At 49.4% G+C, this 107,109-nt stretch overlaps 3 protein-coding genes across 14 annotated transcripts; 1 reads left to right on the top strand and 2 right to left on the bottom strand.

Moving 5' to 3' along the window:
• Nucleotides 1–19,427: 19,427 nt before the first annotated feature.
• Nucleotides 19,428–27,559, bottom strand: ISLR2 (immunoglobulin superfamily containing leucine rich repeat 2). Of its 4 annotated transcripts, none has more exons than XM_036907743.2 (3): nucleotides 27,200–27,558; nucleotides 24,250–24,362; nucleotides 19,428–22,857 (listed from the first exon to the last, which is right to left on the bottom strand). In XM_036907743.2, exon 3 carries the CDS (start codon nucleotides 22,847–22,849, stop codon nucleotides 20,624–20,626), a length of 2,226 nt encoding a protein of 741 aa, XP_036763638.1. In that variant the 5' UTR covers nucleotides 22,850–22,857; nucleotides 24,250–24,362; nucleotides 27,200–27,558; the 3' UTR covers nucleotides 19,428–20,623. The 4 variants fall into 4 exon arrangements, with proteins under 4 accessions (XP_036763638.1, XP_036763637.1, XP_036763640.1 ...); XM_036907742.2 differs by lacking the exon at nucleotides 27,200–27,558 and adding an exon at nucleotides 24,951–25,337; XM_036907745.2 differs by lacking the exon at nucleotides 24,250–24,362 and having other exon boundaries at nucleotides 27,200–27,559.
• Nucleotides 27,560–37,720: 10,161 nt separating this feature from the next.
• On the bottom strand, nucleotides 37,721–78,107 carry PML (PML nuclear body scaffold). 7 transcript variants are annotated; one of them, XM_036907733.2, is made up of 9 exons: nucleotides 77,878–78,107; nucleotides 75,847–76,313; nucleotides 58,001–58,581; nucleotides 56,423–56,493; nucleotides 51,063–51,200; nucleotides 50,402–50,660; nucleotides 49,673–49,800; nucleotides 42,084–42,234; nucleotides 37,721–41,015 (listed from the first exon to the last, which is right to left on the bottom strand). In XM_036907733.2, exons 1-9 carry the CDS (start codon nucleotides 78,073–78,075, stop codon nucleotides 40,222–40,224), a joined length of 2,787 nt encoding a protein of 928 aa, XP_036763628.2. In that variant the 5' UTR covers nucleotides 78,076–78,107; the 3' UTR covers nucleotides 37,721–40,221. The 7 variants fall into 7 exon arrangements, with proteins under 7 accessions (XP_036763628.2, XP_036763629.2, XP_036763630.2 ...); XM_036907734.2 differs by having other exon boundaries at nucleotides 49,748–49,800; XM_036907735.2 differs by lacking the exon at nucleotides 51,063–51,200.
• A 1,706-nt stretch (nucleotides 78,108–79,813) lies between these two features.
• On the top strand, nucleotides 79,814–88,924 carry STOML1 (stomatin like 1). 3 transcript variants are annotated; one of them, XM_036907755.2, is made up of 7 exons: nucleotides 79,822–80,487; nucleotides 82,040–82,146; nucleotides 83,207–83,356; nucleotides 83,675–83,878; nucleotides 86,809–87,007; nucleotides 87,399–87,611; nucleotides 88,080–88,924. In XM_036907755.2, exons 1-7 carry the CDS (start codon nucleotides 80,355–80,357, stop codon nucleotides 88,271–88,273), a joined length of 1,200 nt encoding a protein of 399 aa, XP_036763650.2. In that variant the 5' UTR covers nucleotides 79,822–80,354; the 3' UTR covers nucleotides 88,274–88,924. The 3 variants fall into 3 exon arrangements, with proteins under 3 accessions (XP_036763652.1, XP_036763650.2, XP_036763651.2); XM_036907756.2 differs by having other exon boundaries at nucleotides 79,824–80,487; nucleotides 87,402–87,611; XM_036907757.2 differs by lacking the exon at nucleotides 88,080–88,924 and having other exon boundaries at nucleotides 79,814–80,487; nucleotides 87,104–87,575.
• The last annotated feature ends 18,185 nt before the right edge of the window (nucleotides 88,925–107,109 follow it).

Genomic DNA, 107,109 nt, shown 5'->3' with positions numbered 1-107,109 from the left:
AGGTGGGAAGATCCCCTTGGAAAGATGTGGCCAGGGTAGGATTAACAGATAAGATACAGGACATCCAGTTAAATTTTAATTTCAGATAAACAACAAAGTATTTTTTAGTGTAAGTATGTCCCAAATATTACATGGAACATATTTCTGCTAAAAAAAAAAAAAAAAGACCGATTCATTATTTATCTGAAATTCTACTAAATTTGGCAACTCTAGGCCAGAGAAGGGTCAGAGCAGAGCCCCCTAAAGCATGGGACTCAGGGCAGGGGCCCCTCACTGTGCTGGAGTGATCCTCACACATTTAAGTCTAAATTATAAGCACCGAACACCACGTCTTAATGTAGAAGCATCAGACAGTATCTAATGACTCTGTTATGGGTTGAATTGTATTCCTTCTAAAAAGGTAAGTTGGAGTCTTAATCCCCAGTATCTCAGAAAGTGACCTCATTTGGAAATAGGGCCTTAGAGGGGTAATCTAGTTAAAATGAAGTCTTAGGCACACAATGACTCTATAGCATCTTACTACTCTGACGGACAGTGACTGCAATGGGGTGTGGGGAGGGACTTGATAATATGGGTGAATGTTGTAACCACAATGTTGCTCATGTGAAACCTTCATAAGATTATATATCAATGATACCTTAATTTTAAAAAATGAAGTCTTAGGGTGTGCCCTAATCCAGTATCATTGGTGTCTTTACAGAAAAGGAACACAGAGGGAACAGAATGTAAAGACACAGGGGAGAACATTTTGTGAAGATGAAGACAGACACAGGAGTGATGAATCTACAAGCCCAGAAACACCAGAGATTGGCAGCAAACCACCAGGAAGTAGGAGAGAGATGAAACAGATTCTCCCACAGAAGGAGCTATCCCTGCTGACGCCTTGATTTCATACTTTAGCCTCCACAAATGTGAATAAATTTTTGTGCAAGCCTCCCAGTTTCTTGGCACTTGATTATGGCAGCCCTAGGAAATGAATATCCTCTTCTTTAAAGTAAGGTTTTAGCTCACTTATTTTCTCCTGTTCTTCCCTCCCCTACTCCTGGTTTTTGCTAGTTAAAAATATTCCAGGTTCTTCTACTGGTTTCTTTTGTGCTCTAAACAATGCACCTTCCCCTACCTCCCAGTGGAGACCCAGCGGAATGGCTTCCCACTGTGTAAACTGGGAAGCTTACCCTTCCTGTCTCTCCTCTTCCCCCCCTTCTTGCTCTCAACATGTCTGAAACAGCCTTACTTGTGCATTGTACAAGATGATATTTAAATACTGTTTTGAAGCCATAATTGCAACAGTTGCATTTTGTCCACAGATTGACTTTAAAGGTTAAAAAACACAACACTCACCCCCACCACCCCTCCCCCGCCAATATCACATTCTCATGCCTGTGTGAGTGTAGTTCACTACTGGGCCAAGGAATATGTACCCAAAGATGACATTTCCTCCCCTTCCTGAGGCCCAGGCCACTTGAAGGGTGACTAAGAATGCACCAAGGTCAAATGTATTCAATTTTCTTATGCTCCATCAGTCACTCAAAAGCATGCCCATTTTGTTTGCTTTATGTTTGGATGATGGCTTTTTTGTACAGCTGTTGATTTTCCGGCAGTTTCTAATTGCTTTCTTTATTCTTTTTGTCAAAAGAATAATGTGCCTTCACCAAATACTAAAAACGACCCAGCTTGGTATACATCTCCTGGTGGCTGACATTGCCTGCTATTAAAAGCCCTTGCTTTCCTTAATTACGTGCTTTATTGACATATGAGTATTTTCTATTTTTGCTTTTGAGGCAGCTTGAAGCCCTTTGAAACCCCGAAGGCTCCTCAGTTGTAGGGCCCAGAATGAGGCCAGGCTTGGGAGGGCACGTCGTCAAAGAGCCGGCTGGGAATGTCTTGCTCCTCCCCAGCCCGTGATCATAACGTTCCTTCTAGAATACCGGCAATGCCGGGGGGCTTTCTACTCCAAGGAGGCCCACTGCTTTGGAGAAGTTTTGAAGGCCCCTTTTTGGAAGAACTCCTTGGGCCCAGTCCTGGCCTAGTGACTGCCCTCAGGGTACTCCCCCGCTGGGCACCGTACCCTGCGGTTTGTCTTTCTCTGCCTCCTACGGAGATCCCAGTGCGGCGACCCTCCTGAGTCACCCTAGGGGATGGCAGTCCCCCTGTGGCCGCTCTCCCTACTGCTTCCCACTTGCACTTGGTCTTTCAGTCCATGCAGCCTTACTCTGAGGGGGACGGCTGGCTGGGGGTAGAGAAGGGGTAGAGGAGAGTTGGGGGAGCACCTTGACTGACTGGCTTCTCCAGGATGTGTGAGCCATTACGCTGGGGGACCCCAAACGCCAGGGGGAGGGCAGCCGCGGGGCCTGCACCTGAAACCCTTTCACTTCCAGGCAGTTCCTCTGATGTTTTAGGGCCATGTTTTGGCTAGGAGGAGGGGATTAGAAAAAGAAAATTAATTATATTCTTATTTTAACGTTTTTTTTCTTTTTACTCAAGGCAGGAATTACCAAAAATCACACCTACCATTCTTTCAATACCTACCATTGCCAGACCCTTTATACATATCATCTCCTTCAACCACGTGAAAGTGAAAGGTAGATCTTTTTATTGCCCATTCTAGAGAAGGGAACAGTAAAGCTCAGGATTAGGAACTTGTCAAACGCCCCCTTCATTAGGACATCAGGGGACCAGAGTTCAAACCCATGTCTGTCTGAGTCTCAAGCCCTAGTTCTTCCATTCGTCGAGGAGCCTTGCGGGCCGGATGGGATATGGCTCTGGCAGGAGAAGGCAGGGTAAAAAGACTGGAAGGGGGGATTTGACCAATAGCCGGAGGACACTGGGAGGGCCAGTGGGAACTGTGACCCAGAGACGGAGCCGGGGGCAGGCTGCCCATTGGCTTTTCTCTTGTGGGCACCTGGGCACCAGTGCAGGGGCCTGGACGTGAGTGCCATGGGATCAGAGCTAGGCTTCAGAGATCCAGCATCTGGGACAAGTAAGATAGACTAGAAAGCAGGGAGAGAAAGGGGCTGGGGGCACAGGGAGGGTTTTAGGAGGATGTGTCAGTCGCCCAGAGGAGAAGCAGTGGGGGGACAGTGGGATGGGCGTGAGGATCCGGACCGGGCCACAAACTGGGCGTGTGGGGATGAAAGGGGCTGGCCCAGGCTGTCGGAAGGAGTGCGGCCGCGGCTTCTGGGCGGTGCTCACCAAGGGCAGGAGAGAGGGCGCAGCCCTAGCAGCCAGGACGCTTGCTCATTCATTTTGCAGAATGTCTGGGGCTCCTTCAGGCGACAGGCAGTGAGCCAGGTTCTGGGGATGGAGCAGGGGACAAGATTGACAGCAGACTGACAGCTTCTGGACAGCACAGGGGTGTCAGCCTGAGAATGAACCTTTGAGCAAGAGTTCTCCCTTCCCCTCGCCCATCCTTCTTTCCTCTTGAGAACTTTCTGGGCTCTGAGTGGGCACTTTGGGGGAGGAGAGAGTGTGGCTGAGCCTCCTACTCCTACACTTCCTCAGCCAAAAGCTGATTCTTTACCAGGAATGTGCTCAGTGTCACACACATTCCCCAGGAGCCTTCCCACACCTGCCCCATTCTCCAGTTTCACAGGAGGAATTTTTTTTCTTTGTTTTCTTTTTTTCTCAGTTCCATTGGAGGCAGTTGCGGATGTCCATCAAAATAGCTGCTATGAAATTCTAAAATAAAGCAATAGTACTAAAGGTCTATTGGAATGGCTGAAAAAGAGAAAAAATTAAAACTCTGAAAATATCAAATGCTTGCTAGAATGCAGAGCAACTCATACATTGCTAAGGAAGGAGAGAGGATACAACATGGTCCAGCTGCCCTGGAAAATAATCTGGGAGTTTCTTACAAGTGAAACACACATTTACCATATACTCAATTTCCACTCTTAGGCAGTTACTCAAGAACAATTACAGCATATGTTCATACAAAAATCTATAGGCACGTGTTTTAATAGCATTGTTCAAAATCACCAAAAACTGGAAACAACACAAATATACATCAGTCAGTGAACAGATTAAAGTGACAACAGTGGTATATCTGTACTGTGGAATACTGCTCAGCAATTAAAGGATCGGTCTGATCTGCCGATACACACAACGTGGATGGATCTCAGAAGCATCGTACTGTGTCACAAATAGGATGACCAGCTTTTAAAAAGAGAACCCAAATTACAGCCCTGTCATGCTAGACCCAAAAAAAAAATCCATAAAAATGGGTGTTTATTTGAAATTATGTATTGTGCAGTATTATTTTCTTTCTGCTACATAAATTCTATTCTTTAAACAAAACAATAATTAATGGTGACAATTAGTACCAATTAAGAGCAGGACTAATTAAATATGTAATATGTGTGAGGAAAATATAACAATATTTTTATGCTCTTTCTGTCCTCCAGCACAGCAATTTCTTTTAATTATTTAAACTTTATTGGATATTTAAATTTTATAGACCAACATTGTATATTCTTAAGATACACGAATGTGAGACTTCTAAAAAGGAAAATGTAAATATAATAGAATAAATTAGACAGACAATACCTATATTTAATAAGAAATGACAATGACATCCTTCTGTCCCATGCCACAGTAGGGTATTTATATTCTTTGAGCTTCCTTTTCCAGTAAGGCCCCTCGGAGTTGCCTACAGTCTTCGGAACATCCTTCTTCTCTTTCATGTAGTGGTGAAACTGAATCGAGACAAACGTAAAATTCACTTTGACTTGCAGCTCTCTTCCACTCAAGCCCACATGCCACTGGTTCCTAGAGTCAGGACCCCGTGATGACACCGCCACACTAAATACCCTTGTGACACAAGTGTTTGGCATAGAATAGTTAGGATTTTACTCACCAGCAATAGTAGGTTTTTAAACTTTGTAGGAATTAATTTCCACCTCTCCAAAAACGTCCATCCTCTTTGTATCGACAGGCTTGTTTGCGTAGGTCAACTATTTACACACATCAGTCAGGTCCTTTACATCCGTAAGCTCCTCATAGAAGCTACCCGTGTCTAAAATGTCCATCATTTAAAAACATCCTGAAGCACACGGAATGTCATCAAAAGTTACATCTCTTTTCTGAGGAAAAAGCAGAGAGGTAATTCCAACTTGTGAAACTGAAGTTGGATTTCCAGTAAGTCACTGTTTTAAGTAGAGTAATTCAGAAGGTCCTGTGGAACTTGGCCGTCGCTTACTGCTGATAATGTTGAGCTTTGAAGCAGTCTTCTTTCAAAGAAGTGAGTCATTTTTTCACTGAGTGAGTCGTTGTCACAACCTAAACTGAAATGGAGTAATTCAGGAGCACCTGGCCCGTCCTCTCCTATGGCCTCCAAAGATCATGTGCGTTTGGAGAAGCAGCACACACACATCCATTTTATCATAGCCCTTTTCCCCATTCTCATCCTCAATGTATTTCCAAATTAGAGAAATGTCCACACTTTGAAATATTATTTTATAGTTTTCATGGCTCTCTGCAAGACATCATGCAGGCATTTACCTAAGGAGGCTATTTCTTTTTGCCTCTATAAATAAAAAAAATCTCATTGAGTGCTTCTGCCTGCTTTGAGGAAAAGTGACCCAAAATTTCATTATGAAAGTCTCACTATCACAGGGAAGCAAATCACCCCTCTTCCCAGCAGTGTATGTAGAAGGTGTGCAGGACATTCAGCAGGTAAGATTTAAAATTTTTTCTTTGTTAAGAAGTTCACAGACAGAATGTAATTTTCCCAAAACTTACATTTGTGCCGTTTGCCCAACGTGCAGATAGATGAGTGAAGTCTAGTTTGCATTTGGACGAGAGAGCAAGTCTTTTGTTTTTTACATTCTACAATTTCCTTAAGATCTTCATGGAAATCAGGAAGACAATCTGAAACTCCATTTATCAAATCAAAATCCCTGAGAGTTAGGGAGACCCTGTTTTTGTTGCCACATTCACCACACTGCTTGATAAGCTGTAGAGCATTTGCTTGTGGGAGTACCTCACACCATCAGCTCTGCACTGGACAGCACTCACTCATCTCAGCAAAATGTCCCCTTTTGTTCCCCTAGAGGCTGTGTTAGTTACAACCTCTGAATCAAGAAACATAACTTCACTTAGTTTCATGAAGATATCAAGGAAACAATACAATAATAAGAGTTTGTTTGTGGGATATGCCTAGGACAATTCCGTGGCTGCTATGTCCAACTGTGCCTGTGAGGGAGCATTAGTGCCTTCTGGGGAGAGGAAACATTTTGATTGACTTGGAAGTAACTATCTCATCCCAGACTCGTGAGATTCAGCCTCCATATGCGGTGAGCAGATTCCTCCCTCCCCAGCCAAGCTGCTGCACACAGCCCGGGGAGTACCCCCCTGACTGCAAAGAAGAGAGCCGAAGAAGAGTGTGTCAGCCCTCCAAGCTAGAGCTGGTTTTCAGGGCGACTTTTCTAGTCTGATGCACAGCTCTTCAACTGTGTAGACAGAAAGGCAGGAGGTGATGCTGATTATCATTTTAATTGTTTCTAGGCCTCATCTGTGACTGAGAGAAGTGGGGGGTGTTCAGCAGTGTGAACGGTGGGAGAATCTCACTGACATGATATCCCCAGTTCTCTGCGTTGGGGAAGGGCAGGGACAGAGAGCTATGGCCCCATGGGTGAGGAAGCTCAGTGGGTCCACAGATCAAATGGACCTTTGCCATCAGTTATCTGTGGCCAGGACTCTGCTCCATTCAGCCCCCCAGGAACGAGAAGGTGCTCTGGCAGGATGGGATGAACCAAGCAGGGGTCAGCTGGTGGAAAGATTCCTGGAAGACAGACTAGGCCACCAGTCTCCAAGTTGGCCACGGGAGAGGCCAGTGTGTACAGATAAGGTGGGCGGGGCCTGCAGCCTGAGCACGGAGTGTGCTCTCCACGTGGGTGGGCAGTGCCTATTACAATTGGGCAGTTGTTCTGTTTCTAGCTTGTGACTATTACAAACAGCTCGGAGGAGGAACGAACAGCTACAAATGGATTTACATTATTATTTTTTAAGTAAAGAAGAGAAAGAAGAATTGGCCACAGTTAAAATGAAGCCATAAAAATTCTTAAAATATTTGCAAAATCTCTCCATGGGGAAAACCAGTGATTAGGGATGCTGGGTGACAGAGGACATTCATGCGTGCCCAAATTGCTTTTGTCCAGTCTATTTTTCCGCAGTGGGATGCTGGTTCTGTTGGATAATATCATTTTCCCATGCCTCTCAGAGTCATAAGAAGCTGGCGATTTGTCCAAGGACAGATATGGGATCCCAAAAATAGTCCAGAGCCTGTCAAGAGTGAAAAGATAAACAAGGCCTGGCAAAGTCACCAGACGGTGGGGACAGAGCTTAGCAGCAGCTTCAGGGGAAGGCGACCAGATCTTAGTGGACCAGCTTTGGCAAGAGCACCCAGGACTAACAGATCGAATTCCTGCCTGTCACCGGGGAGGGCCTGGCTGCTGCTGAAACACATGTGTAACATCCAGTTGCAAGATGCTGGAGAAAGCAGATATGGAGAAAGCAAGGCAAGGGCTGGCAGGAAACTCCAGTAACTGGCAAAACCTTTTGTCTTTCCAACCAGCTTTATCTTCATGTGAGACTGTCATAGTAAACCACGTGAATTCTATTATTTATTGTCACCCAGTCACTGATTCCTGCAGGAGCAGGGCTTTTAGAGATCTGCTTCTAAATGATACAACTCTTTTAGAAAAGTAACTTTGAATTTCCCACTCTGTGACTGCACATATTTCCGAAGCAGAAAGACATGTTTCCAGAATCCCTGGAAGCTAAGGCTGTGAATGGGAGAACCTAGCTCCTGGGCAAAGAGGGGCCAGGCACCGCGTCTCCCAGCTTCTTTCTCTCTCTCTCCTGAGTTGAGTAACTGATCATTCATTCATTTATTCAGAAAACACATATTTAGCACCTGTTGTGCTTCAAGAACAGTCTAAATTCTAGGAAAGAGAGTCAGTATTCCTCTAGCCTATAAGGAGTCAGCTCTCTAGGTTTCTGATGTTATCCAAGTTTTCATTCCCAGCAAGTGATGACTACATCTTGTCAAATAAACACAAATCCAGACTTAGGGAGAGGCTTGAATTAGAAAGGAAAACAAAAAAAATGTTTTCTTTTAGGGAGTAAAGGAGAAATAAATAGACTCTTTGGCGGGAAAGTTGAACACACAAGGGGGGCACGTTCCACTTCTTTGTGTTACTTGGGCTTGGGGGCGAGCAGAGTTTAGGGGCCTGTAGGAAAGACAGAAACCTGCCTGAAGTGTTGTGGTCAAGGCAAAGCAGAGACTAAGCAATTGGCAAGTGTAGACACTTGGTCAACCTCCAGAAACTGATGCTTCTGGTTAAGTGTCAGATGGGTGGCCGGAAAGTACGAGACCACTGCTGATGAGTTGTATTCCTCAGCCATTTTCCCATAAACATTCACTCACATGCCTGCATATAGACAGACCTATAGGGTTCCTTTCCTGTGGTGATTTTGATTGCTTTATTATATATTTTATATGTTTCCAGGACACAAGCAGTAGCTTCCCTTCTGATGGGTAAAATTCAACCTAATTACACCCAAAGCACACCCTATAGCCAAAGAAAAATGAGGAAACAGGTTTAGCTATATCTCTTTATTTCCTGGATAGAAAAGCCAGAAGAATGTGTAACTTCCAGACTGTGAGAGGAAAAATACAATAAGTAAGATTTGACCTATATAACAAAAGGCAATCAATAGGAGGGGGGGGAAAAAAATGAAAAAAGCATGGTAGGTAGGAAACTCAAAATAAGGTGTTAGGAAGAGATCTGAACATATCCTCAAATGCAATAAATTCTAAATAAGTTATCAATGAAAAGAAAAGCATTCAGACTGGGTTTTTGAAAATCCAGTAATATGTAATGTACAAGTGTCCATTATCTATTGTTCCATGACAAACCACTCCAAAACTTAAAGACAAAAATGATTTATTGCTTCTCACAGCCTTGTGGGTTGATGAGCTGAGCAGCTCTGCTGGTCTCACCTTGGATCACGCATGTGGCTGCTGTCAGCTGACGGCTTGACTGGGGCTGGAGTGCTAGGATGTCCTCAATACTTGCATAGCGGTTGGTAATGGCTATTGGCTGGGGCTCCTCTGCTCCCTTCCGTGTGGCCTCTCATCCTGTAGGAGGCTAGATGGGGCTTTTTCAAAGTATGATGGTCAGGGGGCTTCTGAGAAGGTGGAAAAGGGAGCTGCAAGGCCTCTTAAGACTCAAATCAGAAGTCACATGCCATTTTTGCCACATTCTATTCATCAAAGCAGTTAGAGTCTAGCTCAGGTGGTAGTAGAGGAACTGCAGGCATATTTGGGGTCAGAATAAGAATATAGTAAGCTGGGGATACATTTAGTTTGGGTTCAATAACATGTTTGTGTGGCTTTCAGTCACCTCCTTACATAGCTGTCATTACTAGTCACCTGAGTATACAAATGACATTTGGGGACACCCCCATTGCCCCCTCGTTGACTTACCTGGCACTCTGATTCAAAGAGGCAAGGCCAAATGTTGTATCATAATATGAATTTGTTCTATGGTATCTGACAATTACATGTGAGGATAGTGGGGGAAAAAATCCGAGGTTTGAGATGTAAGGAGCCAACACATAGTCTGTGGAAAACTCTTCCTATTATTAGATGTACAAAATTACAAGAAGCTTGGTCAATGTCAATAGTCTCTTCCATCAGGAATATATTCAATGTTGCAAAATAGACCAGTGCTTTTAAATTCTAAGTGAAAATAGTCTCAAACCTAGAATTTTATACCCAGCCAAATTATTAGTTAAATGTGAAGGCATATTTCTTTTCTTGAGTGGGAAGCACATGAAATAGATTTATCAGAATCACTGTGTCTGTGGGACACAAAACTATAATAGCATCATAAGCATCAAGTCCACTTGTGTGAATTACATGACTCGACATAGTAAAAATGTTTATAAGTCCAATGCAATTCCTATAAAAATCCCAGCAAGGCTTTTGTAAACATAGACAAGCTTATTCTAAAATTTGTGGGAAGGAACAGCCCACAGAATAGCTAAAACAATCTTGAGAAGGAAGGTAAACTGGGAGAGGTCACTCTGCTTGACTTAAGTCCTGCTAGTGCTGCAATAATCCATAGAACGTGGTATTGGTGGAGGGATAGAGACATAGATCAATGGAAGAGAATGGAGAACCTGGAAACAGACCCATTTAAATGGGCCCAACTGATTTTTAACAAAGGTGCAAAGGCAATGCAATGGAGGGAGAACAGCCTTTTCAACAAAAGATGTTGGAGCAATCGCACATCCATAGGCAATGGGTTCTCCACCTAAATGTAACACCTTATACCAAAATTCACTCCAGATGGATCATAGATGTACAGATAAAACCTATAATTGTAAAACCTTAAAAATTTGTTATAAAGGAAAAAAATATAAGAGGAAACATTCAGGATTTAGGGCTCGGCAAAGAGTTCTTTGACTTGACACCAAAAGGTCTGTAAAGATAAGAACAGACAAGCTACAGAGTGGGAGAAGATATTTGCAAACCACATCTCCAACAAAGGACTAGTATTTAGAATATATAAGCAGCTTTCAAAACTCAAGAGTTAAAAAAAGCAAATAATCCAATTAGAAAATGGGCAAATGACATGAACATTTTGCTGAAAAGGACATACAGATGGCATATAAACACATGGGGAGATGTTCAACATTATTAGCCATTAGGGAAATGCAAATTAAAACCACAGTGAGCTATCACGATACACCTATCAGAATAACTAAAATAAATATCAGTGCCAACACCAAATGTTAGCAAGGATGTAGAAAATCTGGATCATTCATTGTGGTAGGAAGAATAATGACCATCCACAAATATATGCATACTAATCCCCAGAACCTATGAATAAGATAGGTTACGTGGCAAAGGGGAATAAAGATTGCTGACAGAATTAAATTGTAAATCAGTTGACTTTAAAATCAGCAGATTATCCTGGATTATCTGGATTATGGTAGACTCAGTGTGATCACAAGGATCCTTTAAAGTCAAAGAGGGACACAGAAAAGAGTCACAGACAGATATAAATGACAGAAGCAGGGTCAGAGAATCCAGAAAAAACCCTACACATACACGGTCACCTGACCAATGACAAATACGCCAAGGCTTCATAGCAGAGAAAAAAAATCACTTCTTCAATAAATGGTGTAGTGTCAACTGGATATCCACACGGAGAATCCACTTAAGTCCTGCTAGAGATGCAATAATCCATAGAGCGTGGTATTGGTGGAGGGATAGATACATAGATCAATGGAAGAGAATGGAGAACCTGGAAACAGACCCATTTAAATGTGCCCAACTGATTTTTAACAAAGGTGCAAAGGCAATGCAATGGAGGAAGAACAGCCTTTCAACAAAAGATGTTGGAGCAATTGCACATCCACAGGCAATGGGTTCTCGACCCCACCTTGAATCTTGACCCCACCTTACTTCATACAAAAAAATAACTTACAGGTGTCTTATAGATCTAAATGTAAAAGGTAAAATAATAATGCTTTTAGAAGAAAACATAAGACAATATTTTCATGATCTTGAGATAGGCAAAGATTTCTTAAACATTCTAAAGATGTTTTAACCACAGAGAACAAAATCAGTAAATTGGAATGCTTTAAAATTAAGAGCAGATTTTCATAAAAGAGAAGCCATAGAGAGGGAGAAGACATTTTAAATACAAAGAACCCATATCCACTATATATAAAGAACCCCTGCAAATTAAAAAGAAAAGGACAGACAACCCAATAGAAGAATGAATAAAAGACACATTAAAGAGGATATCCAAATATGCAATAAACCACAGTGCTCATATTATTAATTATCAGTGAAATGACAATTATAATCACAGTGCAATGCTGCTACATACCCAACAGAATGTCTAAAACCTAAAGCAGATAATTCTGAGTGTTGGTGAAGACTACTGAGGAGGTATTGATGAGGATGTGCAAGAGTCAACCGATATATATTGAAAAACTGTTGGTATTTACCATTGCTAAGTGCATGCATACTGTTTTGTTGCAATTCCATTCCAACAAAAATGTGTAAATTCCCTAAAAGACATATACAGGAATGTTTATAACAGCATTATTTCTAAAAGTCCCAAACTAGACACAGCATAAATGTCTGTCGATAGTAGTATGAGTAAATGAATTGTGGTATATTCACACAATGGAACATTATACAACAGTGGGAATTAACAAACTATATGCAATAACATGGATGAGTCTCACAAACATAATCTCAGTACAGGCAAAGCTGATCTTTGATGTTACAAGTCCGGAGAGTGAGGACAGGGGAGTGACTGGGCGAGAGCATGAGAAGGCGCTGGGGGCTCCACATATTCTTTTTGTTGGTCTGAGTACTGGTTACACAGGTTTTCTCTTAGTGAAAATGTTTTTCTGTATAGATGTTATGCTTCAATAAAAATGTAACTGAGAAAGAATATACCTTATGACATTGCCTCAAAAATATACGATGCAAAATGAGCAAAATTACAAGGAAAAATGAATAAATCTCCAATCATGGAAGGAGAGCTTAACACACCATTGTCAGAAATGAATACAGCGAGTAGACCAAAACTTGATGAGGAAATAGAAGATACAAACAATAAAACTAACAAGCTTCAGCTAATGAGCATATAATCACCAACCCAACACTTTAAGAATGCACATTCTTTTCAAACATATATAAGCATTCACAAAAATTAACTATATATGATTCCTCCAAACAAGTTTCAATAGTCAAATAGCCCTCATCACACAGTCCGTATTCTCTGCAACTGAATTAGTATCAAAACCAAAACCAAAGTTGCAGGAAAAAACACATTTAGAAATTTAAAAGCACGTGTCTAAATAATTCATGAGTTGAAGAACGAATCTCATGGAAATAAAATATTTAAAACAATGACAATGCAAACACTAGCTATCAAAACTTGGGACATGCTATTAAAGTGGTCCTTAGGGGGACATTAATAGCTAAAAAGGCATATATGAAAATGAAGAAAGTTGAAAAATTAATGAATTAGGAACTTAACTCAAAAAGTAAACACTGACAGTTGTATTGGTTTCAGTTAGAGGGAGCCTGTGCCATATGTCCCTGCAGGGCTACTCAGAGAGAAAATAATTACGTTATACCAACAGGATCCTGGACAGCCTCACGAAAGAATCCGTGCTCCGCTGTGACATGAAAGCAGACAGAGACCTTTGTGAGAGGCCCCAGTTAGTGCTGAGTCATGCCTGCAGACCTGCCACAGTTCACCCACCAAGTACCACCACTGGGGCTGGCTCTGGCCACAGACCAGCCCTTCACATAGTCAGTACAGAGCCATGAGTTCACTGACTGACAGTTAAAATCTTGCTCTGGCAACGCTGAGACTGTGCTTTGTCCTTCGTCTGACTGCCGCAGGTGACATTTATTCTTACATTATCCCAGGATCACAGTAGATTAAGATGAGGAGGGGTAGAGCCCTAGGTCCCTGGTGGGTGTGGATGGTGGAGATAACACCCTCGCCATGCACTTGGGGGAACCGAACTGAACAGATGGGAGTTCCCTGAGCTGGGGTGGTATTAATGACACTGCTTATATTTCCATACAGACACATGCATTTCTAGAAATGCATGCAAAAAATGGTCTGAAAAGATACATGTTGCTCTGGAAAGAGTGGTTTCCACTGGGGAGAGCTCTGGGTAGATGGTCAAGGGGAATTTCAGTTAATCAGTATTTAATTATTTTAGGACAAGAATGCATTTATATGTTACTCATGCAATTTAATCAAAATTCTTTTAGAAAGAGACTGGAAGAAATGTAACATGTTAAGTATGGCTTTCATTGGATGGAGGTATTATAAGTAAGAAGTTATTTTTTCTATACTTCCATATTTTTCAATTTCTTATAAGAGCACTACCAATAGAACTTTCCCTGATGCTGGAAATGTTCTTTGTCTCTGCTTCCCAATATACAGTAACCACTAGCCATGTGTGGCTATCGAGCACTTGAAATGTGGCTAGTGTGATTAAGGAAATAAATGTTTTATTTTATTTTATTTTAATTACTCTAAATGTAAATATAAATAACCATGTGTGGCTAGTGGCTACAGTATGAAAGAGTGCTGTTCTATAAAGAGTATGTACCATTTTGTTGCCCTATTTCCAAGGGTTATCTTTCCATTTTTAAAAATCAAGGTATAATAAATACAACAAACTGCACAAATCTCAAGTATATAGCTCGATGGCTTTTTACATATGTATACACCCATGCTGTGAAAACACTACCCAGATCAAGTTACAGAACATTTCCAGCATCTCAGGACACTCCATTGAGCTCCCTCCCAATCCTAGTCAGTATCTTCCAACATTATTCTGACTTGTATCACCAAAAAAAGTTAGTTGTGCCTATGTTTGAACTTCATATAATTGAAATCACGCGTTACATGTTCTTTAGTGTCTGGCTTCCTTCACTCAACATTGTGACATCCATGCTATGAATGTGTAGTTGCACTATGTTCTTTTCCATTGTCGTGTGGTATTCCATTGTATGAATATACCACGGTGCTTTCTCCCATTCTACTTTTGGTGAATATTTGGTTTATTTCCAGTTTGGGGTTATCACAAATAAAGTCACTATGAACATTCTGGTGCTTGTGTCCTCTGAAAGACATTTGCCTTTTGATGGACATAAGTGCTCATTTTCATTGGGTATATGCTCCAAAATGAAATTGCTGAATCATAAGCCATATGTATCTTTAACCTTAGTATACGGTTAAAGATTGTTCCAACATAGCTATACCCATTTACATTTAAGCATGCGTAACTTTTATAATCAGGGAAAACAGGCCACTTTGAGAAGCAAGAAAGACAGTGAGAGAAACCTTTTTTCTAGACAAACTCCACAATTAGCAGCAAAATGAACAATGTATAAAATATAGTATCCTTCACTTAAAAACTGATTTATAGAGATGTCAGGAGGAGGTTTGGCTTGGTGGCCAAGAACCCTGTGTCAGTCAGACAACAAAAATTCAAATCTCAATTCTGCAAATCACTGGCTGTGTGACCTTTGGCAAATTACTGATCTTCTCTGCTCTTTGGTTTCTCTGCCTATAAATTGAAATAACAATATTAACCCCTCACAGGATTATTATAAGGATTAATAAAATAATGCTTATAAATTCCACAAAATATGTGCCTGGAATATGGTAAGAGTTCAGTGAACATGAACTACTTTTTCGTTTAATTATTTTTAGTCTTTTGTTTAATTAGTTTTAATTAAATGTTTATTATTAATATTTATTAGGTGACCATTAGCATTTTTATCCAGCCTAATACATATAAGCCATTTTTATTAAAAAGCATTGATAATTAATTCTCCATTTCCATTCTTTTCCCATTTCAACATTGAGCGATTCTTGTGAAGTTCCTCTCTGATCTCTGTGATCCTGGCAGTTTTTCTCTCAAATGGCTCGATGCTTTGAATGGCTTTTAGACTCAATTTAAGGACCAGCTTGCTAGAGTGTTGCTAAGAGAAAATGCATCTAATTTGCCAAAACCAAATTAACTCCTAATACACAAGGGGACATGTTCAAACAGTTGATAAAAATATAAACACTTTTATTCTCCTTATTCCATGTGGGCTTAAATTTAATTATTAAACCTACATTCACATGTCCAGACAAAGCATATGCAATTAGCACAATTTAAAAAATCATGCCTTCTTCAAATTACCTAAATTACTTACTCAACTAAAGGATGATACAAAGGTTTTCCAACTAATTTAACTCAACAAGTTAGTTTTATTTTCTACCCATCATGGGGTCTTTGAATGGCTTTTTAAAAAAGTCCATATCAAGTTTCATTAGAAACACTGACCATATTTTGAATCAAACACTGATGTTGCAAGACATTTTATAATTCAATCTCTTTCATATGTCAGTCACAACAGATCTTTCATTTTCAATGTAACGTTATTCTCTTTTGAGTCCTAAGGCAAAATCTTGTCAACAAACACATATGTGTAGATTGGTAAATTGCAAATGCAATCAATTAATTGACATATTACAATCAAAATGGCTCTGCTTGCTCCATCCCCAATATTCCAGGAGAATTGCTCTTGTCAATACTTTATTATGGAGATTTACAAGGTAAAAGGTATTTGTTAGGCCAGATGTGGCATTTTATGGCTTCTAAAAGGGCCTTTCTTGTGTCTTAGTACCTGGGCTTGGCTTTGGGACAGAGAAAGCACCGTGTACCTGACAAGCTCCCCCAGTTTCTCGTGCTCAGATCTCGTGCAGCCATGGTTTTTTCTCTACAGCTGATGCTTCCTGTTGTGCAGACAGAAGGTCCCTCTTTTCCTCTGAAGTGTCTCATGACCCGGGACTTGATATTAACAAATCTGGGGCAAAGCAGTCATTATCAAGACTTCTTCCTCCCACTTTCCTTCACCTACCAAAATGGATTTATGGTAAACCAAGGTTAGTATCATCACCAGGGAGTAACAGTCCAAACATTTACTGACTCAAGTATTCTTTAGAGATGTGAACTTTAGCGTGGTTGTTATTCAGCGTAATGGGGGGAGAGCTACCGTCCAATACAAGATGAAGAAGCCGAGGACCCTACGCCAGTTGCTTCTTTCTCAAAGAAGCCCTGCCTCCCTTTGTCCTTTTATATTAATGGACTTTCTCTAATGACCTAAACATGGCTCTCATTCCAGCTCATCTTTAGGAGACACTGTGGGTTGGGGGGTATTCCTTTCAAATCACCTTTCTGCAGAAAGGTTTCCAATCTGATTCAAGGCCACATCCTGGGTATCTGGTTTCTGTAGCTCAAAGAATTACTGCTCCTGATAAATTGCTCTGAGTTCCAAGGCTACTGCTGTCATATTGCATTCTCCCACCATTCTCCAGGTCCTCCCAATACACACACATACACACATTCTCTCTCTCTCTCCCCTCAACCTATCAGACTCCATTCCCATGTAACATCCAAGTAAGTTTTATGACAAAATACACTGCTAAGCTAGTTCATTTCAGCACCTGAAGCACACAGTAGATGCTCAAACAGAGGCAGGGGGTTGGCATTGAATGAAAAGCTTTGGACCCCTGGAATGAGAGATAGAGGTGGGCATTACGCCTCCAAATCTCTACAGGGTCTCACAGAGCACATGCCAGTGGCAGAGTCAGGCCTGAGGGAGTCAAGTGAGGGAGAGAGACACTTGAAACTGCTCAATAATTGGTTTCTTGGGACAGGGAATGAGTAGTGAGCTCCCCATCTCTGGGTAAGTACAAGCTGAGGCTGTACAACCACCTGATGGAGACTTTAGAAAAGTATTAAACCTCAAATGGGTAGATGATTTAGCAAATCTTTACAGTCCATTCTAAGCCTGAGATTTCTTAAAGAATAAAAAAGGGAGAGGCAGAAAGAAAGAGAAAACAAAAAGTAAAGAGGGGTAGTTAATGACAGAATAAGATTTAGAAGGAGACTGGAAGGAAGGCCAGAGGCTGGGAACCATTCTGTGCATATGCCAAATATTTGGCCAGAAGCTGTAGAGTCCCTGAGGGGCCTGGTGTCTCGGGGCGCAGGCAGGGGAGCGTTGCAGCGCCCTTGTGTCCCTGTCCCGTGGGCGGAACCTTTGGGCCTGCCCTGCCCACGGCACATGAGGCCTGGCTGAGTGGTGTGCATACCTCTGGTGGGAAGCTTGGCTCGGAGACAGAACTCTTATTGACTCTGTACATTCCCCTGGGGGCACTCAGGACCTGAGGGGGCCCCCAATCCTTAGGACAGGGAGATCAGGAAGAATCTCTTCTTCTCCTCTCCCGCCATGTCTGTTACCAGAGGACTGGGTTAGACTGAAACCACTAAGCCCTCATGGGCCCAGCCAGGCCTGGGCCCAAATGCAATCAAGTGGGTGGATTCCTGAGCCAATTATAGGACCTGGGCCAGTCTCGGTCCCCTGTTCAAAGGCTATGTTTGCAGGTAGAACAAAGCTTTTATAATAAGAGATTACATTTCTGAGTTGTGTCTCTGACAGTGGAGTGGGCCGCAGGGGCTGGGCTCAGGCCGCAGCTCTCAGAGGGCTTTTTACCCTAAGACCGCTTTGCTGGTCTGGGCAGGGAAGCTGGGCTCTGGCCCTGGGCAGCGTCCCAGCCACGGCTTCTGCCAGTAGACAGGCTAGGATAGGATGCTGGGTGTCTGGTTCCCAGCCTGGCTGGCCCAATTGGGCAAACCTGATATCCACAGAGAAGGGGAGGGATGAGAAGAGATTAGAAGCAGGAAGAAGGGGGAGTAGGGATGGAATCTTAATCTGCTCCCCTGATTTCTATTCCCTTCCTCTGCCACCTCCCTTCCTGGTCACTCCCTATCCAGTGAGGAATTCAGCTGAGGCTTGACGCTGGTCAGGAGCACAGCATCCCCTCTCTTGTTCCCTCTGTCTTTCCTGCTCCCTACCCAAGACGCCCTATTTCTAAGACTATTAAATCAGTGTGCTTCGAACCCTGATCCCATGTGTGCACCGACCTCAGCCTACCCCAACAGCAGCGCACACCCTGTCAGTTGCCCACGTATCATTCAATGAGCACCCTTCTCCCCCTCCCCCACACACCTGGCTCCTGATCTAAGGCACCAGCTTGCTCTGTGGAATCATCCCAGCCAGGTGTCTTCTTCTCTGCTCTCCATCATTTGCTTTGTCTGGGGTTTGTGTTATTTGTGACTTTGTTGTGCAATCCACAGCAGACTTGCCCGTATGAACCCCCCCCACTGGCTTTTCAGGGAACTCAGAGGGCAGTCCCCCCCGCCGCACAATCATACCCCACATAGGGACAGTGTCCACCAAAGAGGATTGTGCACGCACAACACACTCCCACACCCAGCACCAGAGGTCCCATGTTCAGTCAGCAGCGTCCCACCTCTCCCTCCCTGCAAGCCCTCCTGACTTGCTCTGGCCTCCCCATCGCACATGGTTCCACCCCTCCATCTAGCAGCTGGAGGCACCAAGAGCAGGCATTGCTTGTAAACACCTGGCAAAATCACAGGCAAAAACAAAATCACACAAAGGATCCTAGTGGTAAGATCCTAGGGGCTCCTTTCTTCTGTGGTTTCCTCCTGCATCCCCAGGCTTCCCTCTTCTGTCCCCCTACAAAGAGTCACCAAGCCCAGTTCAAATCCATTGTTTTATTGACTGTTTACATACAGACGCCTTGAGAAAGGGGCGCGGGCTCCGAGGGCCTACTCTGCCCGGCCCGCCCGCATTTGTGCCGCGCGTCTCAGACAGGGCTGGTCCCGACGTCCGAAAGCGCCCACCCCAACCCCGGCCCTTTCCTTCAAGACGAAGAAAGGACCCCCGCCCGAGCAGCCGCGCCGCGCCCACCTCTCCCTGCCCGCCCGCCCCCCTACACTACACGGTCACACTTTACAGGACACAGACTTTTCTCCTACAGAGCACGCTAGTCTAGGACTTCGCGCCAGGCAAATATTATTCTGACGGAAGGAGGGGCGGGGCGGGGAGCCCCGAGGACTCGGGGGCGTCCGGATCCTGCCGCTGGGTCACACTCAGGCTTTGTGCGAACTAGGGCGCAAGCCCCCCCACGAGAGACTGGGCCTGGGAGGCCGCAGCTGGCTTCCTGCGCCCCGGGCGCTTTCCCAGCCGAGGTCTGGGTCATTTGCAGCAGCGGAAGCGGAGCTGCCAGGTGCACGGATCTCCGGAAACCCCAACTCATCCGCAGCGAAATTGGCCGGGGACCAAGTCCGCACCCTCGGTAGAAAAAGGGCGCGCGCTTCCGCGGCGCCTTAAGTTAGGAGAGAGGGAGAGAGAAAATGGATTCGCCCCATCTCTTCCCCGCCACACCCAGTTTTCCCAGAGGCTGGGAAGGGTGTGTTAGCACCAGACCCAGAGTGTCGCTGCCTTTGAAAACAACGAAAATATGAAAATCGGAGCGCGGGGCTGACCGGAGCCGCAGGCACCGGGCTCTGCTCCAGCGGGTCAGAGCGGAGCAGGGGCGTGGGGGTCGGGGGACAGAAGGGCTTTGGTTCCCAGTGGTAAGGAGGCTGTGAAACTAAAAACTAGGCAGTTGCTGCTGATTCCTGGCTTTGGGGACTTGCACCCAGGAAAGGGCGGAGTAGGGGTCGAAGCGAACCCCAGGGCTCTCCACGGTAGGGACACCTGCTGCAGGTCCCGGGCTGACCCCCGAGTCACAGCATTACCACCGTATGTTTACAAAGTCCCGCTTTTGCTTTGGCTCCAGAGCCTATGGCGGGCTGTGGGGCGGATTTTGCAAACAATAAAGATGGGATGCAGATGGGAAGAGAGCCGCAAGGATTCCGATTCACGGTCCGCGCGAGGTGTCTTATAGGGAAGGGAGAAGCGGTAACTGTGCTTTCCGTGGAGGGGGACTCAGGACAATAGCCGTCGTGGGTGGCAGGGGAACTGGTGAAATCGTCCCACTCGCACTAGAAACCCCCGGTAGTCAGATTGCGGTGTGATAGGAGGCGGAGTGAGCGGCAGTTGGGAGGGGCGTAAGTCCTGCCAGCCCTGGGCTTCTGGTCCCTGGCACCCAAGGTGGGGGATGGGAAGGGGCGGGCCGAGCCGGCCCCGGGCTCAGCCGGCCGTCTGCCTGTAGTTGCCGTTAATCTCCTGCGCGATGTTGACCGCCTCGGCGCCCAGGGGCAGCCGGTCACTGTACTCGGAGCCCGCCTCGAACTCCTCTTGGTTGGCCTTGGACTGGGACTCCACCAGCGAGCAGGCCGCCAGGCTCTCCTCCCTCTGCAGGCCCCCGCTTGGGTCACCCTGCTCTGCGTCCTCGTCAAGGTCCTCCCCGGGGGTCTCCTCTGGCCCCTCGCCGCCCGCCTCGCCGCCTGCGGGGTAGCTTTTCTCTGACTCTAGGTAGGAGGCACGCGGGTCGAAGTCGGCGGCGATGCGTTTCTCCATGGGGTCGGGAGCCTGCGGCCGCAGGATAAGACGATAGGGCTTGCCCGGGTGCTTGGCCAGCAGGTGGCAGCAGGCGGCGCCCAGCAGGGGCACGGTGGCGAGCAACAGGAGGAACACGCTGACAGCCACGATAACCAGCAGCGAGGGCAGCTCCTTCTTGGTGGCGAACACCACTTGCACGTGGCAGGCCTCGCCGGCCAGCGCCACGCACACGGAGTAGTTAGTGCCGGGCCGCAGGCCGCGAAACCAGTAGGCGTTAACGCCCTCCTCCACGCGGGACCACTGCACCGCTGCGCCGCCCCCCGCCGGGCAGAGATAGAGCAGGCGGAGCGGCCGCCGCCGCCGCCCCCCGGCCCCCCCAGCCCCGTCCGGCCCCGAGCCCCAGCGCGCCGCCAGCGGCGTCAGCTGCACCCGCGCCTCGCGCTCCGCGACATCCAGGGCGATGACCCCCAGCTCGAAGGCGTGCGGCTTAAGCTCCGCGCTCTGGTTGAACGCGTGGTTGGACACGTACCGCGAGGGGTCCCCGTGGCCACAGCGCTTCTCCGCCACGGGATCCTCTGAGACCCGGTCTTCCACCTCCTCTGCCTCACCTGCCTCCTCTTCCTCCGTCTCCCCGAGGATGCTAACCCGGGCCAGGCCTTGGCCTTTTATTTTGCCCTGGGGCTTGGAGGGTAGGACGCTGTTGCCGCGGCCTTTGGCAGTGGACTTGCGGTCGGAGGTTGGGGCCTGCGCATCGGGGTCTCCCCCTGCTCCTGGAGCATGCTTTGGAGGCCCGGCCGCCGCCACTGCCACCCGCATTGACGTGGAGTTGGCGCCCAGCTCGTTGTGGGCACGGCATGTGTAGACGCCCGCCTCTTTGGCACTCAGGAAGGGCACCAACAGGGAGCCGTTTGTGAGGGCCAGGAAACGCGGGGTGGCTGGGGGCGCGGGCCAAGCCGGTGCCGGAGTCGGGGTTGGGGCTTCCGTCGGCGTCGGCCCGTCCCCATCTCCTTCCGCCTCCCCTGTCGTAGCGTCCCTGTCGTCCTCCCCGCTCAGGACTGGCGGCTCTAAGACTATGGTACCACCCGGAATCTGAAGTTGCCATTGCAGGCGGGGGGTGGGGTGTCCTTCCGCGACGCAGTGGAGCATGAGCGCCAGGCCCGAGTGCAGGGGGCTGCCGGGCGCCTCAGGCGGCGGCTCCACACTCAGACGCACGCTGGGCGGTGCACAGGACAGGGCGGGCAGGCGGTGCACCGGTACCCCCTGCAGCGCGGGAGGCGAGGCGCACGCGATGGAGTCGGGCTCCGGTAAGGAGACCCGGGTGCTCGCTGCCCAGGCCTGCAGCCACAGAAGGCTGCAACCGCAGTGGAAGGGGTTGTGATACAGTTGCAGATGTGACAGTGCGCTGAGCGCGTCGAAGGTACCGGGAGCCAGTGTGCGCAGCCGATTGTTGTTGATACGCAGGGAGCGCAGGTCCGGCAGCGCACCGAGTGCGTCCCGGGGCAGGGAGCCCAAGCGGTTGTGGTTCATTTTGAGCAGCTGCAGAGCGCTCAGGTTTCGCAGGTCATTCCATGGGAAGTTGGATATGAGGTTGTGGCTCAGGTCGAGGTTCTTGAGCTGGCTCAGCACAGCTAGCGCGCCCGGCTCCACCGTGCGCACCTCGTTGTGAGCCAGCCACAGCGACGTGACCTGCGTGACATCGGTGAAGGCCCCGCGCCGTAGCACCGTGATCTTGTTGGCCGACAGACTAAGCGTCGTCACGTTGGCCGGCAGCCCTTCCGGCACCTCTCGCAGCTCCTTGTAGGCGCAGTCGGCAAACTGGTGCGCGTACTTATCCACGCAGGCACACGGCTCTGGGCACGCGCCGGCCACTCCTAGCAGTGCCCAGGCCAGCCACAGGGACCGCATGGGCATCATCGCGGATCCTGCAGATGAAAGCGGGGAGTGGGGGGGTGGGGGGAGAAGGTGACTCACTGAGCCTCAGCTTCCTCTCTTACCAAGCTCTGCCTCCTCAAACCCGTCTAAGCCAGGCCTCAACATTTCTCCCTGTGCCCTTGAACCTCTCTTGGGCACGAATGGATTTCAATAAAACTCTCGGGATTCAATGCACTACCCCTTTCAGGGTACTGGCTTCCTTTTCCAGCGGCCTTGTACCTCACTCTCTTTTCCATACCTACATCCTCACCAGGGTCTGGCCACTGCACAGGCTTGGCCTCTCGCCGGTGTGCCCTTGGCTCTCTTTACACCATCTCTGTGTTTCTAAGCCTTTGGTTAACTCCGTGAAAGGTATACACAGAAAGGATATTTTTGTTCCCGACCAGCTGTCCTCCCTCAAACTCTTTGTCCCACGCCCAGCATTCGCACACATGTCCATACAGACACATGCTCCGGCACCGCCATCAAACTGCCAACTTCTGCAGGGGATTAGAGGTTCACAACACATTTTGTAGACACGCAAGCACAAAGACACCCAGCAACGGATACAATATACCCTGGAGACCTCATTGTTCACACAGCTGAACCCAGTATTTGTTCTGCCTTTTCCACCATGTGCAAAGTGCTTTCCTGTTCATTGTGACAATTGACAGATACAAGGACACAAGTCTTCATAGGAACCGATCCACACAGAGGCACACAGGCGTGCTTTTGCGCGTGCACAAAGCCCTCCGCTGAGATTTAAATCCCAGCAGAGCAGCAATGCCGAAAACTTGGGGTGGAAAGCAAGAGGTTTGGGACCTGGTGAAACAGATTCGCAGGACCGCCTCCAGAGGCCCCGGAAGCCTCCTGGTCTGGGCTGCAAGTCCCGAGACTGAAGAGCCACTCAGTCAATCTTCCGTCTGAGGAGGGAGGTCCTCCCCATACATGGACCAGGAGCACTGGGGGGATATCACTAAAGATCCCCCCTCCGCTCCTGATGAGCCCAAGGGGACTCCTGGGGGCCAGAGTGGTCTCCAGCCGAGGGGTCATGGGGGCTGCCACTAGCTAAGGAATCAGGAGAAGGTTCAAGATTCCGCCCCTTTTCTGCCGCTCCATGATGCCTGAGGGCCCTCCCCCCAATAAAACCTTCTTTCCCTCGGCTGCACAAACGGACTTACACACAGACTGCCCGCTTTTACTAGGGATCCTGGCAGGTTGGCGAGAGCCCCTCCCACATCACAGTCCTCGGGGATGCGGTTCTGCAAGCCGCCTTTGCTCCAGGGAGAGGGCCCTCCCCTCCTCCCTGGTGTTGCCCAGACCATTCCTGCGAGCCCCGGCACCCTAGACGGGATCTACCTCAGACTGGGTCGAGGTCTGTGGGGTTGGTCCCAACGGCTTACCCGCTGCTCGCTGCTTCTCGGCGCGCTGCCCTCAGGCTACAACCCCTTCTCCACACTCGCTGTCGCGGGCCAGGACGACAGCCCAAGGGCGCCTCCCACATCTGTTGCTGCTTCTGTGGGGAAGACGGGGGAGGGGAGAGGGGCAGAGAAGGGGACAGGTAATTCTGGGGACTCCCCTGGCTCTGAGGTCCCACTTCAGGTTTTTCTTTTGCGCCTTTTCTCCTCACTTCTTGCTGGCTGCAGATTGAAGAGTCCCCGCGCGCTCCCGGGCTCGGCAGGGACGCGCACAGCCTCTCCCACCTCCCTCAACGCCGACATTTGTTAAAGCCATAGAGGCTCTCCCCTGTGGTCGAGACACATTGGTCTCACGGGGACCCCCATGCCCATTGTCCTCAGTTCAGCCCCTCCCAGGTCACGCACCCCCATAACCCACATCCCCCCATATTTACACATCTGCAGACATTGTCACTATCCCCTAATCACGCCGACCTACCACGTTCAAACACATTTGCACACTCACACACTCTCACACCCTCCACACAGTCGACCTTCACATGTTAGAATTACCCATCATCGTGTAATAGTCGCGCCAATGTGTTGAGCTATCGATACGTTCGCACATTGCCAAAAGCACACCTTCACCTGGGACACTCACCCTCTCCCTCTCCCTGCCGCACGCACACACATTCACGCGCACTCACCCTCACGCGTGGGTCCTGCCAGGGCCGGTGAGCTTCGCCGCTAATTGAATGCGAGCCGCTTTTACGTCCCGCAACACGTGAGACAAACCGTCTTTGAGGAATTTGGGGAAGGACAGGCGCACGACGGAAGGGGTGGGGGCGTGTCTTTGCCTTTACACTCTTTTTGCTTCCCCAGACTGTGGCACAGGCAGGCCTGGAGTGGGACCGGCTGAGCAGCGCGCCGCCCGGCTCCCGCGGACCCTTCCTTCCTGCACACCCTCTACCAGCCGCCTCCTCCCCGAAGCTACTTTCAACACGATGCATAATTGATAGTGTTAGCAGAGCGCCTCACCCTCCCTGCCATTTTTGCCTGGATCTGAGTAGACACAAGCCCTGGTCTCCCCGCCCCTCCCGCCTGTCCAACGCGAAGACAGAACGCTTGGCCCAGCAGGGCGCGCAGGGAAGCGCCTCCTCCCCAGCCCACTGCCGTCCCTGCCTGCCTCTTAAGGCGGATTCTTCATCTCGTCTTTTGTGGGTAAACCAGCGCTTGAAGCCCGTAGTCCGGCGCCAGGTGGGGCGGGGCGAACGGGTCTCAGCCTACTCTCCCAGGAATCCGGCCTGAGCGCACCCAGGCGTGCACCCTGAGTTCTTGCCAGCTAGAGCAGAATGGGGCAACTGGGCTGCAGCAGACCGCAGCATCGCAAGGGGTGGTTGCAAATCGGCTGCACCTCTTGCGCACTGTGCTGGGAATTTAAATGTAAGAGTCTCTCTCTCCCTCCCACAGCCCCGCCAATACGTTCACAGCCTCCCAAGCAAACACACCTGTCAACACCACGCACTGCCCCCCAAGCCTCCGCGGCCGCCACCGCCCTACTGTCTCACACCATCATCACACAACAGCCGTCCCCAGCTGACTCGAAACACCCGCTGTTCCCGGCTCTCCCCTTCCGGCTCTGCTGAAACCTCGATATTTCTTTTAAGGACAGGAAGGTGGAGGCGCAGGGATGTCAAGGCATTTGGGCTAAAACTCGATTTCTGTCTCCCTGCTCTGCCCACGGCGGTCCTGTGCGTAGGCACTGAGCTCTCCGGGCGCACGTGGCCCCGAGACCTCCCACCCGGCCGCAGGGTCCTCGGGCAGTGGGCTGCTGGCGCGGGTTTAGGGTCTCTGAGGAGACCAGTCTCCCGACTTGAGTGGGGTGCATCTTGATGAGCTGGGGAAGTGGGGGAGAGAGGTGGGCCAGGAGCGCTGCGTCTAAAGAGACCACCCGACTCGGATTCTGAGGATCCTTTGTAAACTAAATACGAACAGACTGGTGCGCGCACGCTCCGCGTTCCCCCCTCTTTCCTGCTCCAGCGGTCGCTGCAGGCACCCCAGCGGGCTGGGACCAGCGTATCTAGTCCAGACCAGAACTCAGAACCCAGAACTTCACTTCTTCTGCTTGGGCCTGGAGTCCCCACGGCCGGCTCCGGGGGACGGCTCGGGGGCGTCGGGAGGGAGAGGGTGTCTTCAAGCACGGTGGAGGGGCGGGAGCACCTTGACCCTGCGGTGGGATAGAGGGGAGCGGGTCCCTAGGCCAGCGAGCGAGTCCCTGCGGTTTGGGCCTGGCTGGGCAGGGGATGGCACGGCAGGCCGGCCTGACACAGGCTCTTTTAGGAGCAAAGGGTCGTTTTGGAAACGCGGAGGGGGCGGTTCCGAGAGCCTTGGTCCGGGAAGAGGGAAATGGAGGCGCAGGCCCAGCAGCTAGGATGGAGAGTCCAGGAAACTCCTGGGTGGGGGCGCCTGGCGTAGAGGCAGGGACCGAAGCTCCGGCGTGAAGGCGCACAGCCCGTGAACCCCCCACCCAGTATTTACCTCTTTTCTAGTTCCTTTTGCCCTTTGTCAAGGAGGCGGGTGAGTAGGCTGGCGGTCAGGGGACAATTTGGAAGGGCTGACGGACTGGAGGACAGAGGCTGGGGAGTGGAAGGGAGCACGGGCGCACTCATTTTCTGCGGAGAGCTTCCCTGACCGCGGGGTCTCGCCCCGCCAGCTTCTCTGGAACCTCCAGGGTCCACGCGCCAAGAAAGATCCCTTTTCCTTGCTCTCTTGCCAGGGGTGCAGCAGCTAGGGCATTCAGCAGTAAGACAGCGCCCCAGGCGCCAGGAGGGAGCCTATAGTTAAGGTGGCCACCCAGTCGGGGGGCGCAGACTCCCGCGGGCCCCTGCGGCTTCTGGCCACATTGTAACCTGCGCTTTTGTTCCCCGAACCTGCCCTGGGGGAAAGCGACCCTTACCCCCGCCTTCGACCCGGAGAGTCCAGTGCCCGCCTTGGCAGGGCGGAAGCAGGTGTTGCACCGGACAGAGTGCGCCCAGGCTTGGGGTGGGAGCCTCCGGCCTCAGCTAGCAGAAGACAGCGCATTCCGCCCGGCGCCGCCAAGTGCGCAGAGGCAGTTCTGATGCCTATAATGTTAATAACGGTACACTTACTGAAGAGCTGGGGAACCGGGAGCGAACACACCACCCCCGCCGCCGCCTACGTCTTTGATCGTTAAAGAAACAGGCACCTAATCAGGTGCGTGGAAGTGGAGTGGGGAAGAGGAGAGATGCACGGTTCCAAGCAGCCAGAGGGGAAGGCCCACAGTCAGAATCTGTAGAATCCGGGCTACGGCTTTTTGACCAGTCTGGGGTCTCCACCCTAGACAGACCCAGGGGACGAGACCTGGAGCTGGGGTAGTTTTTTGCGGGTTGACATCTAATTTAGACCTTGCGGACTGGACAGCCCGGAGGGTGGGGCGGGACGAAATTCAGTGGGTCCCGGCGCTGCCTCCTGCCGCTGGTGGGTTTAAGGTCTCGGGCGCAGACAGGTCTGGTCCGCGCGCGCCCCCTGCTGGACGCCGTCTGCAGGGCTCAGAGGCCGGGGCAATGGCTGCACTGGGCTGTGTCTAGAGCCCCCCACTAAGGCGTGCGCAGCCCTGGGCTCTATACTCCTCCGGCGCAATGCTCCGAGGTGCAGGACGTTTATCCAAGGCACTGAAGCTTTCTCTCCTTCCCACGTTCATCCAGCCTGCGTCCCAGGAATCTACAACGTCCTCTCATCCTGCACTGGCGCGGCCCCGGCTTCACATCCTCTTGTGTTGCCAGCTCCTGGGCTCCACAGGCACTCTCTGAATACTCGCTGGACGTATAGTCTTTGGCACCAACCATTGAACTTGGGGCAAAAGCTCCTGGGACAAGAGCTTTCTCCTCCTCCTTCTCCCCCGTGCAGCGTGAGCACTTTCTCCTGGAGTCCTGTAAGGACTGTCCTGTTCTTAAAAGGCAGTCCTTAAGCCTTAAGCCTTTGTCGGGAACATAAAATGTCCGAGATCTGAAAAAGAAAATCTGTGGTCTCTAAGAGGGGAAAAGAAAACTGCAAAACTGGGACTAACAGATGTTTGATCAAATGTTTAGGACCGTAACACTATGCAAGCTATTCCGTTGGAACTGCACCCAGAATTGTACATGCCCCTGTTGTTAATGCAGCAGGTGAGTGATTTGCTGGAAGTGGGAAAGGCCAGTAAGAAAGTAAGAAAGTAAGAAAGCCAAGGCCCAGAAAGGCATCAAGGATCTCCCGAAAGCAGCCTGCCCAGGAGAATCTCCCCACACTGCTTCCCACCTCTCAGCTTCTGCAGTCCTGTCTCCACCCCAGCTCCCCCCACCATGCAGTGTTCCCACCACTCCCCCCAAGAAGCTGCTTTCCTTTTTTAATTCCCAGCAGAAAGCCCTCCCTCAGTTAGCCAGTCCCCATTTACAGAGCCCTCTCCCACCTTCCAGCCCCCCTTCCCCTCATGCACACTCTACCTAGTGGTCAGGAGGAAAAGTCCCGGTAACAGACTCTATCATGTAACTTGGCCAAGTTACTTAACCTCTCTGTGCCTCAGAAAAAAGGGTATAAATAAGAATACCTGTTTTATTGGATTAAATGGGTCAATGCATGTAAACCACCTAATTTATTGCTCAGAAATGGGTTATTTTTTTCAACAATAGCTGGAATTAGCCATCCTTACTGCCTTACACAGCTGGGTACTCGAATAACATGTTCTGCTCACACCCTTACATGCTGGTGTCCTGCCTCCCTCACAAGCCCTGGCCCTGTCCCCAAATGTCTCTCCTCATCTCCCTCCCGCCCACCACACACACACACACACACCATCGCATAGGTAAAAGAATTACTATTACTGTATGTAAAGACTTCTAGTCTCAGATACTTGAACGAAGATCCTGAGGCTTGTGGCTGTCAGCAGTGCACCTGTTTGGGAAGACAGACCTGCAGCTACAGCCTTGGTGAAAGGTTTTTAATTAAAACCACAATCTGTTTAAGTATTTATTGGGTCTGTGACTTTAATTATTTCTAGGGAAAACAAAAACTTCACATTTGCATATGGGAAGATTGATGAGTTCAGAGGAAAGTAGCAACCTGTGGCAGTTTGCTGGAGGCAACTGGGAGGAATTTCCTGAATGGCTCAAAGGAAGCTCAACATTATTAATAATCTGGGATCCAGTCCACGACCTCCCTCCTAGTGCTTTCATAAAATTAGTTTAATGTGCTGGCAAGACTGTTTAGTGCCATCAAAATTAACGACAGCTCTTCCAGTGGCATCTCATATAATTATCTGGGTCTGTGCTCGTCTCGCTGAAGATGGGGAACTCCTGCCCAGAAGAGGCAACATTTCTGCCTACAAAGAGCAACACGTTTAGCTGTTCTACTCAGCCCAGCAAGCCTGGTTCTCCCTGGAGTGGGATTCTCCATAGCCCGCCCCTTTTCAGCAGGGGGAAGCAGGGCAAGAGAGGGCAAGGAATCATTTATGTTGTTTCCATCTGCAGTTTAAAAAATTCTCATGTAAAAGTGTTTTAAACTATTAAGTGTATCATCTCACAAGTGGGAAGCATGCCTGACTTCAGGGCTGGTGGATTCAGTGCCTCAGTGACATCACCAGGTTCTCTCTCTCCTCTGCCACCCTGAAGAGGGCTTCAGCCTGAGACCCCTGTTTCTTGGTGCCTGGAGGGCTTCAGCAGCAGCGGGGGTAATATGCTTTTTGCTAATAGATGAGTGAAACTGGATTCCCTTTCCAGAAGCCATAGCCTCTCCTTGGGTTTTAATTGACCATATTGGCTTAGGATCCCCTCTCTTTGAACCATCACTGGCAAAAGGGATGGAATCGATTGGCTTAGAGAATCATCTAGCCCTGAAATGGATGTTGAGGAGTCAATCCAAGATTCACTGCAAGCAAGAAATCTCCTTTAAATAGAAGTATTGGGGAATTGCATGATCAGAATAATCCAATATTGTGTCAGAATGAATTCAGATGAGCCTGATCACAATCATCATGAGCCACATTAGACACCCCCTTATCTGAAGATGACATCGGCCTATGTTCACAGTCTGTGACCAGGATCAGGGAGCACTCTTGGGTGGGAACACATACAAAGTGGAGGATTCTCGGCTTTCACAGAATTCTTGAAAGGAAAAGAATTTGTTCTTGGAAATGCCTGTGCTGGGATCCAAAGCTATTTTGGGAGCAGTGGAAGCTTCAGTCTTCAGTTGGATATTTATGAAATGAACAGGAGATGTTTATGAAGTTAAAGATGTTCCTGCAGGGCTTCACATCCTGAACACTTCACCCTGCCACATGGCAGACGAGAGAGACACTTTATCGTCGAGGTGAAACATAGGAGGGAGGATTCTACCCAGAACTTACGGAGAATGCAGAAGCAGCAGAAAGCTGCCTGCTTCACAAGCAGCTGTGTGATCTTAGGCAGCTCCTTGCTCTTTCTCTTTCTAGATCTCCACCCTTGTGACAGCAGGAGAAAGGACTAGGTGTGCTCTGAGACCCTTCCAGTGTTGCTGTTTTCTGACACCCTCGTTCTTGGGTGCTGTGGCTTCAGGAGAAGCCAGTTTGCAGGTTGAGTTGGGCCTCTGCCTGGGCTTCCTGCAGGAGGATGTCTTTGGAAAGTCTGAGGACCACTGCTTGCCCTTCTCTTCATGTCCCCAGGCAGTTTCTTTGTTTTCCCACCATCACCACCACACTGCGCCTGCCTCATCTCTGGAGGTCATGAGCACACACTGGCCAGGGAGTTAACTCCCTTCCCCAAACTGCTGCTCACTGCTCTGTGGGCAGGGGGAGGCCTCCCACTACAACACACTTCATGAAGGCCCTTCGCTTAGAAGGATTCAGCGGCATCTTCAGTTTCTCGCTGTCAACAGGCTCTCTATTTGTTTTTGGAAATGGTTTCCCAGAAGGAGAGATGAGACAAGGATTCATGAGGAAGTGGTTGACTGAGGAAATGTCTCAGCAGAAAGCAGCAAGGGAAAAAGTGAGCAGGAGAGGAAGGGGAAGAGGCCAAGCCAGGGTGTGATTTCAGGAAGTCTCAGTCAGCCTCAGTCTCAGGGGCTTTAGGTGTAAGTCACACCTCAGAGCCATCCCTTAGGCAGGGAAGCTCAGCATCCATAGATTCACAGCAGTCAGAACTTGGCTAGGGACCGCCCGTCAGGATGGAAACTTCCAGGCACTTACCTCTCACTGCCTGTGGGCAATCTGCTCCAGTAGCCCAAAGGCAGACCTCGGAAGAAAGGCAAAGGTGCGTGCTGTCAGAAGCAAAGCATGCAGAAGTTGAGGAATGAGCCAGCAGAAGCAGGTCTGCTGTGTCATTCATTCCCAAATAGTAACTGAGTCTCCTCCATGTTGCCACGTGCTGTGCTTGGCGTGGGTGCATCTGTGAACCAGGCAGACATCATCTCTGCCCTAAAAGATCTTACAAACTCCTGCACCCCCTAGGATGCTCAGGTCTCCTATGTATGAACCTTGGGGCTTCTAGAAGGCTAGCATCCAAGGATAGGCTCCAATTGCTCCATCAGGTCACCTGGGGCCCATGCTGGAAAGGTTTGCCTTGGAAGGACAGACCGGGAACTGACCAGAGTCATGGATCATTAGCTCTCAGGGCCTGGAGGTCCCTGATCCCCACTCTTTCACTTTATTGGCTGGAAGACAGGCCACAGAGCAGGAGGGATTAGAAATGTCCCCACAGTGTAGCTTCTCTGAGAAGTCCTCCCAGGACAGTCTGGTCAAGGACAGGTTATGCTTGGTGGCCATTGCTTACCTTGCTGGTTAAGGGACCCTTGGCATTCTTGGGGCAGATGTAGCCTCTCTGATTGCTGTTTCTGGGTGGGGCAGGTGCCCCCACTTCAAATCTCCTGTGTTAGCCCCCAGGCGCCCCCCTGCAGTGCTCCTGGATACACCAGAAGCAGAGTCTTCCCATGTTTGGGGGAGACTGAGGCTGTGCTCTTGACTGGAACAGCTCTAATAACAGTGTGCTGACCCCCATCCAGTCCCCACAGAGGCATCTGGTTGGGCAGAGATTTGGAAGAAGATGGGTCCTGGCATATTGCAGAGGTACCTCTAAGTCTGTGCCCAGGGAAGGCCAATTCCAATGGTCACATCTTGGGGACTATCAGGTGCAATTCAGTGTAAGCAGGTCCATAGCAGGAGATTGAGGGTTAGGGAGTGGTACCTCCTTTTCCACTGGCTTTCTGTGAACCTGGAAAAGTTTCTCTCCCTTCTTGGCCCCAGTTTCCCTTCCTATGCCACAGGGCTAAATGTCCCTCCCCACCCACCTACCTCAGCTGAGACAGTGGCTTGGATCTGTCACATCCTCACTCTTTAGGCCTGTCCCTACCAAATCCAAAATGGGAAAGTGTCCCTCTGCATGGCACCCTCCCAGGAGGGGCAGCCCCCAGGGGCAGTTCTCTGCAACACCCTCTTTGAAGTGCCTCAAATAGGCTTTCACAGAGAAGCCAGGGAATGCCCTCAGCTCCTCTCCCTGAGCCCTTATCTCCAGACCCAGCTGGGAACCTGATGTATTTATTTGCTTCTCCCAGGGCCTCCTCTATCCAACCCACGTCTCTGCCAGGGCAACGGGAAAGTGACCTCCCTGCAGATGGCTGTCTGGCAGCCAGGCAGGGGCTGAGGAAGGAGGGGTCTGCTGTAAATCCCTGCAGCCGGCAGGGTGGCCGTGTTGGGGTAAAGGAGACTGTCAAGGAGGCTTGGAGAAATGACGACAGAGATACTGGGAGAAACAGCTGGGGACACAGTCACCCAGATCCTAAAAGGAAGAGAAGGGAGGGAAGTGAGGGGGAATGGAGGAGAGGAGAGGGGAGGGGTAGGGAAGGAAAAAGGCCGCAGTGCTTTGCATGATGCAGCGCAATGCCTTCTCCTTCTAGGGTGCTGGATGTATAGTTACTCTTTATAGAGCGTTTCCAATTACCAAAGTGTAGTGCTTTATGTACAATTTTTGAAGTACACATTATCGCCCCCAATTTGTGTAGGAGACCACAGGGTCTAAGTAGTCTGTCCAGGGTCCCCAGCAGAGCTGGGATTATGAGTCAGATTCTTCCAAAGCCCGTGGTCTGACTACCGCACAGCAGCCTTTCCCACTTCCAGGTAAACGAGGCAAGGGCACCACTGCGGGGCCCGCCTTGTGCACCCTCTGCCTCCTAGGTTTGTCTGATCTACTGTACAGTTGGTCCTCCCTGCTGCCAGCCGGGGTTTTATGGTTGTAGAACTTCAGGAGAGAGTCAGCCTTTGGGCGCATTCTGTCCCCAAGCTCTCTGCATGCAGTCTGGTCAAACAACACAGTTTTAGACAATTAGACAAAAGACATTGGATTTCACATTATCTCCTACCACACTTGTTTGGCTGGCTAGCTTTGTGGAAAATTTCTGTGGTCAACTAGCTGACTGGATTTTGTAATCTGCTTGGTTATCAAGTTTGGGATTTTATACTTACAAACTGACTTTAGCATAGTCCAGGCAGTTGGTCTTTAAAGAATTCCTCTGGGCTAAGTTTAAGAAAGTTCTTTGAGCCAAGAATGAAGAATTTTCCCTTCACTTGTCATCAAATGCATTTTTTAAGGAAGGGTGGAGACTTCCAAACTTTTTGTTTTGTTTTCTGAAGAGGGGACCCAGTTGAAATTCTAGCCCCTTCTCTCAGTAATCACCCCGGGTATCAACTTTATTCCAATCCCGGATGGTCTGGATCTGACAACTGGATTTAAACCCAAAAATAAATGATAGTGCTGCCCTGGCACCAGGCTCAGCCACCAGGCTCAGTCCAGGAGCAAGGCCACTCCAGGAAAGCGTGTCCTTAGACGTCTCTGCCCATGTTCCCATCTATCTCCCTGCAGCCCATTCCCACCTCATCCCCACCCGTGAACTGAGCCACCTGACGCTTCTCACTTGCATTGTAACTGGGGATGGCACCTTACCCTAAATAATGTATTCTCAGTAGGGTCAATACTGCACAACAGGGGACGAAAATTGGTTTAGTGGGGGCCACTAACAATCTTAGATATTCCAGTGGTTTTTGACTCTCCAAAGGACCACAGTACATAAGCAGATACCCAATACGTCTGTGTAAGGAAGAAGTAAAATTATGTCTATTTGCAGATGACATGATCTTGTATGTAGAACATCCTAAGGAATCTACAGTGTGTCTATGGTATTAAAATTTTATTGGGAGGAAACATGACCAGGGAAAAAAGTCTAAGAAGCCTCCTTATGGGGGGCAACAGTGAAAAACAAAAAGGTTTGTGAAGTCTTGCTTTAAAAGAAAGAATTAGAATGAGAACAAATTCAAGAGCTGGGGCTAGAAGGTTGGGGTGCGAGCTTTCTGGAGCCTGAATTTCCCATCTTGTGAGACCAACAGACCAGGAGGGCATGTGAAGAAGAGAGCAGAAAACTAGCTCCCCCTGCAGCCCAGCAATGCGTACAGCAGGTGGGCCACAGGGGGCGCCAGTCTGCATGCAGGCTCCTCGCGGGGCAAATCCCATCTAGGTACTCAACCTTCCTGCCTTACCACCCCCAACCCCCCGTTCTTTTTTCAGAGTAAACATAATATATTCAACAAAGTAAATGTTTTCCAAACAGCCTTCCCCAGCCCCTCCCTGCAACCCCCATCCCTGGTCTCTCTCCTCAGTACCCTTTGTTAGCAGATGCCAGTGGATCCTTCCAGACATTTTCTGAAGATGTGCTTGTCCTTTCATCGCTTCTTATATTTATACAAATAGAAGTGTGCTGTTGGCTATACCCCAGCTTGTTTTTTCACTTGCTAACAGCACAGCGACCTGTTTGAGGCCATCTACCTCATTCTGCAGAGCACTGCATTTTAGAATACACCACAGTTTGACCAGTTTTCTGTTGGTGAAATTTTTGGTAGCTGTCTTTGCTCTGTAAACTATGCTGCATTAAATGTCTTTGTGGCCACATTAATTATCTTTTACGGAGCTGTGAGAATATATCTGTTACATAAATTCCCAGAAAAGGAATTTCTGGGCCAAAGGGCATGTTGTGTTGAAAGTGCTGATAGATATTGCAACATTGCCCTCCAAAAAGGATGCATCAATTTACATTCCTTCCGACGGACACACTGGTCCTCCCTCCTCTCCCTCCCTTCTGTTCTACTTCTTTCTTTCTTCCTTATACCTAACAGACAACAAAACCTTTACTTTTTCCATAGTAACATAACAGGAGTAAAATTAAAATGTATGTTACAGTTTCTCATAAATAATAAGCTGGTTCTCTGGCATCCAACTACTGGATATATTCATCATTTTACTTTGTAACATCACCTTGCTACACCAGCATTTTGTATGTTTATATGGCTTAAATAATGTTGGACTGTTTGGGTCTTATGCATGCTTCTTGTCTTGTCAATACTAAGTTAAAAATACATCTTTCATTCTAAGGGTGACTGTTGTGCCCAGAGTATAATTTTGTTTTTGGTTGTAATCACACTTTCTTCATATGATAATTTCCCTGACCGACCCCGTTCTTGTGTGGAATGAGGAGGATGCAATCCCACAGGGACGTCGGGAGAGGATATGAGGTCACTTGCACTAGGTGAGAAAACGGTGTCCAGCGTAGTCACCCTTCAGTGGTGTCAGCTGGGAGTGTGGTGTCACCTGGTTGTCCTGGAAGCTCTCACTCCTGGACTGGGTGTATCATTGTGCTCCCTGGGGTTCAGCCAGCTTAGGCGGAATCCCTGCAGGGTGCTTCTAGAAGAGGGTGCTCTGGAGGGAGGCCAACTGCCCTTGGGGTGCCATATGAGCGTTCCTCCTCAAAACCTCCTGCCCATCAATCTGGATTCATGGACTTTTCAGTTGCTAAAGTGACAAATACCTATAACCTAAAGAGTGTCTCTAACTCCATTTCTAATTAAATTCTTATCTCCATTCCTGACCTTAACCACCAAAGGTGACCCTAAATTTGACCTAACTTCAAATTGTAACCTTAGGCCTCACCCTAAATCCTGACCCCACCCCATCCTCACCTCAATTTAACCTGGGCCCTAAGCTTAGCTCTACCCCTCATCTGTAACTCTCACCCTGCTCCCAATGGTAATCCAGTTTTCCCCAAAAAGTCACTCACTTCCACAGTCACACATTTTGGATCCCTGTGTTTCTTCTGAGCCTGTAGTTTGTCCTTAAATTAGACCTTTAAGGAATCTCACTTTAGTGTCTCTAACTCTATTCCAGAACTCACTTTTTTGATATGCTGGCTGTAATTTTTTCTAATAGATGTTTAAATAAATACAAAAGTTAACATTTAAAAAGTGTTTCTCCATGCACCACCTATGTAAAGATACCTCGCATACCGCCGGGAGCATGCGTGGCGCTTTGGAAAAGCCTGGCCTACCTTAGCCTAAGCCCGTCAGGATCATCATTCCGCACCCAGTGGAGCCACAGCCTCTCCACCAGGCCCAGCGGGGCTGCAGCGCCCTCTGCTGGCCACGTCTGGGAGCGGCCTGGCTGAGCTGCACTTCCCTCTGGGCAGGTCTGTAACGTACCACCCTCTCTGGCTTGACATTTGGTGTCACCAGCTGTGGACTTCCCTCAATTGTGAGAAGTGAAGAAATGTGAGAAAGGTCTCTAGGCACAGAGTCTGGGGGCCCCTGGGGTGGTGGGGGTGGTGTTAAGCCCGAGGTCAGAGGAGGAGATAGGAGCAGAGCAAGGGCTGGGCCTGCTGTGGGGTGGAGGGTGGAGGGTAAATACTGAGATGTGGAGAATTGTCAGGGTTGGGACTCACGGTCAGAGTGAGCCGAGGTGTAGGAGTAAAGATGGATGTGGGGCTGGATGAGGGGAGGTGCCGTGGGGAAGCACAGCAGGGCAGGCACCAGGGGGCGGCTGGGTGCCGTGCAGGGAGAAGAGCAGGCTGGGGTTAAAGCCAATGTTTGAGTGACCTCCCTGGGGGTGTGAGGAGGAGGCACTGGCGCGGGGAGGCTGGCCAGAACTGAGCTGAGCTTTTGCAGGAAGGCTGTTCTCTGCTCCTGGTCTGCGTGGCCATCTCCCATCTGGGCGTGTGGGGGACACAGAGCCACTTGCTGCTCAGCCTCTCCCAGGTGGACTCCCCCGCTCGCCTTCCCGGCTCCCGTAGGCCCCAGAACGCCCACAGCAGCCTGCTTTGTCCCAGATCTTGATCTTGTTCTTTACTCCCCTGAAGACAAGCCCATGTGCTTTTTTGCTAAGGTCCAATATCTGTGTTTCTATAGAACTTATAAAACGAAAACGCTGTCATCTTGGTTGTCTATAAAATAAGATCTTACATTTGCGATTTTCTTTGTATATTGAAAGGCTTTTTTCACATTTTCTAATTGGTACACACAAGATACTGTGAGGGAAAATGACCCACATTTTCCCAGTTTAGAGAGTCGGCGCCTGGGCATCCACAAACGCGCCGCGCCGCGTCAGAGGCTGCTAAGTGAGGGCTGAAGCTCGGGGTCCTGACTTCTGACACCGCGAGCTCACTGAGCTTGCTAGGCCAGAGATAAAATTCAAGGATGAATAGAAGGTGACATATTTATGTACTTGCTCTTAGAGACTAAAATTCCAGGACTGGAATTTGGGCATCTGGGACAGGAGGTGGGGTTAAAGCAGTTACAGTGATCAAATGACACCAGCGGTCTGCGCACCCAGGCCAGAGGAGGGCTAATTCCTGCACTGCCTGTGCCATGGGAATATTTGCAGGTACCGACGAGAACTCCATCTGTGGCATCCAAGACAGCAGCACATGAATTACACGTTGCTAATGTCTTGGGCCTCCCCCACTTCCCTCGCTAGGGGCTTAACCCCCTGTGAGTGGGGGACAGACAGAGGTACAACATTGCCCGGCAGGGGGCAGAGGTAAAGTCCTACAGACCCTGGTCTATGGCTCCTGACTCCCTCTAGCAGGCGATTCTTGCAGCTGGTACCTTTGTGCTAGCGTGGCTCTCCGTTTGGGAGATGATCCCTGGCAGGCCCACTCTGGGTCTTGGATTAGGGTGTTCGCATCTGTGAAGCCCTCAGCATGGGGAAACAAGGGACTGTCAGATCTGCTAAGTCCTGAAAGGTCCCCACAGCAAACAGCTCTCCCAGGCCCAGTGCCCCCTCTTCACCAGGCAAGAAGCTGCTCAGTGGCTCCAGGGGTGGGCCAGGCGGAGTTGACTGGTACATCAGGCTTTGAAGATTCACATATTTATTAAGGCCATGAAAGTGCAGAGAGGGCAGAACAGCCCTTAATTATAAAACCCATGATCAGCTACTTCTGAAGACAGCAAGCACTGTGGGGCTGGACTCGGCGCTGGAGGTCAGCGGGTGCTGCTGGGTCCAGGGTGAGGCTGAGGGGAGATGATCTGAGGGGTGGGCCAATCACTGGCCTCCAGCTGCCAGATGGTCATCACAGCCCCGCCTTCCCTCCACCATCAGCCCGTTCACACAGGAGCTTCAGAGCCAATGCCTGCTTCAAATCAGAACCCTACTAGAAGCACACCGGGGTTCACTGTCAGAGCCAGCACTCGCACCATGGTGGCAAGTTCATGTAACTCCTTAGTGGATTTTCAGGGGACCCACTGGATGGCGCTGAGGTGTGGGCACATGGACTTCACCCCCGTGAGAGCTGAGGCCAGAGAGGCTGGAAACCTGGGCTGCACCCTACTGGTGAGGAGCCAAAGAGGGACGGTGGGGCAGAGGACAGTGCTTCGGCTAGTCAGGGGGATGGCCCTGACCTGCTTATGTTCTGGTGATCGCTGGTGTGACCTTAAGGCTGGTGGCCTTGGCTTAGGGCCGGGAGCTAGGGTTCAAGAATAAAAAGCATCTTGTCCACTATCCCAGCGGCCTGCTGTCCATTCTTAAAGCTCAGAATGGCTGAGCTGCATGGGAGCTCTGAGACCATCTGAGCCAACCAGCCTGTTTTATAGGCGGGGACACTCAGGAGAGAGCCCTTCCCCGCATCACACTTGATATGCACAGTCTGGTCAGGGCCAGAAATTTCTCTCCTGCTCCACACTGTCTTTCCTTTGAGGAGCAGTCTGTCAGAGCAACGGTTCTGAAACTAACAGACCTCTGTTGAATTATCTGGAGAATCTGCTAGAAAAGCTTGCTGGGTCCCACCCCAAAGATTTGGATTCTGAGGTCTGGAGTAGAGGCTCCCAGGGGCTGCCAATGCTGTGGGCTGCTGGAGTATGTGGTGAGCAGCTGCGTTGGGGGGCTTCCTCCATGGGGCTGAGGGGCAGCACAGACAGAGCGACGGGCCAAGCTGAGAGGGTTTGGTGGCCTGAGGACCGAAGATCCAAGCCCCACTAAGGGCAGGGGCTCGTGTGGCCAGAAGGAAGCAAGCAAGCAAGCTTAGAAGGGTCAGACTTTGGAAGCAGGGTTGGGCATGAAGCAGCAGCTTCTCTCTCTGCAGCGATGAGGCCCTTTGGGGATGAAAATGCCCTGAAGGGGAAGCGAGTAGGAAGCTGGCCGTCAGAGGTGTAGGCACTGGGAGAACCCAGACTCGTGTGGGCCAGTTTGGTTTGAAAGGCACTTTGGCTACTGGTGGGGCACGGCAGCACTGCAGGCAGTGTCCCTGGGAGCGTCAGCAGGTGCTGGGGTCAGGGAGGGGCAGCAAGGACACCCCTGGAAGTGGCCATCAGGTGGCAAGGGCAAGATGGGGGCTGCCGAGAGCCTAGAGGCCACGGCTTCTTCACCCCAAACCTCCCCAGCTGGGGCTCCTGGAAGGGAGGAGTCGGAGGTCTGGAGAACTAGCCCACTGGTGCCCCCGGGGTCTACATGCAGATCTGGTGGCCCTCCAGGGGTAGCTGCTTGGGCTCGGAAATTTCTCTGTGGGAATTTTAGAGAAGGGGAATTTGGTCCCAGAGGAGACCTGATCCTAGAGCAAATGACAACTGAGTCCTGGGACCAGGGTGGGGCCTGGCTCAGAGATCCCATCCCCTTCTGCCCCAGGAGATTACAAGCCAGCCATTGCCTCCTCTCAGCTCTGCTGAGAGGCCCTTTCTGACAGGCTGTGACCGGCGAGAGGGGTAGAGATGCCTTCTGCCTGTGCCAGGGCCGGCCCCTCCAACAGGCCTACGAAGTAGGTGCTCAGGGCCTGCAGGTTGGAAGCAGGCCGGGCAGGGGGCGAGGAGGTGGTCAGCAGGCTCAGGTAGCGGCTGTACTTCTTCAAGCCCCGCTGCGGGTCACGGCGGTGTGCGGTCAGCAGCTCCATGAAGCTCACGTTGTGGAGGGCCAGGAGGCGGGCCAAGGCCCGGGGCAGGATGGCGGCCTGCACCAGGGGCTGCAGGGATGCAAAGCAGTGCAGGCTGCTGAAGGAGTAGACGTGCTGCCCCAGCCGGGGGCCCGGGGAGACTTCCAGAAGGCGGCACAGGTCGCGCAGGGCCAGCACAGCAGCCAGGGCGCTGCGGTCACTCATGTTTCTCGCCAGGTAGGTCTTGGCCAGACTCTTGAGTTTGAAGCTGCCGGCCCTGGGCACGCGGTCCCGGATGAGAGGCAGAGCGGCCAGGAAGCCCGAGATGGCCTCCTGGAACTCCCAGAGCCTGTCCATGTCTGCCAGGGCCTGGAAGAAGCTGGGGAGACTGGGCCCCCAGAGCTGATGGCAGACCAAAACGGGGCGGCGCATGGAGCTCAGAAAGCCAAGGAAGTGCTGCAGCCCCGCCTCCAGTGAGACAGCCTCAGCCTGGGAGCAGGAGCCGAAGAGGGCCCGTGGCTGGGTGAGTGCGCCGACCTCGCTTTCCTGGTTCACAGCGGCCAGCTGGCTAATCTTCTGGGCTGGGCAGGAGAGAAGGGCAGGGTGAGGTCCCAGGGGCCCGGGAAGCCAGCGCAGGGGCAGGGGACCTCTAGAGCTGCCTACCCGCCACCCAGAGACCCCACCTTAGGACCTACAGGCAGGAACCAAACATCGGCCTCCAAACACAGCTCTGATCCTGGCGCTGATGGGGACGGGTCAGAAGGGGAGGTTGGGCTCCCCTCCAAACACCCCTTGCTCGTCTGCTGGGAGTCCAGCTTCCCCTGCCCCCGAGTTCACCAAAGCCTTTGGATCCAGGCCCTCCTGTCCTCTATCAGGCTCACCAGCCTATACTTGAGACCCCGCGCTGTTTCCACCCAGCCCTCCGCTCCCTGCCCCTAGCCTCCAGAGCCATCGGTCACCTGGCTAAGGCTCCCAGCCAGTCAGAACCCTGGACGGACAGCACACCTGCCTCTTCTACTCCGTGCAGGTGTGCCCCACGACCTCCTGCGAGGTCCGCAAGAGACTCCCCGTCCTACGGGAACACCTGCTGCTTCCGGCCGGCCGGGTGCGCTCCAAGCTGCTCCCAGGCCTTCTGGTTCAGAGAAGGGCATGGCAGGGCCAGGGCAAGCACCGTGGGGAGCTGAGGGGCCTCTGGGAGTAGAGGGTCCTCTCTCCGTGTGGCCTTGGTTCTGCCGGCCTCCCTGTACGGCCACCTGTGGAGCTGGCCGTGTACTCAGAACTAAGTGTAGTCACGGCCTAGGGCCTTACTTGGATTGCTGGTGTCATAGCAGTGACTTGCCGCATTGTGCCTTTCTGTTTACAAGTGTGTTCTCGGGCCTCTCTAAGGGCAGTTGCTGGTCAGAGAAGAACTCGAGGAGGTGCTTGCCTCGTGCTTTCAGGCACTGGTCAAGGCAGAAGTTCTTATTCAAACAAGCAAGTTGTACACCTGGGAGTCCCAGGGGGATGCAGGGCTCTGTCCACTCTCTGGCTACAGTCACTGGCCAGAGTTCAGGGCTCTCCCGGGCCTTGCAGATGGCTCTGCATGCACTTATTCTGGGGACTCAGAGACTAAGCTAGAAAGGGGTGGGGGTAGCTATTGAAGAACCCACTTTCACTGTCAATCTTGAGGTCAAAGAAAACCAGAGGCCTGTCTTCTGCTTGGGGGTCGGTGAGGCTGTTGTCCAGGACCCTGAGGGGTCTGGGGCCCTCCAGCTGGAGGTCACTGGACTCGCTGCTGCTGTCATCCAGCTCTTGGGAAGACTGCAACACAGAAAAACCGACAGTCAGGGGTCCAGAGGGCGAGAGGGAGTGTATTGGCAATGCGAGCACATGCCTGTGAGCAGGTGTGTGTGGTTGTGTGTGCATGAATGTGGTGTGTGCGGGGACGGAGCAAGCTGGAATGGCTGGGCATCTGCATGCTCATGAGGGAGGGCATGTCATTGAGAAAGGGAAGGTGTGTGTTCAAGTACACAGCGTTAGCGAGTAGGGGTGAGAGAAGGAAGGTCATGCAGGCAAGTGGGTGCGCATGAACACTCAAGTGCAGGACTGAATGCAAAGGTGTGTGTGTGTGTGTGTGTGTGTGTGTGTGTGTGTGTGTGCAGCTGGCTATGCAGGAGGTATGAATTTGTGAACCTGTGGTGACATAAGTGTATGTGAAAGTGTGAGAATATGTGAGTGAGTGTGTGGGTGAGCAGTGCTGGGTGAGGAGGCTCAGGGGAGGACGGATGCTATGGTGGGCTTTGCCTCTCTGAGCAGAGTCAGAAGAAACATTATCAACTTGGAAAAGGAGGAAGGAGCCGCATCTCAAACCCCAGATGTTTCTCTGGAAGGGGCCAGGAGTCTTCTTGTTCCCAAAGCCTGCCAAGGCCCCAGCGTCCTACACAGAGGGGAAGGGAGGATTGTCACCACACCTGGTGGATGTAGAGCCTGGCAGGGAGGGCAGTGGAGGAGGCGGGTTCAGAGCCTGGAGGCACTCTGTCACTCAGCAGCCAGGGGCTGGCTGCTGAGGGAAGCCGGCAGCCCACACCTCCACCAGGCTGGGCACCTGAGCCTCTCTCCTCTCTGGCACCAAGGCAAAATCACTTTGAAAGGCATCAGGGGTTAGGGAAGGGCTCTGGCTCTGACAGTCTTCCAAGGCACTGCGGCTACAGAGGGAATCGGAACCTCTTTTAATAAATATACAGTTAACTGCTCATCATGTGCACAGCTGCCAAACCCAGACATTCAGTCTTTGGGAGCCTGCTCAGAACCTCCTGTGTCTGCCACCTGCAGACATTGGCCAGAGACCAGGAAGAATGGACATGACTAATGTCACAGGGACAGCTGGGGACCTGCTGGGACAGAGCCCAGCGTGGGCCTCACCTGGGGTTATCAGAGGTCTCCGTGAACTCTGGCTTCTGGCTAATATCCCTGGCCTGGGAGATCATTAGCAAATTCTCTTAGGCCCTTTGACTCTCCAGGTGAAACATTTCTTCTAACAAAACTGTAGCCAAGAGTGGCGTCGTTACCAACCATGGTGAAATGTGGATTTTCCTAGGAGTGGCTATTTTTACCTTATGTGCATTTCATTACCCTACCCCAGGCCCACCAACTTCCTCCCAGTCACTGATAGAAACAGACATTCACTATGAATCCATCTAGAGCTAGTTTTCCTTAGAGAAGCCTGGGAGTCCTGGAACTTTACACATAAGGCCTAATAAAAGACTTTGTCAGATGCCTTGCATATTGTATCCTTGATTCACCCATGCAACCAAGGCTGCTTTGCATGTCTAGCTCTGAGTCTCTGTTCCAATGTCCCAGCCCCCTTTGCTCCCTGCAAGGAGCCTTCAACAGGTGTCTTGCTTAAAGTTGCTCTGTCTTCTTCCCTAGTTGGAAAAGCCAGTGGTTTTCATCTCCAGACTTGCGGTGCCTGCTCGCACACACGGGCTGGTGGAAAGAGCTGGACTCCCCCTGCTGTGCCCTTCCCCGGGCCTCGGCTCCCTCTTGCCAATGGCTGAAGAGCCATCCCTAGGCTGAGTCCTCTTTGCTACCCACCGACAAGGCAACACTGGATTTCTCTTCTTCCGCCTTCTTTTTGCTCCCAACATAACCACTAAAGCCCCGCAGTGGCTGAGTGCCTCCAACTCTCTCCTTCCTTCTAGGACTGTCTCTTCAGGCCTTAGAGCCATGGAATTCTCTTCGGAATTGCTTCCAGGACTTGAGCTCCCTGGGGAGCACACCTTTGGGCCAGCACCCATCTTTATACCTGGCTCATTTACATGGCCATCAGAATCTTATTTTTAGGGCCTTCCATTGTCTTGGGGTCATTTTCTCTTTTATAGTCACAGAAATGTCCTTTGTCCTGCTGACACCCTGAATAAAAGGGCACCCCTTCCTGCTGAGCTTGTCAATGGAAGGAAGCCTGGATCACCCAGCCCTGCCTCCTCTTCCTCACAGGTTCCTCTCACCTTAGGGGACTTCAAGGAAGTATGGCCACCGCGTGGGGCTGGTGTCTCTGGAATGCCTTCCACTGAACCCAGCCAGCGGTAGCCTGCATTCCCCCTCCCAGCCTTACATCCCAGCAGCACAGCTGGGAAGTACTAGCACACTGAAAAGACGGACTTTTCTAGAGACCCAGGTTTAACAGAAGGGCAGGCAGCGCACAGAGGCTCTGAGGCAGGGTGTCTTCCCACCCCCTGCCCCCACCCCCAGCTAGGGGAGATGTCTTGTGCCAACCCCTGTGCTCCCATAGTGAGTGGGTGGGTAGGGAGCATGGAGAGGGAGGGACAGAGGTAGAGACCAGAACCCAGGCCAAGACAGGGCCTTTCACTGGAAAGGGAAGGGCGGCACAAGGCAATGGAAGGCGGAAGAGGAGAGCCCCCCTGGGAGGAAGGGAAAGCGGAAGGTGGGGGTGGGGAGGGCAGGCACTAAAGGAGAAAGGGAGGGGCAACTTCGGAAGCGGTGCTGTGAGTTAACACCGGAACCGCTTTAACGGTCTTTCAAAGATGCAAGTAACTATGGGAATTCGTTTCTCTTTTATTCTTGGCTAACGTACAGCTGTTTGACTGCAAAACGAGGCTTGGACTGAGCCACGAGGGACCCAGGATTTTTTCACGGTACACATGCAGTCTGATTCATGAGCTTATCTTTCACTTATCTTCATCACAGGCTAACTTAGCAGGTCAGCCGCATCCCAACTCAACCCAGCAAGTCTAATGGCCGTAACAAGGGTGCTTCTAGGAAGCAGCTAGGTGGACATTGTAATCACCTTCCAAAAGTCTAGGTTCATCTGGAAAGAGCCAACATCTCTCTACCCTGCTGGGTCATATCCCAGCATGTACATGTCACCTCTGTTCAAGGATGATACATACACAGATGAGCAGCATTTCTCTGATGGGCATCTGAATCCTCCAATTCAGTGGCTCCCTGCTTTGGCTGTGCATTGAAGCTTGAAAAAAATGTCTTGATGCCTAGGCTGTCCCCTGACCCCTCCATGTGATTACAGTGTGCAGCCAGAGTTGAGACTGACCGTCCTCATGACCGAGTCCTCCCATGTTTGGTCACTGGCCAATCAGGAGGAGCCGAACTGTTTGATCTGCAGCATCCAGCCACCTGAACATATCTATCAAGTGTTTGAAACTGATTTTTATCAAGGGACTCTCAAGATCCTGAGGAATTTTCTCAGCATTCAAGCTTAAGCAACAGCTGGGATCAGTTTAACAAGACACAGACATAACTATTTTGTGCAGACACAGTGTGGAAGACCCCAAACATACCTCACATGGATCTATGAACTGGGCCATCCCATTAGCCAGCCTGTGGCCCTGACTGCCCTCTGCCCACTACCCTGGCCCCTCTGCAAGCTGCTGCTGCCCTCAAGGGACAAGGCTTCCATCTCCTCGGCCGACCGTCTGTTTTGTTTTTTTCTGATACACACACTCATCAGCATCCCGGACCCTCCCTGGACCAGCTGGACCTCGCGGGCCTCCCTGTCCCTGCCGCTCACCACTGCTGTTCTGGGAGGGGCTGCCCACTTGGCTAGGCCCCCTCCTGCTTCCACTTGGTCCTGTTGCTGCCAGGGACTGGGGCCAGTCATCTGTCAAAGACTAGGCGAGGACACCCATCTCTGCCTTGGATCCTATGTCCCAGGGACCCACTGCTGACCCACCCTTGTTTTTTAAGCACAGTCCCCTCTCCAGGTTCCCACCATCAGGCCCAGCCTTGCCCCTCCACTTGACTACAGCTCTATTGCCTCTTCCTGCAGGGGCCGAGGTCGCTTACAGATGGCCCTTCCTGCTCAAGCAGAGCCTCCCTGCCCCTGCCCACCATGCCAGGCCTGCCCCACAACCCCCAGACATGTCTAGCCAGACCCCAGCGACTCACCCAGCTGCGGCCTGAGGAGGGGCAGTGGCAGGTGGTGGGAGGGTCCACACGCCCTGGTATCCTGAAAATGTGCTGAGCAGTCCATGCTCCATAACTCTCACACATACACACACACACACAAGCCCGATAAAGGCCACGGAGAGGGGTCATGGGGACGTGGGAGCCTGGAGCGCCTGCCCCCTCCCTCTTAAGATGCTGCAGGAACACTAGGATCCCCAGGAGCCTGGAAGGGGCCATGCAAGATGGGCAAGAAATGTGTGAGGGGAACCTAATTTCTTTTTAAAAGTTTTCTTCAGTAAGTTTGCAACTCTTACAATGTTTAATTTACAAAACATGTCTGAAGAATCCCTGCATAAAAGCAGTGGGCCTTTGGCTCTCACCTCCAGACCTGGCGTCCAGAGGCAAGCAGCTGCTTCTGTTTAATTCTTCTTAACCTGAAATGTGCTTCTCCTTCCTTCCTTGATTCACTGCACAGACCGCCTAGCGACTCCTTGCTGACAGCTGACGATCAGACTGACCCCCGCTCCCCCCCACGACCAAATGTTGCTGGTTTTAGCTCCTCACTGACTCTCGCAACGTCTGGGGAGGCCACCGGCATCCCAGTCCTTTCCTCCTCTTGCCTTCCCAGGCTTCCACCTCCACCCAGCGTCAGTTTTGTTTTAATCTTACCAAGATTATGGGGTGGAACGAAGCGCCCAGATCTCAGAGGAATTTAGAACATGGAAAAATAAGCCTCAGAAATTGTTTGGCTGTGAGAATAATAAAAGCGGGGGAGTCCAGGGTGGCTCTGGGGTCTCAGCTTCTGTAAACTGGAAGATGGAATTGCTGAGAGGAAGAGAGATGAATGTGCAGAATGCACAGGGCATCTGGCGAGACGCTGGAAGGCACCGGTCCGGAGGGCGAGAGGGAGCACTGGGCATCAGCAGCCGGTGGGCAGTAACTGAAGTCACGGGTGTCGCTGAGGTCGCAGGATCGTACAGACCGAGAGAAGGGGGCCTAGAATGAGGGCCAGAGGAACAGCCCGGGAGAGAACAGGGGGCCCCAAAGGGGAGGGAGGAGCAGCCAGGGCTTTCGGAAGAGCCGGAGGACAGTGGTCCTGGAAGTGACCGACCGACTGAGCGCCCAAGGGGCAGGAGGCTGAGGCCAGTTCCTGGGGACGGTGAGGTCCAGGGGGTGGCCACGGGGATGGCAGCTGCAGTGGAACGGGGTGAAGACCCCTGAGAGGTGAAGGAGCAGAGAGGCCAGGCTGGTGGATTTTAAAGTCCCCCAGGAACAAGGTGGGGCCTGGGTGGGAAGAGAAAGCCGAGGAGGCAGGAGCTGCAGTCTTGCCTAGAGGGCAGAGGCAGGAGAATGTCTGAGATGAGCCAGGGGAAGTGGGGTTCACCTCGAGACCTGCAACTGCAAAGGCAAAGGGGGTCCAGGTGGTAGGACCAAAACCGTCCAGAAGGCACAGAGGGACTGACCACACCCTCCACTTCTGATGCTTATAGGATGTGGGAGAAAGAGAAGACACAGCGAGCCAACAGGAGAACCAAGTTCAGCGCAAGGAGGACTGAGCCCCTGCAGGCAGGAGCCAAGTTCAGCAGGGGACGTGGTGGTCGTGGAAGAAGGGTTTGCGAGGGTGATCTTTCAACAATTATTTATTGAGCAGCCACATCTGCCAGTCCTGGGATTGACACAGTCCCTGCCCTCACGGGCTTAGATCCTGGCAGAGGCCTGGTGGGAAGGCCTGGCATGGGGGATGGGGCAGTGGAAGGTGCAAAGGGCAAGAGAAGTTTCCTCTTCTCGGGCAAAGACACCCAGGGATGCGGGGACTGTGGCCTGAATCTTAGCCACGTCCTCTCAGCTGATGAGGACTTAAGTCACTCTGCCAGGGTCCATGTAGCCATTCATTCCTTGGTTCAGTCTTCGACCACAATGTATTGCATGCCCGCTGTGCGTGGGCTGGGCACACAGTGGGACAGAGGCAGCTCAGGGAGCAGGGCATGGTGTCTGGCTGCAAAGGTCGCAAGGACGGTGGCCAGTCACTACAGAGGAGGGAGGCACTAGGGACTCTCAGAGGCTTCTCTGAGGGGTGCTGGGCTGGTGGGGGGCCTCTGGAGACGGCGTGGTTGGAATGCAATTGGAGGGACTCCCAGTGGGACCTGGACTTGGGGATTCTCTGTGGGGGCTCTGTCAGAATCCTGGGGGGAAATCCCTGCCCTGAGAGCCAGGGGTGCTCCGCCTCCCCCCACTGCCTCCTGGAGAGAGGGATAAAGCTGGGGAGCCACAGAGGAGAGAGGAAGGGCAAAGAATCTGTTAAGCCACTGGACTACACGGTGGGAGCCCCGGAGGGAACGGCCACGGGATCGCACTGCCCCTCGTGCCTGGCAGGGTTGGCGGATGGCCCTTTGGAGGCGGGCGGGACACTCCTGGGGACTGGCAGGGGTGGTGGCTTGGACTGTGGAGGGAGGACAGTCCCACACAGGGGCGCCATACGGTTTGAAGGGCAGCTGGAAGATGTGACGGCAGGTGCGTCTTTGTGTTCTGTATGACAGGAAGCTGCGGCCACGGCGGACGGCAGTGTCCTCCCGGTGACTGGCAGGCTGGCTGGGAGACTTGGCATCAGTGACGGCAGTGTGCTCGGAGGGATGGTGGGGCGGCCAGGCCAGGGGGCGGCATGTGCCGCGGGGCAGACAGGAGGCCCGGCAAGGGTGGGGGGCTCCTCGGGCTCCCGGCAGGGGGTGGGCTGACGCGGACTGTGGCTCTTCCGTCTCCGTGGGCTCCGCAGGCTTTCCAACACAGAACCTCAGACTGAGGGCCGGAAGGGACCTCAGGGGCCACCCTGTCCCACCTTTCACTCTGTTCAGATCCCCTTTTCCCCTGAACAAAGAGGGCCCAGCCTCTATTAAACCTCTAGGGACAGAAGGGTCATGACCCACAAGGCCACTTGTTTCAGTGTGGGGTGGCTTTAAATAGGTTTTCTTCTCACATGGAGTGGAAATTTGCTCGTCTGGACCGTGTGTGGTGCTGCCCGTGCCCTCACAGCCCTGCACTGGCCCTGGCTGGCCCTCACTGAACCAGGGAAGGGGGTTTTGGATGTGGTCCTCATTGAGGACATAAGAGGCCAGAAAATGCATAAGGAAGCTCAGCAGAGGCGCTGGCTAGTCCAGGAGAGACAGGGCCCCGGCAGGCAGCACTGCCGGCATTTCAGAGGAGTACGTGCGGTTACGGTAAGGAAAGCTCCTGCCCTGGTGTGGAGGCCGGCAGCTGGCACTGGGAGACTGCCCTCAGGACAGCTCAGGACTCACTGCCTCGCTGGAAAATCCCCCAGGTGCAAAGCGAGTCTGAGAGTCACCTGCTGTGGCTGCGCCCCCTGGGACCTGGAACCGGGGGAGGCAGGAGTCCTGGGCCGAACTTCTGGGCCACTCACCGAGTCTTCGGCATCAGAGTCTTCTGAGCTGCTGATCACGACAATGCGTTCCTCTGAAACGGGGCAGGAGAGACGGCGTTAGGCCCCGCCGGGGATGCCTGCTGGGTGGGGCCTGGGGTGTTCCCCGTGCACCCCACAATGCGGGGTGGGAACACCCACCACTTGCCAGTGTGGATCTGTTCATTCAAAGCGGCCTTCCATCACGGCCTGCTGGGCCTTGTCTCTGAGTACTTAATTTAGCTGCTGGCCCCGAATTCAGAATTTGCTCCCCAGAGAGGAGGCTGGATAACCACCACCTGGATTAGCACCCACCGACAAACAGTTCTGGGAAACCCTCCCCGTGCAGAGACAGAGGGCTAGCTGGGCACTGGGCACGAGCCGGAGGCAGGAGCTAGGGAACACGGGTTCAGCCCCTTCCGTTCCCCGTACTGGAGTCCCAGCAAAGCACACGGGGAACCATATCCATTTTCATCTCCTGGGCCAACAGCAGGCTCTCCCTGCCCCATGCGGTGGCAGCTGACAGCAGGACACACGGTGAATGATGTTGGCTTTGGGGTCCTGAGTGGGGTCAGGATGAAGAAGAGGGTGGGGCCCCACCAGCACCTGGGGGACAGCATACAGGCCTCAGCCTCTGCTGCCCATCCGCCTCCCTACCTGCCTCCCCGGGGTCACTGGTCGCATGGTTGCTGTTTGGCAGGAAGTCCTCACTCCCTGTGGTGGGGCTCTCAGGGCTGGGACGCCCGTCCAGGTGGGGTGGCGAGACTGCCTTGGAGGTGCTAGGTCTGGGCTGCTCAGGGGACCTCTGGGCCAACCTCGCCTCCTTCTCGTCCTCAGACTCCATCTTGATGGCCTTCCTGGGACCCTCGGTCTGGCAGGACTTCCTCTTCTGTGGTATGACTGTGTCGGAGACCTCCTGCGTAGTGGGGAGTCACAGGGCCAGATCAAGAGCCTCCAGGGGCCCTGGGGTGGTGGGCAGAGGCCCAGACCTGGGTGGCAGGGGCCTGCGGTACCCCCACCTCCCACCTCTGCTCCTGCTGCCCCTCTGCTCTCTGCCATCAGATCATGCCTCTCTCCACATAGGAAGCTGCCCAGGCCACCACGCACACTATGGCCCTGCCTACAGATTGCCAACCTCTACTTGCCCGGGGAGCGGCTCCTGCTTAGAGGGGGACTTCCTGACAGGGCAGCCGGAAGCAAGGCAGAGAACAGAGAAGGTGCTGAGTAAGGACTGGTTGGTTTTTCACCCAGCCCTGCTCTTCCTACCCGGTGGGATCAGGCCCTTGAGGGAGGGAGGCCAGGGCTGAGAGAACCTTACCTCTCTAAAGGAGGAGTCTTTGATGGAGTAGGCGTATACTGGCACAGGGTGTGCCCCGGGCACCGACTGCACCATAGCCACAGGCTGGGTCTCAGCCAGCCCTGGGACCTGTGCCTGAGCCCTCTGCACCTTCTCTGTCTGCAAAGTCAGTAAACCAGAGAGTCAGAAATGACCAGGAAGTAGGCCCAGGGCTGGGCCCCCAGACCTGGGGTCAGCCCAGCTCTCAGGACCTCTCCCAGCCACAGGTGCAAGCCAGCTGTGGTCCACAGCCCAGAGCCCAGAGCCCACTGGGGGCCAGGAGTCCTGCCCGTACCCTCCATGACTTTACCTCCTTCTGACCCTGAGGTGCTGGCATCCAGGGACCCCTTCAGTTCCTGTCAGTGTGTTCCAACAGGGCCACAAGACGGCCTTGGGATCACACTGCCCAGCAACTCCTCAAGGCCCCCTAGACAGCTAGCCCCAGCCAACACGCCTCCAGGGACAAGTGCTCACTACTGACGGAGAGAGCGCCTCCACAGCGGTGGTCTTAGCAGTGAAGACACTGCCGCACTGAGCTGAAACTGGCCGCTCTGTAACCTTCACTCTGTCCCCTGGGCCTTAATTCCACCTGAGTCAGAACAGATTTACACACTTAGAACTCTCAGCGTCTCGGTCATCCTTTGTAAAATGGGAATAATAACACAGCTGACCCTGACCAACACAGGTTTGAACTGCACGGGTCCACTTAGGTGCAGATTTTTTCAATGAATAAATTGGAAAATTACGGAGATTTATGCTAATTTGAAAAAACATTTCTTTCCCTGTAGCTTACTTTATTGTAAGTATACAGTATATAACACATATAACACACAAAATATGTGTTCATTGACTATGTTATCCATAAGGCTTCTGGTCAACAGTAGGCTGGCTGTCAGTCATTACATTTTGGGGAGTTAGAAGTTATACACAGATTTTCAACTGCACAGCAAGGGTTGGTGCCCCTAATGCTTGCATTGCTCAAGGGTCAGCTCTACCATCTGCCTTAGAGAGTGAAGTGGATGAAATGTGTTACTACAGGTAAAATGCTTAGAAGAGTATCCGGCACTTTGTAAGCACCACTAATGATGACGATGATGATAAATACTATTTTTATTACCACTTCATGCCAGCCACAGTGCTGAGCACTTCACATACCTGTTCCTAAATGAGGCAGGGGCAATTCCTTAAAAAGTTAAATATAGGATTTCCAATACAACAATTCTACTCTTAGGCCAAAGAACTGAAAACAGATGTTTAAGTAGAACCTTGCACACAAATGTTCACGGCAGCATTATTCACAAAAGCCAAAGGGTGGAAACAACCCAGACGTCTAGCAACTGATGGATGAATAAACCACATGTGGGACAGCCATATAGTGGAACATTATTCAGCCATAAAAAAGAATGAAGTTCTGATACATGCAACACAGATAAACCTTGAACACATTAGGCTAAATGAAAAAAGCCAGCCACAAAAGAACAACTATTGCATGATTCCATTTATATAAAATATCCAGAAAAGCTAAATGCATGTAGACAGAAAGCCAACTGGTGGTTGGCAGGAGGAGAAAATGAAAAGTGAGTTCTTCAAGGGTACCAGACTTCCTTGTGGGGTCATGAAAATATTCTGGAACCAGATAGGTGGGATGGCTGAACAAGATTGTGAGTGTACTACATGTCACTCAATTGTACACTTGAAAATGGTGAATTTTCTTATGTGAATTTTACCACACAAGGAAAATATAGTTAGAAAAAAATGTAGGTGCCCTACTATGATTCTTGCCAATCTAGAGAGAGGGAAACCGAGGCACCAGAGACGTGAAATGATCTCCTAAGGTCACATACCTAATCAGCCATTGAGAAAAGCTGCACTGGAAGAGCCAGGTGCTGGACTGTGAGATCATGAGGCCAGGGATATGCTTCCTTCAGGGGGACAAGCTCTGTCCCACCTGCGTGACAGAGGGCATGGTCAGGTCCACCCTCACAGGGGAACACCAGGAACTACGTGGCCAAGTGTGGGGCACATGCTGGGCAACAGAACCCAAGGTAAGGCGCCCCCTGGTATCAGCGCTTTGATGGGGGATGTGGGCTCCGCATGCCTTGCTCTAACAGACTGACTTCCTTCTTTCTGAGCCCCCTTTCCAGGTTTTTTTCCTTCACATCTTTACAAAAAGGGGGGAGAGTTGTCTCTGTGGATCAGAGGGGAGCCTGTCTAGGGGAAGGGGAGAGGACAGATAACGTCCCAGGCCTCTAGGAAAGTACACAATCTCCACTGAGCACTCGACACCAATGGTTTTCAAACTATAGTCTGTGTCCCACTAGTGGACCATGAAAGCAATCAAGCGGGTATACCAGCGTTTCGTTTTTATATTACGTAGAACAGTGCAAAATAGAAAATACTAGAGTTCATTCCATGTAGTAAGTGTAATTTGTTTTGCAAAACTTGTTCTGGCTACAGATATGTGTGTGCATTTGTATATACGGAGACTAGTTGTGAGCTATATTTCTTACAATGGGTGCGGTCAAAAAAGTTTAAATCACTCTATATCCATTAGAACGGCTACTATTGAAAAAAGTGTGGGTGAAAATGTGAGGTAAATGGAATCTCTGTGCACTGTTGGTGGGAATGTAGAATGCTGTAACCGCTATGGAAAACTGCATGGCAGTTCCTCAAAAAATTAAAAATAGAAATTAAAAATTAAAAATGATCTAGCAATCCTACTTCTAGGGAAATCTTATGTTACACATATTTTATCGCCACTAAAATAAAAAAAACAAACTTAAAGTGCCGTGCTCTATTTGTGTCTGGATCTACAAACTGCTGGTATGTAACAGACCCTGTTAACTTTAGAAATAAAACTGTAAGTTATTTTACCAGCAAAAATGGGTTTATTAGGGAATAGCAGAGAATTACAATTAACAACAGGCAAGCTATGGTACAACTTGGATAACAAAGCTGAGGAAAGTTCTTTTATAGAGGAAAAGGTGGATGGGTTCGGAGAGCTGTTACAAAAAGGTCCAATGGAGTAAATTGAGTTGGAAGTATAGTGGATTTTCATTGGCCCAGTTGTGACAGTTCTCATTGGCTGAGCTGTTGCAGGGGAGGAGAAAAAACTTTCTCCTGCTGGGGTGGTGCAGTAGCAGCCGAAGCAGCAAGGACTTGTAAGGTCTCTCTCCTCCCCTTGGGTCTGCAACTGACTACGAGTGGTAGTAGTCACCCTACGAGGGTGACTCTTTTTCTTAATTTTCACAACCCTCTTTCCATGTGGGCAGTGAACTCCTGTAATGCAGGGCTGGGCTTCTGCCTCTGCCTCAGTCCTACCCACCCCAGACAACCCCTGGCCCTGGCCATGTTAACAAAGCAGGGGACACATCTGAGAGTAAAGACAAAAAATCATGATGCCTGCCTCACTCTAGCTGCCGCACCTACCTTCTGCACCCACATCCTTCCCCTAGCTCCACCAGCCAGACTGCCAGCCCCTCCTCCAGCCTGTTAACAAAGAGAAAGCAAGAGACTTTCGCAAAAAGAGCCTGTTTCTGATGCTTCAAGTTCAAACTGGTTAGCAGATAGTAAGAGGTCACATCGAGACAAAGACCCAGCAAAATACCTGGACCTTACACAAAACGGTACGGGCTCTCTTGCTGTCCATTATTCAGCAACTGGCACCTGGAAGACAGCCAAGATCTGTGGACCAGGGCACTTTCCACTATCATTCATATGATTTCTTTGGGGACATTATTCATTCTAGCATTGTTTGTAATACCAAAACAACCTAAATATGCATCGACAGGGAACTGGCTACATAAAGCATGCTACATCCATTCAACAGAACACTATGCAGATGCAAAACGGCACCAGGAAGCTCCCTACCTATTGGTAGGGTAAGAATTCTGGAATACACGATTGGGTGAAAAAGCCTGGGGCACACTACTATGAATATATGGTATTATGCTACCTTTGTGCAAAAATAGAATAGAAAAAGCAAATATCTATAATCATATTTGCTTATAATTACATAAAGAAATTCTGGAAGGATCTGTAAGAAATTGAAAAAGGTAGGTATATAGGGTGTGAGGAGTGGAAGCATGGAGGAGGTGTGAGATATTATCACTTTCATGTTTTTATTTCTGACTATGTGGCTGACTAAAAATAAAATAAAATGTCATTTTTTACTTTTGAAGCTGTGTATATGGGGATGCAGTACCCAAGGCAGTTAGGAATCGGCTTCTAGTCCTGCCCCTAACTTGTTGTGTGGCCTCTAGTTAAGTCATATCCTTTCTCTGGGCCTTAGCTTCAGCCGCTGTAAAAGAGTGGGGTTAGACTACGTATGTTCTCTTAGCTCTAAAACTCTCAGATCTTAAATCCTGCCTCCTCGAGGAAGCCTCTCCTGATTGCCTTGGCCTTCGGCAATCTCTCTCCTAGGAAAGGTTTACCACCTTGACTACCCCCACTAGAAGACCTGCTTTCCATGGAGTCTGATCAGTCCTGGGCCCAGATCCTTGACAGGCACATGCAAACCTGGATGACCAGGAAGGGAAAGACACCAGACGCCTGGTCCAGGAAGGAACTGAGGAAGCTTATCTTGGAGGACAGGAGTCATGCACGCAAGCACCCAAGAGGGCAAGTTAAAGGGACGCCATCACACTTCCACCCAGAGCAGCACTCTAAGAGCAGTCCAGAGACAGGAGTGGCTGCCTTCAGAATAAGCGAGGTTCCTGTCCCTGGAGGTATGTGTGTTAAAACTGGACAGCCACAGGTGAGGGGCGTTGCAGAGGGAATGCCAACATTAGAGGGGATCTGGGTGCCTTCCAACCCTGAGAAACTATGGTTCTTGGATATACACTGACCCTGAAATCCACTAGTGTAATCCAGGCTTCTGGGATCAGGTCTGACTCCTGGCCCCATTCTCCATTCCTCTCCAAGAACCATGAATGAGGGAAGAGGAGGGGAGGCCTTCGTGTCGAACTCAGGAAAAGGCTCACCCATCTGGGGTGGGGTGCAAGGAAGGTAAAGGTGATCTGCCACATCTCTCATGGTTCCCTTCCGGAGGACCACCTCCTTCCCCTCCTGTCACCTTCTGGGTCCAAACCCTCCTAAATCCGTCAAGAGCTACTTTTGGCATGTAGGAGCCCAGAGCCAGCCAGCCAGCCTTCCCTTTACTCCCTCCCACTGAAAGCTCCAGTCCAGTCCCTTGCTGTCCCTCTCAGGCACTCTCCTCCTCTACTGTCTGCACCACAGGGACAACAAGTCTCAGCTGTTTCCTTTCTGACACAAGGGAACCCCAAATCCACTTGACCTGCTAAACCATAGTGCCTCCCCTTCAGACCTCAAACCCATCTCACCAGGTCACTGTCAGTAGGATCGCTGGGCGAGCTGGCAGCCTCTGGGCTGGCTGTCCTGGGTAGAGCTGCATCTGAAGAACACAGAGAAGGTCACAGGCAGGTCAGGGACATTGCAGGTGAGAGGCATCCTGGCCTGGGACAGTGACAGACAGAATGTCCCTGTTATTTTTCCTGGAGACCCATTCTCCAGGGCCTCTCCCAGTGCTGGGGCAGCTCTATGGCGGGGCTGAAGGAAAACTCTCTGACTGCAATGGGCATGAACCCAGCCAGAAGGGAGAAAGGGGTGGCACTAGAAAGTGCTTGCCTTAGACTCCAAACCCCACGTGCACCTCTACCTCTGGGCCACCACCAAGGCAGAGTGTGAGCAATCCTGAAGTTGTGACTGCTCACTGACTTTTCTGAACACAGTGAGAACTCCATGACGCTCTTCTGACCTGAAGCCTGATTTTTATTCAATTTATTCTAAATTTTGCACACTTTAGAATAAAACTCCTTTCTCTGCCACTGCCTGGTTACAACACCCAAGGCAAGCTGTTTAGAATCTGTGGGGTCACTTCCTGTATATGGGGAACGTTCACTGCCTAGGGGAAGGCACAAGTCCATGCCCACTCTAGGTTTATACTTTGATGAGCCTATGTCCACCATCACCTCAAAGGTCAGGAGTGAGGGAGGGAGCCCTCTATCATTGGCACCTGCCCCGGTGTCTTCAGATTCTGTATCCTCTCTCCCCTCTCTCAGTAGGGCATCCTCACACCAGCTGTCCAGAGCTCAGGTCCCAGCCTAGAGATTCTGTCTAAAAGCCATTAAGGCCTCCTCCCCTTGGAGGCCCTGTTGTGTACCTCCCACCCCATGTCTCTTGAAAGCCCATCTGATGTCTCCAGCATAAACAAAGCTACTACAACTCCTGAATCTGGACTGCACAGCCAAATGCCGTCTCACTCTCCAGCTATGTGATGTGCTCCCAGCCCGTCGCCCAGATGGACTGGACAGCTTGAGGTCAGGAACTGGACTGCTGTGTCCCTACTTCTCAAGTGCATAGTACCAGGCGGGGCCCACAAAGGTTGGCAGCTGGTTCTGATGGCAGGCTATTATGATGGGGGCAAAGGAACTCCTCCACCGAGTCACAGTGTGGTTTTGGGTAAGCACCTAAAAACCCCAGGGAGTTTCCTCCGCCCCCTTCTGCCCGCACTTCATATTCTAGCTGACTTCTCTGTTGCTGGGCGTGGGGCTTTAGAGAACCTTCCGGAGTGGTTGGTCCCTCTGGGGCTAAAATGATCCTGGGGTCTGGTTCTCAGCTTTATACTCTCCTGACTTCCCCAAGAGTTTTCAAGATCACAGCTAATCTAAAGTACTGTAAATTAGTGACACATAACCCTTGAGGGTGGCTGCAGCCCCATGTCAGGGCCTCCTCTTCCCTTTCCCCTGCATCCTGGAACATACGATGCGCTCAAACCAAGACACTTGATAAAAACCCCAGTCTCCTTTTCTGTCACATGATGACGAAATGACCTTTTCTGCCTTGCCCTAACCAGGGAGCAGCGGCAAAGCACTGGCCATCAGAGTGGCTGGGGCGCTCACCTGTCCCCTGGGTGATGCAAGCGGTGATGTTCTGCAGACGCACCTTGAATTCGTCGAAGCTGTCGGAGCGCACAGACACCTGCTGGCTCTGCGGCTCCTCCTGGCGCAGGCGGCAGAGCGCCTCGCGCAGGAAACCGTGCATGTCCAGCACCTCCTGGTCCGAGGCGTAGAGCTTCATTCTCTGCACGAGCGCGCCGCCCATGCGGATGCGCTGCAGCACAGCGTCCAGGCGGCTAAGCTGGGCGGCCATCTCTCCGTACTCGCGCTGGTACCGCGCGTTCACCTCTTCTAGCAGCTGGCGCTCCTGCGCCATCAGGTGCGCCACCACCTGGCGCACGCGCGCCCGGATCAGCTCCTCGGTGTCTGCGCGCGCGCGGCCCAGCTGGCTGACAGCCGAGCGCATCTGCGCGTGCGCCGCACCGAAGGCGCGGTCCTGCTCCCGCAGATCCTGTATCATGGTGTCCAGCTCCTCCTGCCGCTGCTGGATCTCCGCGTTGATGTCGCACTTGAGCTCGCTGTGACCGCTATCCAGGAGTGCACACGAGCAGCACAGCGGCTTGGAGCAGCCTCGACAGTAGATGCTGCGGACACACAAGACTGGCCTGACTTAGGGGGTCTCCTGCTCCCACCGCCCTTTAAATTTTCGTTATTAAATTCCTATTCAAAACTACAGTACTTTGAATCACGGTATATTTCTAGGTTCATGCTTTTTCCAATTCAGTGTTTGTGGTTATGGTGATAGTAACCAAACTACCAATAAAACATCAGAACTTCAAAAAGTGACTAAAATAACGATAGCCTCCATCCTGAAACAATGCAAAGACATACACATGAATGTTAACCATCTCTTCCCACCACTGCTGAACTTCCTTTCCACACCTCCAAGGCAACCAGGTGAGCACTTGGATGCATTCTTGCACACCCGTCTCTACTCAAACCACTACATAAATATCCGTGCTAACCAGCTGCTTGCAGGATTCTAAGGATTTACACATTTGATCCCATTTATCCTCACTAGAGTTTCATAAGGTAGAACTGGTGTCAGCCTCATTTCATAAATGAAGAAACCAGTACATTCTGAGGTTAAATAATTGGCTAAAATATAAACAACAATTCTGGGGAGTTGATGTTTGTTCTTTAAAAAAAAAAAGAGATCATGCTACACCATTTATTTTGTAGCTTCCTCCCCTAATTTAACTTTTGTCAGGACATTCCTTTACATCTTCAAGTATAGCTCTAATGTATTCTCTTTAATACCTCCATTATATTCCAGATGCACCACAACTGATTCAGTTATTCTCTGTTAATGGACATGCCAGTGATTTCCTGTTTGTGCTTTTTTCCCCAATATAGACATTGCTTTATGTAGCCTAATATGTGGATGATTTTGTTTCTATAAAAACATTACAAATAATTACAAATAATAGGATTGCTAGATCAAAGAGCATGTATATTTTTATTGATTAATACATTTAGCAAGCAGCATTTACTACATGCTAGACATTATTATAAGCACTTGGTAAATATCAACCAAGAGTAGGAATTATTACTATCCCCATTTTAAAGATGGGAAAAACTGAAGAGGTACAATAACTTGTCCAAGGTCACACAGTAAGTGGAATAGTCCAGATGCAAACTGCGGGAGGCAGAATAATGGCTCTTGTCCATGTACTAATTCCTAAAACCTGAGAATGTCACCCTACATGGCAAAAAGGAATTTGTAATGTGATCAAATTAAGGGTCTTGAGATGGGGAGATTATCCAGGATTCACTGGGTGAATGCAATGTAATCACAAGAGTCCTTATAAAGGCAAGAGGGGCAGGTAGGAGGGGGGAGAAGGGAGAGGTGATGATGAAAGCAGAGGCTTTGAAGATAGAAGGGGGTCACAAACCAAGCAAAGCAGGCAGTCTCTAGACGCTGGAAAAGGCAAGAAAATGGAGTCTCTCCAGGAGGCTCCAGAAGGAACACAGCCCTACTGACATCTTGACTTTATCTCAGTGAGACCCCCTGCAGACTTCTGACCTCCAGAGGCACATAATAATAAACTATAACATTTTTAATCCCTAATTTTGTGGTACTTTGTTACAGCAGCAATAAAACGAATATAAACCTGGGCGGTCTGGCTCAGAGTTCATGCTCTGAAATAATGTAATGCTGTCTCTTCAATTATTATTATTACCAGAAGAAATATTGTTAGTTACTTCCCCAGAAATACTGTAATTTATTCTCACCAGCAATGGTAAATAAGTCAGCCCACCTGAGGCCAAGAGAAAGGATCTTAGCTGGGGCCATCTTGGCCTCAGTTACTCAGATCAGCTTGCCCTGAAACTGCCAAAAGGGTGTCTGTTGGCCAACTTGACTCCAAAATTGTGGTACTGGGCACTAGTCCTCAGCTTTGCCAGCTTTCAGCCTTTCCAAGTCACCCAGAAAGATAAGGTCTCAGGGCTTGATCCTCCTATTCCAGGCTAGCAGAGGTTTCCTGGAGAGCCCAGAGTGTGGGAAAGGAGAATAAGGGTTACCAGTGGGTCAGAAGGCTTCAGCTCTTTCAGCCTCAGGAAATCCGATCTAAGTAATACATACCCATTGCCAAGAGGCAGGGCGGTGCCTGAGGTAAGTGGCAGCTGGAACAGAGAAAAGAGCTGGGCAGATGGGGCTCCAGTCTCAGCTCTGTGTCCTTGCCAGGTCACTTAACCTCTCTGCACCTCAGTTTTCTTATCTGTAAAACAGTGACAGTTCCCACCTCATATGGGAGTGCTGTAGACTATGATTACTATAATTGACTGACATACTAGTGCTCACCAATGACACTACTAATGAGAAATGCTAAACAATTATGAAATGAACTGATAACTGTTTACAGAGAGCTGTTTGACAATATCCATCAAGATTATGCATGTGTCCTTTGATCTAGCAGTCCCCCTTCTAGGTATGCATCCTGCAGATGTATCTCCATATGTACAAAGTAACATCTGTACAATGCAACAGAGTCCATAACAGCAATAAATAGAACCTAAGTCTCCAACACTAGGCAATGAGTTACATAAATTATGTACTGTAATACTATGTAATATGTATGTAAACACTGGAATACTAGGCTTCTGTACAAATTGAGGAAGCTCTTTACATGGAAAAATCTCCATGGCAAAATCAGGATAATAATAGGACTATTAGAAAGATTAAATGAGCTAATACATAAAATATTAAAATTATAACCAGCATATAATATTTTATATTTACATTTTATGATGTATATTTTAAGTAAAAAAAAACTCAAAGTGTGTAAGTGTATGCTACTTTTTGTGTAAGAATGGAGACAAATAAGAATATATTCATGTTCTATTACATCTGAATAAGGAAAGCTTAAAAGGACACACAAACTAACTATAGTCATTATAGATGGACAAGGCAGAGATGGAGTAAGGCCTTTCTCTTTATGCCTTTAGATTGCTTTCATGTTGAACCTTGTTACATATGTGCTAAATTAAAGAACAGAATACTAATAACTGTGGGCAACTATGTAGGGTGTGGAAAAAAAGGGAAGAGAATTAGAACCAGTTGTTATTGTCCCTGCTTTGGACCAGCGGGAGAGGTGCTGAGCCTGAAGCCGGCCTCCCTTCCTCAGGGAGCGCTGCAGGCCTCACAGGGGCCTCACGAGTGTGGCCTGGCTGGAGGGGGAGCGAGACTTCCTGGGGTGACCAGAGCCTCTGCTGGGTCCTAGTCATAAACCCTCTCTGCCCAAATTTCTCTAGGGAAATTGGCCACCCCCACCCTCTCTAGATGGACGTGGACAAATGAAAGCAGATCCCTGGGATCTAGTCAGCCTGAATCAGGCCTTTTGGGTCTGAAAGCCCCCAGCTTTCTGAGAAGACTGAGGTGCAGACCCTGAATCTGAAATAACCCATTAAGGGGCTGACACCCAGGACCAGTTATGAAGTCCTTGGCCTACAATGCCAAAAGATAACAGAGTTAAATGTGAAAAGTAACACCATGGAGATACTATAGTTGACTATAAACTCTCATGATGGTAAAGACCTTATAACCACTGAAGAAAAGGAAAAAAAACATCATACAATCAACAGATGACACTACCTAAAAATACAGAATTATATATATTTTTGGAAAGACATTTGGAACTTCCTAATGATAAGAAAAGCAAGTTATGGAACACTGAGTGTGGTCCATTTTATTTTAGATGATTACAGAGACACCAGCAAGAAAAGGGAAAAGTTTACATTGACGGGAGTTAACCTCTTTCTCTTTCTTCCTCCCCTCTTTCACCTACTTAGATTTTCCAAACGTTTTAATTCTAAGCAAAGGCGTTTGGATTTTAAATAGGAGGCAATGGGAAACCCTCAAAGAACATCCCATCTAGGAATTACTGCAAAGCTCTTTCTTTCTCCTCTCTGAGTGTATGGTTTTGCTTATCCCTTTACGACTGTTCAGTAAGTTGACTACGTTGTTAATATTTTAATGGAAGCCCCAGTGAGTTTCCTGGGTTCTCAATCTGCCCACCCTAAGGCTGCCTGTGTTTAAACTGCCGTGCCAAAGGCCACCTGACAACAGAAAGGGTACGGGCTCTGGAGGTGGACAGACTTGGGCCTGTCTAAGCTCTTTAGGATCCTGGCCACGAGGCCTTGAGATGGGCGGGTGTACGTGAAGTAGCCTGCACAGTGCCAGGTACACACGGCACATTCTTGAGTCGTAAAAGTAGAGGGGCATTAATTACACAGGTATTGGCAGGGGATAGTGGAGGAGGAACCTCTCAACCTCAGAAAATAAGGACATGTCACCACTGAGTGTGGTCTCTGGGCTCCCCCCTTCCCAGTATGCACAGGCCACCCCAGTCCAGCCACACCTCCTGCTAGGACCAAAGCAGCATGCCACTTCTGCTATTCTAGGAAACAGGGTAGCTCAGAAAAGCAGGAAGCAAAAGTCCTATGAAAATGGGCCCAGTGGAGGAGAGCTGGCCCCAGGCCAGGCCAGGCCCCTGGAGTAGGCCTCTAGGCAGAGCCTGGCTGGCCTGGATGGGAACTGGAACACCCTCCACCCCACCTCCCCCATCTCTGTAACAGCAACTGGGAGCTTTCACTTTGGTGGGGCAGCCCAAGGAGCGCCTCCTTCGGAAACTCAAATAATTAGCTAGAGGGTAATTAAAGGGACCCGTGGGTCATTTACACAGTAGTCCTGATGCATTTAATCAGACTGTTTTCCTGCTACATGCTGAGCTGACATAGTTGAGGAAACAAGATTTCTAAACCAGGACAGGAGACGGTTAAGTGTATAGCCTGGGATATTTAATGAGCAAAAGCATTATTCTTATTGACCTCCCCTCCTTCAATTAGTCACTGGTTGAGAAGGTGGTTGCAGAGATGGGAGAATCTGAGGGCTCAGAGAGGAAGATACTAGAAGTTGGGAGAAGCATCAAGAAAAGATGAGAGGAGGAAGCCTGGTGTGTTCCACACTATTGTCTTAGGCTGGCCCCACACCCAAGAAGGGTTTTCCCTTCTTGTGTCCTTCCCCACTCCTTTCAGGGCAGGTCCCTGCTTGCAAGACACAGAGCTGGCGTGTCCACGGTGGGCAGTGTTGTTGGGCCACATCCCCCACTGAGTAGGCAGCAGATGCTTCGCTGCAGGGGTCCCCTGCCCGTCCTGCAATCTGCTCAGCAGTGAATGGCACTACCATTCCAAAGGCTCTCAAGCCAGAGACCAAGGGCAGTTCCAGATCCCCCCCCCCTTCTTCCACTTCAACATTCATTCATCATTAAGTCTTGTTGATTCTACCTTCATCTACTTAAAGAAATCTACTGAGTACCGACTATGTGCAGGCATAGGGGTAAGATGTAAAGATGACTAAGGCAAAATCTTGGTTCCTAAATTTGTCACCTCAGTTCCCACCACTACTGTTTTTGTTCTTGCACCAGTCGTGGCTTATCTCCCTTAGCACACTGTCCCTTAATCGGCCTCCCTGCCTCTGGTCTCTCCAATCAGCTCTTCCCAGTGCCACCGACATGGTATTCCTAAAATGTTATATGCTAAGGTGCTTACAATGATGCCCCTCAGAAGTATAGTCGGAATAGTACCAAGTGCAAAAACATTTTGAAAGCACCACATGAATTATATATTAATAAAGGAGGTTCAGTTTTTGGAACAAAGGTAACTTGGGGACAGTCACTGATTTTTATAATAATGTGGTACAGTTACACAGCATTGAATAGTAGTGAACATTAAGGCAGCATGATTTTACATGACAGCAAATGTTCCAAGGCCATAAGACAAAGTTTATCACACAGATGAGTAAAGTGAGCATCAAGTTATGTAAATCCACTCTAATTTCAGTAAATGAAATGGCAAAAGAGATGGACATAGCCAAAATAATCAGTTAATTAGCCATGAATAAGAGAACAACATTTGACGATTAAAGTAACAGTAACTCAACACTGTATTAGTTAAGTAACACATCGTATAAGCAAGCAGATTTTCTATTTAGTTATACCAATCTCAAAATACTTCACCAATTCTAACAGCTTTGGCAGAACAAATCTAAACTGTAGATTATGCCAGAGCAGGAATTTGTTACAAAATTCAGTGCCTAAAGTTAATCATTAAATGTTAATAGCATCTGGTAAAATAGAAAACAGGCAGTAACTTCTCATGTGACAGTTTTGATTTTCTCAACTTTTATAAAAATATGTACAAAATGATTTTATACAGCTTTGAATGTAGGCTGTGATTCTAATCTTTGTTATTCATTCAATAGCCATTAAATATATCCCCCCAAATTATAGTAATTCTGCTAAGATTACTAATCTAAAAAAAACTTTAAGAAATAATAAATTAAAAAGGAAAATGAGGAAGGAAAGGAAGAGAAAGAGGCAGAGTAAGAAATCTCACTGAAGCGAACTGGATTTTAGATTGAAGGAGCACGCCAGGTTCCAGAATAATTTGATACGAAATACTCAATGCCAAGCTGTCTTGGTTAAATTAATAAACTTGAAGAATGAAAAATATCTTTAAGCATCCAGACAGAAAAAGCAGATAAATCTGGCTTCGGACCTCTCCTTGTGAACATTCGATGCTGGAAGACAATGCTGCAAAGTCTACAAAGTTCTAAAGGAAAGAGTGTGGCCCAGGTGTATTATGCCCAGCCAAGATGTCATTCAAATATAAGAGCAACGAGGAGGCATTCCCATCACCAAGAGACTCGAGGCATTGAAAAAAAAAAAAACTTATTGACAACATCCATCCAATTAGAGCTAAATCAAAATAAAGAATTTGTGATAAGTGATGTGAAAGTAAAAGGACCAATGCTGTGCATCAGAGCTATTTTGACATAGAATCAAGACTAAACATATGGAAGTGAACCATCCTGATCTTTTCTAGCCAGAGACTCGGTTACTACTGTCTAAAATGGAAGTGTTTCACTAAAAACAATCATGACTCCAACCTTATAATGTTTTGGTAATTTTTTCCCTTAATCTTACATTTTTTTAAGGAAATATTTTAGGATGAAGAAACACTTCTTTGAAGCTCAGCAAGCCCCATGTTACTTCAGTATCTTTGTTACAGTCAAGGAAAATTAAATTAAACATTGCTTAAATAGCATGCTTCCTTTTAATAATCGAATTCTAAGGGACAATATACTGAGTTCTAAGCAAGCAGCTTTCAGAATCCTTTTTCGCACCTCGGCTTGGTTGTTAGCTGAGGACTGCCTGGCTGTAGACGCCAGCAGTATCAGAAGAGGTTGTACATATCGACAGTCGCGAACCTCTGAGGCCTGTTCTGGCCCTGACTGGGATAAGAACTCCTATTTGGGGGTTAGCTCCCATGAATGCTCTGGCCTCTCACCCCATTTATAAAGGGGAACAGATCTCTCTTCCTCAATAATCTTCCGAAAGGGTGTGGGAATCAAGATAACAGCCCAGGAATAACATCTCAAAAGACAGGAAAGTGCCCTTTAACACAGTGTTACCAAGGTAAAATCCAACAGAACAGCTCATTCTCTGACCATATGGAAAGGGGAAAGCATCTTATTGAAAAGGGGCTGCCCAGCTACCAAGGGGTTGGGAAGCTTCACTTGAGGCTGGCTTCAAACCTGTCCCCTGCACTTTGGTTTCTGCTCCACTACAAGCCACACCCCTGGAATCTTTTCTCTTCTTTGCTCTCATTTGCAGTGCTGGCCAGACATTCTTCCAAGATGTATTAAGGGCACCTTCTTCTTTCCCTTTGTATCATATGGACTTATACTTCCCCTGAAGGGAGCCACACACTCCCCAATCTCAGCCCCTGGGCTTTGCTTAACTAAGTCACATGTGAGCCCATGTGACTCAGGCTTAAGACATCCGAGTATCCCCCAGCAGCCTCGGGGAGCCTTTAATGGACAGGAACCTGATCCAGTCAGAGATGCACTGAGACTTGGCTTAGGATTTGAGGAAGAGAAACTTGCTCTTCCCTCTGGGTTTGAAGATGAGTGTGTATAAGCTCTGGAGCTTCTGCAATCATCTGGCAACCGAGAGGGAGATACCCTTCTGTGAATGGAGCTGACTTGGAGGAAAGCCAGGCCACGAGAGATACAAAGTAGGTCATAGTGATACAATTCGATATCTAATAGGGTCAGGTCAGAAGCCAGCCACAACCCTATTCACTTACATAAGCCATTCACCCATTGTTTTTTGCTTAAGCCACTTAACTAAAAATTTGTTTCCAATTTATAGATTTGTTTTAGTTACAACTCATAAAGACAAACCTCTTCAAGGAACAGCTCAAATGTCAGCTCTTTCAAGTTTTTCCTGATCCCCCCAATTAAACACAACTCTTCCCTCCTTAAAACTGGCACAGTCCTTTACCTGAACATGTCTTCTGATACTATGTGTCCCTGCCGTGGAACACACGGCTGTTCATACTGGCAACTTTTCTGTAGAAAGAAACCCTGTGCAGATTCAGACTTCAAAGAGAGGGATTGTTATTCACCTGGCAGCAGTGATCACAATGCTAAGCAGCCCTGTGGCGCTCCTCCCAGGCCAGCATTCAACCCCAGTAAGATCACCAATCCCCAGTAAGATGCAACTTCATGATACCTACATGGAGGGTACCAAGAGGGCACCAGGCAGGCCCAGGGTGAGGCCAGCCAGACATCTAGGGTACAAACTTTTAGGAGGTACTCAGTTCATGAGGGCAAGGGGGCTCCTTAGTTTAACCCTTGACATCCGGCTTCCTCCCACAAGCCCCAGACCTAAGCTGGCCCATAGGGATCTGCCTTTTCCACTTCCTCTTCAGTCAGCAGCCCTTCCCTTCTTTGCCACCAGCTTTGCCACTGCATGCTGCCTGCCTCTGCCTTGAGAACCCTCCTCTGGACCCTCCTCTGTCCAGCACGCCTGTCCCCTACATGTTGCCAATCATTCCTACTTCTGGTCTTGGGAACTCTTTTCCCAGTTATGACCTCATCACATGCCTCAAACTTGATTATTAGGTTTTTTGTTTTCTCTGCTCAACAGTAATTCAAGCTCTTTCTGGCTACAAGTTTTGATGATCCTGAATGAATCCCCCCACTCCATTTGGCCAAGCTTGGTGACCACCCAGACATGGGTCTCAGCTCCACTGGCAGTCCTAGGCCCGTATCACTCTGGGCAGAAGGCATTCCCCAGCACTCCTGAACACATACAATAGAAAGGCTGGCATCCACCTTGCCCTCCAGACCAGGCAGGCCCTGGCAATGTGAAACTCGGGCCCTCTCCCCACCCCTCCATCTCTGCATTCCTGCAGGTCTCATTCCCGTCTATATCATGGCCTCAGGCTCCTAATGGGTCTTCTCTTCCCTGGTCCAGATTCTTTCCTTCAGTTTATGTTGGGTACCTATACCCAATAGTATGGTGGTAAATCTCCTCAAATTCTTTATGGAATGGGGTGAAATATAAGTAAGCATGCAGCCAAAGAAACAATACTGGTCTCCCTGCTCCCCAACTTGCTCACTGCAATCAAAGAATCACAAACAGAGAGAGCATCTGATCATTTCCCTTTCTGCCTTAATACAGTGGGTTTCCAACAGAGCCCCACATAGCATCCAAACTGAGAACATTCTGCCCTGGAAGTAGGATAAAGTCCTACTTCCTCCAAGCCCCCACCATGTCTGAGCCTGGCTCACCCTTCTAGCCCCTCCCTCAGGCACATGCTCTCCCTGCAGTTCCTGAAATGCAGCAGACTCCCTAGTGCCTCTGCCTGTGCACATGCAGCCCCCTCACTGCCATTTCTCTTTCTCTAGTGTCAGGCTCAGTGGCACCACTTGGAAGCTGCCTTCCCCAGCCAATGCAGACTGTACAGGTGGCCTGTTCTGAGATCACTCTCCTTTGTACCTGCCTTCCTTCTTTTTACTGCCCTTGAACAAATTGACTGAGCACACACATTGCCAGACAGGACCTCAGGCAAAAGGCAGAGAAGAGTGTGGTATGGGCAACTATCACAGCACGCTGTGGGCAGCTTTCCCCAAAGCACTTCACAGCTTTAACTGTTAATGCAGACCTGGTTCCTCCACAGACTGTGACCTCGTGGAGGGCCAGAGCTGTATCAGTTTATATTTACAACCTAGCACCTAACACAGAGCCCACCAAACAGTAGGAAAGTGGCCTGAAAGAATGGGCTCCTTAGACATGACGATCAAATGCCAATGGGCCCAAGGCAGACACAGTCCCAGGGAGAATTACAGCTTAAAGCCCCTCCTGGTGCTGCACCCTAGCATGAGTCCTAAATCAGCTTGACGTCAAGGATGGAGTGGTTTATTACTAATTTGTGACCTGAAGAAATTGTGGGATACTTATGGCCCTGAGGTTTTGTGCAGAAAAACAACATTGAGCTTTTCCAGAGGCCACTGGTTAATGATGAAACAATGTGAATTATTGAGTGTGTTTATATGAATTTGTAAGTAAAACTGTGGGTTTCTAAAGCCATCCACATGCTCAAGGGACTGGGATCCTGCCCTCTTGCTGACTGGACCAGCCTTGCCCAATGTACCTGAGAGGAAATCCATCCCTGACCCCCCATTAGAGGGGGGACCACTTTTAAGTTACCATCACTTGAGGCTGTCAGAAGAGGCCCTGTTCTTACTGGGAGGTTTACATAATCGTTGCCAGCTCCTATCAGCTACTAAAACTGTTCAGTCTGGGTGTCAACATTTACCTGTGAGCAGACAACACAGAACCACAGGACCTATAAAGACAATCAGCAGCCAAAATGGGGACCAAACTGATTCCTGGTTCACACTGAAAAAGAGTAATATAGGAAACAAAACTTTCAAAAATTCGAAGTTTGTTTTTCAGGGAGATTTATGAACATACTACATTGAAAAAACAAAAACAGGCTGACAAGAAAAAGCATCCTGAGACCATTGTCTTTTTTTTGGCAACTAAAAAAGCATTGCTAGGAAAACACACACACACACACACACACACACACACACACACACAACACCCCCCACCCCCCACAAAAACCCCACTACTCCACATAGCGAGTAAACAGTAGAAAGGAGTCTCCTAAAAACAAAAAAAAGGGTTGGTGATTTAGAAAATCAATTCAAGGAACTCTGAGAATCTGGAAGAAAAAAGGCAAAGTAACACAATTAATAAAAATAATATTAAAGATGTAAAAAATGAATTTGGAGCTCCAATCTCAATATATCAATAGTTACAAAAAGAAAAGCAAATGAAGGGAAATCAATACATAAAAATGTAGAAGAAATTTCTTTGAGCTGAAGAAAGACTTGAATTTTCAGATCAACAATGTAATGGAGGATTATTTAAAAAAAGCAAAAAGACCTATACATAGATATAGCTTGATCACTCATTCCTAAGAATAAAGAAAAACTGTATTAAAATCCTTAGCAAACAAAAACAGATTACACATAAAGGAAAAATATAACTAAATTTCTCATGAGCAACACTGGAGGCCAGAAACTTATGCAACAATGTTTACATATTCCAGGATCAAAGAATTGTGATGGTGACCTGAGAATCTGACACCTAGCTAAACTTGCCTTCATGTGTAGGATATGCAAGATAAGAAACTTAAGGTCTAAAAAGAAAACTCTTTCTGAAAAACAAACAAAAAATTTACTTAAATTATTCCAGCCCTATGGGAAATTAATCACATTAAATAATTCAAGAAAGTGGAAGATACGCTAGAAGAAAAAGTTATTGTGAGCAATGAAACCAATGAAAATCCAAGATGATGGATAACAAGTCAGTTATGATTATTATACAATAACTTAAGAAAAGATTCTTAGACTAGGAAAGGCATAAGAATTTGGTAGTAATCTAGAACTGAAATTTCATGTTATTTCAAACTAAATCTGAAAATGGGAAGGGAATGAGTAGGGGAGAAGAAAAAGTATGCTAAATCAGTTTTCTCTAAATAGATAAGATTAGATAAAACTAATTAGTTTGTTAGGCAAAAAGACAGAAATGAGCAGGTGGAGAGAGAATAAGGCCAGTAAAGCCGACTAAAAGGGACTTAAAGAGTCAACCAGATAAAACCAAAGAGCCACAAAGGGCTCCGACTTAATTAGTTAATCAGTTGAAGTTCCAAAGATCAGGGAAATGGGACAAGGATGTGCCACTGTGAAATCTTAGCCTGCGAAAAATGCCCATCTTATTCTTTAACTGAATCTATATGCTATTCTTCCACTTCTTTCAGCCCCTTAATTAAGTAACTTTGTAACCATGACAGGAAATAGACCTCCTAAGTGTAAATAAACCTATGTGGACAAAGAATGCTGAGATCGGGATCAACAGTCACCTAAATAAACACCATTCTTAAGACAAAACTTCAAAGGAATTATGAATCACCTGCATACCTCATGCTTTATGCTGACCCCCCACTCAGAAGGCCCTATAGAACCCCAGACCCTAAACCCTTAAGCACGCCTCCACTCTGAGGTTGCCTGCTCCCCTTTCTTCAAGTGCATCACTCTCTCTGTTCTATTCCAGGTAAGAAGGGATGGGCTATTGAGAGCTCTGATTTGGGCTTGCAAATTCCCCTTGCCTGGGGGACCCAGACAGGACTGCAACTGTACACTCGTGCTCTCTCTAGTACCCCGCCTGAATATCTCCTTTTTTTGCCTTTGGAAAGTTCTCAGAACATAACCTCGCTCCATCCAGTGCTCTACTCCATGCAGTAGAGACTTACTTAGTTCCCACACTGTGCAGATCCAAGCGGACACTGAATGCCAGGTGACCCTGGTTTTAGCAGTTGGCGAGGGATCTGCCCTGGGCCGAGCAGGGGTTCAGTGAGCCTCCCATTCCTCCCTCTGTTCTTCCTTGCTCTCTGCTGCCTGCAAGGCAGCTGCCATTCCCTGCTATTCTTGCTTTGATGAATTCCTTCCTCACCTTTCACTTTGACTTCCCTGCACCTCCAAACCAAAATTTCTTCCTAAGAGTTTTATCTTATCTGTGTATATATATACATACACATGTTTTAATATATTTATTAAAACACATATATATGCACACACATGTTTTAATATGTTTATTAACAATTAAAAGATAAATGTAGAGCTATATATGTGTGTATGTGTGTGTGTGTGTGTGTATACAAAGAATACACATTTTTTAAAGTCTTAAGAATATGCTAGACCCCAAAGAAAATCTCAATATAATCTCAGATGTATAACTCTTATATTTTGACTGACCATATTGTGGAAATTAATATCAAATATAGAAACCAAACATCACAACCACTTGAAATTTTACAAACACATTTTCTCAAAACTCTCCCATCAAAGAGAACATTTTTTAAAAGAGAGAAGACTGAAAATATAGGTATTTGAGAACTGATTGACTATGAGAACTCTTCTTATTAAAGTTATGGGATATAGCCAAAGTCATACTCAGGAGTACTCAAATTAAATAATAATGACCACAAATAAATGAAGTTGGATAATGAATAATGACAGGAAAGTAGAAGAAATAAAATAATGATAAAAACAAAATGACTAATTAGAAAAAAGGAAAACATTAATATCAGTAAGCAATATAAGGAAAGATCCGAAGTTACTATGTTGAAAAGATCATGCATGGGAGAATATATTCGTAAATGACTCATCTGATAAGGGGTTAACATCCAAAATATATAAAGAACTCATACACCTCAACACCTAAAACACAAATAACCCAATCAAAAAATGGTTGGAGGACCTGAACAGACACTTCTCCAAAGAAGAAATACAAATGGCCAAGAGGCACATGAAAAGATGCTGCACATCATTAATCACCAGGAAAATGCAAATTAAAACCACAATGAGACATTACCTCACACCAGTTAGAATGGCTGCCATCCAAAAGACAAGAAACAACAAATGCTGGCCAGGATGTGGAGAAATAAAAACCCTCCTATGCTATTGGTGGGACTGTAAATTGGTGCAACTGCTGTGAAAAGCAATATGGAGGTTCCTCAAAAAACTTGAAATAGAAATACCATTTGACCCAGTAATTCCTCTCCTAGGAATTTACACGAAGAAAAAAAAAACCCCTGATTCAAACAGACATATGCATCCATATATTTATTGTTGCACTGTTTGCAATAGCCAAGATATGGAAGCAACCAGTGTCCATCAATAGATGAATGGATAAAGAAGATGTGGTACATATATACAAAGGAATATTATTCAGCCATAAAAAGAAAAGAAATCCTGCCATTTGCAACAACATGGATGGACCTAGAGGGTATTATGCTCAGTGAAATAAGCCAGGCGGAAAAAGACAAACACCATATGATTTCACTTATTTGTGGAATAAAAAAAACAAAGAAAAACAGAAGGAACAAAACAGCATTAGTTCATAGACACTGAGAAGGGACTAGTGATTGCCAAGGGGGAGGGGGAGCAGGACTGTTGAACCACTGTGATGTATGTTTGATAATAAAAAAAGAAAAGATCACTAGGATAGCCACAAATACACAACATTAAAAATAAGAAAGGGAATATAATTACAGGTATAGAAAGTTTTATATTATGAATGATAACTCAGGATGAACTGGAAACTTTTCCAGAAAATCTAACTCAAGATCCAAACCAGATTAAGTGGCAAAAAAAATCCACTGTTCAAAAAAGGCACCAGCCTCGGATAGTTTTTCAAGAAATTTCCATAAGCCTGAATTGCTTATGTTCTTTAAACTGTTCTATAACAGGGAAATTATAAAATGATTTTAACATTTCATGAGTACTTAATACTGTGTCAGACACCATGACAAGCAATTTGTATTTATTATCATGTCCAAAAAAGCTTACAAATTCACTGAAAGAGATTAGTATAAGATGGGTACAAAATGACAAAGAAATCACAAATACTCAGAAAAAATAATCACATTTTTAAATATAGATAATGGCCTGAGGAAAACAGTACTAAATGGAATCTAGCTATGAATTAAAATAGTAGTGTCACAACCAATTAGAGCTTTTCCCTCCTGGGAACTGAAAGAAGGTTCAACAGAAAGAAGCCTATTGTTGTAATTCATCATACTAAAAGGTGAAAGGATTTCCCCAAAAGAATATCCATTCCTGAGTTAAAAGCAAAATAACACCAACAAAACTGTAAACTAGAAATAGAAGGAAAGTTTCTTCATGTGATTTTTAAAGTCACCTAAGGAACTCAATAATAAACATCACACCAAACAGGAAAACATAAGAAGGTTTCTCATGAAAGACAGGAACAAGATAAAATTGCCTTTTCCACATCTTTACATTATTCAATATTGTTCAGGTGGTTCTGGCCAGCGAAACAAAGCAGCAGAGAGAGGACACACTGGAAAGAAGAAGGTTTCATTGCTTGCAGATGACATGATTGCTTTCCTGGAAAATCCAAAAGAATCAACTGGAGAATTTACAAGAATAAAAGAGCTCAAAGACAGCTAGACACATTAGCATACAAAAGCATTCGTGAACGTTAATGATAACCGGATGGAAATTGTAAGGGAAAAAGATTCCATTCACAACACTCTCAGATATTATAAATTTAACTATAATTTAAAAGTTCAACATTTGTGTGAATAAAACTGTAAAACCCAAAAGATGTAACCAGAGACTAAGCCAATTCTCTCCAGAGACTAATGCAATTTCAGTCAAAATCCTAGTGAATACGTAAGTTCCGAAACTGCATAAATAGTAAGCAAAAGAAAAGCAGAATTACTTTTGGAGAATGGAAATTTGCCCTATTAAATACAAAGCTACAGAATTCCTTAAAGCAGTAAGGATTAGCAGAGGAATAGCCAGATCGTTGGCACATAACAGAAATTCAGAAACATACCCATGACTATATGGGCACTTAGTACATGATTAAATAGGGCACTTTAGGTGAAGGCAAGATTGGATTACTAATAAAAGTTGTTGAGAGAACTGGATTTCCGTTGAACAGAAAAGCAAAGTAAGGACTCCTAGCTTATACTATGCACAAAAATAAATCCCATAGGAATTCAAGATTTAATTATAAAAACAAAGCCATCAAATTATCAAGATAGAAAGAAAATATTTTTAACACTGGCATGGGAAAATTTTTTCCTGGGATGATCAAAGCCAAGTACCATAAAGGAAGAGATTGATAGATTTGGACTTTATAAAACTAAAAACTTAAACACAACACATGTTAAAAGAAATATGAACTTGACTTTCTCAATTTAGAAAGTCAACGTGGGAAAAACATTCCCACTCTAACAGGCTGTTAGAATGGGAGACTAATTCCTGCAACAAACAAACAGGCGAAGGACCGAAACAGGCAATTCACAAACGACGAAACAAACACAGTAGTCAATAAACATAAGGAGAGCCACTGGCTCTCAACCTTCACGATGAGCAAAGAAATCCAAATTCAAGCTATAAAATTCGTTGTTGAGGAATCTGGGGGAAAGCATTCTGGTAGTGCTAGTGGTAAATTTCCAAGCAGGAAGCAAGCCACACTCAGTTAAACAGGAATGTAGTTCTGAGTATGTCAGCAATGGGTAGAGGATGCCTTCACTTTGCAAGCGGACTCGCCCCAAAAAAAGTACACACAGGAATCTTACACAAGTCATCTATTTGGGTCGCGGGGCTGGCAGAAGTCCAGGTGGGTATGTTACTGTCATTGGATAAAAGGGGGAAAATAAGACCTTATGGGACTATACACTCCTAACTGCATATATATTCACAAAGAAACTGCAAGCATTAAAAACTGGTAACAATGCCTAACTGTGGATGGGGGAGGGAGAAGTGCAGATGGGGACATAGAATGGACACTTTGCCCCCTAGTCTTTATAAACTGTAATTTTTTGAACCATATAAATGTATTATAAGAAATAATTAAAATCCTGTGCTGTTTAATTAAAATAATTAGAACTGCATTTGAAAATTTTTTTCATATATTCCCAGATAGCACGGTGTTGTGGTTTTGACTTTTCAGACAGAAACTACCTACCTGCATCAGCACCCTAAAATCCAGTTTATGGAGATAACCCATGGAAGCTTTTATGGAAAATTCCACCTTAAGACTTTCTAAAGGGCATTTGTCAACTTTTCATACCCCCTTCACCCAGCAATGGCATTTCTAAAAATTTATTCTGAAGAAATTACTGGAAAAGTGTGCAAAAATGCTGCTGCAACATTACTTATTACAGGGGTACGGTGGAAACTATTATTACCTACTCACATGGGATTGCATACATTTCTTTTTTGTGGTCATCGCTACAGATGCTGCTGGTCTGCGGACCACCTTTTTGAGTTGCAAGACCCTAGAAGGGACTTGTCCCACGTTTGCAGCTGTGTTACTCTTTAGATCTGCTCCTCGCACCTTCGGTCTGGCTCTTGGATGCGGCGCCCCACCCTGAGCTGGCCCACTCACCTGGTCAGCGTAGGGGTGCGGTGGTTGGGGTTGGAGCAGAAGATGTTGTTGGACTTGCGCGTGCCGTCCAGGAACTCGCGCACCGACTGGCTGCGGAGCTCTGACAGCGGCTGAGACTCGTGCTTGAGGAACCACTGATGCGCCTCGAAGCATTTGGCGCAGAGAAGCTGTTCGCACTCGAAGCACCAGAAGTCGGCAGGCTCTTGGCAACGGGTGCAAACTGCCTGCGCGTCTACAATCTGCCGGTGCACCGCCAGGCGTCGCTGGAGACTCTCGAAGAAGACGTTATCCAGGGCAGGCGCCTCAGCACCTGAGAGCCAGGGCACCTGGCAGATGCGGCACTGCATTCCCGGTGCCTCCAGGCATCCTGAGCACAGCGTGTGCAGACAAGGCAGCAGCTTCGGGCACTTGGCTTCTATCTGGCAGCTCTGGCATCGTAGGAACTGGAACTCCTCCTCCGTGGCTTGCTGCAGACCAGAGAGGGAGGTAATGTGTAAAGCCCCAGGAGTCTCCACCCCACCGGATATTGGTCCCTACGGCTGGAAGCTGGAGTGGGACTCCTTATTCCATTCCAGGCAGTCACTGGATGACGCAAAACGCAGGCTTATCAATACCACAATCCCCCGTTTACTCAGGCTTTCCCACTCTCATCCACAGTTTATTGAGCATCTACTTCCTCTAAGACACAGTACTAGGACCTGACAAACAAGGATGCGTAGGACGTATCTCTGTCTTCAAGGAACTCAATTTAGAAAGGAGATGCATTAAGTGCTCATCATATAACCTCATATAGAATGCTTAATACCGTTTGGTAGTGTCTCAAAAAGTTAAATATAGAACTACCCCTGTTCATAGCAGCATTACATAAGTACAATACCCCAAAAGGTGGATACAGCCCACGTGTCCATCAACAGATGGATAAATAAAATGTGTCTACACACATAATGGAATAGTATTCAGCTTTAAAAAGGGAGGGAATTTTGCTGCAGGCTACATGTAAGAACCTTGAAGACATTAGGCTAAGTGAAAAACACAAAGGGACAAATGCTGTGTGGTCCCACTTACATCAACTATCAAGGCTAGGCAAATTCAGAGAAAGAAAGTAGATTAGAGGTTACCAGGGGCTGGGGGGCAGGAATAATGAGCTTTGCTTACAGAGTTTGGAGTGATGAAAAAATTCTGGAAATAGAGGGAGGTGATGGCTACACAACATTGTGAACGCACTGCCACTGAATTGTACACTCAGACAAGGTTAAAGTGGTTAATTGCATGTTATATATATTTCACCACACACACAAAATATGGTGTTCTTTGTACTTCCATGAAGGGGAGCAAAAGGGTCTGGAAGAACATAGAGCAAGTGATCCAAGTACTGTAGTTCCTGTGCTGGCGGAAGGAAGGCTGGGGAGTGTGTCCAGAAGCAGAGGAAAGCGCAAGCTTGCAGGAGGAGGACCTAATAAATCCCTTATGGGTCGGGGTTGAGCAGACAGGGTGTTTCAAGAAAAGGATCCAGAAGGCTTCCTAGAGGAGAAATCACCACAGGAGCTGTGTGGTCTTCTTAGCCAAGCCACTTCTCTTCTCCAGGACACAGTTGCCCACTATCTGATCTGGGAACATGGGTTTTGTTTTTTCCCACACCTGGGACATGCCCCAGCTCCAGGCTGGCACAATAGGGCTCGCACCATTCTCCCTAATTTGTGCTCCCTCATCTGAGCCAGGGGCTAAGAAGCAAGTCGCCAGAGTGGGCAGGACAGTCCAGTCCCCAGTGTCACTGACCTGCAACCTCTTGCACTCCACGCACTCTCTGTGCTTGTGCAGCATCAGCCCAGAGAGGCTCCTCTAACTCATCCGTCTCCTTTTTACTCTCCCCACCCCTACCCCGGCCAGGAAGGTCAGAACCACAGTGTCCAGTTTTCCCTTTCTGTGCCACTGTTTAAGGCACTTGACCAAGGTCCCCTCTCTCTTCGCACCTCTCCCCGACCCTAGCAAATCAACAAAGCCTAAACCCCATCTCCCCAAACCCAGTAGTACCTCTGTGGGGCTGTGGATGGGGTTGGGCTGGTGGCCTTCGGAGAGTGACTCCGGGGGAGGCATGGTGGGCGTGTGGGGCAGTGCGGGGTCCTGTTGGGGACCCGGAGATCCGGCGGATGCAGATTCCTGCTGCATGGGCATCAGGCAGTTTCGATTCCCCGTTTCGATCTTGGAGAGCAGAAGAGCAATGAGAGGCATGCGCCAAAAGGAGGGTTCAGAGCTGTCCGAGGGGGAGGTGCCCTCTCAGGGCCCGCCTCTGGAGAGGAAGTGAGACAGGAGCTGGGGCGGTTCTAGGGGCGGAGAGGCAGACTGTGGCTTGAGTACAAGCCCAGAGCCCGGGAGTAGGGAGAGGGAGGGGAGGAGTAGACGCACAGCTGACCCGCGGGGTAAAGGGACAGTGTGGCAGAACTGACCAGGAGGGAGGCAGCCTCTACCCTCGGCTTTAAGCCATTCATTGGGCCCTCACTGGCACGGCTTTGTGCCAGTCCCAGCAGGCAGCTGGGGGCAAAGGGATGAGCCACATGTGCCTCCTGCTTTCAAAGAACCCCAGATCTAGTGGGAGAGCAGGCTCTAAAAACAGAGATTTTCACATAATATTGGGACTGGCTGGAAAGGAGATCCCTCAGCTGGGACTTAAAGGACCGGTGGGAATTTACCAGTGATTCAGGAATTGGGGGACTGCTCAGGCCAGCACATGCAAAGGCATGGAGATTTGAAACAGGAGAGCCTGTTTAGAAATTAGTTTTCGTCATTTTCAGGTTTAAAGGGGGACCCATGAGCAGTGTCAGCCCAGGTGTGGGCTGGGGCAAGATCATAAGGAAACGAACCAGTTCTATGGGGGAGAGAGAATCGGTTTGGAAGCCCGGGAACAACATGATGTGTTGCGCATGTTGGAACAGACCTTCTCACAACCTGGGGACGGGAGACCGTCTAGGACAGTGGCTGTGAGATGCAGAAGAGGTTCCTGAGTCACAGACACTGGGAGGATGCTGAGTGGAAATGAGGGGAACAAGGTGATGCCTTGGGTGATAGTTGGAAAGGCTGGTGAAGCTGAGGCATCAGTGGAGGAGGGAGGGAAGGGGCTGAGCTGATGAGCAGGTATGAATAGAGTGCTGGGAGGGAGCAGCAAGTTAGCTCTTGGCCAAAGGAAAAACATGCAACCTCCAGCTGGCGAGGGGACAGAGCACAACTCCAGGCCACCTCACTGCGCCAGTGTCCCTGGCTTCAAACTTCATCTGAACCTCTGTCCTGACGCCTGTCTACCCAATCTGCGCTCAGCTCCAGCTTGGAACAGACTTGAAGGAATGTTGACAGGACTTTGCTCTTGTAAAGCTTATAGTCTGGAATGTGTGTAGAGGGTGATGGGAGGAGAACTCAACTTCCCAGGGACTGTGTGAGGCCTCAGGACCCTACCCTCCCTTCCAGCCTAATCAGTACCCCCGGGTCTTTACAATCAGGCCTTCAAACTAGGAAAAGCCAAAGATGGTGACCAGCTATCTGCAGAAGGGACCTGGAAGTGGGCTATGGCTGGGGTTGCTGAGGAAGCTGAGGAGGCAGGACGGGCACATGGTTAAGACAGGGAAAGCTTTGTTAATTTCTTTGCTTACTTTGGAAGACAGCCTGTCCAACATATCCTGCTGAAAATTAATGCTTCTCAGAGTAAACTTGCCATTTGCATTTGGGTTTTCCCAAGCTATTGACAGGAAGTTACCTCTGGGTACCTGGATCAAGGGGCATGCTGCTTCTGGAGCTGCAGGGCTGAGGGTCTCACCTCTGTGATGCCCTGGAGGGCCTGCCCCGGGACAGCTCTGCACTCTCCCCTCCTTCCTTACGCAGCTGCGGTCCCTGAGGTTTGACATGAAATTTCTCTCTTGTGGCAAAGTTCAGGACGTCTAACCCCACCTTCACTGCAGTGACCTGCCTATGCCTCCATTCAACAGTAAGTACTGAGATCAATTCTGTGTCAGGCCCTGCTTGCTGCCTGTGGGGACATAAAGAGGAATAATTTGCTGACCATGACCTGGAGAAACCCTAATTCTAGGTAAGGACAACCCTCCACACTCCTACCCCAGAATGTGACTTTGGAGAGGGAGTACTAAGAAGGCTGGTAGCAATGCCTTGCTTCTGGAGATTTGGCTCCTTGAAAACCCCCTTACTAAACCCAACTTCACTTCCGGATCCTTTTTTTTTTTTTTTTCGCCAATTGGGAGCGGGGAGGAGGAATCCCGAGAATTCAGACAACCTTCTCTGCCCGCCCGGCGGCCGCAGTTAGGTCCTCCCACCGCAGGGGGCGCCGTGCGATTGCGGGAGCTGGCCCGGCCTGCTTCCTCCTGCGCCCAGGCCGCCGCCGCCGGCCGCGCAGGTGAACCCGGAAGCGGCGGCCGGCAGGGGCGGGGCGGCGTCGGGGGCGGTGTCGGGGCCCGCCGGGCAGGCCGGGAACCGCGCGGGGGCGCGGGGCGTGTCCCTTGTCAAGAGCCATGCTCGGCAGGTCCGGGTACCGGGCCCTGCCTTTGGGGGACTTTGACCGTTTCCAGCAGTCGAGCTTCGGCTACTTGGGCTCCCAGAAGGGCTGCTTGTCCCCGGAGCGGGGCGGCGTGGGGCCGGGGGCCGGTGAGTGGCCGCCCAGCACCGCGGACTGGGGTGGGGGCCGGCCCGCAGCCCCGGCCTGGGACGCTCTGCCTCTCTGGAGTCAGCCGTCCGGCGCCCTCGCGTTCTAAGAGGAGAAACAGAGTGGACACGATGTGGAGAAAGGCCTGAACGGGCGCTGGGATGCCAGCGCTGCTCCGCCCTTACTAGGGCTGAGGGCTACAGCCCCGGAGCTTTCGTTTTCCAAAAGATGAACTCCGCCTCATCGTTCCTCGGCTCTCATCAGCTCGTTAGGCCGGGGCAGAGGTTTCATGCTCCCATTTTGCCTATAAAGAAACCAAGGTTTAGCCATAGGACACCATTATGCTAAGAGCACTTGGCTGCAGAGAAATGGCAGAATCTTACCCCCCTGGGGAAGGGGGGACCTCTAGACCCTGAACTTGAGCTTCTTCCTGTTTCCTGGTGGAGATGCACAGACCAAAAAGGCAGGCTCTCAGCTGCCTGCTGTGTCTGCTGTGGCCCTGTCTTGCTCCAAAGTCTTGAGTGGTTCCTTTGGCTCATAGACCAGACCCCACATACCTCAACCTACCACCAAACCCCAGAGGATTTGGTCCCTCCCTGATACTCCTGTAATGACCCCTGCCCCTGTCAAGGGTTTACTTCCTGCAGACGCAATATGGGTTAGAGCAAGGCAGGAAAGGGGACTTAATATCTGGGGCTGGGAGAGTCCAGAGGGTATGGGGTTCCTGGGAGGATGGAACAGATTCTCATGTCTGCCTCTGGCCCAGGATTGAAGGGGAGGGAGAGCAGAGGATAACATCATCCCAGATTTTGGGGCTTTCTCAGCTCCACTCCCATCCTGTGTTCTTGCTTCTCCAGGGGCCAGGATCTGTGGCTCAGATCTTCCTAGTTCTTCCCTCCCCTACCTCCCACTTGAGTGAAGCGTTTGATAGTGCTTAGGGCATTAAAGTGGGGTGAAGAATTGTGAGCTAGTAGGGAACAGCCCTCAACTCTGGCTCCTGTTGGTGAGCTAGTAGAAAACAGCTTAGCCTCAGCTGTGGCTCCTATCAATGAGCAATTAATGCTTAACCCTTTTAGGCTAGGGAATTATCAAAAGGACTTGAAAGCACACTTCTGGGGCTCATGGTAAAGGAGGAATATGTTATGCCAGCATCATTTAACCTAACCCAGCACATGTTTACAGATGCCCAGATGCTCCTGGCTCTGTGCTGGGTATGGGAAACAGTATCAGTCAGACAAGGGTTGACTCCTGCTCAGCCCAGAGAGCGTTACATGGACTGGCTTTTTAGATCCAATGGCTGTTGCCCAGCAGAGAATAAGCCTTGTGAGAGGGGGACTTGAGATTTTTGATGTGTGGGAGGAGGAAATAGTCCTTAACTAGCACCTGCTCAAAGATAGGGGAGTATTAGGCAAGGAGGCAACTGAGAGCCTGAGAAAGAAGGAGCCACTCAAGGGGTAGATGGGCCTAAGATATATTTGACCAAGTTACTCAGCCTGCAGCTGTACTACCAAACTCAGGTGGTATTCCTTGACTGCCTCTGCTCATTGTCCCCAGATGCACCTCAGAGCTGGCCCTCCTGCCTCTGCCATGGCCTCATCAGTTTCCTGGGGTTCTTGCTGCTGCTGATCACCTTCCCCATTTCTGGCTGGTTTGCCCTGAAGGTAAGGTTGGCTGGGTCACAGAGCTGTGGCATTGATAGATGAACTCTCCGTCCACTGCCCACTTCCCCTAAGGACTATATTATCACATCTCTGTGAAATGGGCTGCACAAGGATTATTCATTCCCACTTTTCAGATGGGGAAACTGAGCCTCAGACTTGTACAAGGTCATACTGGGAGCCAGGAAGTGGTGGAAAGGAGTTCCAAGTCCAAACTTTCAAGTCTTGAAGTCTGGACTCTGGCTTTAAAGTGCACACGGGTATCTTTTCCAAATCTCCCTCCCTTTAGGTTAGGCTAAATTAGAAATGAAAAACACTAAACTCGGCCTAGCAGGTAATGAGTAATAATTTAGGCCTCATATTCAGGAAGGGGCGGTGCAGATGGGAAAAGGATAAGCTGTAGTTGAGGATCACACCTGCAAGCTGCAGTGCAGGTAGAAGCCCAGGTGGGCCTTGCCCTGTGTGCAGCCCTCAGCAGCAGTTAACCTCTCTAGGAAGCCTTTGGGTTTGGTGTGGTCTGGAAGGGAGTCCTCAGAAGGTCCCAAATCCTAGCCTAAAGCTGCCACTGAACAAATGACTGTGTGACCTTGGACAAGTCACTTTGCCTCTCTGGGCCATATTTTCTCAATTTGAACATATTTGCTGCTTTCAGGACTCCAGGGATCTAAAGTTGGGAACCCCTTTGCCCAGGGTTGCTGTTAAATCATCCCAGCCTGCTCCCCTAATTAAGCCAAGGGCAGACGGTTTCTGGTTTAAGTCATGTCTAGCCTCAGACCACACAGGTGAAAAGTTTCTGTGAAGAACAACAGTGTGGTAGTTGAGAGGATGGCCTTTGGAGTCATTCAGAACTGCATTTGAATCTTGTCTGTTTCCCTTAGGGGCCATGTGATTTTTGAGTAAGTCACTCAACCTCTCAGAGCCTTGGTTTTCTCGTCTGAAAACAGCTAAAGATACCTGACACTGAATAAAGCAAGCAGGGGAGAGGTGAAGGGGGGGCCTGAGCAGATGGCATTGCCACCCTAGGCTCACTACTTTCAAGCCTTTCCCTTGTTGTCATGGACAGATTGTGCCCACCTATGAGCGGATGATCGTGTTTCGACTGGGCAGGATCCGCACCCCTCAAGGGCCTGGCATGGTTCTGCTCCTGCCCTTCATTGACTCCTTTCAGAGGGTGGATCTGAGGACCCGAGCCTTCAATGTCCCTCCCTGCAAGGTGAGGGGCTTCTTAGCTCCCCTGGAGAGAGGGAGTGGGGGCTTGTGCATAGAATACTGTGCATGCCGGTACCATGGCCTGTGAGGGGGCCATCAGGGGTGGCAGGGGTGAGGGGGTGAGGGGAAACCAGAAAATTGAGGTTGGAGGCTGAGAGAACATTTTTGCTCCATTTACCTAACCCCAGGCCCTTGGGGACACCATTTTGCCCTTGCGGAGCTGGCGACCAGGTGGGTGGGTCAAACTGGGTGGTCCCAGTGGGCCTGATCTCCCTGTAGCACCAGCCCCTTGAGTGTCTCCTCTTTCATCGTGGCCCCCCAGCTGGCCTCTAAGGATGGGGCTGTGCTCTCTGTGGGGGCCGACGTCCAGTTCCGCATCTGGGACCCAGTACTGTCAGTGATGACTGTGAAGGACCTGAACACAGCCACGCGCATGACGGCCCAGAATGCCATGACCAAGGCCCTGCTCAGGAGGCCCCTGCGGGAGATCCAGATGGAGAAGCTCAAGATCAGCGACCAGCTCCTGGTAGGCGGCTCCTCACAGGGCCGAGTTGGGCAGCTGCCTGCGGGGCCTGGCTCCGCCTGCCAGGGCACTTTGAGCCAAACTCCAGGTCACTCTGGGCCTCAGGGTACCAAATGTCCAGTGTAACGGCCTTTGAACAGCCAGTGGGCTGGACGGGACTGTGAGTTGAGGACGGGAAGGTGGGCAGAGACCATAGTGATCCTGGGCAAACCTGTCCTTGAGGGGTGAAGGGGCTCTGGCGGGAGCGCCCAACACGACTTCCTGGGCCCTGCCTCTGACTGCTGAGGTTTACCCTTTACTGCTCTGAGGGTATTGCTGCCACACTGGGGCTCAGGCCCTCACGGGGCCAGCAGGGTGAAAGGAGCGGGAGCTTCCTGGCCCGGTCCCCTTTGGGGAATTCTGTGCTCCACAGGGCAGCTTGCACATTTTTGTGGTTTTGTGTTCCTTGTTTTGGATAGAACAAAGGGACACGACGACATTGGGACCTTTTTCCTGCTTTTCCATGTGTGAGCAATTATCTACACAGAGTTCACCTCAAGCCCCTTCTGTGACAAGATGGGGTAGACGTGAATACATACATGGTAGCATGTCCCCTGCTCCCCACACTTACCGTGTGCTTTCTCCCATGTTCTGACGGCAACTTGGATGAAGTTTCTCTTCGTTCCCCTTAGCTCTGCTTTCCCCAGGGGAACTGGGTTAGAGGACAGCTTGGGGGGTGAAATTCCCAGGAAAATATGACTTGTGATAGTAACAATAGCTGTCATGTGCATAGCTTTTATAGCTTAGGAAGTCCTATTGCCTGCCCCCCCCGTAGTCCTATTGCCTGCCCCCGTGTGTCTTGGCCTTACATTTTGCTGTAAGAGGGCTGGTATTGTTTTATTTTGTATAGAGGAAACTAAGGCTCAAAAATTGTATGACTTGCCTGTTAGAGCCAAGGTCAAGAGGAGAGTTAGCCAGAGGTAGCCCACCCCCACCCCCACCCCTCCAATCCAGTGTTCAGTCTTCTACAACTCAGAATGCTAGTTGTTAACAATCTTCATTTGTGAAACCACATTGCATTTTAATTTACCTTTAGGAAGAGAAAATTGTTTTCAGCCTTGTACACTGCTTTGGTGCAACAAAGCTGAGAGAGGCAGTTTGGGGGAAGTCAGTTCCGTGCTAGGATGTTGGAGTCATTTAGGGCCCATTGACCAGACTGGTTTGATGCCTGGTAGAGTGGAGTCAGTGCCTGTAGTTACAGTAAAATCTCAGGAAACTCACCACACCTCCCTTAAGTCCTGGTTCCGGCATATTTTTCTCATTCTTTCTCCCCTTTCCACTTGCTGTTCATCTGGAGGGATTGCCCACTCCCCATCTCTCGCTTGCTAGACCCTCCTTTCCCCCACTTACTTACTCTGACTCGAGGCCAGCGGCTGCACCCTTCACTGCCCTGTCCAGCGGCTGCCCACCCCCGACCCCGACCCCCCCCCCCTCCCCCCCCCCCCCCCCCCCCCGCAGGCCTTGCCTCTTGCTGCTCAAGAGTAAAAATCTCTAGGACAGGAGCTCCTTCAGCCGCCTCCAGCACCATCCCTTCGGTCTCCTCACCTGTGTGATTTTTCCTGCTCAGTGGAAGTGGCCTCCTCTTGGTGAGGCTCGTCCGCTTTCGGCCGCGCCCTGGGCCCCGGCCCGGCTCCCTCCCTCCTTCGGCCTCTCTCTCCTCTCCTTTTTGCACATACCTGTTCCCTCCCTTTACACCCGTCCCTCTCGGACTCTTAGCCCTCTCTCTCCTCTCTTTCCTCCCCTCCTATCCTTAGTCTTGGCGTCCCCCAGGCTCCTAGCCCACTGTCATGGTCACCTCTCTTGGGGGCGCAGGGCCACTCTTAATTTAACCCTTCTCTTACTGGACTCTGGACCCTCCTCCTCTCTCTCTGACGGGTCCTGTGCTTCCCTTCACTTCCATTATTCCACACGCCTGCTTTTCCTTCTTCCTGCCTGGTAACTCCGGGTTACTCCTCCTGCCCTGCAGTTTCCAGGTTTTTGGCAATGACCTCTTCTCATCAACTTCTGGAGAGAGCTCATCCACCTGGGCTTTTGTTATCTCGATTACTTACACAATTTATTTACAACATTCTGCTCCTGTTGGACTCTCTCCTGCACCCTGGGCCCCATTTATCTGAGTGCCCATTGGACTCTGGCTGTTCCATGGACACCTCAAGTTTATTATATGAGAAAAGCTATCATCCCTCCTCTCCCTCCCCTAAGGCGTCTCTCTCTCTGTGTGCTTTCTTGGTGTCCTCCCAGACTCAAAGTCCCTGCAGGAGCCCACACCAGAAGCCCGACATCATCGCCCCCCCTTCACCCCCTCTGTCTTTGCCCATGCAGGCGGCTGGCCAGCCTGGTGGTTCCCTTCCTCTGGCGTCTCACTGCAGGTAGCTTAACGCAGTTCACAGAGTCGTGCCCCTCCCTCACGGGGTCTTGACTCCACAGCTGCCTGTCTGCCTGACACCAGATCTGCATCATTTCTGCCCGGGACTTGAAGTAGTGCCCTGTGTGGTCTCTATGCCTCTACCCTCAGCACTCCAATGCAGGGTCCACATAGACAGGAGTCTCTTTCCAAAAAGCAAGTCCTCCCTCCGCTCTCCCTGGGCTGTGTGCCTCAGAATAAATCCAAGTGAGCAGGACCAGCCCGCCTCCATCTTGTCTCCCAGCCCACACTTAGCTAAGTGGAACTATGGTTACTTACAGTTTCCTGAACATTCCGGTCCTCTTGTCTGGGCTTTCGCACGGGCTGTTTCCATTGCCTAGAAGGGTCCTCCTTCCCCTTACACTCTTCACCTGGGCAATTCCCTTCCTCCTGGAGGTGTGTCCGTGTGTGGCCATGTCACCCTGTCCAGGGAAGGTGCCTCAGAATGTCTTGCTGAAGGAAGTCCATCTCTCCCCGTGCCCTCCTCCAGTTGGAGATCAATGATGTGACCAGGGCCTGGGGGCTAGAGGTGGACCGCGTGGAGCTGGCCGTGGAGGCTGTGCTCCAGCCACCCCAGGACAACCCAACTGGGCCCAGCTTGGACAGCACCCTCCAGCAGCTGGCCCTCCACCTTCTGGGAGGAGGAGGCTTGTCCTCAGTGGCAGGAGGGGCCCCAGCCCTGGAGCCAGGTGAGGAGCCTTGGGGAAGAGGGCGGACGGGCTCGCCAGGGCACTCAGCTTGGTGTCCAGCACAGACTGAGCTTTGCTACTTGCGCCCTTAATCAGGCCCCTTTGCGCAGTTCACACCCTGCCCAGCTGTTCAGGCCACCCTGATTCTAGAGCAGACCAGAGCTAAGGCAGTGAAAAGGGCACAGGTGTCCGTCGTGAGTGTGTGGAGGCATTTGGGAGCCTCCATGGGAGGAAGAGACAGTAGCCAGCAAGGGCAGTTTCTTAGCAGAGGTTGAACACAGGCCTTCACGGGGAACCGCTGTGAAAAGCCTGGCGGCTCCAGTGTCCTGACCTCAGCAGCACACTGACCACCTTCCCTCTGCTTCCCTTCTCACCCCTGTGCCACCCCCAGCAGACACCTTGGAGATGGTGAGTGAAGTTGAGCCGCCTGCCTCTCACGGTGGTGCTGGGCCCAGCCCAAAGCAGCCTGTGGCCGAGGGGCTATTAACTGCTCTGCAGCCCTTCCTGTCTGAGGCCCTGGTCAGCCAAGTTGGGGCCTGCTACCAGTTCAATGTCATCCTGTCCAGTGGCACCCAGAGCATCTACTTTCTGGACCTCACCACAGGTGCAGTGCCCTTCCTGCCCCTCCTTCTCACCCTGGTTGCTGAGAGCCCCTTCCACCCACCCTGTGGGCCCTTTACAGACTGCCCCCTGCTCCTGCCAACAGTTCAGGGTGAGCCTATAGCAGTTAAGGGCTCAGACACCATTTGCAGACAGTGATTATTCAGGCCTTGTCCCCCTGCACTGTCCTCGTCAGCAGGACTTAGATAACCAAGCTTCCTCCTCCAAGTGGCCTGCACTCATTACCGGCTTTGTGCATGCCAGGTTCTGTGCTGAGTACTTTTTGTGCATTATCTCACCCACTTCTCACTCTGAGGGGCCACAGAGCCCAGAGGACTTGAACCCAGGGTCTTTAAATCTGGACTCTTTAACTACGACTTTCCACTGCTCCCAGTAGGACATGCTATAACCCCTTTTTCCCCCTGCTGCATAGCTGTCCACTACTAATGCTAAATTTTCTTTTCCCTCACAGGACAAGGGAGGGTGGGGCGTGGAGTTCCTGACAGCATCCCTGATGTGGTGGTGGAGATGGCTGAGGTGGATCTGCAGGCCCTGCTGTGCAGGGAGCTGCGGCCCCTGGGGGCCTATATGAGTGGGCGGCTGAAGGTGAAGGGCGACCTGGCTGTGGCCATGAAGTTGGAAGCTGTCCTCAGGGCTCTGAAGTAGCAGCTGTGGCTGACAGTCCATAGCCCAGCCCTGAGTCTGACACCAAGCCAGGGGGCCATCTTGGAGGAGGAGGCACTGACGCTGCACCTTGGATTATTGAGGTTTAAGGAGTTTCAGGCCCATCTGGAGGCCGATGAATGGAGGCTGGGAGAGGCTGAGTCGGCCGCCCTGCCCTTCTTATCTACAGTGGTACTCTGGCTAAGCTTTTTGCCATTCTAGGCCCCTGCTGAGTGCCCAGCCCTGAAGTGGGTAGACAGTGCAGTGACAGGAGAGCCAGGCCAGCTCTGCTCTGCTGGCTACCTGACTGGTGAGGCAAGGCCCCCAGAGACAACCTACAGCAGCTGGTTGGTCCCAGTGTGAAAGAGCAAAGCATGCGGCTCAGGTTCCCAGCTCCAGAGGTGGGGAGCAGAGAGGCCAGGTGGGGGAGAAGGGGGGCGGCCACCTGGCCAGGTGAGTGGGGGGTGGGGATGGCCGAGAGTGGGCCTGCCCCTCCCCTGGCCCTGGTCCGGAAGATGTCTGACTCATCTACCAGCTCCAGCTTGCATGCCTGCTGGGGCTGGGGCCCAGGGCAGCATGAAGGAGAGCCCTGCCATTCCTGTGCTTTTTACCAGAGGTTTGGAAATCTCAAATAAATGTGGTGTTTACAATGTATTGGAGAGAAGCGGAGTCATGGGGATGGGCTGGGGGGGACCCTGAGGCGATGCCCTTACTGCCCCCCCCTCCTCCGGGCAGGGACCAGTGCCCTTGAGGCTGACACAGGCCCTCATGATGCTCTTGAATTACCCAATTGTCCTTCCTGCAGAGGGTCTCAGGGCCCCAGGGGCAGGAGCAGGGCACCCTGTTCCTCTTTATAGTTGAGGTAGAAGTTTGCCAGGAAAGAGGGGGTTCGGGTGTATCAGAGCTGGTTCCACAAACATTAACCCAGGGAGGGGCAGGCTGGGAGGCCCGTATCACATTCAGGAGAGGAGTTGGGGCTGCTATCAGCTCTCCCTGTTCTACCCTCGGTTACTGTTTCTCCTCCGCCCAAAGGGAAGGAAATGGAGGGAGCCAGGCCTGGAGGCCTGGCCGGGCGCAGCCTGGTTTTCTGCCCCAGTGCTCCAGCCCGAGCTCCGGGGACCCTGAGAGGCCGGGGACCCTGAGAGGAGGACCTGAGATTTCTCTGGTCCAAAGAAATGAGTCACTTCCAGGAAAGGCTGTGAAAAAAAACAAAAATCCACAGGTATCTGAGTTTCCCCTTTAACAAGCAGCCTCGGGCTGGTCCCGGCAGCAGGCCCTTGGGCCCAGGCCCTCTCCAGCCCCCTTGGCACCGGGCCTGCTTCAGCCTGCCCTCGTCGTTCCTGCCGTGCCCCTCTTATCCCTCCTGTAGGTCCTTCCAGCGCGCACGTCGAGGCCGTCAGGTCACGGGCCTTCTGTGCAGGACCAGAGCCCCGGCCTCTGCCGCCCTGCTCGCCTGGAGGCTGTCCAGCCGGGGCTGTCTGTCCTACAGTCTTGGCCCCAGTCCCCAGCGGACACACTCTAAGGCCCGGCGGGCAGGGTCCTCTGCTCACTGGGCGTCCTCTCCGCGTGGAGGCGGTCGTTTTGCGCATTCCCCGCCGACTGGGCCAGTGTCCCTGCGTAAGTGCCCGCCCTCCCTGCGGCCCTGAGCTTCATCTCTGTCCCTACCCGGAGTTCAGTTCATGGCGAAGCCCCAGACAGCCCCTCCCCAGGCTTTGCTTCAGGGAAACAGACTCTTCAGATTTTCTGTGTGGGCTTGGGAGGGTCAACGGGACACTTGGGGGAAGCTGAAACTCCCGTGGAGAGCAAGGCCTGCCGCCGGCCGTGACACCCCCGTCCTGTTGAGGAAGCGCATTCCAGGAAAGGGAGCCCACGGGTTCAAGGACCCTGGGGCTCCCATGGCCGAGAAAGGTGCGGGAGGGGAGAGGCTGTCCATCAGAGGAGGCTCTCCCCTGAGGAGGAGGCGCCTGAGCCTTGTGGCTTCATGGGCAACGAGAGAGGAAAAGCGGTGGGGAAAGATGCTCAGCAGAGGGGGAGAACCTTTGACAGATGGAATTTTGAGAACTGGAACCTAAAGTATGAGGGGAGATGGGATTTTGGGGGGGAGGTTAAAAATAGTGACACTGTTAGTATTTGTAGGATGTCCCAATACTGGACTAGACACTTCCTGTATAAAAGGAAAAGGGGTGCAAGCTCCACAGTCCGGGCAGGTTTATTGCTAAACCTGAGAGAGACCTCCCTGCTCTGGAGAGCAGAACGAAGAAGGCCTCTTACAGGCTAAGAGGCTTTTTATAGCATCTTTTTTGGCAGGGGTTTTGGCAGCTTTTGAGGGGGTGGGGTGGGGAAGGGGCGAGCTTGTGGCCTGCTGACGTGTCCTCTGGAAAATGCTTGTGGCCTAAGTAAAAAGAAACCTAAGCTTTCTGAGATGGCACCTGGGCTTATTCAAAATGGTGGTACTCCTGTCTGGGCTCTATCACTGCATATTAGTTTTTTTTCTTCAAGATAACCTGGTGAATAATGATAATTAAAATAGTGATATTATACTATGTTGATACATTAATACTATCTTGATGTCCTTTTTGAAATAAGTACTTAAATTTTGAATACCTAGTATAGTGACATGGTTCAAAAATTTTTTAAGATTAAAAAGGCATACTATTAAAATTGTCCTTCATACTTCTGACTCTTTTCACACATTTCCCACACCTTTCTCCAGTTATCCCTTGATATTAGTTTCTAGGTAATTCTTCCAGAATTTTTTTAATGCACATAGAAGTGAAACTCGGGGTGGGGTGGGGGGAATATTTTCCCAGGCCGGGGCAAATTACCGTTGAAAGTGAAATTAGTCAAAGGGGGCAATTAAGTGGAAGAAACCCATTTATTGCTTACAAGCAGTCATCCTCTTCTGCCCACGTGTGTGTCCCGAGACCCAGCTGTAAAAAGGGACCCCACCAAACCTCCCTGGTCCAGATATACACTTGCTCCCCCCACCCTTGTAATCAACCATTGATACGGAGATGGACTACTTCTCTCCAGCCCTTGGAAACACCTACTGATGTGGAGAAGCACTAAGGCCAGGCGAGAGATTCTGGAAATACTGCAATTTTACCCACAGCTGTCCTCTCCAGAAATCTCGCCTCACAATCTACTCACTCCCCATCTTCTGCAAATGGCCCCTGTGCAAGAAAACTGGAGCACTGTAACCAGACGAATAACATATATAACAACAGCAATAAAGTCATGAAAATCCTCAAACTGGGGGATTTAGTTAAATTCAAAGTCCTGTGCAGATTAAGACCATAGCTTGCCTATTCCATAGCTGAACAGGTAGGGAGTTCAGAGCCATCATCATGGCAGCTGCAGCCAGGGGGCGCATCCAGACCACAAGGACTGTAGGAGAAAATAACCTTAAAAGCAATAAAATACATATTTTAACAGCAGCAGCATAGGCAAATCTTGTCCATCAGGTAGGATGCATGCAAGAGAGTGGTCCTGTGATAGAACCATGGCAGGAATGGGATCTCGTCCTGCTCTAGTGTACCAGACCTTCACCCCCCTCCCTGTGGGAGTGACAGGTGGGTCAGTATACAGGGCTACGGGAGGTGCTGCACTGCCCATAAAGATAAAACAAAACTCTCCAGTAAGATGTTCTTACCTTCTGGCCTTTTTGGTTATACTACTGTCATCTTTGGGGGCCACTCTGCTGTTACTCCAGAAACACACGGGAGGCCAGCTTCCAGGCCTTGTCCCCAAGGTGCCAGAAGGGCCGGCCATCGTTGGTCCATGTGTCGAAATGTCCAAGGCCATGGAGTCTCCAGGTTGCCATGGGACTCAGTCACACAGTGCACTTCTGATGGGGCTCTGCTGACCTCTTCAAAGGTCAGAGGCAGGCTCCACTGACAGGCTACCGCCTACATTGTCTTCTGCCTGAGGCAGGCTGCGCTGCTAGCCAACGCACCTGGGCTTCCAGGCGCTGCCGAGACCCCAGCCACAGCCGTCTTCAGTCACACGGACATCCAGCTCCCAGGGTCCTGGAGGAGCCACATCCAGCTCACGTCCTTCCCTGATGGATCTGTCTCACTCAAGACTTTCATGGCCTTAACTGTGTATTTTGCAACAGTGGAGGTAAATGCACATGTTTCATGCCAGCCAAACCTGATGCCCTTTCTTACTAAGTGGCATAAGGGCTTCAGAATTTGTGCTATGTGCAGAATAAACACTCTCTAGTAGCATACAAGACCCAAAACTTCTTGCAAAAATGCCACATTTATCTGTAAGGTAATCAGACATGAGCATAACATCACACACAGTATTAGATGCCCTATTCCCTAGAGGATTTGGGCTTATGGAAAACTCTCTGGGTTGCAATAATCGTGGCAGTAGGGCACACTGCACATTAACTGGGGACTAGTAATAATTTGGCCTCTGGTCCCCACATCCCCCAAGATGGGGGTCTTGACCCTCCCCTCAGTTGAACTGCAATGCCCAATTGTCATCCTGTGGGGGTGAAGGCCCAGGCAGAGCTTGAGGACTGTCTCTCAGGGAGTCTTGCAGGGACACAGGCTGACATGGGGCTTTGCCTCCGGCTTCCGTGTCCTGGACCTCAGCAGCTGGAACTGCTGCTCTGGCTTTAATTGGTGCCACAGTTCTAACAAGATCCTACTGGGCTGCCCATCAAGTTTTTCTTTCACTATCCTGGATTTTTTTTTTTTTAGATAATTATTTTTTATTGAAGGGTAGTTGACACACAGTATTACATTAGTTTCAGGTGTACAACACAGTGATTCAACATTTATATACATGATAATTCTAGGTACCAGCTATCACCATACCAAGTTGTTACAATATTTTGACTATATTCCTTATGCTATACATTACATCCTGGTTACTTATTTATTTTACTATTGGAAGTGTGTATATATATATATTTTTTTTGTGAGGGCATCTCTCATATTTATTGATCAAATGGTTGTTAACAACGATAAAATTCTGTATAGGGGGGTCAATGCTCAATGCACAATCATTAATCCACCCCAAGCCTAATTTTCATCAGTCTCCAATCTTCTGAAGCATAACGAACAAGTTCTTACATGGAGAATAAATTCTTACATACTGAATAAGTTCTTACATGGTGAACAGTACAAGGGCAGCCATCACAGAAACCTTCGGTTTTGCTCATGCATTATGAACTATAAACAGTCAGTTCAAATATGAATACTCATTTGATTTTTATACTTGATTTATATGTGGATACCACATTTCTCTCTTTATTATTATTCTTTTTAATAAAATGCTGAAGTGGTAGGTAGATACAAGATAAAGGTAGAAAACATAGTTTAGTGTTGTAAGAGAGCAAGTGTAGATGATCAGGTGTGTGCCTGTAGACTATGTGTTAATCCAAGCTAGACCAGGGCAATAAAACATCCACGTATGCAGAAGATTTCTCTCAGAACAGGGGGGGTGAGGTTCTAAGCCTCACCTCTGTTGATCCCCATTTTCTCACCTGATGGCCCCCCTGCGACTGTGCCTGTCTTAGGTTGTTCCTCCCTTGAGGAATCTTACCCGTCTCTGGCTAACCAGTCATCTTCCGGGGCCGTACAGGGAAATGTAAAGTTGGTAAGTGAGAGGGAAGCCTTATTGTTTGAAAAGGTTAGCTTTTTACATCTTTGCATATTTATGCCCTGTGGCTTCTATGCCCAGCATTTGTCTTGAGGTATCTTTACCACTTGGAAGAATTATGATACTCGGTAAATTCGATATGTGGCACGAATTCTATTTAAGGGTTGTAATTAGGAAGGAAGAAGAAAAGCTATAGAAGTAGCAGGCGGAAGAAAACATGGGAAGATTGATTATTTCTTTGACATATCTTCTTGTAGAGTAACTTCAGCATGTATAGGTTTTAAGCTACTACTTAAATTGCGCACACACATTAACATAATAGGAGTATAGTTACATAACCAAAGCATATCTGTAATTACCAGCCATCTCCAGTGAAACCAAGAAAACCAGTTAGGCACCTTAGGCATTTGTGAAAACTTATCTATGATATGGTGGATATTGTCCAACTGAACTTGAACAGTCTGAGAGAAATCAGACAAATTAAAACAACCCATTCCTGGGGACTGTTCACATCCCATATGTTCTTTTAACAGTAAATAGTCTGTAGTTGTAAGATTTTGGAGCGCTACAATTTGCACTTCTCCTAATTCTTGGTTGAGTTCCAACAGTATAGATCCAGTCAAATTTGTTGTTTTACTGTATGCACAGGCCAGCTTAGATATCTCCTTCTTCATTCCCATGGCAAGTCCAGGAACTGGTGGGATGAGTGTATCTACAGCTATAGCAGTGCGTGGATCTTTGTTGGGGTTTTTTTTATGATCATCTTCTGGCATGAGTCTTCCTGAGAGTGCTGATGTACTATCCTGGCTTTTAACAAATCAACCCACATCTGAGTCCTCGAGAACTTCATAGGGCCTTTTTGCACCTCTCCTTTCAGTCGTGGCCTGTACTTCCCTCCAAGCCCTTATTGTTTCAACCTCCCCCAGATCTGCTGAAGTACAAGTAGCCTCACTTATGGGGTGCCCTAGGTGGGGGGCAAGAATAGTCACTAGGGAACCAAAGAAGATGGGGGAGCTGTATGCAGCACCAGATTTTTCATTCCTATTATGAGCAACTCCTCCTCAGGGCCTTGGGGGTCCATATTATAGATGATATTTTTCATGCCCAATTCTCACAATACCTGTTGGAGCTCTCTCTACATACGTTTTCCAGCTAGTTGGTAAGTATGGTAAGTCAGCCTGGTTAGACCAACTGCCCTGATGGCCACTGTCAGCCAGTCCAGAAGCACCCGATTCCCCGGGGGGTGATGGTCTGGTAAGTGAAGATTGCTTCAAGGTGTAGTTTTTTTAGTCATTCAGTTGTTTGTTGCTTTTTAAGACTTGGATTTCCAGTGTTAGTAAATGCACAGCTTTACTATCTTCCTCCAGCATTTAAAAAAAAAAGTATAAGTTAGCACAATAAAATGTACCCATTTTAAAGGTAGTGCTTGATGTGTTTTGACAAATGTGAATACTCCTCTAACTGTTGAGGGTAAGTCGGTTCAAAGAAGTCAGAGTACGAGGTGAGGAAGGAATTTATTAAAGCGACAGTGTCAGGGAATGACAGAAGAGAATGAAAAAGGAAGCTCATTGAACTGCTACTCAGCATGGGACACATCCCTGCTAACTCCTTAAACCAGTGTCACCTGGCTTCCAGTGTCTACTTGGATCTGCACAACATGGGAACTGAGTCCCTCCTGGATTTGGGGGAGCCTTAGAGCACTGGATGGAGTGAGATTATGTTCTGGGAACTTCCTGGAGACAAAGAAAGGAGACTTTCAGGCAGGCTGCTAAAGAGCATGATATAATCTGCAATTCTGTATGGGTCACCCAGGCAATGGTAATTTGCAAGCCCAGATTTCAGCTCTTAGCAACCCCTCTCCACTTATCTGAAACAGGAGAGAGGGAGTGAAGGTTTGAGTTTAAATCTGGAGGATTAGAATGACAAAGCAAAGTAACAAAGACACCACTGGAAACGTGTGGAGACAAAACATTATAAATTGAACAATGAGTTTATTTAAGGCAAAAAGGTGCACACTTAGAGAAAGGAGAGGCTGGACTACCTCAGAGAAGAGGCACACTGAAAGATTGGGAAAAGGCTACGCGCTTAGAAAGTGTGGGCAACCTCAGAGAGAGATGCGCCTGAAAGGTTAGGGGTTCCTCCTTTTAAGGATTTTTCAGGAATGTGACAAGGGGCTAGGGATGTAACTTGTTAAGTGGTCCCAAAATGTTCATCTTTGATGAGACATTGTCTCTTGTCTTAGCAGTCCTCCAGGTAATTGCAAAATTAACTTAACACGAGAAATTTACTGCTCTGATTCCTTCTCAGGATAGCAGCTTCCCTCTGGGAGCATATCGATCAAGAGAGCCTGCCCTGCCTCCAAGGTGGGCTGGGTTATTGTCTGTTTGCTGAAGAGTATGTTAAGGCCCTTACTTCTTAACTTCCTGGGATTTAAAGTGCAATCTTAGATTTAAGGTGAAGTCTTCCTATTTTTACTATGCTGTTTATGGCTGGGCTTGTTTGCTAAATTAATCATGATGCCTATCTTTTGCTCAGGTTGTAGATTACTTGATTAGGGGCTGGAGGAGGAAAAACAGCATATATATTAAATTAAAAAATAAGCTGGGCCATTTAGCATGCTAAAGTAAATATTACAATGGTATGATCTAATTGACAAAATGAACACATGGGCTGTGCTCAGATACTTTTCTTTATCTGGGGAATATTTGAACATTCTAGGCCAAGTTGCTCCTGGCCTTTTGAGCTTTAACTGATTAACTCATTAACTCTGTGAGTTTTTTCTGGCTTTCTTGTTGTGACTGGTTAACTCTTTGTGTCCGTTCTAGTGGGTTTTACTGGCTTTATTCTTTCCACCCCTCTCAGATTGTGGTAGGAAGCCAAGGAAGCCAAAGAGACAACGTTTCTGTTGAGCCTTCAGGAATGTAGAGGAATCACAAGTGCTTGGAGACTTGAAATTGAACAATGTAACAGTGTATTTCCCCCCACCAGGACTCAGTGGTATGGAACAGCTTGTTGATCATAGTCATGGAAGCCCATTAGTTTATAATATGGTATCTGGGTAACCTTTACGGAGACAGATTAAAATATAACTAGCATCCTGAATACACCTATAGTGACCTAATGGCTCCTACTGCAAGGGTTCCTGGGTGCTGACTCCCTCCTAACCTTGTAGTGAATGTATAAAATGGCCTTGCTGCCCTGGGGGGTTCAGCATTTGGATAGGAATCTGCTGAGCCAGTGCTGGCACTAAATAAATGCTGCTTCTCACCAAATGTCTGTGTCCCGACTCCTTATTCATAGTTCCCGCGGTTCCTGTGACAATACCTATTTTCCTGCCTAACATGACTGTAAGATAAATTCTAACCGAAATGAACAGGTGACGAGAGGCAACAAAAGGCCAGGCAGTTTATTTGAGTGCAATCCTGGGCGAGGTTCACCAGTCTACACAGACATAGGCCGGAGAAGTCGTGCCCAACCAGACAGGCGGGGAGTTTTTATAAGCACAGGGAAGGGAGGGGGAAGTGGGCCACCAGGGGTATGTGGGGAATTTTTTTATTGGCTCAGGGTCGGGTGATGGACAGCCAGAGGTCTCCTCCTTCCGGATGGAGGGGACCTGCATCCGGGGTTTGTCGGCACGTCAGGGGACTGGAATCCCGGAAGAGCTGACCGTTCCTTCCTTATATGGCACAGAGCTATTTGGTGCTGTCTTTGTTCCGTTTGCACTGTCCTCGCTTTCCTCCCTCTGGTACCTCCAGCCTTACATTCTAGCCTTTTGGTCATAATGGGCGACAACTCGACCTGGCTACTTCCGGGTGACAAGGGGTGTCATACGATTTTAAGGCTGACTGACAGCCAGAGGAGGCTCAGTTGGGAGTGGCGAATACTTGTCAGCAACAGTTGATTGACCTTTATGAATGATAATTCCGCTATGTGCTGTTGAAGGAACTGAGAACACATGGGCCAATAAGGAGTATAAAACAGATCACTGCAACAGGGCCCAGGAGAGGCACCAACCAAGCCATAATAGGGGATTGAAACCAGCTGTGGGGATTACTATCTGATATGCCCTGGAGTTCCTTTTTCAGTTCTTGTAGTTTTTTAACATTTTGCTCCACGAGTCCCAACTCATTGATATAGTAGCAATATTGTTCCCAGAGGAATAGACAGGTCCCTCCCTTCTCTACAGTAAGGAGGTCTAAAGCCCGGTGGTTTTGGAGAGTTACCTGGGCCAAGGAGGTGACTTGCCTCTGGAGGGATGCCAGAGAGGCCGCAGATGCCTGGACGGCTGCCTCAAGCCACCATTCCAGTTTTTCTAGGGCCGTAATACTGTAACCCAGGGCACCGGCGCTCACTCCCATGGCCAGAATGGAGGAAGTGAGGGAGATCCCAGCCACGAAAGGCAGGAGGGCTGCTCTCTTGTGATGGGAATCCAAGGCCCAGGAGTTGGCGAACTCAGCTCCCCCGTACAGAGTCAGCCTAGGGATCAGGGTGACGAGCAGGCAAGAAGCGTTTGCAAAGTTGGTTTTGTATAAGGCCCCATTGCACCACAGGAAGGTGCCTGGTGGGGAGCAGAGAAGGGAAGGCTGCTTATAATGATCTCAAGGTCACATTTGCTTCAGGTGTCTCAAATAATGGTACCTCCCTGATAAGTTTTGGCTTTGAGGGAGGGCCTGGAGGGCAAGGTAGGTTCTCTTTTGGCGGTGCCTGAACTGCCACCACAGGGGCTTCTATAAGGGAAGTGCAGAGGAAGCATTGAGTCAAGGAAATATTGGGGAGGGTGTGCTAGAATAAATCCAGCCCCTCCTGTAGGAGACTTAACCAAGAAAAGGGAAGGGTCCTAGCGTTTTGTTGTATGTGAGACTGTAGGTGGGTTTCCTGGGTTTTAATGGCCCATTGTACTTCTTCAAGATGTTTGGGGGCACTTACCTCCAGGTATCAGCGAATTGTGATGGTCTGGCAGGGGTATTCTTGAAAATTATTTAAGTAGACACCCCCTGTAATGCCCTCATTCCAGCGATTATGTAAGGGGTCCTTGATGTTTAAGTACCTCTTTGCCCAGGGTGCCCAGCATTGAAAAGTAAGCATATGGCAGCTATCATCCAGGCAGCCCTCTACTGACACAGGAGGCCCAGGGGCACCCAAAATTTTCCTTGACCCACTGTGTTTTGCACTTTCCTGTTTGTTGAAAGGTGAAGCAGAAGGCCATGTGGTTAGGTGTCCCCCCATCAGGGCACCAAACTCGGTTAAGAGAGAGGGCAATTACGGACTGACAATTGTTAACCTCACAGAAGGCTGTCCCGATCATCTCCTCCACCTGTCCATTTTTTATGGTGTATCTTTGGGTGGCCTCAAATTGATACCTGATTGGAGGAGGTGAGGCCACTCCAATATGTAGGAGGAGGAGTAGGAGGAGGAGCCTGTCAGAGTTGGATCCATAGAAGTCCAACTTATTCCGCTTGCCAAACATCATCAGGGGAAGGAACTCTTTTTAGTTGGGAAATATGGTACCATGCAGGGTGTCCAGATAGTTTGGCAGCAGTAGGGGTTGTGAGGATTACAGTGTATGGTCCTGTCCAGTGAGGCTGGAGCGATTGAGGCTGGAGTTCTCTTAGAAGTACCTCGTCCCCTGGCTGAAGGATCGCTGCACCTCCTGGGTTGTTGGACGACGTAGGTTGGGGTAGGAGCTGGTCTGCATGTTCCCTGAGAAGATGTCTCAACAGTGAAAAGGAAGGAAGGTAGGAGGCCAAAGGAGGAGAGGTAGTGGGCAGGCCTGTGTTCAGTAAGAAGGGCCTGCCATACATTGGCTCCAATGCGCTTAGTCCAGCCGGTCCCCGGGGGGGCAGCACACAGCTGAGTAAGAGTGATAGGGAGATCGGGCCACAAGAGCTTTACCTCCAGAGACAGCTTAGGTAGTTGGTCCTTTAGGAGACCGTTAGCCCTTTCGACTTTACCCAACGATTGGGGGTGATGGGGTATATGGAGGTTCCAGGTGATATTGAGAGCCTCGGCTGTTAGCTGAGTGACCCGGGAGATGAAGGCAGGTCCATTATTGGATTGGAGTGAAGTGGGGAGCCTGAAACATGGAACGATGTGTTCCACCAGCACCTGCACCACCACTGATGCAGTCTCCTGGTAGGTAGGGAAGGCCTCGATCCACCCTGAAAAGGTATCAACCAGAACTAGTAAATACCATAGCTTTTTATGCCTAGGCATATGGGTGAAATCAACCTGCCAGCCCTGTCCCAGGGATCATTCCTCTCATCAGGTGGAGGGCCATCCGGGTCTTCAGAGCACCTTGAGATGAGACGCAATGACAAGTAGTGCAGGTCTGGTGCACCTGATCTAGTGCCTTGCGGAGACTATAAGGGGCAAACATGGGGGAGAGAAACCGGTGCATGGCCTCCGGCCCAATGTGTAGAAACTGATGAATTTTGGATATGACATCTCTGCCTTGGGCTTGGGGGAGGGCAGTTCATCCCCCAAGGTATATCCATCCCTGATCTCCCAACGTTCCCCCTTGATGTAGAAGCAGTTGCCATTCATCATTGGGGTATTAGGGCAATAGAGAGGGGGAAAGGAACAGCACAGAGGGTTGGCTAGACCCGGATGTTAACTGTCAGGCTGTGGCGTCTGCCAATGCATTAGCCCTGGTTACTGGATCCTTTCCAGTCTGATGTCCCTTACAATGCACGATGGGCACCTCCTTGGGCTCCTGTAGGGCCTGTAGCAGGAGGCTGATAGCCCTGCCATTGATGATCGGGGCTCCCTTAGTGGTAAGGAAGCCCCTTTCCTTCCAAATCGCAGCATGAGTATGTGTAATTAGGAAGGCATATTTAGAGTCAGTATAAATGGTGGCCCTCTTCCCGGCTGCCAGCTGTAACGCCCGGGGAAGAGCCACTGATTCGGCTTCCTGGGAGGTGGTCCCAGATGGGAGTAGGTTTGCTTCTATCATTTGTAACAGAGTCACCACTGCATAGGCCGCCCTTTGCACCCCGTCACTCTCTTTCACCGAGCTTCCGTTCACGAAAAAAGTCAAGTCAGGGTCCTCGAGGGGCACGTCCTGTAGGCCCTCTCTAGGTTTTCTAAGAGCCTCTACAATCTCTACCCAGGAATGTGTGGGCTGATCCGCCTGATTGCTGACAGGAAGCAAGGAGGCTAGGTTACGGGGTGGAGAGACGTGTAGGGTTACCTGCGGATGTTCAATGAACAGAAGATGGAATTCCTGTACCCTTGAAGGACTCAAGGAGGCCAGGGATTTATTTTTTATTTATTTACTTATTTATTTTTTGTAGATAATTGTTTTTTATTGAAGGGTAGTTGACACACAGTATTACATTAGTTTCAGGTGTACACCACAGTGATTCAACATTTATATACATGACAATTCTAGGTACCAGCTATCATCATACCAAGTTGTTACAATATTTTGACTATATTCCTTATGTCATACATTACATTCCGGTTACTTATTTATTTTACAATTGGAAGTGTGTACTTTTTTTTTTTTTTGAGAGGGCATCTCTCATATTTATTGATCAAATGGTTGTTAACAACAATAAAATTCTGTATAGGTGGGTCAGTGCTCAATGCACAATCATTAATCCACCCCAAGCCTAATTCTCATCAGTCTCCAATCTTCTGAAGCATAATGAACAAGTTCTTACATGGAGAACAAATTCTTTCATAGTGAATAAGTTACATGGTGAACAGTACAAGGGCAGTCATCACAGAAACTTTTGGTTTTGCTCATGCATTATGAACTATAAACAATCAGTTCAAATATAAATACTCATTTGATTTTTATACTTGATTTATATGTGGATACCACATTTCTCTCTTTATTATTATTATTTTTAATAAAATGCTGAAGTGGTAGGTAGATGCAAGATAAAGGTAGAAAACATAGTTTAGTGTTGTAAGAGAGCAAATGTAGATGATCAGGTGTGTGCCTGTAGACTATGTGTTAATCCAAGCTAGACCAGGGCAATAAAACGTCCACGTATGCAGAAGATTTCTCTCAGAACAGGGGGGGTGAGGTTCTAAGCCTCACCTCTGTTGATCCCCAATTTCTCACCTGATGGCCCCCCTGCGACTGTGCCTGTCTTAGGTTGTTCCTCCCTTGAGGAATCTTACCCGTCTCTGGCTAACCAGTCATCTTCCGGGAGGCCACGGATTTATGAATCAAAAGATCTTGTAACCAGTGTGGGGAATACACAGTAATGGGCTGTTGGAGGGTTAATTTCAGGGCTTCTCGGGCCAGACTTCCCGCAGCTGCCAGGGCTCGGAGGCAAGGCTGCCACCCCCTGGCGGTGGTATCTAACTGTTTGGAGAGAAAGGCAATGGGACGGTACCCCGGCCCTACTGGCTGTACCAGCACCCCGGTTGCCGCCCCTGCCCTCTCTGCTGTATAGAGGGTAAAGGGCTTAGTTAAGTCGGGGAGCATCAATGGGGGGGACGAGAGCAACGCATCCTACAACTGACTGAAAGCAGAAGCTACTTCGGTGGGTGAAGCTAGCAACCCAGTAGGAGTCTCTGCAGCAGCCGCATAAAGCGGTCTGGCCAGAAGGGCAAAGTTAGGCACCTAGTGTCTGAAAAACCCCACTAATCCTAGAAAGGATAGTATCTCGGCTCCTGAAGTAGGTAGCAAGAGGGCTTTAACCGCAGCCGCTCGGTCTGCCATCAGGGCTTTAGTGGTGGGAGTTAGAGCTATAGCCCGAGGTATGTAACTTGAGATAGAGACAGCTGTGCTTTGGCAGAGGATACCCTGTATCCCATGTCTGCCAGGAAATTAAGAAGGGATGTGGTGTCTAGAACCGAGGCCTCCTTTGAGGGGCTGCAAAGCAAAAGATCATCCACGTATTGAAGGAGAGGACTCTCGCCCATTGAGTGTCGCGAGAGGTCCTCCGCCAGGGCCTGTCCAAAAAGATGGGAGCTATCTCTAAAACCTTGTGGTAGAACTGTCCAGGTTAGTTGTCTAGACCGACGGGTGTCAGGGTCTTCCCACGTGAAGACAAATAGTGGCTGCGAGTCTGAGTGGAGAGGTACAGGGGTGGAGATGTCCCACACGACCGGACTGACAGCAGTCCAGGAAGTCGGGAGACTCAGGTCCCTGTCGTCCAACCCCTCTTCGCTGACCAAAGCAATGAGGGAACTTCTGGCGTCCTGTAAGCATTTGAAAGGTGGAAGGGAAATGGAGGCTCTTAACTTACAGAGCAAATCCTGTCCTAACAGAGGGTAGGACAGGAAGGCATGATTAGAAAGGAATGGGTAAACGGGATGCTTTGAAAGGTGCAGGCCACTGGGCCCATCTCTAAAGGCCTGGAGAGGGTTCCCATGACCCCAACTACAGAGACTCTGGCAGGATATAAAGGCCCTTTAAAGGAGGGGAGAACAGAGTAGGTAGCCCCCATGTCCACCAAGAAGGAGATGGGCTTACCCGCTACCCACAGCTTGGCCCTGGGCTCGGCAAGGGTGATCGGGGTGTCCGAGTCCAGGCATCTTCAATCTTCGAGGATGCCCAGCAGGTCTGAAGGGTAGTCTTTCAAGGGCATCTGCCCCCTGCAGGGCTCTGCTGCTGGAGGAGGACCACCCCCCAGTGGACAGTCTACTTTCCAATGACCTCACTTACCGCAGCTGGGGCACGGTCTGGTCGGTCTGCAGGGTTGGTTGGGGCACTTCCATGCCCAGTGGCCTTCTTTGCTGCACTGAAAGCAAGGGCCCAGAGGTTCGAGTTGATCTTCAGGGACACCCTGACGATCTCCACGAGCCGGTCGCAGAGCAGCTGTTATGGTGCGAGTCTGTTCCACCATTCGGGCAGCTGACATCCTCTTGCTCTTATCCTCTCGGGCATGAAAAACCTTAAATGCCATATCTACCAGGTCTCCTAGAGGGATCTGGGGACCATCCTCAGCCTTTTAAAGCTTGCGCCTGATGTTGGGAGCTGACTGAGTTATAAAATGCATGGCCAGGAGAGAGAAACCTAACGCTGAGGCCAGGTCAATCTTAGTAAAAGCCCCTAGGGTTTCCTTTAGGTGCTTAAGGAATTCTGACGGGTTTTCATCAGGCCTCTGGGTAATCTCTCTAAGCTTATAGTAATTGATGGTCTTTTGGGCGGTTGAGTTCATACCGCCAACAAGTAGTGAACCATGCGATCCCGGCATGCCTCACCCTCGGGAGAATTATAATCCCACAGGGGTTCCTGTAGAGGAACAGCCTCTCTGCCCATAGGTTCCTGTTCATCTGTGGCATGGGCCTCATTGGCAGAGTGCTGTGCCACCGCCGTGACATGGTCATATTCCTCTGGGGTTAGAGTGGATTGGAGGACTACATGTACATCGTGCCAGGTGAGCTTGTAAGCTCGAGTGAGATATTTAAACTGTTTAGCGAACATTACGGGGTTGGAGGAGAAGGACCCCAATCGCTGTTCCACTTGGGACAAGTCTTCCAGGGAAAAGGGAACATGAACCTGCACCACCCCTTCAGCCCCTGCCACCTCCCTCAGAGGGGCCATCACATGAGGTTGAGACTGTTGTGACTTAGAGCGGGTTACGGGAGGGCTAGACCATTTGGGCGCTAACCACAGTGAGTAGGACGGCAATGGGTTTGAAGGAGGGGACAGAGGAGGCGACACTGGCAGTGGGGGATACAACCTGGGGATCGATGTGGAACTTGAAGGCTGGGGACCAGGATATGGGGGAGTTTTATCCGTTTTTTCCTAAGTGGAGTACAGCACCTGTGGAGCAAGATGGCAATGCGACCAGAAGAGAAGGGGAACAAGATGGCAGAGAGACTGGAAGAGAAGGGGAACAAGATGGACAGTGAGGAAGGGAGCTGGCCCCCGTGGTGGGCCTGGAGGAGCGGGAAGGGGGGTAGCCAAGATCCCCCTCCAAGTCTGACAAAGAGCTTCCCAGTAATAGGAGTGGTAGAGATCGGCGGTCCTTGGTGGAGGCCTGGGCCAACAAAACTTGGGAAGGAGTACACTTAACACACAGATATGGGTGCGCGCACAAAGTCCAAAAAGCCTGCACATATGGGATTTTACCCCACTTTCTGCTCTGGTGACAATAATTAGTCAAGTTGGTGAGGAGGCCAAAATCGAAAGTTCCCTCAGGGGGCCAGCAAGATTGGTTGTCCAAGGGATACTGAGGCCAGGCCTGAGAGCAAAGGAAGACCAGCTTCCATTTGCAAACTTCCCGGGACCAATAAAGAGTAGCCATTTGAGGGCTGGTTCCCCATATATGTGTCACCCCCCCACCAACTAATCCCACTGAGAGGAGCGCCCAGCATCCCAAGCGAACCAAGTCAGGGGAGACATCCTGGGAGCCTGGGTGAGGGCCGTCTCCCACACCACAGGGCCAGGGATGGGCTGGATCCCCACAGAGGGTGAGCTGGATGCCCAGGGGCCAGATGCCCCAACCTGGACGTAGCTATGATTTTGAATAGACCAGGTGAAAAGGAGTTAGGAAGGGAAACAGACTGGGGGAAACTGAGGGACTCACCAGAAAATAGTCCACGCAGCAGAGAGCAGGCTGAGGTCCCAGGTCGGGGAAGGAGGGGGCAGGGCCGCCGATGGCCAGTCGGGGCCCTGCGCTCACGCTCCTTCCCAGGTTTCAGCACCAAATGTAATATAAATTCTAACTGAAATGAACAGGCGACAAGAGGCAACAAAAGGCCAGGCAGTTTATTTGAGCGCAATCCCAGGAGATGTTCACCAGTCTGCACAGACACAGGCTGGAGAAATTGCACCCAACCAGACAGGGAGGGAGTTTTTTATAAGCACAGGGAAGGGAGGGGGAAATGGGCCATGCCAGGGGTATGTGGGGAATTTTTATTGGCTCAGGGTCGGGTGATGGACAGCCAGAGGTCTCCTCCTTCCGGATGGAGGGGGTCTGCATCCAGGGTTTGTCAGCTCGTCAGGGGACTGGAATCCCGGAAGAGCTGTCCATTCCTTCCTTATATGGCACAGAGCTATTTGGTGCTGTCTTTGTTCCGTTTGCACTGCCCTCGCTTTCCTCCCTCTCATACCTCCAGCCTTACAATGACCACCAGCCAACACCGTCAAGATACAGAACATTTCCATCAACTCACAAGTTTCCTCCTTATCCCTTCCCAACCCTCATTGCCCCCGCCCCCAGCCCCAGACCATCACTCTGCTTTTCCGTAACTATTGATTACATTTCACTGAAAGCATATAGTATGTACTCTTTTGTGTCGAGCTTTTTTCTCTCTGTGTAGTGTTTCTGAGCACAATCCATGTTATCATGTGTATCTCTAGTTTGTTCCCTTCTACTGTAGAATGCTTCCTTACTTGGATAGATATACAATTTATTCATTCATCTTGTTGGACATTTAAATCATTTTCAGTTTTTGATTATCAAATAAAGCTCCTTTGAACATCTATGTGCAAGTCTTTGTATGGACATGTTTCATTTGAGAATGTAGTTTGGGACGGTGGGGAGGTGGGGGTGGGAAGCGTGTTCCCAGCCCAGGAGCAATAAATTGGTGTGACCAAAATCAGTCAAGAGAAAGGCTAGATTGGGAGAAGCCCTTTTACTGCTCACAGTGAGGCCCGGCTCTGCTTGCGTTGCCCTCTCTCCTTTCTCCCCTGTCCGCCGCTAGCAAAACCCCACCCACTGCTCTCCAGTCTTCTGTCCTCACCCAAGTCAGGGCGCACTCGCTTCCCGACCCTCCCCTTCCGGGAGAAGCTCTGTGGGCGGGTCCCCAGTGACTGACAGGTGCTAGACCAGTTACGCAGAGGAGGAGAGGAGCGACCGGCCTCTCTCCACCTCTTGCCTGGGAGGCTGAGGGAAGCTGCCGCATGTAAATGGTCTACTGCCAGGGGGAGAGGAAATTTTGTGCTTTACCCCACAAAGAAGAATTTGTTAATAAAGCAAGTGCCAAACCAATTCCAAAGTGTTGTGTCTACACTTGATGGTGTCAGTCTTTAATTTCAGCCACTCTTGGGAGTGTGACTCATGATGTTGAGGCTGTTTTAATGTGCTTACCGGGCATATGTTTTCTTTTTGCGAAGTGTCTGTTTAAATGTTTTTCCCATCTTAAAACTGAGTTATTTTATTGGTATATTAGTATCAGCTTGAAGGGTTCTTAGTATATTCTGGGTGCACGGCTTGGTATAGATACGTGTATTTGAAATATTTTCTCTCAGCGTGTAGCTTGCCTTTCTAACTTCTTAATGCTTGAAGAGAAACAGTTATTGATTTTGA

This window comes from Manis pentadactyla, chromosome 11 (assembly GCF_030020395.1).
Source record: "Manis pentadactyla isolate mManPen7 chromosome 11, mManPen7.hap1, whole genome shotgun sequence".
NCBI classification, from domain to species: domain Eukaryota; kingdom Metazoa; phylum Chordata; class Mammalia; order Pholidota; family Manidae; genus Manis; species Manis pentadactyla.
This window is presented reverse-complemented; position numbering and strand designations above follow the sequence as displayed.

What these genes read in the sequence shown, in the direction of transcription:
- ISLR2 (XM_036907745.2), bottom strand. Translation starts at nt 22,849, where the DNA reads ATGATGCCCATGCGGTCCCTGTGGCTGGCCTGGGCACTGCTAGGAGTG.
- PML (XM_036907733.2), bottom strand. Translation starts at nt 78,075, where the DNA reads ATGCCTCTCATTGCTCTTCTGCTCTCCAAGATCGAAACGGGGAATCGA. An exon ending in CGCACCCCTACGCTGACCAG is followed by an intron (nt 58,582 to 75,846) that starts GTGAGTGGGCCA and finishes GTGTGTCCGCAG; the next exon opens with CATCTACTGTCGAGGCTGCT. An exon ending in AAGACTCCTCCTTTAGAGAG is followed by an intron (nt 50,661 to 51,062) that starts GTAAGGTTCTCT and finishes CCCACTACGCAG; the next exon opens with GAGGTCTCCGACACAGTCAT.
- STOML1 (XM_036907755.2), top strand. Translation starts at nt 80,355, where the DNA reads ATGCTCGGCAGGTCCGGGTACCGGGCCCTGCCTTTGGGGGACTTTGAC. An exon ending in GGCCCCAGCCCTGGAGCCAG is followed by an intron (nt 87,008 to 87,398) that starts GTGAGGAGCCTT and finishes TGCCACCCCCAG; the next exon opens with CAGACACCTTGGAGATGGTG. An exon ending in CTTTCTGGACCTCACCACAG is followed by an intron (nt 87,612 to 88,079) that starts GTGCAGTGCCCT and finishes TTTCCCTCACAG; the next exon opens with GACAAGGGAGGGTGGGGCGT.